Raw genomic sequence first — 137,084 nt, 5'->3', positions numbered from 1 at the left:
GCTCCATCACGAAAGTTGTTGTTTGTTTTATGCGTAATGTGGTATGTTACTTGACCCATCTTTAGTTATAGACGGAGAGTTCCGTCTATAATGAGATTTTGTGCGAAATATAATTACTCGCTCCGTTTGTTTTGGTATCTATGACTTTCACATTTCAGTTCAGTTCAGTTCAGTATCGCTTCAGTTCAGTTCAGTTCAGATCAATTCAGCTCTTCTCTTCACAAATTCACTCTTATTTTAGTTCAGTTAAGTTCAGTTCAGCTCCATTAAGTTTAGTTCAGCTCAGATCAAACAGTTTCAGTTCAAAAGAATAGGGTCTTGTATTTTGAGTATCTTTTAAATATATAAGATCAAATATTATGATATGTATTCTCAAATGAAACAATTTTTTGTAAGAAATTTAAATAGTAGTATTTTTATAATTTTTGTAAATATTAAAGTCAAACACTTACCTCGAAAATGGAAGCGCCATATATAAAAAAACGAAGGGAATATTATTTTTTAAGGTCGTCTTATATAAAACTTGTGTAAATGAATCTGATGGGGCATATTCTGCACCCGTGACCGAGTCAACATATTGAGCAAGGTCAAAGATCAAGAGACAGCAAGTCAACATGTTAGATCCTTAATCGACGCTTGACTGTCGGTCAGGTCACTTTGGGTCTCGGTTGGCAACCGCCAAACCGGGAGACATATCCGCGTACTCATATCCAAGACCCTCGACATGGAGTTAACAAGGCCCGCCGCATGGGTCCCTCGGCCGAGGGTAGAACAGACTTTCCACCTGCTACGCCACTTGGCCACTACGTGACAAAAGGTGAAAGTCTATAAATACTTCTCAACCCTCATTGAGGAAAGGATCCACAATCTAACCTAAAACTCACTATTCATCTGGTATAAACTCCCTTATCTCTCTACAATATACTTTGTCAAGTAACACACAACTTAATCCCTTTAAGTTCACTGACTTGAGCGTCGGAGTGAGTACGCTCGGTGCAAAGCCGAGCCCTCAGTTTATTCATAGTTTCAGGAGAGACCGAGAGGAAGAGTCAAAGTAAGGAAAGACATCCATTCACCAAGCTCGCGTGGTAAACAATACTGCTCTGGAATTACACCCGTAACAGAATCTTTTAAGTAAATTTTGTCATTCATTAAAATAAAATTTGTGTTTTACAAAATTTTAGTGTTAAGATCTTTTACACTGAATGTTAGGATTATTCAAGTTTTATATCACTAGGGTGTTTACTTCAGCCGGTGTAATTCAGCTTTAAGAACTGAATTCAAAGGTCTTCAACTATGTAGTGAATTGAATCAACTTTAAGAACCTTAATTAAAGTTAATCAAACTTAAAGTCATTTAAATTAATGATTTAATTAAAATTAAATGAATGTAACTAAATCAAACTTCAAACAAGTTTTGTTGAAATAAAATAAATTTAATAGACCTACATTGAATGAAATTTAATAAACTAAACTAGTTGTATTAAAATGAACTAAAATTATAAGAAACTATTTTAACCAAAAACTTAAGTCAATGGTTGAGTTCCACATCTATTTTATACTCTAACGCGCTCCTCACACGAATGCGGGTAGGGTTTAAACTGTCGATGCTTTATACAGGGACAACAAAATTTGAACTTATAACCTTTAATCAATGGGTTAAGCCCAAAACATAAGGGCTTTAACCGTTGAGTTCTAATCATCAATATACCTACTATTCCATTAAAGTTTATGCTTTGTATTTGTTTTCTATGTGAAAGGAGTTCTTTGGTCATATTTTGATGGTTGAATTAATGTAAACTTTAGTTTAATTAAAGGTGTTAGTAGGTGGTCGAGTATGAGTATTTTTTTTTTTTATTTAGAAGGATAAGGTATGGCCGTATGGGTAATGCGTTTGATTATTAGAGAATTACTGTTGACTTAAATAAGGTTGCGTGGGTGTCCTTGTTTGTTTGGCAACTATTGTTTTATTTCTTTCACTATTGTTGTCCCAACTCCCACGTACGTGAAACGAAGTATTCTCTCTCTATAACCTCCCCCTTCTCTCTAAAAAAAAAGAAAACCCTAATTTCTCCCTTCTGATCCGCCGCCTCACCCTTACCAATCTCTTCCCCTCCTTCTCCCCCTACCCATCGCCGGAGATGGGGTCACTCCTTGACCCATCTCCGGTGATTAATCACGAATCCTCTTTGTGGCGGCCCTTTATGGTTTGATCTCCCCCCTCGTTCGTCGGTTCGTGGTTTCAGTCCTGCCCGTCCGGTGGGTTTGAACGGTTTTGATGTGGTTGTTGCTGAGGTCGGTCCGTTCGGCGTTCCCCTGTCCTGTCTTTGAAGTATCACGTGCACTCCAGGGGTGTTTCCCCTCTCCCTCGCCCCTTCCCCCACCCCTGGTAAGTCCTGTTGTCGCGCAGTAGTCGCGCAATCGTCGGTCGTCGTCGAGTCTGGTCGTTGAGTATAGCTCATCTGGGTGGTCTCTTCTGTTAAGGGTTTTGTTTTTTGGGTCGATCTGGTGTTTCCCCTTCCCCTCCCCCCCTCCCCCCACCTGATCGGTCCTTGTTCCTGGTGGTTTTCTCGGTCTGTTATGGTTTTAGGTTTGTTGGGCTGCACGTGTGCCATTGGTCCTGGGGGGGTCCGTTTTAGAATTTGGAGTCTCAGTGTCGGGTGGTTGTTGGGTGTCGGTTGGTCCGTGTCTTCGCGGTTGACTGGTCGCGACCGGCTGCTTCTTTGTTGGGGGTTGATAAAGTTTGTTGGGGTTCGGTTTCCTGTTTGAGGCGTGTTGGGTAGGGTGGTCTTGGGTTTCCGGGGATGGAGTTGGTTGGGTCTGAGACGGTGGTCTTCTTGTCTTGGAATGGTGTTAATTTTGCTTTTCTTGTCTTTTCTTTATCATATAATAAACTTTGGTGGTAAGCATTGTCCTCTTAATGGTGTTAGTGTTGCGGTGTTTGTGTCTTTGAGGGTTCGTGTTACTCATTGTTCGTTGGTATTCTCGGACCGTCTGTTTTATGATCAATGGATGCGTTGTCTTAGGTGTAGGAGATTTATCTCCGTCGAGGGCAGACTCCGTCTTGCTTCTCATCTTTTCTTTCTACGTTCTTTTCGCAAGAGCGTAAGTGCACCTCGTCAGTGTCACTCCGTCGGCTGTATGACTAGACTGTTTTTGGAGGCCTTTCGAGTTAATGATGCTGATATCAACGCTCACAACCAAGCTGCCGTCTTCTGCCTTTCTACCATCGTTCTTCCTGCTTACCTTAATGTTGTAGATTTACTTTTGAATAAAGGTTATGTAATTTCTATGGATGGCTTTGTAGTGCTAGATCTACGTATGAAGTGTCTGGTGCTACCTAGTCGAGTAGCTTACTTTGTATTGGGTACAATAATGTAAGTTATTCACCTGTTGTCAAAAAAAAAAAAAAAAAAAAAAAAAAAAAAAACTCCCACGTACGTGTGTGACTATTTTGTTTATTTTTCTTTTTGGTTTTTTTTTTCACCTGTGCTTAGGGATGTCAATTTCACCCGCATCCATCAAAATCCGATCCACCCGATCCAAAAAAATTGATGAAAACCCGACTTAAATGGATGATGGATGGATGACGGATGAAACGATGATGGATGACGGACGGGTTGGATGAAGAAATTCCACCCGCCATCCACCCGACATTCATCCATCACCCGATTTTATTACTTTTTATTTAATTTTTTTTACATATAACACATTATTTAGATATAAATATTTAAATTTTCATATTTGTCTACTCTCAATATAGATATTTTGTGAACCTACCCACTAGAAAGTTAAACTAACTGATTATCTAACACTTTATTTTTGTAGAGAAAAAAAATCATCATTTTTTTTAACTTGAAATATATTAATACACAACACCCGTTTATCACCCGGTCCACCCGTTTCATCCATGGATGATGGATGGATGGATGACGGATGATATGTTTCACGGATGACGGACGGGTTGGATGAGATTTTAAAAGGACGTATGGATGACGGATGAGGCTTCACCCGACCCTAACCCGATCCATTGACATCCCTACCTGTGCTTTTATAGTTTTCAGTTTTTCTAATTGTATCCCTACGTATGACATAATACTAATTATATTCTTAAATTTAATTTAATCACAACGGGGAACAAAAGAGTTAAGGAAAAAGTGATGTTGACAACTCACTCATGTCATGTTGGCACTTAACACCTCTATTTAACGGGCTATGGGTAGTTTAATCACACAGTTGGAAACAACTAAGTAAGTTTAGGGGTGTAATTAGTATTATGTCATACACATGGATACAGCTACGAAAAGTGAAAACTTTAAAGGCACATATGAGAAAAACCCTTTCTTTTTTTGTTAGAGGGAAGTGGGCTGAGTTAGACGCTGGGCTGATATTGGGACGAATGATGTGAAGGATTCCCGAGCTCACACCTCAGGCCAAGTCAAGGCCGGATGGGCCGGGCTGAGGTTGGCACAAATGCACTGCATCTCATCGGAACTCCTTAGTATGTCTAGTGATAGTCCTAGTAAAAGTAAAGTCCTCTCTATATTATGTATTTTTTTTTTTTGAGAGAGAGTGACAATACTTAAGGGTTAGTGTTGTAGTGTTGTGTAAGTGTAGTAGTGTAGCTTCTTACATGTTTCGTACGTTTGTGTCGTTGCACGTGTTATCTCGTATTTCTTTGTTGACTGCCCGCCATTTTCGCCTCTACTGTCCCTCGTCTACGCGCTTAAAATCTCATTTAAATGTAAAATATTCTACTTTTTCCACATTTTTCTAGTTCGTTAAAAAATGCACATCTCTATATAATAACAACAAATCTCATTCTCAAAGCTTGAAAAGGCAAGAATTGTGAGGTCCCGTGTTCGAACTTACGGATGAGCAATGCATGCGGTTATCTCGGCGGCCCCAATTGGGGTGGTTTACATGGTCCAGATGATGACGCTGGAATGCCTGGACCTGGGGGAATAAACCCCTCGTCACCAAAAAAAAAAAAAAAACAACAAATCTCATTGAAGACGGGCGATATTCGTCACAAGCTTGTGACGGATACCGTTTTCTCTCACAAATGACCCATGAGAGATGAGTGGGGAATCACATGGGGGGTGCCTCACCTTATCCCCTCTCTCTTTTTGTGAAAGGTCTTCAGCTTGTGACGGGATTAACCCGTCACAAGCAAGACGCTTTGATATAATATACAAAAAGTTGAAGCTTAATTAATTTTTGATCTGAAAATCTTCAACTATAATTAGTGTTTACGATTTCGGAAAGTGACACTATTTTTCAAATTAATCATCTTTCCGAGTAATACGACTTGAAAGAAAAATTTGTCGAGTTTGAAACTCGTGACCAAGAGATATATGACCACCAAGAGATATACCTCGATTACAAATATTACTCCCTCCGCTTTAGTTTATTTGTCGTTTTAGGAAAGATCAAAATTTTACTTTTAGTCGTTTAACAATTTTCAATTTATTACAAGCTTTGTACATTTCCCAAAATATCAATTATTAGAGGAAAATGACATTTTAAGTTATTTAATTGGTTTCAAAAATTATTTTTACCATTTCCAAAGATTATTTATTTTACTTAATTATTTATGAAACTTTTTTCAATAATTCCTTAATTCTTGTGAAATCTTCTAAAACGACAAATAAAAAAAACGGATGGAGTATTATTCTTTCTATTCAATGGAAATAGGATATCTCCGACTCTCGATGGTTAGATTATGTTCATGGGTATATATCGATGGCGGCGACACAAGGAAGATTTGGAGTTAGTTTTATGACCAACCACAAAAACTTAAATAAAATCGTTGTAAATAATATAATAAACTAATTATTATTATTATATTAAATGATATAAAGGTTTATGCTTTATATGACACATACCATCAAAAAATTAAATATCTAGATGCCACAAAAATTAAATTTCCGCTCTACCAAAAAACCAACAAATTAAATTTTGCTCTCAATAATAAGGACCAATAACTTTCACTTTCTAGTCGTTTTCTAGAAATTAGACTATCAATTTATTGCATCCACAAATAATTTAGAATCAACAATATGGCATCTAAGCCTAGTAATCTACCCTTTTAGTTATAGCATTCTAAATGCATGAAACAACACTTAATGTTATAAAAAATAGAGGAGAGCATAAAAATGCAAGGGACCATCTTCACAAACAACCAACAAGTAACAAACGCCACTCCGATTAAAGAAATTAAATATTTGAGCTATACTTTTTTCATAAATTTATGTCCTCAAGAATCCGGTGTACCCAAATTTGCACGAAATATTATTGCTTTCTAACTAACGACAATTTTGCTAATCACGTATCATTGATTATTCAGTTGGTTTCTAAGGACGGTTTTTGTTATAACAGATACGATAAAGATTAGTAGAACATAAAGAACAAATTAGTAAAACAGATTTAATGGATTTAGTTTACGTGTTTACTATCGATGTAATAGGTATGTTTACCAACATAAGGGAAATATACTTTGTTGAAATTCAAAAGTTAATGGATTTCAAATTCAGATTATAGAAGTTATGTTTTGCACAACTGCTCTACTAAGGAAAAAGGTATACCTAAGAAACTCCGTAAAACCTAATCAGAAACAGAATTTGTTAGAGTGTAAAATCGATCTTAGGACTCCAATCATCAGTTTAAATTTTTGGTTGAGATGGTTTCTTAACATGGTATCAAAGCCATGCATGTGATTAAAAGGTCACGGGTTCAAATCTGACTAAAAGGTCATGGGTTTAAATCTCATCACCCTCCATTTCTAAAAGTGGAATTTATTAAGCATCAGGTATATTGACGTGGAATATATAGTTTAAGCTTTTAATTAGTTAAGATTATTTTCTTGACAAAACTCTAACCAAAACAATGCAAATTATTACGAAAACCCTTATTAGATATCCATTACGTTTCACCCATCAGGGAGTTTCACGCGTGATCGAGCACCGACTCATTGACCAGTTAACGAGACTCTCGGGCTAGTTGTTTGAAGTGGCAACCGAGCAACTAACTTTATTATGAATATATTTCTCATAAAAACATGTATAAATGAAATTTACTGCAAGTTTGTAAGCAACGATCAATAATAAAAAGATAACGAAAAACATATACTCGGTAAGAGTGTGGAACAAGTCTCTATCACTAGTCATTAGATTGATTATTAAGATGCCAAAATCAATTGACAAGATTTTCTAACAACCCAATTTACGGAATCACGGGATAATCCTATGCCTAATTCATTGGTTGATCAAATATTTAAAGCACCTAATTTTAATTATTGATTGATTAATTAAGGTCCTACTAAGTTTAGAGTTATCGATTACGTCCAGCAAAATGATGATTGTGACAAAACGAGGTATTGGGGTTTTCGATCAAGTGACGACTAATCTTGTACGCTTGCTTAATAATACTAATTATATAGCCATTATTGTAGTCTTCTTAGCAAAGATAAGTTGCATTTAAAGAATTTGTATTATGGGGGTTGCATCATTAAGTTTTTCTATAAAAAATACAAATTAGTAATACAACTTTTTATTATTGGGTCAAACATCAATTTTAACTCGACTGATTGTTATGGAAAATCGACGTTTTTCATTGTTAATTTTGTTAGTTATGAAACATTTACGGAGTTATGAGAGTTGGCATTTATGACCTCAGAATATAGAGCAATTTTGGCCACTCGTCTAATATTAACACCACTTGTTTTTAAGGTGATATATAGTATGTAAATCTCAACTAGTTCAATTGGTAGAGCTATGAGAGTTAGCATTTATGACCTATATCGAACCCCGCCAGCATTAAAATCACCTTTTAAACTTACCGACATGCGACATCGGTGAGTCTCTCTCAACATCGATTGATTTTAAGATGATATGTATCCGTTTAAAGATGTATTGGCCCTATTTTTTTCAGTTGAAAAAGTTGAAGTTGAACTGAACTTACTGGAATTGAATTGAATGAAACTGAACTGAACTAAAGTAAGAGTTATGTCATGTTCTTTTGGACTTAATTTCGACTCATTCAGTTCAGTTCAGCTCATGTCTTCACAAATTAACTCTTATTCTAGCTTAGTTTAATTCAGCTTCATTAAGTTCAGTTCAGTTAGTTCAGCTTTTTTCAGCTGAATAGAACGGGGATTTAATTTGTTAAGAAATGAGTTGAAACTAAACTAAACTGGAAAAAGCTGAAGTGCACTGAACTGAATTGAAATGAGCTGAAATTAAATCCAAAACAAGTGGTTTTTGGTATAGTAGTTAAAACGGGAGTATTGTGAACAATAAGTCTCAGGTTCGAATCCTCTTTCCTCTCTATTGTGAACATAGTACTTGTATATAACAAGCCATTTAAGTTTAAAACCGATATCACGTCTTAATCAAGAATTCGTGAAGCGACATTAATTACGATAATATCTATGAAATGATGTGTACGGTGTACCCCATGAAGGTCGTTCATGTAATATTGATGTGAAAGTGGCGTGTTAGCAATCGTGTAAATCGTCGGTGATGGTTTCCGGGGGCCTATCTAAGATCAAGATCTTAGTGGGTCTTACTGAAAACAAGTCTCACAATTAAGAAGCATCAATTCAGTATATTTAGTTATCACTTGATTTGGAACCGACTAATACTGTAATTATCATCACACTAATTTGGCATTTTTGGTGAGTTTTATGCCTAGTTTTATTTAGAAAATATTAAGTATTATCACTAACTTGCACGTTAACATTCGGGCGGTTATTAATTATGGCCTTTACAAAATTGGTTTATTAACATTTTTTTTTGATTAAAAGGCGGGGTAAACCCCGAGACCTACAGCGAGTAGGGTCCCAAACAAGTTTACAAAACGAAAAACAACACAAAAAAACAGATAAAAAAACTTAACATTACGAGGGATATACCAATTAGAGTTTGCTCCAATGATAAAGAGTTTACCTTCTGATTTTAAAGTTAGAGGTTCGATTCCAATTGAGTTAAAATCTAGCCATATTGCCTTTGCCTGTTGTTAGGCGATCTGGAAACGTCACTTTAAGTGCACAAAGAAGTAGCTGGTGGTCTGCCTTCATCGTGGACTAGGTAAGGCCTACCCTTAAACACTTTTAATGTACCAAAAGAAAAAAGGTTACATGGGATATAAACTATCTAGTTTGTTTCGTTTTTTTTTTCTTTCTTTAGATTAATAAGCTAATAGAATGTAGTCCTTGTGTATTTTTTTGCAGCTGCAAAGAAAAAAAGGGCGATCTCTCAAGATCTTAAGGAGTTTATAATAACCTCTGTGTTAAATATTTTGGTAGTATGAAAATTATACTCCTATATATTATCGTGTTATATAAGAACTTGCTATGGCGATTTTGTATTCATTATGTATAATCTTACATCCCATATTGCTTAGATATAGTATTGTCTAATACTCTTCTCAATTAACTAGTAAACGTTTTCATTCATTTATGAGAGCATTTTAATTATATGTAAACAACTAATTGAAAAAGCATGTACTAGACACGTACATCTTTGAGCTTATTTATATTATTGTACACATCTAATAACGTTGAATTGTTTGACTTGTGTTGAAGACTCACCGAATATGTATGAATTATTGAATGACCAACGGTAAGTTCGAGTTGCTTCCAACCATAATTTTATTGTCCTAATAACCTCTTTTACACCAAAATAAAATATCGTGCAAATGTAATTTAAAATTTTAAATAGTCAAGTGATATGAGATTTTACTGATGTTTTTAGAATATATAAAATATATACAACTCAATACAAGTGAAATAATGAAAATAACTACTCCACCTAGTTTGGTTGACTTACACAAAACTTAGAATTCCACAAATTACTTGGATTTGTAAAAGTTAAGAAATTAAGATTGTCATGGTTTGACCAAAAGAAATAAATGGAGGCAACAAATATGGAAGAACAAAGAAAGGTAACATGTGTGTCCTTAGCTTTTGTTGGAGAATCCTCTTCTTTCAAAGTCATGCAAGTGTGCACATTTCCAAAAACCCCTTACCATCTTACATGGTGCCAAATGACAATTAATTAATTGATACTCCGTATTTAGTTAGGTGATAAACGCGATTTTCTTTAGCATGTAAAGAAGGTTATATGGGCGATTTTAATGCTTATGAAGTTTGAACTCACGTATCAGTGGAGTTAGGAAGAGGATAGTAGGACTAGGGGCACTTGCTTTCACTGACATGTGAAAATTTCAAAGTTTTTAGTTAAAATTTTCCAACTTTTTTCGAGTTTTGTTTATTTATTACAGAGTACTACATACTTTGTCGCCGCTGAATTTTCTCCCCCCCACTAAGTTTAGTTCATATATAGCTCCACCACTAAACCCAAGTCACGAGTCTCACCACTTATAACTTTACAATTAAGCTAGTTGATCAGTGCTGATGAACATGACTTAGTTACAACTTACTAAGAGTAGCTAATAATAGCTATAAAGGAAATTGTGTATAGTCCATTTTTTTTTTCAGACAACACACACTTATTAGTCGTATTAAAGGTTTAATAGTCACTTTTTTTTTTTTGTCTAGAATTTAAGATTTAAGAAATAACTTACTAAGTGTATCTTAAAATGTATTACGGAGTATCTGTTTTGTTTTCACACGAGATTGAATTGTTCAGACACAAGACACGAAGGTATGATGTACTCCGTACTTTTTACTACTCGTATGAGGGAGCTATTTTTTCATCTTAATTTTAAAACAGTTATAACTGTCTTAAGAAAAACTACTTATGGAGTACTTAACTAGATATGTAATATGTTGTTTTATTGATTTACATTAACAAGTTACTTGATAATAGTCCTATATATTCGTCCATGGTCAATTAGAGGCCTTGAGATGAACAAAAGCATAAATGAAAAAATAAAAGTTGCAAATTAAACCAGATTTTAACTATTACTTCGAAAAAGCCTATGTTCTCATGTGAGCAAAAACATACGGATTTTCTTTCTGTTTGATTAAAAATTGTAAAACCATTTTAATATTACCTCAAAAGTGTAACTCTTATTTAAATATCATAATACAATATTCTTAATGTTTTCAATACATCTAAAGGAGAAAAAGGAAAAATTTACGAGGAACGAACAAAAGAAGCAAAAACCATAACCCTGTATTCAGTGGACTGATCATGGACCAGATCGGGCCAAATTAGATGGACCAAAGGCCAAATTGTGGAGAAAGAGTGGACCAAACCATAATTACATTTTAGTCCGATCCGGATTAGATCAACATTAACCAAATACATCAGTGGACCGGACCAGACAGGACGAAATGAACCAAATTTAGTTTTCGTATGCAAATGTGTTAAATGAACAAGAACTTACGTGAAATTAATTCCAAATTAATAGTAGTAAAGATAATTCATATAAATTATAAATACAAGCTAATTAACCAAAATTTTGAACTTCCTAAAAAAAAAATATGTAATTCATATTAGATACATTATATATTTTAGAAAGTAGCTATGTCCACGGTTCACTTGTTTTGGTCCAACATCGAATAAATTATCGGAATTACTTTTTCATATATGAAATTTACTTTTTTCATTAATTTTCCATACCATACCCTTCTTACTAAGTCTCCTTAAACCTAATCAAATTAACTCTAAAAGCATCCGCAAAGGTAATTGCTCCAACTTGAGCAATTAATCGTAATTCTCTAATCACTAAAATAATTTAGTTATTTATCAATTATTATAATGTTTATTTATCAATGTTTATTTAATTTATTATTGCTAGAAGTCAAATTAGTTTCCATTGTCCCTGAACCTAGATTTTGTTGTTTTCATTGGTAAGAGAAAACTAATAGGGAGTACTTGTACTGCTTGTCTATCAATGCTAACCAGTATGGCTGTATTGGCATTGCATTTGGGCAACAATTAATATTCAATAAGTATTGCTTTAGACGGTTTGAAATAAAACGAACCAAATGTCATCATTTTTTAATAGAATGTAATCATTTAATAACAAAATATTATAACTAAAGTTGCCAGTTTTTATTCTGAAAATGATGGTAACATTTTATTGTGGTTACATTTGGTCCGTCTTATTTCAGACGGAAAATAGCCCGTCTGAAATAAGAATTTGCGATCAATATTAAATGTTGGAATGGAGTGTGTTACCATTGGGGTATTGAGTTAGAAGTAATACTTATTTATAGTTGTTTGGTTTGATGTGGGAATGGAGAATAATACGGAGTAATAGTGTTGGAAGGAATGAAGTTAGAAACTTGAGAAGACGTGGGTATGGAATTTCACTCCATAGGGGATCTAACTCCATTTCAAAATGTTCCAACTAAACATTGAAATGAATTCATTCCAAAAGCTCCAACCAAACACTCATTCAATGTTTCAAGGGTACTCAATTAAATTTAAGTTTCGCCCCTAGATTTTACAGTGATATTCATATTGATGATCACTAGCACAGGTTCTATAATTGATTGAACCTATAGATGACTAGCACAGGTTCTATAATTGATTCCACTCCATAGGGGACTTCTTCAACTTCAGTCCAAAGTAACGAGTATTATTTCATTTTTAACGATTATCCGAGATTCGACGAATGCTGGTTTATCGCATACTGGTACTCTCAAATGTCCTCCGTTACTCTTCAAATTTTGTGAGGTCACCTTATCTGATCCGAGGAACCTTCTGTGTGATATCCGGAGGAATTTGTTCCGGGACTCTGTAATCCCGAAAACCGTGTATTATACACTTCAATTTGAGCCGTTTGGGAGCTCGTACCGGACCCTGATCTATTTTTCCCGATTTTTCTACCACGTTCCCGAGTTAAATTCAAGAGTTGACCTATTTGATTTCAGTCCAAAATAATGAGTATTAATTCATTTTTAACGATCATCCGAGGTTCTACGAATGCTGGTTTATCGCATACCGGCACCCCCAAATGTCCTTTGTTACTCCTCAAATTTGGTGTGCCCGCTTTATCTGATTTGACGTACCTTCTGTGTAATTTTCGGAGGATTTTGTTCTGTGACACTGTAACCGTGAAAACCGTGTATTTGTACACTTCAATTTGAGAAGATTGAGAGGTCGTGCCAGACCCTGTATTTCTTTCTACCGATTTTTCTACCACGTGTCTAAGTTCATTTCAAGAGTTGACCAATTCGATTTCAGTCCCAAATAACGAGTATTAACCCATTTTTCACGAGGATCCGAGATTCGACGAATGGTGGTTTATCGCATACCGACACCCCCAAATGTCCTCTGTTACTCCTCAAATTTTGTGTGGCCGCTTTATCTGAACCGAGGAACCTTCTGTGTGATTTCCGGAGGATTTTGTTCCGGGACCCTCTAATCCCGAAAACCGTGTATTATACACTTTATTTTGAGCCGTTTCGGAGGTCGTACCGGACGCTGTTTCTCTTTCTCTCGGTTTTTCTACCACGTGTCCAGTTCATTTGAAGAGTTGACCTATTCAACTTCAGTCCAAAATAACGAGTATTAATCTATTTTTAACGATTATTCGAGGTTCAAAGAATGCTGGTTTATCGCATACCGGCACCCCCAAATGTCCTCCGTTGCTGCTCAAATTTTTTTCTGGCCACATTAGCTAACCTGAGGAACCTTATGTGTGATTTCTGGAAAATTATGTTCCGGGACCCTGTAACCCCAAAAACTGTGTATTATACACTTTATTTTGAGCCGTTTGGGAGGTCGTACCAGACCATATTTCTATTTTTCACGATTTTTCTACCACGTGTCCGAGTTCATTTCAAGAGTTGACCTATTCGATTTCAGTCTCAAATAACGAGTATTAATCCATTTTTCACGAGTATTTGAGGTTCGACGAATGCTGGTTTATCGCATATCGGCACCCCCAAATGTCCTCTGTTACTACTCAAATTTGGTGTGGCCGCTTTATCTTATCTGAGAAACCTCCTATGTGATTTTCGGAGGATTTTGTTCCGGGACCTTGTAATCCCGAAAACCATGTATTATACACTTCAATTTGAGCAGTTTGAGAGGTTGTGTCAGACCTTGTATATCTTTCTACCGATTTTTCTACCACGTGTCCGATTTCATTTCAAGAGTTGACCAATTCGATTTCAGTCCCAAATAACAAGTATTAATCCATTTTTAACGATTATTTGAGGTTCGACGAATGTTGGTTTATTGTATACCGGCACCCCCCAAATGTTCTCCGTTGCTCCTCAATTTTTTTCTTGCCGCATTAGCTGATCCGAGGAACCTTCTGTGTGATTTCCGGAGAATTTTGTTCCGGGACCTTGTAATCCCGAAAACCGTGTATTATACACTTTATTTTGAGCCGTTTGGGAGGTCGTACCAGACCCTGTTTCTTTTTTTCAACCTTTTTCTACAACGTGTCCGAGTTCATTTCAAGAGTTGACATATTTGATTTTAGTCCAAAATAACGAGTATTAATCCATTTTTAACGATTATCTGAGGTTCAACGAATGTTGGTTTATCGCATACCGGCACCCCCTAAATATCCTCCGTTGCTCCTCAAATTTTTTCTTGCCGCATTAGCTGATCCGAGGAACCTTCTGTGTGATTTCCGGAGAATTTTGTTTTGGGACCCTGTAATCCCGAAAACCGTGTATTATACACTTTATTTTGAGACGTTTGGGAGGTCGTAACGGACCCTGTTTCTATTTTTCCTGATTTTTCTACCACGTGTCTGAGTTCATTTCAAGAGTTGACCTATTTGATTTCAGTCTCAAATAACGAGTGATAAGGCTAAAGTCGTATTACCTCAATCAAAATAATCTCAAACGAACACTAGGAATGCAGATAGTGAAGTCAGGGGTCGAACCACAAGGAAACGTGACAAATTGCTTATTACCTATGAGTAGATTCTATACTATTGGGTCACAAAGTTGATTTATTTGGTTTTAGTAAATAAACGATTGTAAATTAAGACGATACCAAATATATAAAACAAATCTAGGGATTCCGGTTCATAAGGAATATCAATTAGGGTATTTAGGGTCAATTAACTAACATAGACTGACTATCTAAGGCTATATGTCTTGTCGGTACTATATATCCTCTAAATCTTCACTTAGCACGCGGTCGCTATGACTAAGTCGTTCTTCCTAATTATTATAAGCCTTTCTTAGCATTAATCCGGTCGGCAATAATACTAATTCGCGACACTAACTAATTAACCCCGGTCGGTAATTAATCAATTTGATTGATAAACAAATAAGAGGCGATAGTCGATCTAAGCACCTAATAAATTCATTAACCCCAATTAATATTCATTGATCCCCTTCAACCCTAGATGGAGAATTAGCTACGCATAACAATAGAAAGAACAATAAACATAATTAAAGAAAACATAAGAATAAAGATTAGAAATATCGAACAAAGATTAGTTGGAAGATTAAAAGTATGAACGATCTTCGTAGCCAATAACATAAAGGAGTTTTTGGGAGAAAAATAAACTAAAATAACCTAGGATTTTAGAATAGTGAAAAGCATAACCTAATTATTGTGTAGGAGTTTCCTATTTATACTAGTACATAATAATTAATTAAATTGATTTAAGGAAAGTTTCATAAAAACTGTGTCACTAGGATACTCGATCGAGTATTAACACACTCGATCGAGTGACTTCAACAACTTCAGCTTCTTCTCTTCTTGTTTTCGTCTTGCCGACTCCGCAGTGCTTCATTTTACTTTTTTGCTCAACAAATGTATCCAATCTGCATTAAAACACCAAAAGGCGGAAGTATCGACATTTCTAATATAAACGGCATATAATTAACATATTATAGCATAAAACCGTCTCAAAAGCAACTAAGGAGAGTCATAATGATTATATAATTATGAGTTATGACTCATCAACGAGTATTAATCCATTTTTCACGAGTATTTGAGGTATGACGAATGCTGGTATTTCGCATATCGGCACCTCCAAATGTCCTCCGTTACTCCTCAAATTTGGCGTGACCGCTTTATCTGATCTGAGGAACCTCCTGTGTGATTTCCAGAGGATTCTTTTTCGAGACCCTGTAACCTCAAAAACCGTGTATTATTCACTTCAATTTGAGCAGTTTGGGTGGTCGTGCCGGACCCTGTATCTCTTTCTACCGATTTTTCTACCACGTGTCCGAGTTCATTTCAAGAGTTGACCTATTCGATTTCAGTCCCAAATAACGAGTATTAATCCATTTTTTACGAGTATCCGAGGTTCGGCGAATGCTGGATTATTGCATACCGGCAGCCCCAAATGTCCTTCATTACTCCTAAAATTTAGTGTGCCCGCTTTATCTGATCCGAGAAACCTTCTGTGTGATTTCCGGAGGATTTTGTTTCAGGACCATGTAATCCCAAAACCGTGTATTATATAAACAATTCAATTTGAACCGTTTGAGAAGTCGTACCTGATCCTGTTTTTTATTTTTCCCGATTTTTTTTACCATGTGTCCGAGTTCATTTCAAGAGTTGACCTATTCGATTTTTGTCCCAAATAACGAGTATTAATCCACTTTTCACGAGTATATGAGGTTCGATGAATGCTGGTTTATCGCATACCGGCACCCCCAAATGTCCTCCGTTACTCCTCAAATTGGCTGTGGCCGCTTTATCTGATCCGAGGAACCTTCTGTGTGATTTCCGCAGGAATTTGTTCCGGGACCCTGCAATCCCAAAAACCATGTGTTATACACTAATTTGAACCGTTTGGGAGGTCGTACCGGATCCTGTTTCTATTTTTCCCGATTTTTCTACCACGTGTCCGAGTTCATTTCAAGAGTTGACCTATTTGATTTCAGTCCCAAATAACGAGTATTAATCCATTTTAACGATTATTTGAGGTTTGACGAATGACGGTTTTATCGCATACCGGCACCCCCAAATGTCCTCCGTTAGTCCTAAAATTTGGTGTGGCAGCGTTATCTGATCCGAGAAACCTTATGTGTGATTTCCGGAGGATTTTGTTCCGGGACCATGTAATCCCGAAAATCGTGTTTTATATACACTTCAATTTTAACTGTTTGGGAGGTCGTACCGGACCCTGTTTCTATTTTTCCCGATTTTATACCACGTGTCCGAGTTCATTTCAAAACTTGACCTATTCGATTTCAGTAGCAAATAACGAGTATTAATTCATTTTTCATGATTATCCGAGGTTTGACGAATGCTGGTTTATCGCATACCGGCAACCCCAAATGTCCTCCGTTACTCCTAAAATTTGGTATGGCCGCTTTATATGATCCGAGAAACCTTCTGTGTGATTTCCGGAGGATTTTGTTCCAGGCCCTGTAATCTCAAAAACCGTGTATTATATACACTTCAATTTGAACCGTTTGGGAGGTCGTACCGGACCCTATTTCTATATTTCCCGATTTTTTTTTACCATGGGTCCGAGTTCATTTCAAGGTTTGACCTATTCGATTTCAGTACCACCTTATATGATCCGAGGAACCTTTTGTGTGATTTTCGGAGGATTTTGTTCCGCGACCCTGTAATCCCGAAAACCGTGTATTATACACTTCAATTTGAACCGTTTGGGAGCTCGTACCGGACCATGTTTCTCTTTTTCCCGATTTTTCCACCACGGGTTTGAGTGCACTTCAAGAGTTGAGCTATACGCTTTCAGTCCTAAATAACGAGCATTAATCCAATTTTCACGATTATCCGAGGTTCGACGAATGCTGGTGTATCGCATACCGGCACTCCCCAAATGACCTCCGTTACTCTTCAAATTTTGTGAGGTCACCTTATCCGATCAAGGAACCTTGTGTGTGATTTCTGGAGGATTTTTCCGGAACCCTGTAATCCCGAAAATCGTGTATTATACTTTATACACTTCAATTTGAACCGTTTGGGAGGTTGTACCGGACCTTGTTTGTCTTTCCCCGATTTTTCTACCGTGAGTCTGAGTTCATTTCAAGAGTTGACTTATTCGATTTCAGTCCAAATAACGAGTATTAATCCATTTTTCAGTTTATCCGAGGTTTGATGGATGCTTGTTTATCGCATACCGGCACCCCCAAATGTCTTCCGTTACTCCTCAAATTTGGGGTGGCCGCTTTATCTGATCCGAGGAAACTTATGTGTGATTTCCGGAGGACTTTTCTCCGGGACCCTGTTACTCGAAAACCGTGTATTATACACTTCAATTTGAGCAATATAAGAAGTCGTACCAGACCCTGTATCTCTTTCTACGGATTTTTCTACCTCGTGTCTGAGTTCATTTCAAGAGTTGACCTATTCGATTTGAGTCCCAAATAACGAGTATTAATCCATTTTTCACGATTATATGAGCTTCGACGAATGGTGGTTGATCGCATACTGACACCCCTAAATGTCCTTTACTCCTCAAATTTGGTGAGGCCGCCTTATCTAATACGAGGAAACCTTCTACGTGATTTCTGGAGGATTTTGTTCCGCGACCCTATAATCCCGAAAACCGTGTATTATACACTTCGGCTTGAACCGTTTGGGAACTCGTACCGGAGCATATTTCTCTTTTTTCCCGATTTTTCCACCACGGGTCCGAGTTCATTTCAAGAGTTGACCTATTCGATTCCAGTCCCAAATAACGAGCATTAATACCGGCACCCCCAAATGTCTTCCGTTGGTACTCAAATTTTGCGTGGCCGCTTTATCGGACCCGTGGAACTTTCTATGTGATTTCCAGAGAATTTTGTTCCGGGACCTGGAATCTCGAAAAACAGTATATTATACACCTCAATTTGAGCGTTTCGGGAGGTCGTGTCGGACCCTGTTTCTTTTTATCCATTTTTTTCAATCACGCGTCTGAGCTCATTTCAGGTGTTAAACTATTCGATTTCAGCCTTAAATAACGAACATTAATAGATTTTTCACGATTATCCGAGATTCGACGAATGTTGGTTTATGGCATACCGGCACCCTCAAATGTCTCCCGTTGGTACTCAAATTTTGTGTGACCGCTTTATCTGACCCGAGGAACTTTTTATGTGATTTCCGGAAAATTTTTTTCCGGGATCCTGGAATCCCGAAAAACCGTGTATTATACACTTCAATTTGAGCCGTTCGGGAGGTCGTACCGGACCCTTTTACTTTTTCTCCTTGTTCTTCAATCACGCGTCCGAGCTCATTTCAGGAGTTAACCTATTCGATTTCAGCCTCAAATAACGAGCAATAATAGATTTTTCACGATTATCCGAGGTTCGACGAATGCTGGTTTATGGCATACCGGCCGCCCCAAATGTCTTCCGTTGGTACTCAAATTTTGCGTGGCTGCTTTATCTAACACGAGGAACTTTCAATGTGATTCCGGAGAATTTTGTTCGGACCCTAATCCCGAAAAACAGTATATTATACACCTCAATTTGAGCCGTTCGGGAGGTCTTACCAGACCCTGTTTCTTTTTATCCCTGTTTTTCAATCACGCGTCCGAGCGCATTTCAGGTGTTAACCTATTCGATTTTAGCCTTAAATAACAAGCATTAATAGATTTTTCACGATTATCCGAGGTTCGACGAATGCTGGTTTATGTCATACCGGCACCCCCAAATGTCTTTCGTTGGTACTCAAATTTTGCGTGGCCGCTTTATCTGACCCGAGGAACTTTCTATGTGATTTCCGGAAAATTTTATTCCGGGATCCTGGAATCCCGAAAAACCGTGTATTATACACTTCAATTTGAGCCGTTCGGGAGGTCGTACCAGACCCTTTTACTTTTTCTCCTTGTTCTTCAATCACGTGTCCGAGCTCATTTTAGGAGTTAACCTATTCGATTTCAGCCTCAAATAACGAGCAATAATAGATTTTTCACGATTATCCGAGGTTCGACGAATGATGGTTTATGGCATACCATCCGCCCCAAACGTCTTCCGTTGGTACTCAAATTTTGCGTGGCTGCTTTATCTAACACGAGGAACTTTCAATGTGATTTCCGGAGAATTTTGTTCCGGGACCCCGGAATCCCGAAAAACAGTATATTATACACCTCAATTTGAGCCGTTCGGGAGGTCTTACCGGACCCTGTTTCTTTTTATCCCTGTTTTTCAATCACGCGTCCGAGCGCATTTCAGGTGTTAACCTATTCGATTTTAGCCTTAAATAACAAGCATTAATAGATTTTTCACGATTATCCGAGGTTCGACGAATGCTGGTTTATGGCATACCGGCACCCCCAAATGTCTTCCGTTGGTACTCAAATTTTGCGAGGCCGCTTTATCTCACCCGATGAACTTTATATGTGATTTCCGGAGAATTTTGTTCCGGGACCCTCGAATCCCGAAAAACCGTGTATTATACACTTCAATTTGAGCCGTTCGGGAGGTCGTACAGGTCCCTGTTTCTTTTTCTCCCTGTTTTTCAAACACGCGTCCAAGCTCATTTCAGAAGTTTAGCTATTCAATTTCAGCCTCAAATCACGAGCATTAATGGGTTTTTCACGATTATCCGAGGTTCGACGAATGCTGGTTTATGGCATACCGGCAGCCACAAATGTCTTCCGTTGGTACTCAAATTTTGCGTGGCTTCTTTATCTGACCCGAGGAGCTTTCTATGTGATTTCCGGAGAATTTTGTTCCGGGACCCTGGAATCCCGAAAAACCGTGCATTATACATTTCACTTTGAGGTGTTCGGGAGGTCGTGTCGGACCCTGTTTCTTTTTATCCCTGTTTTTCAATCACGCGTCTGAGCTCATTTCAGGTGTTAAACGACTATTCGATTTCAGCCTGAAATAACGAGCATTAATAGATTTTTCACGATTATCCAAGGTTCGACGAATGCTGGTTTATGGCATACCGGCACCTACAAATATCTTCCGTTAGTACTCAAACTTTGCGTGGCCGCTATATGTGACCTAAGGAACTTTCTATGTGATTTCCGGAGAATTTTATTCCGGGACCTTGGAATCCCGAAAACCCGTGTATTATACACTTCAATTTGAGCCGTTCGGGAGGTCGTACCGGACCCTGTTACTTTTTTCCTTGTTTTTCAATCACGCGTCCGAGCTCATTTCAGGAGTTAACCTGTTTGATTTCAGCCTCAAATAACGAGCAATAAAAGATTTTTCACGATTATCCGAGGTTCGACGAATGTTGGTTTATGGCATACCGGCACCCTCAAATGTCTCCCGTTGGTACTCAAATTTTGCGTGGCCGCTTTATCTGACCCGAGGAACTTTCTATATGATTTCCGGAAAATTTTATTCCGGGATCCTGAAATCCCGAAAAACCGTGTATTATACACTTCAATTTGAGCCGTTCGGGAGGTCGTACCGAACCCTGTTACTTTTTCTCCTTGTTCTTCAATCACGCGTCCGAGCTCATTTCAGGAGTTAACCTATTTGATTTCAGCCTCAAATAACGAGCAATAATAGATTTTTCACGATTATCTGAGGTTCGACGAATGCTGGTTTATGTTATACCGGCACCCCCAAATGTCTTCCGTTGGTACTCAAATTTTGCGTGGCCGCTTTATCTCACCCGATGAACTGTATATGTGATTTCCGGAGAATTTTGTTCCGGGACCCTCGAATATTTGAGCCGTTCGGGAGGTCGTACATGTCCTTGTTTCTTTTTCTCCCTGTTTTTCAATCACGCGTCCGAGCTCATTTCGGGACTTAACCTATTCGATTTCAGCCTCAAATCACGAGCATTAATAGGTTTTTCAAGATTATCCGAGGTTCGACGAATGCTGGTTTATGGCATACCGGCAGCCCCAAATGTCTTCCGTTGGTACTCAAATTTTGCGTGGCTGCTTTATCTGACCCGAGGAGCTTTCTATGTGATTTCCGGAGAATTTTGTTCCGGGACCCTGGAATCCCGAAAAACCGTGCATTATACATTTCACTTTGAGGCGTTCGGGAGGTCGTGTCGGACCCTGTTTCTTTTTATCCCTGTTTTTCAATCACGCGTCTGAGCTCATTTCAGGTGTTAAACGACTATTCGATTTCAGCCTTAAATAATGAGCATTAATAGATTTTTCACGATTATCCAAGGTTCGACGAATGCTGGTTTATGGCGTACCGGCACCTACAAATATCTTCCGTTAGTACTCAAATTTTGCGTGGCCGCTATATCTGACCTAAGGAACTTTCTATGTGATTTCCGGAGAATTTTATTCCGGGACCTTGGAATCCCGAAAACCCGTGTATTATACACTTCAATTTGAGCCGTTCGGGAGGTCGTACCGGACCCTGTTACTTTTTTCCTTGTTTTTCAATCACGCGTCCGAGCTCATTTCAGGAGTTAACCTGTTTGATTTCAGCCTCAAATAACGAGCAATAATAGATTTTTCACGATTATCCGAGGTTCGACGAATGTTGGTTTATGGCATACCGGCACCCTCAAATGTCTCCCGTTGGTACTCAAATTTTGCGTGGCCGCTTTATCTGACCCGATGAACTTTCTATGTGATTTCCGGAAAATTTTATTCCGGGATCCTGGAATCCCGAAAAACCGTGTATTATACACTTCAATTTGAGCCGTTCGGGAGGTCGTACCGGATCCTGTTACTTTTTCTCCTTGTTCTTCAATCACGCGTCCGAGCTCATTTCAGGAGTTAACCTATTCGATTTCAGCCTCAAATAACGAGCAATAATAGATTTTTCACGATTATCCGAGGTTCGAAGAATGCTGGTTTATGGCATACCAGCCGCCCCAAACGTCTTCCGTTGGTACTCAAATTTTGCGTGGCTGCTTTATCTAACACGAGGAACTTTCAATGTGATTTCCGGAGAATTTTGTTCCGGGACCCCGGAATCCCGAAAAACAGTATATTATACACCTCAATTTGAGCCATTCGAGAGGTCTTACCGGACCCTGTTTCTTTTTATCCCTGTTTTTCAATCACGCGTCAGAGCGCATTTCAGGTGTTAACCTATTCGATTTTAGCCTTAAATAACAAGCATTAATAGATTTTTCACGATTATCCGAGGTTCGACGAATGCTGGTTTATGGCATACCGGCACCCCCAAATGTCTTCCGTTGGTACTCAAATTTTGCGTGGCCGCTTTATCTCACCCGATGAACTTTATATGTGATTTCCGGAGAATTTTGTTCCGGGACCCTCGAATCCCGAAAAACCGTGTATTATACACTTCAATTTGAGCCGTTCGGGAGGTCGTACAGGTCCCTGTTTCTTTTTCTCCCTGTTTTTCAATCACGCGTCCGAGCTCATTTCGGGACTTAACCTATTCGATTTCAGCCTCAAATCACGAGCATTAATAGGTTTTTCAAGATTATCCGAGGTTCGACGAATGCTGGCTTATGGCATACCGGCACCCTCAAATGTCTTCCGTTGGTACTCAGATTTTGCGTGGCTGCTTTATCTGACCCGAGGAGCTTTCTATGTGATTTCCGGAGAATTTTGTTCCGGGACCCTGGAATCCCGAAAAACCAAGCATTATACATTTCACTTTGAGGCGTTCGGGAGGTCGTGTCGGACCCTGTTTCTTTTTATCCCTGTTTTTCAATCACGCGTCTGAGCTCATTTCCGGTGTTAAACGACGATTCAATTTCAGCCTTAAATAACGAGCATTAATAGATTTTTCACGATTATCCGAGGTTCGACGAATGCTGGTTTATGGAATACCGGCACCCCCAAATGTCTTCCGTAGGTACTCAAATTTTGCGTGGCCGCTTTATCTGACCCGAGGAACTTTCTATGTGATTTCCGGAGAATTTTGTTCCGGGACCCTGGAATCAAGATAAACCGTGTATTATACACTTCAATTTGATCCGTTCGGGAGGTCGTGTCGGACCCTGTTTCTTTTTATCCCTGTTTTTCAATCACGCGTCCGAGCTAATTTAAGGAGTTAACCTATTCGATTTCAGTCTCAAATAACGAGCATTAATAGGTTTTTCACGATTATCCGAGGTTCGACGAATGCTGGTTTATGGCATACCGGCACCCCCAAATGTCTTCCGTTGGTACTCAAATTTTGCGTGGCCGCTTTATCTGACCCGAGGAACTTTCTATGTGATTTCCAGAGAATTTTGTTCCGGGACCCTGGAATCAAGATAAACCGCGTATTATACACTTCAATTTAATCCGATCAGAAGGTCGTGCCGGACCCTGTTTCTTTTTATCCCTGTTTTTCAATCACGCGTCTGAGCTAATTTCAGGAGTTAACCTATTCGATTTCAGTCTCAAATAACGAGCACTAATATATTTTTCACGATTATCCGAGGTTCGACGAATACTGGTTTATGGCATACCGGCACCCCCAAATGTCTTCCGTTGGTACTCATATTTTGCGTGGCCGCTTTATCTGACCCGAGATACTTTCTATGTGATTTCCAGAGAATTTTTTTCCGGGACCATGGAATCCCGAAAAAACGTGTATTATATATATACACTTCAATTTGAGCCGTTCGGGAGGTCTTACCAGACCCTGTTTCTTTTTCTCCCTGTTTTTCAAACACGCGACCAAGCTCATTTCAGAAGTTTAGCTATTCAATTTCAGCCTCAAATCACGAGCATTAATAGGTTTTTCACGATTATCCGAGGTTCGACGAATGCTGGTTTATGGCATACCGGCACCCCCAAATGTCTTCCGTTGGTACTCAAATTTTGCGTGGCCGCTTTATCTGACCCGATGAACTTTCTATGTGATTTCCGGAGAATTTTGTTCCGGGACCCGAGAATCAAGATAAACCGTGTATTATACACTTCAATTTGATCCGTTCGGGAGGTCGTGCCGGACCCTGCTTCTTTTTATCCCTGTTTTTCAATCACGCGTCGGAGCTAATTTCAGAACTTAACCTATTCGATTTCAGTCTCAAATAACGAGCACTAATAGATTTTTCACGATTATCCGAGGTTCGACGAATGATGGTTTAAGGCATACCGGCACCCCCAAATGTCTTCCATTGCTACTCAAATTTTGCATGGCCGCTTTATCTGATCCAAGGAACTTTCTATGTGATTTCCGGAGAATTTTGTTCCGGGAACCTGGAATCCCGAAAAAACGTGTATTATATATATACACTTCAATTTGAGCCGTTCGGGAGGTCGTATCGGACCCTGTTTCTTTTTCTCCCTGTTTTTCAATCACGCGTCCGAACTCATTTCAGATTAACCTATTCGATTTCAAATTTTAAATAACGAGCATTAGTAGATTTTTCACGATTATCCGAGGTTCGACGAATCTTTGGTTTATGGCATACCGGAACCCCAAATGTCTTCCGTTGGTACTCAAATTTTGCGAGCCGTTTTATCGACCCGATGAACTTTCTATGTGATTTAGGAGAATTTTGTTCCGGACCACGAATCAAGATAAACCGTGTATTATACACTTCAATTTGATCCGTTCGGGAGGTCGTGCCGGACCCTGTTTCTTTTTATCCCTGTTTTTCAATCACGAGTCCGAGCTAATTTCAGGAGTTAACCTATTCGATTTCGGTCTCAAATAACGAGCACTAATAGATTTTTCACGATTATCCGAGGTTCGACGAATTTTGGTTTATGGCATACCGGCACCCCCAAATGTCTTCCGTTGGTAATCAAATTTTGCGTGGCCGCTTTATCGACCAAGGAACTTTCTATGTGATTTCGGAGAATTTTGTTCGGGAACCGGAATCCCGAAAAACGTGTATTATATATATACACTTCAATTTGAGCTTCGGGAGGTAAATTAGGACCCTCGTTTTTTCTCCATGTTTTTCAATCACGCGTCCGAGCTCATTTTAGCAGTTAACCTATTCGATTTCAGCCTTAAATAACGAGCATTAATAGATTTTTCACGATTATCCGAGTTTCGACGAATGCTGGTTTATGGCATACCGGCACCCCCAAATGTCTTCCGTTGGTACTCAAATTTTGCGTGGCCGCTTTATCTGACCCGAGGAACTTTCTATGTGATTTTCGGAGAATTTTTTTACGGGACCCTAGAATCCCGAAAAAACGTGTATTATACACTTCAATTTGAGCCGTTCGGGAGGTCGTACCGGACCCTGTTTGTTTTTCTCCCTGTTTTTTAATCACGCGTCCGAGCTCATTTCAGGAGTTAACCTAATCGATTTCAGCTTCAAATCACGAGCATTAATAGGTTTTTCACGATTATTCGAGGTTCGACGAATGCTGATTTATGGCATACCGGCACCCCCAAATGTCTTCTGTTGGTACTCAAATTTTGCGTAGCCGCTTTATCTGACCCGATGAACATTCTATGTGATTTCCGGAGAATTTTGTTTCGGGACCCTAGAATCAAGATAAACCGTGTATTATACACTTCAATTTAATCCGTTTGGGAGGTCGTGCCGGACCCTGTTTCTTTTTATCCCTGTTTTTCAATCACGCGTCGGAGCTAATTTCAGAAGTTAACCTATTCTATTTCAGTCTCAAATAACGAGCACTAATAGATTTTTCACGATTAACCGAGGATCGACGAATGCTGGTTTATGGCATACCGGCACCCCCAAATGTCTTCCGTTGGTACTCAAATTTTGCGTGGCCGCTTTATCTGACCCGAGATACTTTCTATGTGATTTCCAGAGAATTTTGTTCCGGGACCATGGAATCCCGAAAAAACGTGTATTATATATATACACTTCAATTTGAGCCGTTCGGGAGGTCGTATCAGACCCTGATTCTTTTTCTCCCTGTTTTTCAATCACGCGTCCGAGCTTATTTCAGAAGTTTAGCTATTCAATTTCAGCCTCAAATCACGAGCATTAATAGATTTTTCACGATTATCCGAGGTTCGGCGAATGCTGGTTTATGGCATACCGGCACCCCCAAATGTCTTCCGTTGCTACTCAAATTTTGCATGGCCGCTTTATCTGATCCAAGGAACTTTTTATGTGATTTCCGGAGAATTTTGTTCCGGGACCCTGTAATCCCGAAAAACCGTGTATTATACACTTCAATTTGATCCGTTCGGGAGGTCATGTCGGACCTTGTTTCTTTTTATCCCTGTTTTCAATCACGCGTCCGAGCTATTTTCAGAAGTTAACCTATTCGATTTCAGCCTCAAATAACGAGCACTAAAAGATTTTTCACGATTATCCGAGGTTCGACGAACGCTGGTTTATGGCATTACGGCACCCCCAAATGTCTTCCGTTGGTACTCAAATATTGCGTGGCCGTTTTATCTGACCAGAGGAACTTTCTATGTGATTTCCGGAGAATTTTGTTAGGGACCCGGAATCAAAAACGTGTATTATACACTTCAATTTGAGCCTTTCGAGGTCGTATCGAACAGGACCCTCGTTTATTTTTCTTCCTGTTTTTCAATCACGCGTCCGAGCTCATTTCAGGAGTTAACCTATTCAATTTCAGCCTCAAGTCACGAGCATTAATAGGTTTTTCACGATTATCCGAAGTTCGACGAATTCTGGTTTATGGCATATCAGCACCCCAAATGTCTTCCGTTGGTACTCAAATTTTGCGTAGCCGCTTTATCTGACCCGATGAACTTTCTATGTGATTTCCAGAGAATTTTATTCCGGGAACCTGGAATCCCGAAAAAACGTGTATTATATATACACACTTCAATTTGAGCCGTTCGGGAGGTCGTACCGGACCCTGTTTCTTTTTCTCCCTGTTTTTCAATCACGCGTCCGAGCTCATTTCAGCAGTTAACCTATTCGATTTCAGCCTTAAATAACGAGCATTAATAAATTTTTCATGATTATCCGAGGTTCGACGAATGCTGGTTTATGGCATACCGGAACCCCCAAATGTCTTCCGTTGGTACTCAAATTTTGCGTAGCCGTTTTATCTGACCCGATGAACTTTCTATGTGATTTTCGGAGAATTTTGTTCCGGGACCCTGGAATCAAGATAAACCGTGTATTATACACTTCAATTTGATCCGTTCGGGAGGTCGTGTCGGACCCTGTTTCTTTTTATCTCTGTTTTTCAATCACGCGTCCGAGCTAATTTCAGGAGTTAACCTATTCGATTTCAGTCTCAAATAACGAGCACTAATAGATTTTTCACGATTATCCGAGGTTCGACGAATCTTGGTTTATGGCATACCGGCACCCCAAATGTCTTCCGTTGGTACTCAAATTTTGCGTAGCCGTTTTATCTGACCCGAGGAACTTTCTATGTGATTTCCAGAGAATTTTGTTCCGGACCCGGAATCAAGATAAACCATGTATTATACACTTCAATTTGATCCGTTCGGGAGGTCGTGGACCGGACTGCGTTTTTTTTAGCTCTTTTTCAATCATGCGTCGGAGCTAATTTTAAGTTTACCTATTCGATTTAGGTCTCAAATAACGAGCACTAATAGATTTTTCACGATTATCCGAGGTTCGACGAAGGCTGGTTTATGGCATACCGGCACCCCAAATGTCTTCCGTTGCTACTCAAATTTTGCATGGCGCTTTATCCGATCCAAGGAACTTTCTATGTGATTTCCGGAGAATTTATTTCCGGGAACTCGGAATCCCAAAAACGTGTATTATATATATACACTTCAATTTGAGCGTTGCGGGAGGTCGTAGGACCTGTTTCTTTTTCTCCTGTTTTTCAATCACGCGTCCGAGCTCATTTCAGGAGTTAACCTATTCGATTTCAGCTTTTTAAATAACGAGCATTAGTTGATTTTTCACGATTATCCGAGGTTCGACGAATGTTGGTTTATGGCATACCGGCACCCCCAAATGTTTTCCGTTGGTACTCAAATTTTGCGTGGCCGCTTTATCCGACTGCAGGAACTTTCTATGTGATTTCCGGAGAATTTTGTTCGGACCCTTGAATCAAGATAAACCGTGTATTATACACTTCAATTTGATCCGTTCGGGAGGTCGTGTTTCGGACCTGTTTCTTTTTATCTCTGTTTTTCAATCACGCGTCCGAGCTAATTTCAGAGTTAACCTATTCGATTTCAGTCTCAAATAACGAGCACTAATAGATTTTTCACGATTATCCGAGGTTCGACGAATGCTGGTTTATGGCATACCGGCACCCCCAAATGTCTTCCGTTGGTACTCAAATTTTCGTAGCCGATTTTATCCGACCGAGGAACTTTCTATGTGATTTCCGGAGAATTTTGTTCCGGGACCCCGGAATCAAGATAAACCGTGCATTATACACTTCAATTTGATCCGTTCGGGAGGTCGTCGTGCGGACTGTTTCTTTTTATCCCTGTTTTTCAATCACGAGTCCGAGCTAATTTCAGGAGTTAACCTATTCGATTTCAGTCTCAAATAACGAGCACTAATAGATTTTTCACGATTATCCGAGGTTCGACGAAGGCTGGTTTATGGCATACCGGCACCCCCAAATGTCTTCCATTGCTACTCAAATTTTGCATGGCCGCTTTATCTGATCCAAGGAACTTTCTATGTGATTTCCGGAGAATTTTGTTCCGGGAACCTGGAATCCCGAAAAACGTGTATTATATATATACACTTCAATTTGAGCCGTTCGGGAGGTCGTACCGGACCCTGTTTCTTTTTCTCCCTGTTTTTCAATCACGCGTCCGAACTCATTTCAGCAGTTAACCTATTCGATTTCAGCCTTAAATAACGAGCATTAGTTGTTTTTTCACGATTATCCGAGGTTCGACGAATGCTGGTTTATGGCATACCGGCACCCCCAAATGTTTTCCGTAGGTACTCAAATTTTGCGTGGCCGCTTTATCTGACCAGAGATACTTTCTATGTGATTTCCGGAGAATTTTGTTCCGGGACCCTTGAATCAAGATAAACCGTGTATTATACACTTCAATTTGATCCGTTCGGGAGGTCGTGTCGGACCCTGTTTCTTTTTATCTCTGTTTTTCAATCACGCGTCCGAGCTAATTTCAGGAGTTAACCTATTCGATTTCAGTCTCAAATAACGAGCACTAATAGATTTTTCACGATTATCCGAGGTTCGACGAATGCTGGTTTATGGCATACCGGAACCCCCAAATGTCTTCCGTTGGTACTCAAATTTTGCGTAGCCGTTTTATCTGACCCGAGGAACTTTCTATGTGATTTCCGGAGAATTTTGTTCCGGGACCCTGGAATCAAGATAAACCATGTATTATACACTTCAATTTGATCCGTTCGGGAGGTCGTGCCGGACCCTGTTTCTTTTTATCCCTGTTTTTCAATCACGAGTCCGAGCTAATTTCAGGAGTTAACCTATTCGATTTCAGTCTCAAATAACGAGCACTAATAGATTTTTCACGATTATCCAAGGTTCGGCAAATGCTGGTTTATGGCATACTGGCACCCCCAAATGTCTTCCGTTGGTAATCAAATTTTGCGTGGCCGCTTTATCTGACCCAAGGAACTTTCTATGTGATTTCCGGAGAATTTTGTTCCGGGAACCTGGAATCCCGAAAAAACGTGTATTATATATATACACTTCAATTTGAGCCGTTCGGGAGGTCGTACCGGACCCTGTTTCTTTTTCTCCCAGTTTTTCAATCACGCGTCCGAGCTCATTTCAGCAGTTAACCTATTCGATTTCAGCCTTAAATAACGAGCATTAATAGATTTTTCACGATTATCCGAGATTCGACGAATGCTGGTTTATTGCATACCGGCACCCCCAAATGTCTTCCGTTGGTACTCAAATTTTGCGTGGCCGCTTTATCTGACCCAAGGAACTTTCTATGTGATTTCCGGAGAATTTTGTTCCGGGAACCTGGAATCCCGAAAAAACGTGTATTATATATATACACTTTCAATTTGAGCCGTTCGGGAGGTCGTACCGGACCCTGTTTCTTTTTATCCCTGTTTTTCAATCACGCATCGGAGCTAATTTCAGAAGTTAACCTATTCGATTTCAGTCGCAAATAACGAGCACTAATAGATTTTTCACGATTATCCGAGGTTCGACGAATGCTGGTTTATGGCATACCGGCACCCCCAAATGTCTTCCGTTGCTACTCAAATTTTGCATGGCCGCTTTATCTGATCCAAGGAACTTTCTATGTGATTTCCGGAGAATTTTGTTCCGGGAACCTGGAATCCCGAAAAAACGTGTATAATATATATACACTTTCAATTTGAGCCGTTCGGGAGGTCGTACCAGACCCTGTTTCTTTTTATCCCTGTTTTTCAATCACGCGTCGGAGCTAATTTCAGAAGTTAACCTATTCGATTTCAGTCTCAAATAACGAGCACTAATAGATTTTTCACGATTATCCGAGATTCGACAATGCTGGTTTATGGCATACCGGCACCCCCAAATGTCTTCCGTTGGTACTCAAATTTTGCGTGGACGCTTTATCTGACCCGATATACTTTCTATGTGATTTCCAGAGAATTTTGTTCCGTAACCATGGAATCCCGAAAAAACATGTATTATATATATACACTTCAATTTGAGCCGTTCGGGAGGTCGTACTAGTCCCTGTTTCTTTTTCTCCTTATTTTTCAAACACGCGTCCGAGCTCATTTCAGAAGTTTAACTATTCAATTTCAGCCTCAAATCACGAGCATTAATAGATTTTTCACGATTATCCGAGGTTCGACGAATGCTGGTTTATGGCATACCGGCACCCCAAAATGTCTTCCGTTGCTACTAAAATTTTGCATGGCCGCTTTATCTGATCCAAGGAACTTTCTATGTGATTTCCGGAGAACTTTGTTCCGGGAACCTGGAATCCCGAAAAAACGTGTATTATATATATACACTTCAATTTTAGCCATTCGCGAGGTCGTACCGGACCCTGTTTCTTTTTCTCCCTGTTTTTCAATCACGCGTCCGAGCTCATTTCAGCAGTTAACCTATTCGATTTCAGCCTTAAATAACGAGCATTAATAGATTTTTCACGATTATCCAAAGTTCGACGAATACTGGTTTATGGCATACCGGCACCCCCAAATTTCTTCCGTTGGTACTCAAATTTTGCATGGCCGCTTTATCTGACCCGAGGAACTTTCTATGTGATTTCCGGAGAATTTTTTTCCGGGACTCAAGAATCCCGAAAAAACGTGTATTATATACACTTCAATTTGAGCCGTTCGGGAGGTCGTACCGGACCCTGTTTGTTTTTCTACCTGGTTTTCAATCATGCGTCCGAGCTCATTTCAGGAGTTAACCTAATCGATTTCAGCCTCAAATCACGAGCATTAATAGGTTTTTCACGATTATCCGAGGTTCGACGAATGCTGGTTTATGGCATACCGTCACCCCCAAATGTCTTCCGTTTGTACTCAAATTTTGCGTAGCCGCTTTATTTGACCCGATGAACTTTCTATGTGATTTCCGGAGAATTTTATTCCGGGACCCTGGAATCAAGATAAACCGTGTATTATACACTTAAATTTGATCCGTTCGGGAGGTCGTCTTGGGACCACCGTTTCTTTTATCCCTGTTTTTCAATCATGCATCCGAGCTAATTTCAACAGTTAACCTATTCGATTTCAGTCTCAAATAACGAGCACTAATAGATTTTCACGATTATCCAAGATTCGACGAATGCTGGTTTATGGAATACCGGCACCCCCAAATGTCTTCCGTTGCTACTAAAATTTTGCATGGCCGCTTTATCTGATCCAAGGAACTTTCTATGTGATTTCCGGAGAACTTTGTTCCGGGAACCTGGAATCCCGAAAAAACGTGTATTATATATACACTTCAGCGAGGTCGTACCGGACCCTGTTTCTTTTTCTCCCTGTTTTTCAATCACGCGTCCGAGCTCATTTCAGCAGTTAACCTATTCGATTTCAGCCTTAAATAACGAGCATTAATAGATTTTTCACGATTATCCAAGGTTCGACGAATGCTGGTTTATGGCACACCGGCACCCCCAAATGTCTTCCGTTGGTACTCAAATTTTGCGTGGCCGCTTTATCTGACCCCGAGGAACTTTCTATGTGATTTCCGGAGAATTTTTTTCCGAGACTCAAGAATCCCGAAAAAACGTGTATTATATACACTTCAATTTGAGCCGTTCGGGAGGTCGTACCGGACCCTGTTTGTTTTTCTACCTGTTTTTCAATCATGCGTCCGAGCTCATTTCAGGAGTTAACCTAATCGATTTCAGCCTCAAATCACGAGCATTAATAGGTTTTTCACGATTATCCGAGGTTCGACGAATGCTGGTTTATGGCATACCGTCACCCCCAAATGTCTTCCGTTGGTACTCAAATTTTGCGTAGCCGCTTTATCTGACCCGATGAACTTTCTATGTGATTTCCGGAGAATTTTATTCCGGGACCCTGGAATCAAGATAAACCGTGTATTATACACTTAAATTTGATCCGTTCGGGAGGTCGTGCCGGACCCTGTTTCTTTTTATCCCTGTTTTTCAATCATGCATCCGAGCTAATTTCAACAGTTAACCTATTCGATTTCAGTCTCAAATAACGAGCACTAATAGATTTTCACGATTATCCAAGATTCGACGAATGCTGGTTTATGGAATACCGGCACCCCCAAATGTCTTCCGTTGCTACTAAAATTTTGCATGGCCGCTTTATCTGATCCAAGGAACTTTCTATGTGATTTTCGGAGAACTTTGTTCAAGGAACCTGGAATCCCGAAAAAACGTGTATTATAAATATACACTTCAATTTGAGTCGTTCGGGAGGTCGTACCGGACCCTGTTTCTTTTTCTCCCTGTTTTTCAATCACGCGTCCGAGCTCATTTCAGCAGTTAACCTATTCGATTTCAGCCTTAAATAACGAGCATTAATAGATTTTTCACGATTATCCAAGGTTCGACGAATGCTGGTTTATGGCACACCGGCACCCCCAAATGTCTTCCGTTGGTACTCAAATTTTGCGTGGCCGCTTTATCTGACCCGAGAATCTTTCTATGTGATTTCCGGAGAATTTTTTTCCGGGACTCAAGAATCCCGAAAAACCGTGTATTATACACTTCAATTTGATCCGTTCGGGAGGTCGTGTCGGACCCTGTTTCTTTTTATCCCTGTTTTTCAATCACGCGTCCGAGCTAAATTCAGAAGTTAACCTATTCGATTTCAGCCTCAAATAACGAGCACTAATAGATTTTTCACGATTATCCGAGGTTCGACGAATGCTGGTTTATGGCATACCGGCACCCCCAAATGTCTTCCGTTGGTACTCAAATTTTGCGTGGCCGCTTTATCTAACCCGAGGAACTTTCTATGTGATTTCCGGAGAATTTTGTTCCGGGACCCTGGAATCAAGATAAACCGTGTATTATACACTTCAATTTGAGCCATTTGGGAGGTCGTGTCGGACCCTGTTTCTTTTTCTCACTGTTTTTCAATCACGCGTCCGAGCTCATTTCAGGAGTTAACCTATTCGATTTTAGCCTCAAATCACGAGCATTAATAGGTTTTTCACGATTATCCGAGGTTCGACGAATGCTGGTTTATGGCATACCGGCACTCCAAATGTCTTCCGCTGGTACTCAAATATTGCGTGGCCGATTTATCTGACCGGAGGAACTTTCTATGTGATTTCCGGAGAATTTTGTTCCGGGACCCTAGAATCAAGATAAACCGTGTATTATACACTTCAATTTGATCCGTTCGGAAGGTCGTGTCGGACCCTGTTTCTTTTTATCCTTGTTTTTCAATCACGCGTCGGAGCTAAATTCAGAAGTTAACCTATTCGATTTCAGCCTCAAATAACGAGCACTAATAGATTTTTCACGATTATCCGAGGTTCGACGAATGCTGGTTTATGGCATACCGGCACCTCCAAATGTCTTCCGTTGGTACTCAAATTTTGCGTGGCCGCTTTATCTGACCCGATGAACTTTCGATGTGATTTCCGGAGAATTTTGTTCCAGGACCTTGAATCCCGAAAAAACATGTATTATACACTTCAATTTGATCCGATCAGGAGGTCGTGTCGGACCCTGTTTCTTTTTCTCCCTATTTTTCAATCACGCGTCCGAGCTCATTTCAGGAGTTAACCTATTCGATTTCAGCCTCAAATCACGAGCATTAATAGGTTTTTCACGATTATGCGAGGTTCGACGAATGCTGGTTTATGGCATACCGGCACCCCCAAATGTCTTCCGTAAGAACTCAAATTTTGCGTAGCCGCTTTATCTGACCCGAGGAACTTTCTATGTGATTTCCGGAGAATTTTGTTCCGGGACCCTGGAATCAAGATAAACCGTGTATTATATACACTTCAATTTGACCCGTTCGGGAGGTCGTGCCGGACCCTGTTTCTTTTTCTCCCTATTTTTCAATCACGCGTCCGAGCTCATTTCAGGAGTTAACCTATTCGATTTCAGCCTCAAATCACGAGCATTAATAGGTTTTTCACGATTATCCGAGGTTCGACGAATGCTGGTTTATGGCATACCGGCACCCCCAAATGTCTTCCGTTGCTAATCAAATTTTGCATGGCCGCTTTATCTGATCCGAGGAACCTTCTATGTGATTTCCGGAGAATTTTGTTCCACGACCCTGAAATCCCGAAAAACCGTGTATTATACACTTAAATTTGAGCCGTTCGGGAGGTCGTACCAGACCCTGATTCTTTTTCTCCCTGTTTTTCAATCACGCGTCCGAGCTCATTTCAGGAGTTAACCTATTCAATTTCAGCCTCAAATCACGAGCATTAATAGATTTTTCACGATTATCCGAGGTTCGACGAATGCTGGTTTATGGCATACCGGCACCCCCAAATGTCTTCCGTTGCAACTCAAATTTTGCATGGCCGCTTTATCTGATCCAAGGAATTTTCTATGTGATTTCCGGAGAATTTTGTTCCGTGACCCTGGAATCCTCAAAAACCGTGTATTATACACTTCAATTTGATCCGCTCGGGAGGTCGTGTCGGACCCTGTTTCTTGTTCTCCCTATTTTTCAATCACGCGTCCGAGCTTATTTCAGGAGTTATCCTATTCGATTTCAGCCTCAAATCACGAGCATTAATAGGTTTTTCACGATTATCCGAGGTTCGACGAAAGCTAGTTTATGGCATACCGGCACCCCCAAATGTCTTCCGTTAGTACTCAAATTTTGCGTAGCCGCTTTATCTGACCCGAGGAACTTTCTATGTGATTTCCGGAGAATTTTGTTCCGGGACCCTAGAATCAAGATAAACCGTGTAATATACACTTCAATTTGATCCGTTCGGGAGGTCGTGCCAGACCCTGTTTCTTTTTATCCCTGTTTTTCAATCACGCGTCCGAGCTAAATTCAGACTTTAACCTATTCGATTTCAGCCTCAAATAACGAGCACTGATAGATTTTTCACGATTATCCGAGGTTCGACGAATGCTGGTTTATGGCATACCGACACCTCCAAATGTCTTCCGTTGGTACTCAAATTTTGCGTGGCCGCTTTATCTGACCTGATGAACTTTCGATGTGATTTCCAGAGAATTTTGTTCCGGGACCTTGAATCCCGAAAAAACATGTATTATACACTTCAATTTAAGCCATTTGGGAGGTCGTACCGGACCCTGTTTCTTTTTCTCCCTGTTTTTCAATCATGCGTCCGAGCTCATTTAAGGAGTTAACCTATTCGATTTCAGCCTCAAATCACGAGCATTAATAGGTTTTCCACGATTATCCGAGGTTCGACGAATGCTGGTTTATGGCATACCGGCACCCCCAAATGTCTTCCGTTAGAACTCAAATTTTGCGTAGCCGCTTTATCTGACCCGAGGAACTTTCTATGTGATTTCCGGAGAATTTTGTTCCGGGACCCTGGAATCAAGATAAACCGTGTATTATATACACTTCAATTAGACCCGTTCGGGAGGTCGTGCCGGACCCTGTTTTTTTTCTCCCAGTTTTTTAATCACGCGTCCGAGCTCATTTCAGGAGTTAACCTATTCGATTTCAGCCTCAAATCACGAGCATTAATAGGTTTTTCACGATTATCCGAGGTTCGACGAATGCTGGTTTATGTCATACCGGCACCACCAAATGTCTTCCGTTGGTACTCAAATTTTGCGTAGCCGCTTTATCTGACCCGAGGAACTTTCTATGTGATTTCCGGAGAATTTTTTTCTGGGACCATGGAATCAAGATAAAACCGTGTATTATACACTGCAATTTGTCCGTTCGGGAGGTCGTGCCGGACCCTGTTTCTTTTTATCCCTGTTTTTCAATCACGCGTCCGAGCTAATTTCAGGAGTTAACCTATTCGATTTCAGCCTCAAATAACGAGCAATAAAAGATTTTTCACGATTATCCGAGGTTCAACGAATGATGGTTTATGGCATACCGGCACCCCAAATGTCTTCCGTTGGTACTCAAATTTTGCGTAGCCGCTTTATCTGGCCCGAGGAACATTCTATGTGATTTTCGGAGAATTTTGTTCCGGGACCCTGGAATCCCGAAAAACCGTGTATTATACACTTCAATTTGAGCCGTTCGGGAGGTCGCACTGGACCCTGTTTCATTTTCTCCCTGTTTTTCAATCACGCGTCCGAGCTCATTTCAGGAATTAACCTATTCGATTTCAGCCTCAAATCACGAGCATTAATATATTTTTCACGATTATCCGAGGTTCGACGAATGTTGGTTTATGGCATACCGGCACCCCCAAATGTCTTCCGTTGGTACTCAAATTTTGCGTGACCGCTTTATCTGACCCGAGGAACTTTCTATGTGATTTACGGAGAATTTTGTTCCGGGACCCTGGAATCCCGAAAAACCGTGCATTATACACTTCAATTTGATCCGTTCGGGAGGTCGTGCCGGACCCTGTTTATTTTTATCCCTGTTTTTCAATCACGCGTCCGAGCTCATTTCAGGTGTTAAACTATTCGATTTAATCCTTAAATAACGAGCACTAATAGATTTTTCACGATTATCCGAGGTTCGACGAATGATGGTTTATGGCATACCGGCACCCCCAAATATCTTCCGTTAGTTCTCAAATTTTGCGTGGCCGCTATATCTGACCTGAGGTACTTTCTATGTGATTTACGAAGAATTTTGTTCCGGGACCCTGGAATCCCGAAAAACCGTGTATTATATACTTCAATTTGAGCCGTTCGGGAGGTCGTACCGGACCCTGTTTCTTTTTCTCCCTGTTTTTCAATCACGCATCCGAGCTCTTTTCAGGAGTTAACCTATTCGATTTCAGCCTCAAATACCGAGCATCAATAGATTTTTCACGATTATCCGGGATCGACGAATGTTGGTTTGTGGCATGCCGACACCCCCAAATGTCTTCCGTTGCTACTCAAATTTTGCATGGCCTCTTTATCTGACCCGAGGAATTTTCTATGTGATTTCCGGAGAATTTGTTCCGGGACCCTGGAATCCCGAAAAACAGTGTATTATACACTTCAATTTAAGCCGTTCGGGAGGTCGTACCGGACCCTGTTTCCTTTTCTCCCTGTTTTTCAATCACGCGTCCGGGCTCATTTCAGGAGTTAACCTATTCGATTTCAGCCTCAAATCACGAGCATTAATAGTGATGCGTGCATTTTATATAGGTATTTTGTACTTCATTTGCACGCATTTCTACGCATTTTGTGTAGTGTTTAGCTACAAATGTCCCCCGAATTGTCTACTTTGGTTTCTCTTGTATTATTGACAGATATGAACCGAAAAGGAGCATAATCAAACCTAAAACATGCCCCTATGCATTCATTTAAGAGATGAGTTGAGTCGGAGCTTGGAAACTACTAATTGTGATGCGCAAAGAAGTAAGATAGCTAGGCGAGCGAAGTAAGAACTTCAAATTGCTAGTGCCTAATTTGAAGAGCCATATCTCGAGTTATACAACTGATTTTCAGGTGATTCAAATTGGATATAAAATCTTCTCCTCTTAGCTTTCCAACGCCACCAAAAACACCTTGCTTTCCCAAGTAACGAAGAAATGGCAGCCGTTTAAAGTTCAGTGCGCGAAGCAGGAATTGTGCGCTGGAAAGTACTCGATCGAGTACAATTGTGTTCGATCGACTCCTTCTTCTACTCGATCGAATGGGGCCTTTTTGATAAGTGTTCGATCGAGTACCTAAAGTACTCGATTGAGAGGTTTTAGCTTGGTTTTGCTCGATCGAGTGATATAAAGTTGCTCGATCGAGTATTTAGCTATTATTCTCGGGATTTTTATCCTGTGTTAGGTTTATTTTATGTTAATAATGACTTCCCTATATAAAGGAAGTCGGGATTAGGTCATAATTATCTTGGACACTGTTCCTTGACTCCTCTTTCACCACTTATGATATTTTTCTTTCTCTCCTTTCACTGTTAAACACCTCTTTTCTCTAATGTTGCCGGATCTTAATCTGTAACTCTCTCTCTCTCTCTCTCTCTCTCTCTCTCTCTCTCCCTTTACTCACTTTATATAATTTGCAATGTTTGTTTCTTTCTTATCTTTTGCTCTTTTCTTATTCATGTCTATCTAATTCTCCTTCTAGGATTTAGGGGAGTCAATGGATTGTTATTAATTGCTAATTAGTTTACAGATCTTTCGCTGTCGTTATGTCTATGTTGTTAATCACTTCTCATAATTGTATCTGGCTAATTGAATCGATACACTTAGCCTTTTTAACCTTGGTAAGCCTTGAGCTAGACCGGAAGGTTGGAAGGGGTGAGACCCGCTGTGAACAATAGGATGCTTTAGTGAGGGCGGAAGCTAAGCTAATAGTATTTTAGGGCGAATTGAGATCGGAAGGAGATATTCGTTGCCCCTTAGTCCTACTCATCGACTTATCTGTGACGAGCATCCGCAAAGGTGAGGCTCCTCATATGTTCTCTTTCCTTTTCTTATTCGTCCACCTCATTTTCCACTAACTTTTCCATTTACCTTCCCCATTTCATAACTACATTTATGCAACAATGGGGTTTCCCAACTCACACACAAAATTTTGGGAACCTTCCCAAAAGTAACACAAATTACTTTACTTTTAGTTTTGGGGACCTTCCCTAAAATCAGTGGAGCCCCATTTTAAGGGGAGGTTTGTGCAACAATAGGGTTGCTCATTTGAGGAAAGAGAAGGCAAATGGGGAGGTGATTTCTCTCCTTTGCGGATGCTCTTAGCTGCAATTAACTAAAGTTCGTTTATGAGCCGACAATCCTAGTTTTCTCTCTTTCTTGTTAATTTCTTGTATCTTTAATTCTCTTCCCTTAATCTCATTAATTTAGTTCAAATAATTCAAAACCCCCAATTGTGACCTTAGACAGACCGAGTTGACAAGTAGATAGTGACCGCCTCCCTTTGGAGATCGACCCTACTTACCGCTGACTTCCGTCAGTAGTATCTAGGTATTAATTTTTCTTACGCAAACGACAGTATCAAATAGATTTGTCACGATTATCCGGGGTTCGACGAATGCTAGTTTATGGCATACCGGCACCCCCAAATATCTTCCTTTGCTACTCAAATTTTGCATGGCGGCTTTATCTGACCCGAGGAACTTTCTATATGATTTCCGGAGAATTTTGTTCCGGGACCCTGGAATCCCGAAAAACAGTGCATTATACACTACAATTTGAGCCGTTCGGGAGGTCGTACCGGACCTTGTTTATTTTTCTCCCTGTTTTTCAATCACGCGTCCGAGCTCATTTCAGGAGTTAACCTCTTCGATTTCAGCCTCAAATAACGAGCATTAATAGATTTTTCACGATTATCCGAGGTTCGACGAATGCTTGTTTATGGCATACCGGCACCCTCAAATGTCATCCGTTGGTACTCAAATTTTGCGTGGCCGCTTTATCTGACCCGAGGAACTTTCTATGTGATTTCCGGAGAATTTTGTTCCGGGACCCTCGAATCCCGAAAAACCGTGTATTATACACTTCATTTTGATCCGTTAGGGAGGTCGTACCAGACCCTGTTTCTTTTTCTCCCTATTTTTCAATCACGCGTCCGAGCTATTTTCGGGACTTAACCAATTCGATTTCAGCCTCAAATAAAGAGCATTAATAGATTTTTCAGGATTATCCGAGGTTCGAGGAATGCTCGTTTATGGCATACCGGCACCCCCAAATGTCTTCCGTTGGTACTCAAATTTTGCGTGGCCGCTTTATCTGACCCGAGGAACTTTCTATGTGATTTCCGGAGAATTTTTTTCCGGGACTCAAGAATCCCGAAAAAACGTGTAGTATACACTTCAATTTGAGCCGTTCGGGAGGTCGTACCAGACCCTGTTTGTTTTTCTACCTGTTTTTCAATCACGCGTCCGAGCTCATTTCAGGAGTTAACCTAATCGATTTCAGCCTCAAATCACGAGCATTAATAGGTTTTTCACGATTATCCGAGGTTCGACGAATGCTGGTTTATGGCATACCGGCACCCCCAAATGTCTTCCGTTGGTACTCAAATTTTGCGTAGCCGCTTTATCTGACCCGATGAACTTTCTATGTGATTTCCGGAGAATTTTGTTCCGGGACCCTGGAATCAAGATAAACCGTGTATTATACACTTCAATTTGATCCGTTCGGGAGGTCATGCCGGACCCTATTTCTTTTTATCCCTATTTTTCAATCACGCATCCGAGCTAATTTCAGAAGTTAACCTATTCGATTTCAGTCCCAAATAACGAGCACTAATAGATTTTTCACGATTATTCGAGGTTCGACGAATGCAGGTTTATGGCATACCGGCACCCCCAAATGTCTTTCGTTGGTACTCAAATTTTGCGTGGACGCTTTATCTGACCCGAGGACCTTTCTATGTGATTTCCGGAGAATTTTGTTCCGGGACCCTGGAATCAAGATCAACCGTGTATTATACACTTCAATTTGATCCGTTCGGAAGGTCGTGCCGGACCCTGTTTCTTTTTATCCCTGTTTTTCAATCACGCGTCGAAGCTAATTTCAGAAGTAAACCTATTCGATTTCAGTCTCAAATAACGAGCACTAATAGATTTTTCACGATTATCCGAGGTTCGACGAATGCTGGTTTATGGCATACCGGCACCCCCAAATGTCTTCCGTTGGTACTCAAATTTTGCGTGACCGCTTTATCTGACCCGAGATACTTTTTATGTGATTTCCAGAGAATTTTGTTCCGGGACCCTGGAATCCCGAGAAAACGTGTATTATATATATACACTTCAATTTGAGCCGTTCGGGAGGTCGTACTGCACTCGTTTCTTTTTCTCCCCGTTTTTCAATCACGCGTCCGAGCTCATTTCAGAAGTTAACCTATTCAATTTCAGCCTCAAATCACGAGCATTAATAGATTTTTCACGATTATCCGAGGTTCGTCGAATGCTGGTTTATGGCATACCGCCACCCCCAAATGTCTTCCGTTGCTACTCAAATTTTGCATGGCCACTTTATCTAATCCAAGGAACTTTCTATGTGATTTCCGGAGAATTTTGTTCCGGGACCTGGAATACCGAAAAAACGTGTATTTATATATATACACTTCAATTTGAGCCGTTCGGGAGGTTGTACCGGACCCCGTTTCTTTTTCTCCCTGTTTTTCAATCACGCGTCCGAGCTTATTTCAGCAGTTAACCTATTCGATTTCAGCCTCAAATAACGAGCATTAATAGATTTTTCACGATTATCCAAGGTTCGACGAATGATGGTTTATGGCATACCGGCACCCCCAAATGTCTTCCTTTGCTACTCAAATTTTGCGTAGCCGCTTTATCTGACCCGATGAATTTTCTATGTGATTTCCGGAGAATTTTGTTCCAGGACCCTGGAATCAAGATAAACCGTGTATTATACACTTCAATTTGATCCGTTCTGGAGGTCATGCCGGACCCTGTTTCTTTTTATCCCTGATTTTCAATCACGCATCCGAGCTAATTTCAGGAGTTAACCTATTCGATTTCAGTCTCAAATAACGAGCACTAATAGATTTTTCACGATTATCCAGGTTCGACGAATGCTGGTTTATGGCATACCGGCACCCCCAAATGTCTTCTGTTGGTACTCAAATTTTGCGTGGGCGCTTTATCTGACCCGAGGAACTTTCTACGTGATTTCCGGAGAATTTTGTTCCGGGACCCTGGAATCAAGATAAACCGTGTATTATACACTTCAATTTGATCCGTTCGGGAGGTCGTGCCGGACCCTGTTTCTTTTTATCCCTGTTTTTCAATCACGCGTCGAAGCTAATTTTGAAGTAAACCTATTCGATTTCAGGTCTCAAATAACGAGCACTAATAGATTTTTCACGATTATCCGAGGTTCGACGAATCTTGGTTTATGGCATACCGCCACCCCAAATGTCTTCCGTTGGTACTCAAATTTTGCGTGGCCGCTTTATCGTACCCGAGATACTTTTTATGTGATTTCCAGAGAATTTTGTTCCGGGACCCTGGAATCCTGAGAAAACGTGTATTATATATATACACTTCAATTTGAGCCGTTCGGGAGGTCGTACCAGACCCTGTTTCTTTTTCTCCCTCTTTTTCAATCACCCGTCCGAGCTCATTTCAGAAGTTAACCTATTCAATTTCAGCCTCAAATCACGAGCATTAATAGATTTTTCACGATTATCCGAGGTTCGTCGAATGCTGGTTTATGGCATACCGCCACCCCCAAATGTCTTCCGTTGCTACTCAAATTTTGCATGGCCGCTTTATCTAATCCAAGGAACTTTCTATGTGATTTCCGGAGAATTTTGTTCCGGGAACCTGGAATACCGAAAAAACGTGTATTTATATATATACACTTCAATTTGAGCCGTTCGGGAGGTTGTACCGGACCCCGTTTCTTTTTCTCCCTGTTTTTCAATCACGCGTCCGAGCTTATTTCAGCAGTTAACCTATTCGATTTCAGCCTCAAATAACGAGCATTAATAGATTTTTCACGATTATCCAAGGTTCGACGAATGCTGGTTTATGGCATACCGGCACCCCCAAATGTCTTCCTTTGCTACTCAAATTTTGTTTAGCCGCTTTATCTGACCCGATGAATTTTCTATGTGATTTCCGGAGAATTTTGTTCCAGGACCCTGGAATCAAGATAAACCGTGTATTATACACTTCAATTTGATCCGTTCTGGAGGTCATGCCGGACCCTGTTTCTTTTTATCCCTGTTTTTCAATCACGCATCCGAGCTAATTTCAGGAGTTAACCTATTCGATTTCAGTCTCAAATAACGAGCACTAATAGATTTTTCACGATTATCCAGGTTCGACGAATGCTGGTTTATGGCATACCGGCACCCCCAAATGTCTTCTGTTGGTACTCAAATTTTGCGTGGGCGCTTTATCTGACCCGAGGAACTTTCTACGTGATTTCCGGAGAATTTTGTTCCGGGACCCTGGAATCAAGATAAACCGTGTATTATACACTTCAATTTGATCCGTTCGGTAGGTCGTGTCGGACCCTGTTTCTTTTTATCCCTTTTTTCAATCACGCGTCGGGGCTAATTTCAGAAGTTAACCTATTCGATTTCAGTCTCAAATAACGAGCACTAATAGATTTTTCACGATTATCCAGGTTCGACGAATGCTGGTTTATGGCATACCGGCACCCCCAAATGTCTTCCGTTGGTACTCAAATTTTGCGTGGCCGCTTTATCTGACCCGAGATACTTTTTATGTGATTTCCAAAGAATTTTGTTCCGGGACCCTGGAATCCCGAAAAAACGTGTATTATATATATACACTTCAATTTGAGCCGTTCGGGAGGTCGTACCAGATCCTGTTTCTTTTTCTCCCTGTTTTTCAATCACGCGTCCGAGCTCATTTCAAAAGTTAACCTATTCAATTTCAGCCTCAAATCACGAGCATTAATAGATTTTTCACGATTATCCAAGGTTCGTCGAATGCTGGTTTATGGCATACCGCCACCCCCAAATGTCTTCCGTTGCTACTCAAATTTTGCATGGCCGCTTTATCTGATCCAAGGAACTTTCTATGTGATTTCCGGAGAATTTTGTTCCGGGAACCTAGAATACCGAAAAAACGTGTATTTATATATATACACTTCAATTTGAGCCGTTCGGGAGGTTGTACCGGACCCTGTTTCTTTTTCTCCCTGTTTTTCAATCACGCGTCCGAGCTCATTTCAGCAGTTAACCTATTCGATTTCAGCCTTAAATAACGAGCATTAATAGATTTTTCACGATTATCCGAGGTTCGACGAATGCAGGTTTATGGCATACCGGCACCTCCAAATGTCTTCCGTTGGTACTCAAATTTTGCGTGGCCGCTATATCTGACCCGAGGAACTTTCTATGTGATTTTCGGAGAATTTTTTTCCGGGACCCTAGAATCCCGAAAAAACGTGTATTATACACTTCAATTTGAGCCGTTCGGGAGGTCGTACCGGACCCAGTTTGTTTTTCTCCCTGTTTTTCAATCATGCGTCCGACCTCATTTCATGATTAACCTAATCGATTTCAGCCTCAAATCACGAGCATTAATAGGTTTTTCACGATTATCCGAGGTTCGACGAATGCTGGTTTATGGCATAACGGAACCCCCAAATGTCTTCCGTTGGTACTCAAATTTTGCGTAGCCGCTTTATCTGACTCGATGAACTTTCTATGTGATTTCCGGAGAATTTTGTTCCAGGACCCTGGAATCAAGATAAACCATGTATTATACACTTCAATTTGATCCGTTCGGTAGGTCGTGCCGGACCCTGTTTCTTTTTATCCCTGTTTTTCAATCACGCGTCCGAGCTAATTTCAGGAGTTAACCTATTCGATTTTAGTCTCAAATAACGAGAACTATTAGATTTTTCACGATTATCAGAGGTTCGACGAATGCTGGTTTATGGCATACCGGCAACCCAAATGTCTTCCGTTGGTACTCAAATTTTGCGTGGCCGCTTTATCTGACCCGAGGAACTTTCTATGTGATTTCCGGAGAATTTTGTTCCGGGACCCTGGAATCAAGATAAACCGTGTATTATACACTTCAATTTGATCTGTTCGGGAGGTCGTGCCGGACCCTGTTTCTTTTTATCCCTGTTTTTCAATCACGCGTCGGAGCTAATTTCAGAAGTTAACCTATTCGATTTCTGTTTTAAATAACGAGCACTAATAGATTTTTCACGATTATCCGAGGTTCGACGAATGCTGGTTTAGGGCATATCGGCACCCCCAAATGTCTTCCGTTGGTACTCAAATTATGCGTGGACGCTTTATCTGACCCGAGGAACTTTCTATGTGATTTCCGGAGAATTTTGTTCCGGGACCCTGGAATCAAGATAAACCGTGTATTATACACTTCAATTTGAACCGTTCGGGAGGTCGTGCCGGACCCTGTTTCTTTTTATCCCTGTTTTTCAATCACGCGTCGGAGCTAATTTCAGAAGTTAACCTATTCGATTTCAGTCTCAAATAACGAGCACTAATAGATTTTTCACGATTATCCGAGGTTCGACGAATGCTGGTTTATGGCATACCGGCACCCTCAAATGTCTTTCGTTGGTACTCAAATTTTGCGAGGCCGCTTTATCTGACCCGAGATACTTTTTATGTGATTTCCAGAGAATTTTGTTCCGGGACCCTGGAATCCCGAAAAAACGTGTATTATATATATACACTTCAATTTGAGCCGTTCGGGAGGTCGTACCAGATCCTGTTTCTTTTTCTCCCTGTTTTTCAATCACGCGTCCGAGCTCATTTCAGAAGTTAACCTATTCAATTTCAGCCTCAAATCACGAGCATTAATAGATTTTTCACGATTATCCAAGGTTCGTCGAATGCTGGTTTATGGCATACCGCCACCCCCAAATGTCTTCCGTTGCTGATCAAATTTTGCATGGCCGCTTTATCTGATCCAAGGAACTTTCTATGTGATTTCCGGAGAATTTTGTTCCGGAAAACCTAGAATACCGAAAAAACGTGTATTTATATATATACACTTCAATTTGAGCCGTTCGGGAGGTTATACTGGACCCTGTTTCTTTTTCTCCCTGTTTTTCAATCACGCGTCCGAGCTCATTTCAGCAGTTAACCTATTCGATTTCAGCCTTAAATAACGAGCATTAATAGATTTTTCACGATTATCCGAGGTTCGACGAATGCAGGTTTATGGCATACCGGCACCTCCAAATGTCTTCCGTTGGTACTCAAATTTTGCGTGGCCGCTTTATCTGACCCGAGGAACTTTCTATGTGATTTTCGGAGAATTTTTTTCCGGGACCCTAGAATCCCGAAAAAACGTGTATTATACACTTCAATTTGAGCCGTTCGGGAGGTCGTACCGGACCCAGTTTGTTTTTCTCCCTGTTTTTCAATCATGCGTCCGACCTCATTTCAGGATTAACCTAATCGATTTCAGCCTCAAATCACGAGCATTAATAGGTTTTTCACGATTATCCGAGGTTCGACGAATGCTGGTTTATGGCATACCGGAACCCCCAAATGTCTTCCGTTGGTACTCAAATTTTGCGTAGCCGCTTTATCTGACTCGATGAACTTTCTATGTGATTTCCGGAGAATTTTGTTCCAGGACCCTGGAATCAAGATAAACCGTGTATTATACACTTCAATTTGATCCGTTCGGTAGGTCGTGTCGGACCCTGTTTCTTTTTATCCCTGTTTTTCAATCACGCGTCCGAGCTAATTTCAGAAGTTAACCTATTCGATTTCAGTTTTAAATAACGAGCACTAATAGATTTTTCACGATTATCCGAGGTTCGACGAATGCTGGTTTATGGCATATCGGCACCTCCAAATGTCTACCGTTGGTACTCAAATTTTGCGTCGCCGCTTTATCTGACCCGAGATACTTTCTATGTGATTTCCAGAGAATTTTGTTCCGGGACCATGGAATCCCGAAAAAACGTGTATTATATATATACACTTCAATTTGAGCCGTTCGGGAGGTCATACCAGACCCTGTTTCTTTTTCTCCCTGTTTTTCAATCACGCGTCCGAGCTCATTTCAGAAGTTTAGCTATTCAATTTCAGCCTCAAATCACGAGCATTAATAGATTTTTCACGATTATCCGAGGTTCGGCGAATGCTGGTTTATGGCATACCGGCACCCCCAAATGTCTTCCGTTGCTACTCAAATTTTGCATGACCGCTTTATCTGAACCATGGAACTTTCTATGTGATTTCCGGAGAATTTTGTTCCGGGACTCTGTAATCCCGAAAAACCGTGTATTATACACTTCAATTTGATCCGTTCGGGAGGTCGTGTCGGACCCTGTTTCTTTTTATCCCTGTTTTCAATCACGCGTCCGAGCTATTTTCAGAAGTTAACCTATTCGATTTCAGCCTCAAATAACGAGCACTAATAGATTTTTCACGATTATCCGAGGTTCGACGAATGTTGGTTTATGGCATACCGGCACCCCCAAATGTCTTCCGTTGGTACTCAAATTTTGCGTGGCCGCTTTATCTGACCCGAGGAACTTTCTATGTGATTTCCGGAGAATTTTGTTCCGGGACCCTAGAATCAAGATAAACCGTGTATTATACACTTCAATTTGATCCGTTCAGGAGGTCGTGCCGGACCCTGTTTCTTTTTATCCCTGTTTTTCAATCACGCGTCGGAGCTAATTTCCGAAGTTAACCTATTCGATTTCAGTCTCAAATAACGAGCACTAATAGATTTTTCACGATTATCCGAGGTTCGACGAATGCTGGTTTATGGCATACCGGCACCCCCAAATGTTTTCCGTTGGTACTCAAATTTTGCGTGGCCGCTTTATCCGACCCGAGATACTTTTTATGTGATTTCCAAAGAATTTTGTTCCGGGACCCTGGAATCCCGAAAAAACGTGTATTATATATATACACTTCAATTTGAGCCATTCGGGAGGTCGTACCAGACCCTGTTTCTTTTTCTCCCTGTTTTTCAATCACGCGTCCGAGCTCATTTCAGAAGTTAACCTATTCAATTTCAGCCTCAAATCACGAGCATTAATAGATTTTTCACGATTATCCGAGGTTCGTCGAATGCTGGTTTATGGCATACCGCCACCCCCAAATGTCTTCCGTTGCTACTCAAATTTTGCATGGCCGCTTTATCTGATCCAAGGAACTTTCTATGTGATTTCTGGAGAATTTTGTTCCGGGAACCTCGAATACCGAAAAAACGTGTATTTATATATATACGCTTCAATTTGAGCCGTTCGGGAGGTTGTACCGGACCCTGTTTCTTTTTCTCCCTGTTTTTCAATCACGCGTCCGAGCTGATTTCAGCAGTTAGCCTATTCGATTTTAGCCTTAAATAACGAGCATTAATAGATATTTCACGATTATCCGAGGTTCGACGAATGCTGGTTTATGGCATACTGGCACCCCCAAATGTCTTCCGTTGGTACTCAAATTTTGCGTAGCCGCTTTATCTGACCCTATGAACTTTCTATGTGATTTCCGGAGAATTTTGTTCCGGGACCCTGGAATCAAGATAAACCGTGTATTATACACTTCAATTTGATCCGTTCGGGAGGTCATGCCGGACCCTGTTTCATTTTATCCCTGTTTTTCAATCACGCATCCGAGCTAATTTCATGAGTTAACCTATTCGATTTCAGTCTCAAATAACGAGCACTAATAGATTTTTCACGATTATCCGAGGTTCGACGAATGCTGGTTTATGGCATACCGGCACCCCCAAATGTCTTCCGTTGGTACTCAAATTTTGCGTGGACGCTTTATCTGACCCGAGGAACTTTCCATGTGATTTCCGGAGAATTTTGTTCCGGGACCCTGGAATCAAGATAAACCGTGTATTATACACTTCAATTTGATCCGTTCGGGAGGTCGTGCCGGACCCTGTTTCTTTTTATCCTTGTTTTTCAATCACGCGTCGGAGCTAATTTCAGAAGTTAACCTATTCGATTTCAGTCTCAAATAACGAGCACTAATAGATTTTTCACGATTATCCGAGGTTCGACGAATGCTGGTTTATGGCATACCGGCACCCCCAAATGTCTTCCGTTGGTACTCAAATTTTGCGTGGCCGCTTTATCGTACCCGAGATACTTTTTATGTGATTTCCAGAGAATTTTGTTCCGGGACCCTGGAATCCCGAAAAAACGTGTATTATATATATACACTTCAATTTGAGCCGTTCGGGAGGTCGTACCAGATCCTGTTTCTTTTTCTCCCTGTTTTTTAATCACGCGTCCGAGCTCATTTCAGAAGTTAACCTATTCAATTTCAGCCTCAATTCACGAGCATTAATAGATTTTTCACGATTATCCGACGTTCGTCGAATGCTGGTTTATGGCATACCGGAACCCCCAAATGTCTTCCGTTGGTACTCAAATTTTGCGTGGCCGCTATATCTGACCCGAGGAACTTTCTATGTGAGTTCCGGAGAATTTTGTTCCGGGACCTTCGAATCCCGAAAAACCGTGTATTATACACTTCACTTTGATCCGTTAGGGAGGTCGTACCAGACCCTGTTTCTTTTTCTCCCTATTTTTCAATCACGCGTCCGAGCTATTTTCGGGACTTAACCAATTCGATTTCAGCCTCAAATAAAGAGCATTAATAGATTTTTCAGGACTATCCGAGGTTCGAGGAATGCTCGTTTATGGCATACCGGCACCCCCAAATGTCTTCCGTTGGTACTCAAATTTTGCGTGGCCGCTTTATCTGGCCCAAGGAACTTTCTATGTGATTTCCGGAGAATTTATTTCTGGGACTCAAGAATCCCGAAAAAACGTGTATTATACACTTCAATTTGAGCCGTTCGGGAGGTCGTACCAGACCCTGTTTGTTTTTCTACCTGTTTTTCAATCACGCGTCCGAGCTCATTTCAGGAGTTAACCTAATCGATTTCAGCCTCAAATCACGAGCATTAATAGGTTTTTCACGATTATCCGAGGTTCGACGAATGCTGGTTTATGGCATACCGGCACCCCCAAATGTCTTCCGTTGCTACCCAAATTTTGCATGACCGCTTTATCTGATCCATGGAACTTTCTATGTGATTTCCGGAGAATTTTGTTCCGCGACTCTGTAATCCCGAAAAACCGTGTATTATACACTTCAATTTGATCCGTTCGGGAGGTCGTGTCGGACCCTGTTTCTTTTTATCCCTGTTTTCAATCACGCGTCCGAGCTATTTTCAGAAGTTAACCTATTCGATTTCAGCCTCAAATAACGAGCACTAATAGATTTTTCACGATTATCCGAGGTTCGACGAATGTTGGTTTATGGCATACCGGCACCCCCAAATGTCTTCCGTTGGTACTCAAATTTTGCGTGGCCGCTTTATCTGACCCGAGGAACTTTCTATGTGATTTCCGGAGAATTTTGTTCCGGGACCCTAGAATCAAGATAAACCGTGTATTATACACTTCAATTTGATCCGTTCGGGAGGTCGTGCCAGACCCTGTTTCTTTTTATCCCTGTTTTTCAATCACGCGTCGGAGCTAATTTCAGAAGTTAACCTATTCGATTTCAGTCTGAAATAACGAGCACTAATAGATTTTTCACGATTATCCGAGGTTCGACGAATGCTGGTTTATGGCATACCGGCACCCCCAAATGTTTTCCGTTGGTACTCAAATTTTGCGTGGCCGCTTTATCCGACCCGAGATACTTTTTATGTGATTTCCAAAGAATTTTGTTCCGGGACCCTGGAATCCCGAAAAAACGTGTATTATATATATACACTTCAATTTGAGCCATTCGGGAGGTCGTACCAGACTCTGTTTCTTTTCTCCCTGTTTTTCAATCACGCGTCCGAGCTCATTTCAGAAGTTAACCTATTCAATTTCAGCCTCAAATCACGAGCATTAATAGATTTTTCACGATTATCCGAGGTTCGTCGAATGCTGGTTTATGGCATACCGCCACCCCCAAATGTCTTCCGTTGCTACTCAAATTTTGCATGGCCGCTTTATCTGATCCAAGGAACTTTCTATGTGATTTCTGGAGAATTTTGTTCCGGGAACCTGGAATACCGAAAAAACGTGTATTTATATATATACGCTTCAATTTGAGCCGTTCGGGAGATTGTACCGGACCCTGTTTCTTTTTCTCCCTGTTTTTCAATCACGCGTCCGAGCTGATTTCAGCAGTTAGCCTATTCGATTTTAGCCTTAAATAACGAGCATTAATAGATTTTTCACGATTATCCGAGGTTCGACGAATGCTGGTTTATGGCATACCGGCACCCCCAAATGTCTTCCGTTGGTACTCAAATTTTGCGTAGCCGCTTTATCTGACCATATGAACTTTCTATGTGATTTCCGGAGAATTTTGTTCCGGGACCCTGGAATCAAGATAAACCGTGTATTATACACTTCAATTTGATCCGTTCGGGAGGTCATGCCGTACCCTGTTTCTTTTTATCCCTATTTTTCAATCACGCATCCGAGCTAATTTCATGAGTTAACCTATTCGATTTCAGTCTCAAATAACGAGCACTAATAGATTTTTCACGATTATCCGAGGTTCGACGAATGCTGGTTTATGGCATACCGGCACCCCCAAATGTCTTCCGTTGGTACTCAAATTTTGCGTGGACGCTTTATCCGACTCGAGGAACTTTCTATGTGATTTCCGGAAAATTTTGTTCCGGGACCCTGGAATCAAGATAAACCGTGTATTATACACTTCAAATTGATCCGTTCGGGAGGTCGTGCCGGACCCTGTTTCTTTTTATCCCTGTTTTTCAATCACGCGTCGGAGCTAATTTCAGAAGTTAACCTATTCGATTTCAGTCTCAAATAACGAGCACTAATAGATTTTTCACGATTATCCGAGGTTCGACTAATGCTGGTTTATGGCATACCGGCACCCCCAAATGTCTTCCGTTGGTACTTAAATTTTGCGTGGCCGCTTTATCTGACCCGAGATACTTTTTATGTGATTTCCAGAGAATTTTGTTCCGGGACCTTGGAATCCCGAAAAAACGTGTATTATATATATACACTTCAATTTGAGCCGTTCGGGAGGTCGTACCAGATCCTGTTTCTTTTTCTCCCTGTTTTTCAATCACGCGTCCGAGCTCATTTCAGAAGTTAACCTATTCAATTTCAGCCTCAAATCACGAGCATTAATAGATTTTTCACGATTATCCGACGTTCGTCGAATGCTGGTTTATGGCATACCGCCACCCCCAAATGTCTTCCGTTGCTACTCAAATTTTGTATGGCCGCTTTATCTCATCCAAGGAACTTTCTATGTGATTTCCGGAGAATTTTGTTCCGGGACCCTGTAATCCCGAAAAAACGTGTATTATACACTTCAATTTGATCTGTTCGGGAGGTCGTGTCGGACCCTGTTTCTTTTTATCCCTGTTTTCAATCTCGCGTCCGAGCTATTTTCAGAAGTTAACCTATTCGATTTCAGCCTCAAATAACGAGCACTAATAGATTTTTCACGATTATCCGAGGTTCGACGAATGTTGGTTTATGGCATGCCGGCACCCCCAAATGTCTTCCGTTGGTACTCAAATTTTGCGTGGCCGCTTTATCTGACCCGAGGAACTTTCTATGTGACTTCCGGAGAATTTTGTTCTGGGACCCTGGAATCCCGAAAAAACGTGTATTATACACTTCAATTTGAGCCTTTCGGGAGGTCGTACCGGACCCTGTTTATTTTTCTCCCTGTTTTTCAATCACGCGTCCGAGCTCATTTCAGGAGTTAACCTATTCGATTTCAGCCTCAAGTCACGAGCATTAATAGGTTTTTCACGATTATCCGAGGTTCGACGAATGCTGGTTTATGGCATATCGGCACCCCAAATGTCTTCCGTTGGTACTCAAATTTTGCGTAGCCACTTTATCTGACCCGATGAACTTTCTATGTGATTTCCGGAGAATTTTGTTCTGGGAACCTGGAATCCCGAAAAAACGTGTATTATATATATACACTTCAATTTGAGCCGTTCGGGAGGTAAATCGGGACCTCGTTTCTTTTTCTCCCTGTTTTTCAATCACGCGTCCGAGCTCATTTCAGCAGTTAACCTATTCGATTTCAGCCTTAAATAACGAGCATTAATAGATTTTTCACGATTATCCGAGGTTCGACGAATGCTGGTTTATGGCATACCGGAACCCCCAAATGTCTTCTGTTGGTACTCAAATTTTGCGTAGCCGTTTTATCTGACCCGATGAACTTTCTATGTGATTTCCGGAGAATTTTGTTCCGGGACCCTGGAATCAAGGTAAACCGTGTATTATACACTTCAATTTGATCCGTTCGAGAGGTCGTGCCGGACCCTGTTTCTTTTTATTCCTGTTTTTCAATCACGAGTCCGAGCTAATTTCAGGAGTTAATCTATTCGATTTCAGTCTCAAATAACGAGCACTAATAGATTTTTCACGATTATCCGAGGTTCGACGAATGCTGGTTTATGGCATACCGGCACCCCCAAATGTCTTCTGTTGGTAATCAAATTTTGCGTGGCCGCTTTATCTGACCCGAGGATCTTTCTATGTGATTTCCGGAGAATTTTGTTCCGGGACCCTAGAATCAAGATAAACCGTGTATTATACACTTCAATTTGATTCGTTCGGGAAGTCGTGCCGGACCCTGTTTCTTTTTATCCCTGTTTTTCAATCACGCGTCGGAGCTAATTTCAGAAGTTAACCTATTCGATTTCAGTCTCAAATAACGAGCACTAATAGATTTTTCACGATTATCCGAGGTTCGACGAATGCTGGTTTATGACATACCGGCACCCCCAAATGTCTTCCGTTGGTAATCAAATTTTGCGTGGACGCTTTATCTGACCCGAGATACTTTCTATGTGATTTCCGGAGAATTTTGTTCCGGGACCCTAGAATCAAGATAAACCGTGTATTATATATATACACTTCAATTTGAGCCGTTCGGGAGGTCGTACTAGACCCTGTTTCTTTTTCTCCCTATTTTTCAAACATGCGTCCGAGCTTATTTGAGAAATTTAGCTATTCAATTTCAGCCTCAAATCACGAGCATTAATAGATTTTTCACGATTATCCGAGGTTCGACGAATGCTGGTTTATGGCATACCGGCACCCACAAATGTCTTCCGTTGCTACTAAAATTTTGCATGGCCGCTTTATCTGATCCAAGGAACTTTCTATGTGATTTCCGGAGAATTTTGTTCCGGGACCCTGTAATCCCGAAAAACCGTGTATTATACACTTCAATTTGATCCGTTCGGGAGGTCGTGTCGGACCCTGTTTCTTTTTATCCCTGTTTTCAATCACGCGTCCGAGCTATTTTCAGAAGTTAACCTATTCGATTTCAGCCTCAAATAACGAGCACTAATAGATTTTTCACGATTATCCGAGGTTCGACGAATGCTGGTTTATGGCATACCGGCACCCCCAAATGTCTTCCGTTGGTACTCAAATTTTGCGTGGCCGCTTTATCTGACCCGAGGAACTTTCTATGTGATATCCGGGGAATTTTGTTCCGGGACCCTGGAATCCCGAAAAATTGTGTATTATACACTTCAATTTGAGCCTTTCGGGAGGTCGTACCGGACCCTGTTTATTTTTCTCTCTGTTTTTCAATCACGCGTCCGAGCTCATTTCAGGAGTTAACCTATTCGATTTCAGCCTCAAGTCACGAGCATTAATAGGTTTTTCACGATTATCCGAGTTCGACGAATGCTGGTTTATGGCATATCGGCACCCCAAATGTCTTCCGTTCGTACTCAAATTTTGCGTAGCCACTTTATCTGACCCGATGAACTTTCTATGTGATTTCCGGAGAATTTTGTTCCGGGACCCTGGAATCAAGATAAACCGTTTATTATACACTTCAATTTGATCCGTTCGGGAGGTCATGCCGGACCCTATTTCTTTTTATCCCTATTTTTCAATCACGCATCCGAGCTAATTTCAGAAGTTAACCTATTCGATTTCAGTCCCAAATAACGAGCACTAATAGATTTTTCACGATTATCCGAGGTTCGACGAATGCTGGTTTATGGCATACCGGAACCCCCAAATGTCTTCCGTTGGTACTCAAATTTTGCGTAGCCGTTTTATCTGACCCGATGAACTTTCTATGTGATTTCCGGAGAATTTTGTTCCGGGACCCTGGAATCAAGATAAACCGTGTATTATACACTTCAATTTGATCCGTTCGGGAGGTCGTGCCGGACCCTGTTTCTTTTTATCCCTGTTTTTCAATCACGAGTCCGAGCTAATTTCAGGAGTTAATCTATTCGATTTCAGTCTCAAATAACGAGCACTAATAGATTTTTCACGATTATCCGAGGTTCGACGAATGCTGGTTTATGGCATACCGGCACCCCCAAATGTCTTCTGTTGGTAATCAAATTTTGCGTGGCCGCTTTATCTGACCCGAGGAACTTTCTATGTGATTTCCGGAGAATTTTGTTCCGGGACCCTAGAATCAAGATAAACCGTGTATTATACACTTCAATTTGATCCGTTCGGGAGGTCGTGCCGGACCCTGTTTCTTTTTATCCCTGTTTTTCAATCACGCGTCGGAGCTAATTTCAGAAGTTAACCTATTCGACTTCAGTCTCAAATAACGAGCACTAATATATTTTTCACGATTATCCGAGGTTCGACGAATGCTGGTTTATGGCATACCGGCACCCCCAAATGTCTTCCGTTGGTAATCAAATTTTGCGTGGACGCTTTATCTGACCCGAGATACTTTCTATGTGATTTCCAGAGAATTTTGTTCCGGTACCATGGAATCCCGAAAAAACGTGTATTATATATATACACTTCAATTTGAGCCGTTCGGGAGGTCGTACTAGACCCTGTTTCTTTTTCTCCCTATTTTTCAAACACGCGTCCGAGCTCATTTCAGAAGTTTAGCTATTCAATTTCAGCCTCAAATCACGAGCATTAATAGATTTTTCACGATTATCCGAGGTTCGACGAATGCTGGTTTATGGCATACCGGCACCCACAAATGTCTTCCGTTGCTACTAAAATTTTGCATGACCGCTTTATCTGATCCAAGGAACTTTCTTTGTGATTTCCGGAGAATTTTGTTCCGGGAACCTGGAATCCCGAAAAAACGTGTATTATATATATACACTTCAATTTGAGCCGTTCGGGAGGTCGTACCAGACCCTGTTTCTTTTTCTACCTGTTTTTCAATCACGCGTCCAAGCTCATTTCAGCAGTTAACCTATTCGATTTCAGCCTTAAATAACGAGCATTAATAGATTTTTCACGATTATCCGAGGTTCGACGAATGCTGGTTTATGGCATACCGGCACCCCCAAATGTCTTCCGTTGGTACTCAAATTTTGCGTGGCCGCTTTATCTGACCCGAGGAACTTTCTATGTGAGTTCCGGAGAATTTATTTCTGGGACTCAAGAATCCCGAGAAAACGTGTATTATACACTTCAATTTGAGCCGTTCGGGAGGTCGTACCGGACCCTGTTTGTTTTTCTACCTGTTTTTCAATCACGCGTCCGAGCTCATTTCAGGAGTCAACCCAATCGATTTCAGCCTCAAATCACGAGCATTAATAGGTTTTTCACGATTATCCGAGGTTCGACGAATGCTGGTTTATGGCATACCGGCACCCCAAATGTCTTCCGTTGTTACTCAAATTTTGCGTAGCCGCTTTATCTGACCCGATGAACTTTCTATGTGATTTCCGGAGAATTTTATTCCGGGACCCTGGAATCAAGATAAACCGTGTATTATACAATTCAATTTGAGCCGTTCGGGAGGTCGTGCCGGACCCTGTTTCTTTTTCTCCCTGTTTTTCAATCACGCATCCGAGCTCATTTCAGGAGTTAACCAATTCGATTTAAGCCTCAATTAACGAGCATTAATAGATTTGTCACGATTATCCGAGGTTCGACGAATGCTGATTTAAGGCATACCGGCACCCCCAAATGTCATCCGTTGGTATTCAAATTTTGCGTAGCCACTTTAACTGACCCGAGAACTTTCTATGTGATTTCCGGAGAATTTTGTTCCGGGACCCTGGAATCCCGAAAAACAGTGTATTATACACTTCAATTTGAGCCGTTCGGGAGGTCGTACCGGACCCTGTTTCTTTTTCTCCCTGTTTTTCAATTACGCGTCCGAGCTCATTTCAGGAGTTAACCTAATCGATTTCAGGCTCAAATAACGAGCATTAATAGATTTTTCACGATTATCCGAGTTTCGACGAATGCTGGTTTATGGCATACCGGCACCCCCAAATCTCTTCCATTTGTACTCATATTTTACGTGGCCGTTTTATCTGACGTGATGAACTTTCTATGTTATTTCCGGAGAATTTTGTTCCGGGACCCTGGAATCCCGAAAAAACGTGTATACACTTCAATTTGAGCCGTTCGGGAGGTCGTGCGGGACCCTATTTCTTTTTCTCCCTATTTTTCAATCACGCGTCCGAGCTCATTTCAGGAGTTAACCTCTTCGATTTCAGCCTCAAATAACGAGCATTAATAGATTTTTTACGATTATCCGAGGTTCGACGAATGCTTGTTTATGGCGTTACGGCACCCCCAAATGTCTTATGTTGTTACTCAAATTTTGCGTGGCCACTTTATCTAACCCGAGGAACTTTCTATGTGATTTCCGGAGAATTTTGTTCCGGGACCCTGGAATCCCAAAAATCGTGTATTATACACTTCAAGTTGATCCGTTCGGGAGGTCGTACCGGACCCTGTTTCTTTTTCTCCCATTTTTTCAATCACCCATCCGAGCTCATTTCAGGAGTTAACCTATTCGATTTCAGCCTCAAATAATGAGCATTAATAGAATTTTCACGATTATCCGAGGTTCGACGAATGCTGGTTTATGGCATACCGGCAGCCCCAAATGTCTTCCGTTCGAGTTCATTTCAAGAGTTGTCGATTCGATTACACTCCGAAATAACGAGTATTTATCCATTTTTCACGAGTATCCGAGACTCGACGAATGCTTGTTTATCGCATACCGACACCTCCCAAATGTCCTATGTTGCTCCTCAAATTTTTTTGTGGCCGCATTACTTGATTTGAGGAACTTTTTGTGTGATTTCCCTAGAATTTTGTTCCGGGACTCTGTAATCCCGAAAACCGTGTATTATATACACTTAAATTTGAGTCGTCATGGAGGTCATACCAGACCCCGTTTCTATTTTTCCCGATTTTACAACCACGTGTCCGAGTTCATTTTAAGAGTTGACCTATTCGATTTTAGTCCCAAATAACGAGTATTAATCCATTTTTCACGAGTATTAGTTTATCGCATACCGGCACCCCCCAAATGTCCTTCGTTGCTCCTCAAATTTTTTCTGGCCGCATTACGTGATCTGAGGAACCTTCTGTGTGATTTCCGGTGAATTTCGTTCCGGGACCCTGTAATCCTGAAAACCGTGTATTATACACTTTAATTTGAGACGTTTGGGAGGTCGTACTGGACCCTGTTTCTCTTTCTCCCGATCCTTCTACCACGTGTCAGAGGTCATTTCAAAAGTTAACCTATTTGATTTGAGTCCCAAATAACGAGAATTAATCCATTTTTCACGATTATCCGAGGTTCGACGAATGATGGTCTATCGCGTACCGGCACCCCAAAATGTCCTCCATTTCCTCAAATTTTGTGTTGCTGCTTTACCTGATCCCAGGAACCTTGTTTGTGATTTCCGGAGGATTCGTTTCCGGGACTCTGTAATTTCGAAAACCATGTTATGCACTTCAATTTGAGCCGGTCTGGAGGTCATAGTGGAGCACGTTTCTTTTTCTCCTGATTTTACAACCGAGTATACAAGGTAAATTCAGGAGTTAATTAATTCGATTTTTGGCCCAAATAACTAATACTAATCCAGTTTTCTTGATTATCCGAGGTTCGACGAATGCCGGTTTATCGCATACCGGCATCTCCAAACGTTCTTTTTTGCTCCGCAAATTTTGTGTAGCCGTTTACCTGACCCGATGAACCTTTTGTGTAATTCCAAATCCATGTATTATAAACTTCAATTTGAGCCGTTCAGAAAGTTGTACCAGAGCACATTTCTTTTTCTCCCGATTTTCCAACCACATGTCTCAGGTCATTTCAGGAGTTAAACCGATTCGATTTAAGGCTCAAATAACGAGTATTAATTCATTTTTCTTAATTATCCGAGGTTAAACGAATGCTGATTTATTGCATACCAGCAACCACAAATGTCCTCCGTTGCTCCTCAAATTTTATGTGGCCGTTTTACCTGATCCGAGGAAACTTCTTTTTTATTTACGGAGGATTTAGTTCCGAGACTCTGTAATCCCGAAAACCGTGTATTATACTTCAATTCCAGTCGTTTGGGAGGTCGTACCTGATTATGTTTCTCTTTCTCCCAATTTTTTTTCCATGTGTCCGAGGTCATTTCAAGAGTTAACCTATTCGATTACAATCACATTAACATATTAATGCATTTTTTACGATTATCCGAGGTTCGACGAATGCTGGTTTATCGCATATCCGCACCCCAAATGTTTTCTGTTGCTCCTCAAATTTTGTGTGTTCGTTGTACCTAATCTGAGGAAACTTATGTGTGATTTCCGCAGGATTTTGTTCGGGGACCCTGTAATTCCGATAAACCCGCATTCACCGAACCTTTAATCTTTTTCTGTGGATTTTTCAACCACATGTCTGAGGTCATTTCAGGGGTTAACTTATTTGGTATCAGCCTCAAATTACGAGTATTAATGCAGTTTTCACGATTATCAAAGGTTCGGTGAATGCGGATTATCGTAGACCGGTACCTTTCCAAATGTCTTCCGTTGCTACTCAAATTTTGTGTATCTATTTTTTTGTAAAATAACTCAAAAGATTTATGTAACTATTTTACAAAACATCATTTCTCAATATTTGTTAAAAATTTGTGTGGGTGAGATTTTGGGCTATTTGTACGAGAAAAAGCAAAGGTTGAATTATTACTATTTTAAGTTAACGCAAATTCTCCATTTTATGAGAAAATGTGACAATTTCTAACGCAAACACTGTTCACATTTGCGACGGGCCAAATGTCACCATTTTATGAGAAAATGTGACCATTTTTTTATAGGTGACATTTTATGAACAATACTTGAGTGGTTACATTTTATCAAAAAGTGGTCACATTTGTCCGTCGTAAATTGTGACCGTCACAGGGGAGAATTGCTGTTATATTAAAAGGTTGGGTTAGTTTTGAAAGACCTAAATTCACATAATTATAAAAGTTACTCCCTACTTTTTACATCGAGCATGTCTACGCTCAATTCTTTCAGCCATATCACAAAATCTGAGCACATAATATTCACTCTTTTGAAAACAAATTTCACAAAATTTAATAATCTTGTAAAACATTCATATATGGACTAACTAATTTGTTGTGGTATCTTCAAAAATAATTGTTTGCCCAGTTAATGATATGTAAATAAAGATAAACCAGTCTTATTCTCTAATGTGTTTTATAAATGAAGCAGTGACAATGTACAACGCTAAATAAGAAAATGCATCTAATCTAGAGATTCAAAATTTCAAGTCAACAAAAAATCGAAAACGCACAGTTGGTTCAACCAAAAGACGTTAAGACAATGTACTTGGTGAACAATCATTCGTTTCAAATACGTTACATCTCCAGAAGATGCACAACTATTACTACATTCAACACAAGCCAACATTAGAACTACTATTTGTCTGCAAAAAAACACAAGCACAAAGCCAAAAGAAACTGCGCGATCCAAAAAACCGACATTATCAGGAGAAAAGACGATATCCGTGATCAAGCAGTAAATTATCACGAGGTCTTGGATACCAAAACCAAAATATTCTCATATTGCTACTGAGTCTCAAACATTTAAAACAATCCGACAATAGAACTAGTATTTGTCTGCAAATATCCGCAATCACGAAACTAAAAGAAAATGAAACAACATTGTCAAGTAGACGAACAAATCTAGCTTTGTCTCAGACAATTACAAAACATAAGCTACGATAAAAAGGTTTAACTTCCTTTAGAAAGCACCGTACTTCTACCAGCTTAATCATCGAAGAGGCTGAAACCCATCTCCTGAAAAAACATTTACAGGTATGTGAGATTACCAGTCATATCACCAGAATTTTAGAAAAGCTGAAAAACTTTTATGAACCTGTTTTCAGACGTTAGGCCTAATCATCATTTATAAACAACAATATGAACAGAAAACTTACTTCGTCAGACTCTTCCTTCTCTTCTACTTTCTTCTCCTCCTTGGCAGGCTCAGCAGCGGCAGCACCACCAGCAGACGGGGCAGCGGATACAGCAGCGCCACCACCAGATGGGACTGAGGCCAGCTTTTGTCTTCCTGAAGCAATGACCTCTTCGATCGACTTTCCAGCAACTTGGCTCATGAAGAGCTCCAATCTGTCCTCATCGGGCTCAATACCCACTGCATGACAGCATATGTAAACAACATCAGTATACAGATCAGCTGAGTACTCATAGGCAAGGCAACAATTGAAGGTTAAAAGGGTTTTTAGGCTCTGCACAACAACTCACGAAACACTTGCCTAGTACTGTTAACAACTGATCGAAACAGCTGGATTCTAAACTAAACTGTACTTTTTTGTGTAAACGGTAAATAATTACAAAATAGGTTCCAGCACATATCACAAACTGCTAGTAACATAGCATAGGAAAATGAACCAGTCAGCTGAAATACCATTTACATACTCAAGGTAATCAAAATGAATCAACTAGCACGACAGTTAATTGAAGAAATAAGAAGCAAAAAGAGTAGAAGAGTTGGCATACACCTCGCAATACAATGTACTCTTAATCCAATTTTTATTGTCCCCATGTAATTAGGTAATCCTTAAGATCTAATAATGAAGTGTCATATCACCCCTTCCCGTCAAAATATACATGTAGAGATAACCCATTCAAAAAATAAGCTGACCGCTAGAGAGTCAGTTTAAGATGTAAACCAATCTACCAAACACCAAGACTGAACGAAATGGATTTATAACTACAGGTCAATTATAATACTTCCAAGCATGTCTTAAACAAAATTGTTTATCAATGAAAAGGTAAAAAAGACCAGTCATCCAAAGACAGAATAAATTTGATGTACCTAAAAATGGAAGTATGTCGAGTAAAAACTCAAACCCAAGAAAAGCAAGACACTGAGTTTCAAAAACACATAAAGCAACAGTTCACAAAGACGGAATTTTAGCACATCCACAAAAAATAAGTATATTTTCAAAAAAAAATAAAACAAGATGAGCTACACGAAATAGCTAGACACCATGTTCAAACTGAATAGCTGGACACCATGTTCAATTCATCTTACATTGACGAATAATAAAATTTTCTGTTTAAATGCTCATTAACTTAAAAATATCTTGAACTACATAAGCACTCTAACAAATTGAAATCAAATTATGAATCAACCAAATTTGTTTATCTTAACATAAGATTGTACCATATCAAAACTCAATCACAAGAGTTAAATATTAAATTCTAATCGCTTAGACTGACAAGGAATCAAATTGTTGATTAGCTACACCTATGTGCTTAGATGATTTATCACAAAATTTAATGACTTGTCTCGACATTGAACAAGCTACATGTGTGCTAATCATCAACTTCTTCAAAGCTTAACCCATATTCTAATTCCAAATAATAGCTTATAATTAGCTTACAATCTACAACACACAAACCCTAAATCCAATCAAATCACTAATCAACAAAATTAAACAATTTATCTTTCTAATCACCATATACTATCACAAACCATAGCAAATCCAATTAAATCAAAAATCCACCAAATCAAGAATAACTGCGTTTTAATTATGTACATCAGCCATTAATCAAAATTCCATTTAATTGCAAACACTAACTTATAACTAATTTGCACTAGTACAACAAATAAACCCTAACAAATTGAATTAAATCATTAATCATCCAAATTAGTTGACTTTTCTCTCAAGATTTAATGTGTGTAACCAAATCAACCATTACGTTATACAACACAATAAACCCTAAGAAATCAAATCAAATCAAACAAATAATCAACAAAATATAACGATTAACAAAAACAAAATCAACATAAAACGTCAAAAAAAAATGGCAAAAAATTAGAAGAATCGATCAAAAATCAACCTGAAGAAAGGATCTTCTTCAAATCAGCAGCAGAAGGGGATGAGTTTCCTCCCAAAGAAGCCAACAAGTATGCGCAAACAACCTTCATCTTTACTGTAATCAATAAATTCAAATCAATGTTAGAACAAAGCACAAAGAATGCGTAGAAAAATGCAATTAAGATTTGAATAATGAAGTTTGAAAGATGAAGAAATTGAGAAATTGGGGGAAAACCTGTTGTTGATTGAGAGTGGAAGAAAATCGGCGACTGCGCAAAGGGTTTAGGGTTTGTGAGAGAAAAATAGTGGGAATGAGTGAATTTATAATGGGATTTTAGGTTTTCATGGGTTTCTGCTTTGCGTCTACTATGGCCTTATGGGTTTTTAATATGATTCGGTCCAACATGTCAAGTATAAGCCCGGATCAATTTAGGGTTGGCGAATAATGATACGTCCTGAAAGAAAGTCCCGAACTTGATGCGAAATTAACGGACTTGGGTTGAGATAAAATGATGCACTTATATAATTGGCTCGATATGAACATGAGTACATGACACGAGATATAATTGGGTCGAGTTTAGGTTGAGTCATCTAAATAAAAACTCGATACGAATAACTTAATTACTGAATTGACCCTAAATTATTTTGATCTTCCATCTTGTAAATGTATTTACACTTTTCAAATATAGACAAGATATGAAAACACTACATAAACTTGACAGAAAATTATCATGTTTGAATTGAGGTTTTATGATCCATTTATGTAATTCGATCAACACGAGCACGACATTTATTCGGGTGATTTGGATTAAAGGTTCATGACCTGTTTACAAGTGACACGAACACGAGTCTAACACGATCAAATCTGTTTGACAGGTCTATGGATCATTTGTCTCATTCACTAAGGAAAGTAATCAATTTTTTTTTTTTTACTAAATTCAAAATTTTGCATCTAAATTTTATTTTCATTAATCATATATATTTTAATCGTATGTCATTTTTATGCAATTAGGTATAATTATGTTAATAACTAAAACTACCTAAATTGATGGAGGGGGTTAGTGGGGAGGAGAAGAGGGCAATGGCCGCAAAAGGGGGATGAAGCTGTAAGCGGTGAAAGTGGGGGTCGTAGAGGTGTAGGTTGTAGGTGAGGACTGAGGAAGGGGTCGTGGAGGCATGTAGGGGCAAGGGTAGGTTGTAGGGCTCGCGGAGCCCATGAAGGGGAAAGGGCATGTTTTTGTTGGCGAGGGAGATGGAAGGCGCCAGGGGGAGGGAAGGAGGTAAGTGGTCGTCTGATGGAGAATTGTGGGCAAAGGGTGGTAGAAGGGAGGTGGCATTCGGTGGGGGGGAGGGGGGGGGGGGGGGAGGCAGGTGGTGGGGTACTTTATATTGACTAAAATGGAAGGTAAAATGGGTAATGTACATGACCGAGACACCGAGTACATGAAAAAGCAATGACCTAAATTATACACGACGGTTAAGAAGATGTTATGCACCTTTAGGGAATTTATGCTCCGCCATCATATTTGTGACATTAGCGATACCAATTTTATGAAACAAAAAAAGTGAGTTTTAACTTATATTTCCCTTCTTGAAAAAAAAAAAAAAAAGGTGAATATTTGCCATATCAATTCCTAAATGACTATTACATGGGTCTTAATTGTAAGAGAGAACCCTAATAATCCCAATTTTCAAAATAATCATCATTCAAATACTCTAAAAAATGCATTCATTTTACAATAATGACTTCCATGGTTTTACATCAACCATGAAGGACTGTTAGCCTATGTAGGCACTCAAAACACATAAACTCCGAAGTTGACTGTGGGTGATTTTGTAACAGAACAGAACTCGGTGAGTCCTCAGCTGCTTAATATGACGAGGAATAATGACGGTAAACGGACATGCTATGTCTACAACTGAAAAAATCCCAATTAATGGATGTTCAAATCACCAGAAAAACCAACGTCGAGTTGTTGGAGGCTGAGCTGGCACAGGTTCATCTCTCTGTCGATTCTCCATTCCCTGCTTCAAGGACTCCAACCTTTTCCTGCATCATTCTCATATTGTTTATATTCGAACAACTAATGGAGGAAGCAGAAGTTGAAGGTCAAACGGCAAAATTGTAAACTACGGAGTTGGAGGAGCGAAATTCTACAAAGAACTGCTTAACTGTTTAGAATGCCAAAAAAATCCTTTAGAATGGGACGAGGGAAACGAACGCACATCTCAAGCAATTGAACTCAACCAACCAACAAACCAGTATTCCAAAATCCAAAGACACCGGGAAGATTATAGACGCCAGAATATATTTAAACGTTGGTCTCGTTACTAGCCACCCAGTCGATTAACCGTAGCCAACAATATGATTACCGCAGGGATATTATATGACTACATTAGAAGCGTCAAGAAGCTAACTCCCATCTGCTCAGCTCTTCTGTATGGGCTAGCAAAGCCTAATTTAAAACTTTTACAGGTTATGTTCAAATAAAAGAGACATAACCTAGTATCATACTTTAATCCTGACAAAAAAATCATGGCTTGAAAAGCAAATGACTTTTTATTATTCAATAATCTGAAATAGAAGCAAATAAAGAAAACCGGATGGGAATATCCGCATGAAGGAAGCGTTTTGCAAAATCAATTCTTAGGCATACGGGCAATCACATCAAGAGATCAAGCAAAATATGGCTGTATTTGTGAGAAATGATGGTCATTACATACATATTATAGTTTTAATATCGGTTGCGAGGCCGATACGTGGCCGTGATACAAAGGTTTTGGGGCTTACACAACCACATTTTAGCGTTTTACCGCGTTTTGAGGCGATGTTAACTACATTTAGCTAGATTACGCCACGATACTCATACCTTGAACGGGACCGAGATTTAATACTAAGATACATATAGGTAATCCAACAAAAAGGACAAACAAAACAAACATGGGAGTATAAAAGGTATGCTCCTCACTCGTGAATGTCGTGATAGCTGGAAAAACCAACAAATCATACATTTAAAAGTCTACCTTGTGTCAGTGAGACACCCATGTAAACTCCATCTTTGGCGAAATCCATCGACTCCTTCCATTCCACTAGCAAGAATCAAGCGCCTGGGCAAAATTAAAAAATTTCGTAGATCAGATAGATGAGGCAGATGCAGACTATGTTTGGACTTGGAACCACTTCAGTCACCAGAACCTCTCACACATAACAGCTCATTAAAATGGTCTTGATACAATTCCTTAAAACAGACACAAATTGACGCACGGATAAAAGATAGACTACAAATGAGGAGAACAAGAGACACAACAGAACAGTGTAACCATTCAAGCAATTCATACCTTTCTAGTTTTGTGACTTCTGATTCCAGTTGAGCAGCTCTTTCATTGGCTTGATCAAGTGGCATTGATAAACCTAATTTACGTTCACTATCTTGAAGCCTTTGCCTGATTTCCTTGTCCTACAAATGCGCACGTTGGTTGCATAAAAAAATTTAGAACCAGACTAGCTATACTAGTGCTTAATAATCAAGCAATTGGACATCCAAAAAAGGAAAAAGTAGTGCCACAAATATCATGTCTATCTTACTCTTCTTTCAGCACATTGTCGATACATAGCAATCTCATCTTGACAAAATGGTTCAATATCATGGATCTGCAAACCTAAAGCACAAGCAAGTTCAAGGGCTTGAATATGAATAATACATAAACACAACCTAAAAAATTAGAGCTTGAATAAATATAGGCACAGTATCAAAAATTTAATCAGAAATTCATTACATGTGATCATGACGTAATGAATATGCCAGTCATTTCACTCGTTAGATTAACTAAACAGGTACTACCTACAAAAGAATCTTACATAAAAATAGATTCCTCAGCAACCCATCACAAAGCTCAACACCTTCAAGCACGTGTGAAGAAATATCTTGAGGAACAACAGGTGATGGAGGCCCCGTCATTAAATCATCACCAACCAAAATAGTTTCCTCCATAGTTGGCTGTGAATCGACTGAAAAGTCACAAAAGAATGTGACGATAGTCAGCAAAGAAACAGCTTCTTATTCTTATGCGCATTACTAGTAGCTTTTCATCTGCTAACATTAGGGTGTTCTAACAAATAAGACATGTTTATGATGTGCCCCCAGTTATTCAAAGTGCATAGCTTTTATAACTACAAAGCCAGTAATGAAATTTACCCTCATTTCCAAATAAACCAAATATATAATTAAGTACTCCCTCCATCCAGGTCAATTGTTGTCCTTTGGTTTTGGCACAAAGACCAAGGAAAGAGGAGGCGGTCAATTACTAAATGACAAGTGGAATAAATTGAGTATGAATGATCAAATTGCTCATCAAGTTCATTCTTAAAATAGAAAGGACAACAATTGACTGAGACACCCAAAAATGGAAAAGGACAACAAATGACTGGGATAGAGGGAGTATATTATAATGTGCTTCCAATCATTTCGAGTGCATAGTTTCCCTATTTATCCCTCTTTTTCCACAGTAGACCCTTCGACAGCAGAGACAAAAACTTAAAACCTCTAATCAGTCCCCCACAACCTGGTCATTCCAGCAGGTTTCTTCATAGAGGTGGAACTCAGAACACATTATTGTTTCGGAACTTCACCAAATGTGTGTTTCAATGTCATTACTCATTTCCATTAATCCTCCCTTGAATATTGTCATGCCCGAGATCAACAGAATGAATATAAACTACACTGTGCTTGCAATTCGCAAAGTCTCCCTTAACAAATACTCCGTATTTCATAAATATTATTGTCTTAAGGTTCACTATTAGTTTGGTTGGGTTTCAGGATAATAGTATTACTCAGATATGTTCGACGTATAACCCAAGTCATGTTGCATCCGAAAGCAAATAAAATCGTCAAACAAATTCATTAGCATTTTACAAAGACAAAAAACATTTAGAAGCATAGCCAGATAGAAATTGTCATGTACCATCCATTGCTGCTGTCTGCTCTTCTGATCAACCACTGAAGTTTGAATATTAAACCCGAAACAACGAAGAGAGAATCAAAACCTGAAACCCATCAACTTCATTAGAACAAATAGGAATCAAAATGTCAAACTGTAACATTCAAAAACGTCTTATAAGATTTGATTATAAAAATGATGAACTTATATACTGTACTCCGTATGATGTATGAATGTCTGTTGAATGAAGCAATCACAACAAATTCCAAAAACATAAAAACGAAAAAGAAAAAGCTCTTTAATAACTCATTGTGGCATTTCATCAAACAGTTAATATGCATTACAATTAAGAAGCAATTACGGCCAAAATTAATTTACCCAGCAATAGAGGAACAATGGAAATTGCAGAATTATGTGATTGCGTGAGGGAAAACACAGAACTAGAGAAAGGGTTGCAGTCTTGCAGAAGAATCTAGGGGTAGAAGACAAGAAACATACCTGAGGAAAACAAAAAAATGGTTGTCTTCTCTAAACTTTCTTCGAGTTTGTACTAGACTAGACAAGTTTTAGTCAACAAAGACGGTCTTACATGAGAATAACTACGAGTATTTTACTTAGGTACTCTGAATTAAGCGGGTCGAGTGCTCAATTAATCTAATTTCTTTTACCTTATAAAAAAAAAAGCCAAGAAATCGAAAAGTTTAGAAAGGCATGGGTGACTAGTTTAGTTTGGTTTGGATAATTGAGTCAATCGGTTTGGGTTTGGGTTCGGGTTAGATCATCTTTACTACATAAATTCAGCCTCGTATTATAGGAAGGCGTGTGTAATTAGTACAATTGAGTTTGGATAATCGAGTCAACTAGTTCGGATTTGGGTTAGATAATCTTGGATACATAATTACGTCCTCGGATTATAGAAAGAAGTGGGTGATTGGTTATATTGGGTTTGGATAATCAAGTCAATTGGTTTAGTCTGGGTTCGAGTTCAGTTCGGGTTCATGTTAGATCATCTTGGGTACATAAAATTGGCCTCGGGATCTTTGGGGATCGCTTACTGACTAGGTGGAGAGAATCGAGGTCATTATTATTAAAATCTATTTTAAATTACTAATTTTTGGTGCTTTTAGGTCATTTCATTCAATCAATTTTCGATTGTGATTTTTTTTTGGTCTCGGTTAAGTTTGAGTAGGATTAGTTTTTATCGAGTCCATATACGTAAGACCAATTTAAATATAGAGAAAACGTTTGTGTATAAGATTGAGAACTCAATCAAATAACAAAAATGTTTTGTACACAAATGTACATGTATATTGTAAAGAACAGCTCCGGCCTCCAAGATGGCAAGACGGACAACCATGGATCCTATACCCAAGTGATTAAGCGCGTCTATACTCATCTCCACAATCCCCGATCACTTTCATAAGATCCTTGCCTCGGCTTGATATCTCGCGGATGCTCTCAACATCCTCCTCATCGAGATCAAGTGAGAATATAGCATTAGCATCTCGGATATGATCTGACAGCCCAAGTCTCACACCTATCATGGACCCAGCTACGGCTGGCTGTATTCCAAAACAGACAGGTTTGAATAAGGTGGAATCACGCAACAATACAGAAGGAAGTTCACAGGAAAAGGCTTTACCTGATCTAGTATGTACTTAACAGCCACAGTTGCAATCGACACGCCATGCTTCCTTCCGATTTTGCTTAGTTGTTGGAGTAAAACTTGGAATTGACTCCATCCACCCCATGCATCCACCATCTGCAAAAAATTTACTCGAGTACTAATATAACTGTACTGTGGCATTTCTGCAACCAGCTAACTCATAATTACGGAGTAATTCTCTAAGCTCTTTGTCTTCTTATAATGTGAGTTAGTATCGCCTATCGGCCATGGAATTAAATCCCAGTTTGAGGCTTGATCTCAAAATCGGCCGTCACGGCCTGATCCCGGCCTCTGGCCGGGTTAACCTTCAGGGCCTTCATAACTCAGCTCGTGATTTGATACTTAACAAAATATTACTCCATACTAGACTACCGAACACAGTTTGTGGTGGAAACATATGGATATTGCATAATCTATCTAGATGCATACTGAAATCGGTTCTAGCATTATCTATCTAAATGCTTACTGAAATCTATATTTCAACACCACTAGAAGTGTTGTGCATATCAAGCGCGATGCATTCATAGTGAATCAGGCAACCTTGGTTTTTGAAGCAAGCGAGAAATGTTTTCGACTCAAACAATTTAACAATTATTCAATTGAACTTTTCAGGAACACATTCACAAGTTGTGTGAACAAAGTTTAAAGAAGGCTGATCATGAGTTCATGACTATTATTTGCTTACTGTCAAAAAAAAAAAAAAGTTTGAAGGCAGCTTTACCCTTTTGTACTTCTGCAGGGACGGAGTATTCAATTTAGGTCCAGCAAAGGGAATGGACAAGTTTGTATCAAGAAACTTCTCAGATAAAAGCCCACCCATCACGGTTCCATAACTGTACAGACATAATTATGTTAGAGCTTAGAACCATATTTCTAGAGAAGAAACACAATGGAGATAAGTCACAAAGACAATTTGGTTTCGAGGAAGCGATGATACATACGTTATAAGTTTAACTCCTTTCTCCTGACAAAGCTCAGCCATTTTCTGTTGAGGACGCATGTCTACTATTGAATGTTGCACCTACAAGAGTTCAGCCATTTATCTACAAAGGTTAACCATCGAGTCCTGGAAATGCTTGTGTATTCCTCGTTTAAATTAATGGTTAATTGATTTGTCTCACTTGTAAGAACGTCTCACATAAGTTTTTGTAGAATACACACGACAATACCTAGACACAGTAGTGCATCCAGATTACCTGGTTGCTAACAACAGGAATCTCATTTTCAAGAATTATTCGCAACCTTTCAGTATCAAAGTTTGTAAGAGCCACTGTCTTAATTTTACCTGAAATGACACGTTCAAGGATTCATTTGTAGCACGCTATTATTGTGGCAAACAATGTACACAACATGCAGTTGGAAGCAGTCTAACCTTCATCTTTAAGATCAGTAAGATGTTTCAGTGCATCCAGATACCCAGAATTTGCATAGTCCCACCTAAATCAAGTTAAAGCAAATGTGATCAAAAGGCAATGCTGTCAATTAGCTCGGAGTTGACTAAACTTTTATACACTAACTTCATTCAAATGTTAATACCAAAACAAGAAAACTCCCTTAAAACATTAAAGGAGAAGAGCCCGCTGTCCAAATTCAGCTAGATTAGCTGATAGTCATTGAGGGGAAGTGCAATGACGTGACTCGTGAGTATGAAAGACGTCAACCGCAAATTTGCCTTTGTGATTCTCTTTATAGCAAAAATTATGAAAAAAGTATAGTTATAAACTGGATGAAAACATGTTCTGGAGCCTATAGATTGTTCAACTTCACTACAGAAGTATAGACGGGGAATGTTGGCAGGACACGGACTTTAAGTGTGCACACGGGGAAAAAAGTAGGAACGTTGTTATTCACACAAGTCAAAATATAAAGCACTAAACAACTTATGAGGAGCGCCTTACCAATGAAACTGAAGCATGTCCAAGGAAGCAACATCCATTCTTTTCCTTGACACATCAATGCTCTTCTCAACAAAACTTCTTGACATCTTAACTGGTGGCGGAACCCATTTTGTGAGACTATACCAAGAAAGAAATATAAAAGCAGAATTAGAATCGAAACAAACAAATTCACTGGCAGATTTACAACTCCAGACAACAAAAAAAAAGATTCAACAAACCAACGTGATTGGGGGTCGGTGACATGAATTGGTTTTTAAACTTTCATCGTGAAGTGAGAGCACAAATGAAATAGTGGATCAAATGAAAAACACAATAATAAAACAAATCGAGATGGCTGAATGAAAAATGTGGAAGTATGAGATGAAAAGGTAAAAAATGAGGAAAACCTTTGGAATTAGAGGTAAACACGTATCGAAAGGGACAAATATGTTCAAAGAAACATCAAGCTGAAAAGGCTAAACAAAAACATTGCGAAAAATAAGGGAAAAGTCAAATTAAAAGAAAGGGGTTCGAGAAATGAACAAAAGGAAGATAGGGGGAATCAAAGACTGCGTACTAATTTCAGTCCATCCCTGACATCCTCATGAATTCTTTCCCTCCAGCCCCCCTCTTTCCAATGCTAAACTTTCCTCAATACAAAAACGATATACATAACAACAGATAGTGTTCTTCTCTCGGCCTCTTAACTTACCCTCTGACCGTTTCTAGAAGTTGTGGCGGCCTTTCACGTCGAACTCGGTTTATAAAGAGTCCATAAAGATCTTCAGCAGGTCCATCTAAAACAAGATGTGGAACAAGCAAATGTCATCTTCAAGATTTTAAATTCTTATCAGCAGAAAACGAAGAAATACACTGTACTTTCTTAGTTACCAGTATATGGGAATATAGCAATGTACGGAATTTGGAAACAGAAGGAAATAAAGAGAAAAAAGAAACAGAAAATAAGTTTTCAATTCTTATTGCTTCAGCTGATTAGATGCAAAGGGAACATAGAGCCATAGACTATAGGAGATGCAGAATGTACATTCATAGGCCAAAACACACAAATTCCTAAACCAAAATTCAAACGTCCATGTAAAACATCATACGATAAACCAAGTCATAAGTTCCTCTTGATTATCAACAACCTTACCATGTTACTCTGACTCCTCAAATGTTTGTGAATCGTATCCAAAAACACAGAACTTGTCAAAAAATAGTCGAGTTCGACACTTCAACACACAACATGCCAACATATATACTTCTAACCAAGTTTGAGACTATCTTACATATGTCAGCCATATCAAAAGTGGCTAACCCAGCATCTGCATATTTCATCATTGCATCAACTGCATTATCGCTATCAATTGTCCCCCACCCACCACTTGTCTGCCACATGCCATTAACCACACGACACATTTCCAAGGAATCCTTTCCATTCTTAACAACAATCATCTTTTCACCTCCAGTAGCCACGCATGAAACCGGACGCAATGTAGCTGATCTAATCCCATTTCCTCTCCTAGTTTTATCTTTAGTAGATAAGAGACCTAGCTTACAGCGAGAATAGGGTAAAATTTCAGCCATTTTTCCGAGACTAGAAGAAGAGAAACAAGGGCATCTAGTTTACAAAATTTGGCATATGTGCCTCATCCTATCTTACTTCAGCTGAACAGCAGCCAACCGAACATTTGTACTTGCTCTTTGTCTTAGACTTTGGACTTTAGTCCTTCCAATTGTCATTGAATAATTACAAACTAGTCATGGTCACTGACTTTTTCCTTTAACTCTATTCTTACACCCTTTTTCTCGAAACTTCGACCTATTCAAAATCTTACTCATAATTTTTAACCCCTCAAATGGAAATATCGATTTCTTCTGTTGTAAATTTAGTGAAATTCTACTAAGCTAGGCATCAAGTTACATAATCACGTTCTATGATTAACCTTCAAAATCTCAATTAACAGTCAACATACACCAGAAAGTAGTAACGTACCATATAAAATAAACATAACAATCCTACTCAAAAAAAAATAATTCATTCATTCTTAGAGGAATAATGTCAATACTTTTACAGTTAAAACTTATAACCCACAACAAAATCAACCCGAAAACAATATAAACCCATAAATAGAATCCCCTCAATTTCTTCTAGTCAAATTAGCCACCTGGACAAGATAATCCACGGTTCATCCGTCTTAACTCTTAACCGCTAGATCAAGGCTCGGATTGGTAAAACTAGCTAAAAAGGTAGAAATTCTGTAATTCAGCCGCTAAGCATTTACCAAACACTTACGAAGAAACAACTAGCCGAAATTTTGGTCAAATAAGCTAATTTGTCCTAACAATTAGCTGAAATGCGCTATCAAACCGAGCCCAAAACCTCTTCTGTAAAATCCATTCAAAAATGATAAGTGGAAAAACTCCAATCACCCAACTTCCAGCCGTTAGTCTAGACGGACATATTCGTCTTAAGCTTAAAACGGGTCACAGTTTAACCCATTTAGGTTCGGAGTATATAGGATAAGCCTTGTGTTAGTCCCTAGACATTCCGCTTTGTCTTAATAATCTATTTGTCCGGTTTTAAGCTTTAACACGGATATAATATAACAGCGGCCACATTTTTGACAAGTAGTTCCAACTATGACCAGACAAAATCACAGGGGCAAAGCAGAAAATAAACCGAAAATAGAAGGGCAAAACAGTAAAATGACAGCAGTAGCATTACAGTGGTCGGCCATGTCAAATGTGGAAAGTCCAGCATCAGCGTAACGAAGCATGGCCTCAACGGCGTCGTTTCGATCAATTCTACCCCACCCGCCACTCGTTTGCCACATTCCGTTCAAAACTCGGCATATTTCCAACGAATCGTTCTTCTGACTCACTTTGACTCGGCTGTTTTCCGCTGCCACGGCGGTTTCTGACTCGCACCGGACCGAGTTACGGCGAGTTGGGGTTTTGGGTTTTATGGGGTTTATTAATGGGTTGAGGGTAGATACGGTATTTCGGCACAGAAACGATGACATTTTATTCGTTTTGCGTGAGTGTGGAGGGAAATGAGTTATTAAGTAAGAAATGACTCGATGGTTCGAATGGTGGGTGACTTGGTGAGAACTGTTTAGGTAAGTAGGATAAGGAGTGTTTCGAGAAAAATCGAAGAGGTGTTAATCGAGTGGTTAAAACGGAGGAATAGTTGGTAATAGTCTAACAGAGTTGGTCATAGGTCGGGTTAGGGCAAAATCGTGCTAAGAAATGCAGGCTTTAAACCGACTTGTGATAAGGTAGGGTTGGACGGGATATGCTTATCTTGACCTTAATCGCACGTTATGCATAACTGATTTGGGCAGGGCGAACCCAATTTTTAGGGCCTAGATGGACCCAGAGGTCTTATGGTTGAGGCGGTCTGGGAAAATATGAACTAAGGACTCGTAAGATCAAGCGAGGGAGTGGGTCACCTGAGCCATGTTATTGGCTTATTGTCGATCAAACTTGTTTTACCTTTCTTTTACTATATTTGTTTTAGTTTTATATTCCGAGGTTCTGAACTCCCGCACTTATTGATTAGCGGTTAGGTCATTAGTATGTGCCCATCGATTAACTTTACGGTTGCCGAAAAAAAAAATATCTACGATTAGCATTTGGACGTTCATTTGAACGGGAGTACTCTGGTGCAGTTGTGAATCTTTCAGTTATTAGTACATTTTTTTTTAGTTTACTTTGATTTTATACGGAATGAAAAAATCCTTAAATGAAAATGAGATAATGTCATCTAACGACATTGAATTTCAGTATCACCCTCTCACATAGTCCATATGTAAAATGTGACCTTACACATTCCTCTTTCTATATTATAGGGTCCTTATTATGCTTGTGAGAAGGTGATAATGAAATTCAATACCATTCAGTAACACTTTATTATCGTCATTGTTGATATGTTGAGAATTAGCTAAAAATACAGAGTCGATTTATAATACATTATTAAAATGTTACACTTCAAATACGAGGATATAGAGATTGTTTCTTTTATTTTTGTAAAAGTCCATTAGCAATTGAGTTGTACTTCCTAGGGAATATTTGGCAACAAGCCATTGTTGCTAGATTCGCCATTGCTCCAAACACAACTATATACAAATTGGTGCTTCTCCTTTCTTTGCATATTTTTAGTTTTTAATCTCATGATTTTCTGCTCCATCTGCAAAAAAAAACTTTGATGACTTAGATACAAATTACAATCAAGGTACGTAGATACTCCCTCCACTTTTTTATATATGACGTTTTGCATTTACGAGGTAAGCCTTTGACTTTAATATTTATAAAAATATATTTGTTCAAAAAATATAAAAATGGTACCATTAAATTCCTTACGAAAAACTCTTTCATATGAGTATACATATCATAATATTTAGTTTTATATTTTAAGAGATATTGAAGAGAGAAATGAGTGTCTCGAAATGTGAGAAAGTCATATATAAAAAAATAGAGGGAGTACTAGATACTCGTCCAACTCTATTTCAATTTTAAACGGTTTTGCACAAAAAAACAAGAGCATACACTAAACAAATACGGAGTTAAATCAATTTACGAAGACAAGTCATTGGTCATTTTGCATGCAATGTGGAATGTCCAAAATTAAAATGAAATTTAATTTTATCAAATTACGTTCATAGTATGCTACATGTAAACTCGACGGAAATTTATCATTTTAGAAATAGTCAAATGAGCATAAATTGCTAAATTGAGCTATTTTAAACAGTCGTCGGTGTCAAACTTTGATAAATTTATTTGTAAATATTGAAAATAAAAAGAATTGTGATATGATGCAAAAACTATGGTTGTATGTTGAGTCAAAATTCTCTCCATTTTCTTTGAAATGGAGAGGCTATTAACTATCAACGGTCCAGATTGTATTTGGTCAACATCGAACGGTTTACGATTTATGCATAAAAATAAAGGGTTAATAGAATATAGAAGAGATAATATTATTAAATGAATTTGTGAGAGGAAATGGTGATGATCCTTGTTTGTGTTGTATCAGGGTGGGTAGAAACATTTATTTGGAATAACGTTTTTTTCTTTGGTGAAATTATATTCTGTGACAATTTATTTGAAATAACGTTTTTTTCGCAAATGTATTTCACATTTATTTGGAATAACGTTTTTTTTCTGTGACAATTTATTTGAAATAATGTAATGGAGAATAAAATAATACTCGAAATAAGTACTCGAATTATATATATTACCTGGGCAAATGCATCCAATTTTTCTTTGGTGAAATTATATTCCTTCTTCACCCAAGCCAAATTCCGGAAGAATCTTATAATATGCAACAAGATGTAAATCCAATAGATTATAAATCAGGACAATTTATGTAATAAACTTAGAAATAAGATGATGGAATTATAGCTCTACTAGTTGAAAATGTAACTGAAAACATAAAAAAAAATGTGAAATTGAAATTTAGAATCTGATAAGGTTTATTAAAATGTTCGGCAAAAATGGCTGATATATTAGAGGTGAGCATATACGGACTTGAGTATAACGCCAGGTCTCTATAATTTAAAAATACATTGTCTTAGCATGCATTTGTTCTGGGCCGAACACGATTGCTCAAATGGCCAATCTCGTCTATGGACATCTTTATTGATGTTTTTGACTTTTGATGATATAGTTAACATTTGGTAAATTGAAACAAAATTAAACTAGCTCAAAATGTAACATTTTTTTGTCACAAGCTATTAGGTTTTTATTCAGGCAGTTGAAAATGTAGCTTTTTTATATATATAATTCAAAAACTATTACAAATACTTGCCCAAAAAAATTGATTAAATTTTTATTAAATAAGTTACTTTAATCAAATAAAATATTATTTGTCTTAACAAACAGGGACTATAACTATTAAGAAGTCAAAGCAATGCATAATCTTTTTCCTCAAAAAAAAAAAGGCTATGCATAGACTCTCGGTTAACAACTTATATTGTCTCACTTAAAAGAAAGCACAAAAATATGACTATGCATGATTCATACTCCATATTTGTATTTTGGAATAGTTTTTCTCCTGTATCTGGAATCTAGATAGAGTTAATTAAGCATAATTATCACGGTGTATTTTCAGATCAGGTTAATCTTATCTAAAAAGGACTTTAGGAAAACTAGTTGGTATTTCGAAACTCAAATAACAATGGATTTGAGGTACATATATATTTGTGATTATGTTAATCCTTGTTAGCCAGTTTAATACTTCCTCCATTCCAATGAATACTATACATTTACTTTTTGGGCACTATTCACCTGTGAGGAGAATTTTCGATATAACTTCTAATATATAACATAAAAGATAGTCATGTGAGATCTTGTTTGAATTGTCTTACCGAGTATATTATAAATATCAAATTTCTATAATTTTTTAGTAATATGTAGCTAAAGATATGAACAAAAGAAAATGAGCATTGATATGCGTGTATAAAGCAAATGTATAGAATTGATTGGAATGGAGGAAGTAGTATACTCACATTTCCCTGTTTTTCTTTTGACAAACTTGAACAAGTTCAGCACATGCAACTCTCATATATTCTGCTCCCATCCTGAGATAACAAACAATATCATGTCAAATATTTATTTTTGTACAAGTTTTAAATACAAATAGGATTATACATCCAGTTGTACTATAAGTATTGTATAACTAAAGTATAAGAATCTGAGCTTATATGTATTTTTTTTTGCGCTAATTCAAAGTTCATGTTTTTAATGTATACTAGTTGTCTCTCCGCGCGCGGTGCGCGCGGAGATCCAAGACGCGTTTCCATTTGTGTTGCAGCGAATCTGTTTATGGCGTAGACTTTGCGAGAATTACTGAATGTATGTTGCTGTAGTTGCGTTTTGTTCTAGTGTAGAAGCTTTCTTTTTTACGTGTAATGTTCAATGTAGTTGTCCTAATTTGACGTTTTATTTTCTTATTCTATTGAACCGTCATCAAATATTTAGTGATACAATTGTCATTTGTGCCCCTTATTAAATCATTCGGTGCACGAAGAAACAATAGAACTAAGTATTCTTTTTACATTTAATGTTCTTTGAACTGATAATTGTGATTAAAACAATTGAACAATTAGTCTATGTTAAATTTGGTGCTTTTACCATAGGATGTTACAATTTGACTATTTCTGTCAAAAGTCTTAAATGTCAGAGGATGTTTCACATTGATACTTGCCTTTCAAATTCTGGAGTTGAAGGTTATAAATTGGCAATTGATAAATCAATATTCTTGTATAGCTCCTTCGCATCAATCATAAGATATTAGTTTTAATTTGTAAAATTAAAAAATCCTTGCAAATTGAAAGATATGGATAGATTTGGATGTTGGCATCAATTAAAACACTGCAAATTGTTTTGCTTTTCTTTTGAAACTATCTAATATAATTTCATCTTATGTTTTCTAGATGAAAACAAAATATACAAATTCACTGTAAAACATCATCCGATTTAGGTATTTGTCCATAGCATTTATTCTTTTTATATGCACAAATCGTTATTAAAAGTAAAGATTACTTTATTAGTATATACTCATATACTTTAATAATAATTTTTAAAATGTATTGGTATACACTCACAGTGTACGAGAAAACCAATGTTGAGAAAACTAACATGACGCCTCAATTGTTAAAATTTAATCAGATCAAATCAATACTATAACACGTAAATCAGACAGGCACAATTCCCAGAAATTAATGGATATCTTATAAGCGCGAGTATTACTTCGGAAACACAACTAAAGTTAGTCATCGACTCATCGTAAACAGCATCAGCGTAGTTAGATCAGCGACAGCACGATACCAGTACTCTTAGAACCTGCGAATCTCTTCCTCCCAATGAGTCCAGATACTGAAATTTCTTGTCCTTCTTATTAAAAACTGCCAAGCACCAATGTACCTCTTTATGTATAGGTATAAATATCTGGCATCGTCCAAATTAGTGGTCAGTAAACATAATAAAAATGCAGAACAGTCAAATTTTTAAGCTAAAAAGCCCAACTTACTTTGTCACACTCACTGAGCTTATACCCAATCTTTCTGAGAGAGGTCCATCTTTTCACAGCTTTATAATCATACCCATTCCTCCCACCTGCCAGCTGCATTCATAAGCCAGGAAGCATTGAATACTACAATCAACTGACAATAAACAGCAAAGCACAACTTATTGCAGCCATATACTCTGTATGAATATCAGTAGGAAATACAACGATTGCTCTCCTGCGTGCCCGTTTAGCAGCAGGGAGAGAGTCGAGGTTATTAAGCCCCCTTAAGAACCACAAATTGTTTCGTGCATATTTTTTTACCATTCAATTGTGTATCTATTTGACTGAGCTTGCAAAATACTCCTAAATTATCGAATAACTAAGTGATGCAGATAGGAAAAAAAAAGCATAAAAATAGTAAGCAAAAAATGTGGTGACAAATTAGATAAGAATGGTACAAGAAACAACAAAAGCATACGGGGAAAAAAAAATTGATTAGTAAATGGAGACCTGTAACTCCGAAATTGAAATCAAAAGACATGATATGCCTAATCCTTCCCTTATCAAAAGATTCTACAAGAGGCCATTGAGTAATGCTAATGCTAAAACATCATATGACATATATTTCCCTTACCCTATTTATTTAGTAAATGTAACCAGTTAAAAGGCTAAAAACTCAACCAAGAATAAGTTTACGTCACAGTTTCGTAAACAATAAGATATATTAGTTTCATATTGACTTATGGTCAAAGTATTCCATGTTGGCTGGCTGGCCGTTTAATTGGGTGCTCCAAACAGGAGTAGAGATGTTTCATAGATAATGCATGGCGAATTAATCCAATGTAACTTATATATAGATGTAGACATAAGCAGATCAACACAAACAAATGACCAAAACCCTACCAATACTCCACATGTGGTGTACACCAATTTGAGTACAAACAAAGTACACTTTAACTGAAAGCAAACAAAAAACAGCATAAATTGAACAGCATAAAACTACCACTAACCTTCTTATAAAAGAATGTGTTAAAGAAATGACAATTCAAATATTTCTTCGGCTCTCGTCTTTCCCTTTCTTTCAGCAATTCCAGATACACATTGATGACCTGATATGGAACAAAAAGGCCAAATTTACAGAGATTAAGAAACAGTCGTCCATAACTACTGGAAGTCATATGGAAATGACTGAAGTTCACCAAGCAAATCACCTCATCGTTCAGCCATGCACAGTCGCAGACAATCGTAATACTTCACCGATAATTTGGATATTGGAGTTTTCATGAGTGACCAAAATCTTTCTCCTGTATATGAAGCAAAAGAGAAGTGGTTATACAAGAAAAGCCCAAACCCAACTACTATATACGGAGTACAATTCAGGTTTGAGCCAATACCTGTTAGAATTTGCCATTTCCGGATTAATTTCACTCTCCTCATCCTCAGTAAGGGGCACAAACGGCTCACGCAACAAATCCTACAGTTCAACTACACATTCAGTAATCCAAATATACCCAAATCATGCATTATTATTAACAACGAGGCTCATGTAATGGCACAAGAGAAGAAACAAAAAGATAAGAAAAACAACCTCCTGAGGTTTCTTAAGCTCCTCTTGCTTCTTCTCCTCCCGTTGCTTTCTCCACGACCTCAACAAATGCCACTTGGCCTCATTTGACTTAATTTCAGAACTCAAATATTCCAACTTAGAAGAGTACTTCTTCTCCACGCTCCTGATCAAGTCCTTATACGCCTCACGATCAAGCGACGTCGAATGCAACACATTCCCATCACTCACCACAGCACTCTCCAACCCATTCCTATCCAAATCACGCTCCTCTATCAATAACCCTAACCCTTTCCGTTCATCCAACTTCACTTCATTCCCATCCTCAATAATCACCACCTCACTCGAATCCTCCGATACCACCTCCTCCTTCTCCACCACCTCCTTCCCCACCTGCAAATGCCGCAATGCACCAAATGCGCACGGGGAGACCCCAAAATCGGAAGCGGGGAGACCAGTTCCGAAATCAAATATCACTAAATGGGCAAGTTTGCACAATCCCAATATATAATGAAAGCTGCCCACAAATCTAATTTTGTTAATGAAGTGGCTAACCATAATGTATGGTTAACTGACGCTACTGACCCAATTAAGTAATTTATCCATCCGGTGTTTTGTAAATTAAAAATCATGCAGTAGTAAAACTAACCTTTCCAAGCCCTAGTGATGACCCTCCATCTACCTCCAGACGTGGGATCACAACATTTACCAAAGCTCGTACAATAAACAAGTATAACAGTAAACCGTCTTGTCAAACAAAATACAATTCATGATCAAGAATGTTACCAGTAATAATCCATAGAAAATTAATTATATAAGAACATCTTTGAGCTCATCGGGATTCACATAGTTAGTTAAACAAATAACCTTTGTGGCGAGACCACTTGGTTTGAGCATCATTTCCTGCAAGGTAAAAGGCATACGGTTAAACGACTTCTCATACAATATTCTGAAAGGAAAGTAGATACTATATACTATGGACTTGCTTAGGTAGCTATAAGGCTATAACCAAATAGAAGAATGCCCTAACACGATCTCTTCCACTATGCCAACTAATCCAATAACCAGGGCAAAATGGTAAAATCTATGGACCGAACTAAAAGGCTAAAAATACAATATAGAAATGCCCGAGGTGAACTTAGAGGGTCAGCCAGAAATCTCCAAGTTCAAAGGGCTATTATCATCACCATCGTCAAAATCATCATTATCAGAATCCGTCACTGGAGGCATTATTGTCACTTTCTATGTCCCTATGGAACAAGGTGGAGTTCATAGAAGGTGGATTTCTGGCATGGAAAGAGGGTGGGGATGTGGAGTTAACCTTCTGCATTCCGTAGCCTCCTCCCAGACTGGGGTTAACTACACTTTGGTATGACATTGGGGGTCTGAGAATCGATTCTCGGCTTTTTGGGTTTGTTGTCTTGATTATGACCAGGCAAGAAACTCCCTAGCACCACCTGATCACTCAACCCAGACAGACATCAACATTAAAACATTGGAGTTGCGCACCAAAAATTACGTAAACTATTTCCCTCGAATCAATTTTATCGAATGAAAATGCTTCAAAAGAACAGATAACAAGCAATAAGATTACTCCAGTTGCCCCAAAGGCGGAGCTTAAGGGAGGCTTAATGTGTGCAAAACGAGAGGTTGTTCCTTAACAAGCCATAACAAAAATAGTGACTGTTACTTTAGAATAACCCATAAGCATTTGGCTTCATAGGGAACAAAAAATTTCTTCAACTCCTATAACATATATTCAATGGGAAGGCTAAGGCAAAATAAAGATTTGATTATAAGTTATAACCATACCTGAATAAGGGTAGCGGCAACAAGTAGGCCAGCTAGTCCTCCACCAAAGACACGCCCATCAGGTCCATCAAGTGCATCCACAGTGCTCCCGACCAAGCCTGCTTCTTTCATCTTCTTTTTCTCCTCGACACTTCTCTTCTCTGCTTCCAAGGCAGCATTTTGCTCTTCTTTGTTGAATGGATGATAAACCACCTATAGAGGATTAATCCAAGATAGCCTCGTCAGTACTTCAACAAGATTGACTCTACTGAATTATTTGATACAGAGAATTAACATTATGACACGGTTTCTGTAGTTATTTGATACAGAGAATTGTTCGCTTCAAAAACCATACAAATTCATGAAACTTCATAAAGACAGCAGTAGTTGGAGAAACTTGTGGTACCTTGAGTGTAATAGTTCCTCTATCCTTCTTGTCCTTGGTCTTAGACATATCGAGTAGTGAGGTCAATCTCAGTTCGATTTCTGTTGGAGTATCGGGAACCAAATCTATTAAAGGTAATTTTGCGAATCCTAGGTCCTTGTCCTGCCCAATATCCTTGTCACAGACCTGCAACAAGCAAGCAATTAACAAAACATTTTTTTTAATCAAATTATGACACGCCTCGTGTCTGCAGTTGTGAACTCAGACTCACACTCGGACGAAAGTCTTTTGTGGGCTTTTTTTAATGGCTCGAAAAGGAAAATGTAGAAGACGGAATATCTGACTGTTACCATGCTTATGTTAAAACCATCATTTGTTTCCGCTATTACTGTTTCAAGCAATTGGGATCTTCGATTGTCTATGTTTTAAGAGATAAGTGAACTGCTACACTATGTATTATGTAAGAAACAAAAGGAGAAGATAAAATAAATCCAAACCTCAATGATGAGTGACTGTGTCTCCTTATCCTCTGCGATCACATGAAACGTTTCATTCCAAATTGGGTTCAGATTGTCCTCGACGACTTTTGTTTTTACCTTGAAAAGTGGTCTGATATATATGACAGTATAAGGATCTGACTTTCCAAATATCTCCTTGTTCTTTAAATCATTGGCTTTCACAACTGTGACGGTCAATTTGCCTTGGGGTTTAAGCTCCAAGTCACTGCACAATAAAAAGATAAATTAGCAATCGTGACCTAAATAGAGTGAAACATTTGAAAATCGTGCATAGATGCTAAGGCAAACGAATTAGAGATACCTAGTATCAACTGAGGTACTAATAGGTACAACAATCCTGTGAGGCCATTTAAGAGTGTCATTCACAATTGTATCAACCGTGTCCTGCAAAATGGCAAAAAAAAAAAAAAAAAAAAAAAAAACTACATAAAGCTCAGGAACATAATCAGTGGTTTGCACGACAACGTCTAGACTCTATACTCCACCTCAAACATTTGTGTTGGTATTCTACACCCCAAAGGAATATGCATTCTTAGACTAAACTATGGATCCGTAACTGAGTCTAAAACTTGTTTCCGAGTCAGAGAATCATAAACAAATATCCAAATGTCACAAAAGGATCAAACTATAGAAATTGCTTACGTCAATCATGTCAGAGATGCCAGGAAGAGCTGTCAAGCTTCCAGCAACTGCTTTTAGAGTATAATCAATCCGAGGGCTTGGCTGGTCATAGAAAAAACACTGTTATAGTCACACATTCAAAAAAGAGATAGCTGCGACAAAATAAAGGAAAAAAGAATAGAAAGGTAGATGTACATCAGCAAGTAGAGCGACCACGACAGCAGAGATGCAAGGAATTTCTTCAGAAAGTTGGAATATAACACGGACGATAGTGAAAACTTGAAGATCTTTTAACTGCAGCCACCAGCCAAGTCTCAACAAAATTACACATACATCAAAGTTCAGGTGTGTGAACAAACACTAAAAAGATATTTAACAAAAACAAAGAGACAAATCAATATGCCAACCTGAATGGGTATTGAAGCAAAACCTGCAGCTTGAACACCCAAAATGATATTGGGGTCACCACCCCATCGAAGATCCATATCCATTATTATTTGACTTTTTCGGAGGCTCGGACACGGATTTCTGCGGTGGTTATGTTAATGCAAACGTAAAAATAACAAAACATAAATGATAAAAGAAGTACTAATCTTTGTGCAAGTAGATGAGCTTAAACAAACACGGGGCCTTTGAGTGGCTCGAGGCCTCGACGAGGGTAATCCACACACAAGAATTATTTCTTCAGCGGAAATAACTGATTTACAAAATTCCAGACATCATACAGTAGCAATCATGCATACCTCTGAACAATTAAATTAAGGTGGTAAATTAGTCGATGCGTACCCTCAATCTTAGGGGGAACAGTGCCAAGAGTCAGTTTGTTGAATTTCAGTGATGTGATTCCAGGAGGCCGATAGTCCTCCAGAAGAGGCTCAACAGATTCTCGAATTACCAATTCTGCAGCCTAAAAATTTTGATCCAAATGCAACAGAGAACAAGTGGTGTTAAGCACTATGCCTCTAACAAAAGGTGAGATTGAAGATGCTGAACAAAAACTGGCAAATAACATGCAAGTCTCGAGTATTCATACACAAACAGTTTTTGATGGCAAATTGCTAAGTTCAAGACTCAGGAGTGAAAGGAATAATGAGTGTTAACTCATGAAAGGTCATGCACTCATACTGTAAAAGCCTGTGCTGAGAGTAGATTGATAATCATCCGGGCTAAGATGTAAGACCATACTCATTATGTAAAACCATAGAGTTGACATCGTCATTTATAGGTTTTTAAGATTGACATGTTCGGCGCTTGTGGCCAAGTTAATATACACACTTATGGGTCTGAGACTCAAGTATATCAAAGTTCCCTCTGGTTTGCAATGACATTCGTTAATAGTAAATATACTCTACTCATTACATTAGTAGAGTCAATTTATTAAGGTATTTGGTCAAGTCCACACCATTAAATTTTATCTACTTTATAAATGGTGGAACACGTGTCCAGTACATTAACGAAGAACTTCATTTCACAGATGCAAGGATTTTTCTCTGAATCTCCACAGTACGCTTCAAAACATCATTGTCAAACCAATTCGGAACATGTAAGCACACAACCAGAAATCATAGACAACCAAACATCCTCCCATTTGCTTCCCTGAATGAAAATACAATAAGTAACACTACAAGTACTACACCCATGACTTCCAAGCTCCGTGTGCTATCGGTTCAATGACACTCAGCGGAATTGCTACTTTAAGAGGCTAAAGAAGCCGATACTACTAACTTTGGTTAAAATGGTGTCATAACTCATAAATAGAGACTGCATACTAATCGAGCGAGAAAGATTATCAGGTTGTTCCTTGTTCAGGCTTTACACAGATTAAACATCTTAATTCACATTTGATATCTAAATTTCAATTCTCAAACGACACAGCCACATTTTTTTCACCATCCACCATCATTTACACCGTTTCAATTACTACTCTAAATGAATCCAAAGGAATGCAACAATTTCAATTTTGCATTTGCCAATTACCATTCACTACTTCCAACATAAGGTCAGAGCTATTTCAAATCATTCAACATCAATACAAATACAATGAGCACAAGAACCGCCAAAAACAAAAAAGCAATCACAGATCAAAGCTCTCTACCAAAGCAGTAGCAAATATATCTTCAGACTAATACCCAAGAATATTATCATCGATTTAAATAACTAATGACTGACCACGAACCCAGAAAAGAAAGATCAAAATAATAAACAACAAGAAGAAGGAAAAACGATAACTGAAATACGTAAATAAATCAAGGTAAAAGAAAAAAAAACCAGGAAACAAAGCTGAAAATAATTAAGAACGAAAAGAAAGCAAGACGGTAATGGAAATTGACAAACCCACAAAACCAGCCAATCAAATCAGTAGTATAAAAGCACAATAGTGATAATCAAGGTAAAGCAAAACCCTAATTCCACCCAAAGTAGCACAATAGAGAAGAATAGAATACTAAAATACCTAGTTGTTTCCGCCGCCATCATCAGAATCAGCAGCAACGTCGCACATGAACTCCTTACCGTCATCACCAGAGAATGAGTTTGAGATGAGAATATGACTATCTTCGTCACCCAACAATAGGACCACCTCTTTGTCGTTTGAAGGATATGGTTATTGGAGTTGGTAAATAGAGTTTTGTTGTTTGATGAATAAAAAGGGTTACAATAATTGATGATCCAGATTGAATAACTAATCAATATCAATCTGATGAAGAAAAAGGGAAACAATAATTGATGAATCAGATTGAATAATTAATTAAGATCTTAAACAATTTAAAGAATGAGGATGAGATAGGGGTAAGAGGGCGATACTGAGGAATGAGAGGAGGATGAAGGAGTGATGAAGAAGAGCTCTAAATAACCAGGTGAAGAAGAATGAGACGAAGAATAAATAGAGAGAGACAATAGAGAGGGAACAATCAGAAAGAAGGGCAAAGAGCAAGAACAGTAGAAAGGCTGTTCATCACGTGAGACGCACGAATAGCACTGCTCTACTGTTCATAAGCAACTTTTTTGGAGAACTTTGGACATTTATAAGGGCTTTAGAAATGGATGAGCTCAATACTTTATAATAAAGCTCATATTCTTTAACATAAAACTCAGATACTTTATCACAAATCTCGGATTCAATACTGTACAACGTATACAACTGGTTGTATAGTCCATGGATTGAGTTTTAGAGCTTTCCGTACTGGCTCTTAGTTGGTCTTGCTTTAGATGGTTTTATTTTCAAACCAAAAAATGTCAACATTTTTTTAATATAATGTAATCATTTAATGACAAAATATTATAACTAAAGTTGTCATTTTTTATCCTGAAAATGACAGAAAATAGCTACATTTTATCGTAAAATAACTATATTTAATCCGTCTTATTTCAGATAAAAAATAGCCCGTCTAAAATAAGAATTTGCGATACTTCAATATTTCGCCATAATTAGTGATAAGCTAGGTAGGAGTTGGTCTTCCTTAAAGACAAGCTATTTTTTCCTAAAAACATTGCAATTTTTTTTTCCCCAAGGATACACTTTTACCGTTAATTGGTGACAAACGTGCTAAAGCGTCAACCACATAGAATAGTATACCTTGTACTTTTCTCCTCCATAGCTCGGACATGAGTGGCCAAGATACTAAAATCAACATCACAAAGTTCACTGCAAAATGATCCAATATATGTGCACATAAATGGTATGAGTGTATGACCAATAAAAGTGGACCAGAAAAAAAAAATATTACCTTCGTTTCAGTCAATAGTTTAAACTTGCTTTATTTTCTCCTTACAAAATAAAGCAAATATAAACTATTCACCAGGACAAAGAGAGTATATATGAATGAAGTAAAAAAAAAAGAAAAAAAAAAAAAAAGATTGGGTACTTACATAAAATGGTGCAAATCACAAAGGATGGTTTCTACATCATCAAAATATTTGTGGATTTGCTCTACAACAACATTCGGTTCTTTTAATCGACCTTCAGAAATGACTTGACGAAATGTGTCATTTAAGATTCCCTGAAAAAAGTTAAAATTGATATGATATTAAATACTGAAAAAAGTTAAAATTGTATTGATATGATAGTAAATATATGTTTTGTAATCATTATAACGAATATCCCGATGAACAAAACAGACTTTTTAATCGTATCCGAAAAATCAGGTCGTTCAGGTTTTCAGTTAGAGTTAAATCATGAGATTCGCAACCATATTATAACGGTCATGTACAAATACGTACAAAAAGTATTAACGAATTAGAAGTTATTAAATTTACATTCAAACTATCTAATCGTAATACCGATTCTACTTTTAATTAGAAAACAATTTTTTTTTTAAACTTTAACTCAAACACAATTGAATGAAAGCTCGATATAATGAAACGTGACTACCTCTTTCAACAATGACTCAAGATAATCTTGGAGTAGTGCTTGAAGGATGGACAATGCCATATCTAGGATTAAATTTCGATAACTAAATAAGGTGACTTGGTGAGAAACATTTATATAGCGAAAGAAATAACCCATTATATGAGTGATATAGTATTTTTAAGTGTGTAAAGCGAGTCACATAATCAATAAAAGTTCATATTAGAGAAACAAATCAAATTAAGGATTCCAAATATTAAATGCATAGCTCAAGTAAGATAAAATAGAATCGGAAAATAATAAATGCACATTTTTTCTTATCTAATTGCAAGAGAAAAAGGTGTTTAGATAAGGAATATGGATTGATGAGTGAGTAGGCTATAAAACAATAGACTGACTCAAAACATAAGCATAATTTATCAACTTAGGGTAATAATTTTGCATCTCTCTTGTGACGGACATATCCGTCATAAGCATAATTTACCCCTATGAGAATTTGTGATAATTTTGTTCATCGAATAAAATTGAACCACCAAAGTTTGATGTATAGGTCTTTAACTTTCTATTATTATGTATATTTTTTTTTTTCGAGCATCTCCTACGTACTTTTATGTTAATGATTAAACAATATAAAAATACGCGTGAAAAGAAGTAAATTTCAAAAAGAGACGGAAATGAAAATTAGTCGATAAATTTTCGATTTGTGTCGAAACTATGATCTAATCGGATTTAGTAGTCATTTTCTCATTTAAATCGTTATTAGGTTGGTTTATGCAATTATGCATGCACTTTTGCTTTCCCATATCCAACAAGGTAACAAATATTGATTCAATTTTAAACGTATACAAAAATACAATCCAAACGGATGCTACGCTCATTAATAGATGAACCATAATTCTACGTTATCAAGTCTGGCAAATGCCGACCAAACCCGTTTATGTTTGCTCACAAAGCTTTGTCATTATATAAATCTTAATTGATTAACACAAAAACTTTAGTATGACGGTCTAAAATTATTGAGAGATCATTTTATCCTAAGTCCCACCCGTTTATTAGTAAATAATTAGTTTTGTGACCCGTGAAATTCACGGGTTGTTCTGTTTCTAGTGTAATACTTTAGTGATTTAATACAATAACATACTACGATCAATTAAATTTACGGTTTTCATGTTTTAAGGGTTGTATAAATTCAATTAGTTTTTTATACAAAAGTTTATCAGAAATTAAAATTTCATACATTAGATATACTAAGATACCCCTATCAAAACTAAAGTAACTCAATGCAAGCTAAAATGAATTAATAATATAAGTATTCATATAATCAAATCAAACAAAACTATATTATCAAACAAAGATCCCCAAAGATAGAGCACCCTCACAAATTAGATATCAAAATTTCATCAATAATTCTGAAAATAACATAAAACACACAATTAGAAATGTTATGACAAAACTAACATCTCATCAATACTATATATTAATTCAAGAAACCAAGGGACTTCAATGTAATTAAAGAAATTTATACAAATTAATTATACTATATAGTTTTAAATCACTAGCACCGTGTGATGGACCCGATTGAGGGATCTCAATGCAAATATTACATAGTTTGGGTTAAAATTAAATTATATAAAAGCTTGATAATTTTCCTAAACATGGTTAATTTCCATAAAATAAAATAATTAATTAAGATGGTCAATTTCCTTAAAATAAAATAATTAATTAAGATGGTCAATTTCAAGGAGACTAAAGGAAAGAAGATGTTTAGTAATTTTCCTAAATATTTATAGAAGACTAAAAGATGGCCAATTTCCTTAAAATAAAATAATTAAGTAGCATAAACATGCACATTTATGGTATTAATTATTATCATCATAAAATTATATATTAAATTTAAAATCTATGAAATTTTATTAAACTTTATAGTTTATTAGATTTATATATATATTTAAATTATTTAACATACAAAAATATAATAAGTAGGTTATAAATAATTCAAGTTAGATTCCATAATATATAAATTGCATAATTTTTTCAATTTGATTTAATGCATATATGCAATATATTTATATAAATATATAACCCTCTTAAAATTGCATGCCTAAGTAATAAAAGTAATTTCGTCAGTAAACAAAAGAATTGTAGTAACATTATTGGATATAGTTATATGATAGTAATTTACTCATTTGAATAGTAAAATTAACAATATTATCAAGGAGATTAGTGAGAGGGGTAGAAACAACAACAGGAGTAGTGAAATAATCAATATTAATGCGGCAATAGTGAAAGTAACAATAATTACGGCAGGAGTAGTGAAATTATCAATGTTAATGCAACAGTAGTGACAGTAACAATAATTACGGCGGGAATAGTGAAAGTAACCAATGATAATGGCCAAGTAGTAAAATGTTATTATTATGTGTCATTAGTAAGAGTGAAATATTAATAGCGGAAGTAGTGAATTTGTCTCAAAATTTATTTCATTGTAATTTTAGGATATGTTATAGAAAAATATATTAATGATAAATTTATGAGTTATGCAACTTTAAACACTTTAATTTAATGAAAAAAAAATTTAATGGTAGGTAGAGGTAGCCCGGGCGAAGCCGGGCACCAATACTAGTACCCCCATAAAATTGAAGCTAATACAATAATAAATTGCGGAACTAAAAATTTTAAAGCAGCAACAACTTGAACAACAATTGAATCATTATTGCCGAATACTTCACCTATTAAACAATATTATACAAAAAAATGTTATGGCATCCCTCAATTTTCCACCTTTTAGCCATATATTAAAAAAATATTAAAAAATTATTAATCATCCACTATTCCACGTTGATGTCACCAATATTTAGTTAGTATGTAAAATATAGTTGTTTAAGCAATCTTAGTATTTCACCTCTCCTTATAATCTTCTTTCTTCAATAAATCATACATATTAAAAAAAGTAACACAATAATAGTGGAATTTGTTTTATGCAATATTATCGTTATTAACTTAGTTTCACCTTAAGTAATGAAAAAAAGAGGAAATGATAATCAAATCGTAGAGATGTAAGTATATTTACTTTGGAAGAGTTTAACACAATAAATAATCTTGATAGCACCTAAACGAGAACAAAACAAACACATACGCGAAATTGAAAATGTGATGAAGACTTCATAACCCAATGAAACTTCCAATAAAAAAATAAAAAAAATTAGTTAATAATATCGGTGACACATACTCCGTATCATTCTACTAACGATAGAGATAAGAAATTTTTTGCTTACAAATTTTGCCTTCCATAAAAAATATATTAACAATTAAGGATGCGTTTTATGGCTATTAAATATTATTTTTTCATTATTATCAAATTTAATATAGGTATAAATAAAGATCAAGTTCATGACTTTTGAGCATCCACTTTTCATTATTATGAAGTTTAATATAGACATAAATATGGGAATATGAGAAATGGTATGTAAAAGGTTTGCATTATTATTATTATTATTTTTATTATTATTATTATTATTTTTTTTCCTTACAAACTCCACTTTGCATGAAAGTCGTTTAAAAAGTTATCTTGTATATGTAATTAAAATATGACATATTGATGACGATAGATATTTTGGTTTTCCTTTTAATTATATTTATAAATTTGTAGATATTAGTAGCTTTATAATCCAAATTATTAGATTTTTTATTTACTACATATCAGACCTAGCTACTATCTTTATGGTTAAGGAGGAGTTAGATGAACAAATTGAATGATTTAAATGATGAGACTAAATTCTTAATTTATTTTTATAATTTAAATCATGATCTTATGGTTTCCACACAAAAATAAATATTACTAAACCCTATAATGAGTTTTAATAAATTTATTAAAGTAGCTTTAATATTAACAATATAATTTAATAGAATTTAATTATGATAATCCTACATGGAAAAAATTAAATGTATTAAGTTGCCTTTTAACTATATAGTTAAAATATGACATATTGATGATGATAGATATTTTGGTTTTTCTTTTAGTTATATTTATAAATTTGTAGATATTAGTAGCTTTATAATCCAAATTATTAGATTTTTTATTTACTATATAAGACCTTTTAGTACTATATTTATGGTTAAGGAGGAGTTAGATGAACAAATTGAATGATTTAAATGATGAGACTAAATTCTCAATTTATTTTTATAATTTAAATCATGATCTTATGGTTTCCACACAAAAAAAAATATTACTAAACCTTATAATGAATTTTAATAAATTTATTAAAGTAGCCTTAATATTAACAATATAAATTAATATAATTTAATTATGATAATCCTACATGGCAAAAAATTAAATGTATTAAGTTGCATTTTAACTATATAGTATAGATTATATAGATTTATAGATGTGGCATACGTAATGCACGCGTGGCTTTTTCTTTGCCTATGTGGCTTTGTCTACGTGGCCTTTTAAGGTTACCCTTTTAATATAGTTTTATAGAAGCAGATGAATTGGGTTTAACTTGTCTGTAAATGAACATATTTGTTTGCAAATATATTTATTTCATCAAATATCATTATATAGAAAGAGGAGATTTAAGTTGGATTTTTTTTTTATTGAATTTGGACTCTCACATAAAGTAACAAATTAGTGAGATTATTACTCTTTCTGTTCTAATTATTTATTTAGCTTCGATTAAAATAACTCTCACAAAGAATACAAAAAATAAACAAAATTAAGACGGAGGAATTTCTGAAAATTTTATTTATTTCTTAAGTTATTTTTTTTCTACCGTTAATTTTAAAATTAGGAATTTATGAGAATTTTCACAAGCAATATAACTCTTATAGAATTAGATACCCCCTCTTATTCATTAAGTTTTTCCACATTTGTTTTGGTAGAATTTAGTGGTCTGGTGATGTGTAGATGTAAATGAAAGTAAGTGAGAAAATGTGGGGTTATAAGTTATTATAATCGCAAATATTAAACAAATAAGGAAAGTGGAAGATCTTTGTGAATTTACCTTTTTAGAAAATGTGGAAAATCTGAAAGAAAAGAATTTTTGAAGGCTTGTTCCAAATCCAAACTCCACAATGTATTGGGCTGTTAAAATTAAGACTTGAGCTGGATTCAAATTGAGACCCAAATGATGTTTCCTAAATGGGTCACTAGGCAATTTTATCAATAAAATGAAAAATGTAAGCGGCCGACAACCTTCTCTGCTAGCCCTCCTTAGTCTTTATTTTGCCCCTATAAGGCTCCTTTCCACCATTAAAATGTTGAGCAACAATGGTAGAAATAACTGACTTGGTAGCTAGGATGTGAAACTAAACCTTCATGTATTTGAGCAAGTAATGGTTAAACATTGCTTTCGTAGGTTAACAAAGTCGCTGACTTTATGACGGTTGTTGTACATTCATGTTCAACTTTTTCGAGACGGTTTAAAAATCGACAACTAACTTACCTCCATCATCCGAAAAATAAGATAGGTTGATCCTACTAATCAATCTCATTTTCTTTATCTTATAACAAAAAAAAATCACACATATTAAAGCTTCATCATGTCTAGGGATGGCAGTGGGTCGGGGACCCGACCCAGACCCTGAGGGCGGACCCTAACGGGTCGGGTAAGGGTCTCATTTTTTCAGACCCAATGGGTATGGGTCGGGTATGGGTCTTAAGAAAATATTTCGGGTTCGGGTCCGGGTCTAAGTTCTGAGACCCATACCCGACCCTTAGACCCTTTATTAAAGAAAAAAAATCAAAATTACAACTTTTCTGAATTCATCGCAGATCGTAGAAACCCAACTAAAGTCTCTTTCTCTTCCTCATCCCATAAAGTGATAAAACCCAACCAAACTCTTCTGACAATACCACCACTTCACCACTGACCCAAGAAAACCACCACCACAGCACTGATACGCGACTGACAACCACCTCTCTAATAGCCGGCGACCGACAACCACCATTAACGGCAGATTAATAAACTCATAATGTTATAGTAGTATTATTTTTTTTTTTAATATTATAGACCCCATACCGTTAATCTTGTTATTAAAGTTTTGAAACTCGGACCCGGGTAGACCCAAACCCTACCCTTACCCATAGGGTCCGGGTATGGGTCCTCAAATTTTAGACCCTTGCGGGTCTGGATCGGATACGGGTCCAAAGGAAAAATCTCGGATCGGGTCCGGGTCTAGGCGGACCCTACCCAGACCCTACCCATTGCCATCCCTAATCATGTCCCTTTGGACACACTGAATGAAAATCCTAAGAAATACTAACTTGATTTGTCCCTCATTTGAGTTAAAACAAAAATGGCACAATTCCCATAAGTCAACCCTACAACTTCACATACAATTAAAACAACTTCAATATCATGGCTCAATGCCCTTCATATACATTTACTTAGAGAAAGCAAATCTAGCAACTACTATAATAATATAACCCAATTAGTCTCTCTTAAGATAGATATATCCGTTTTATGATTAAAACACAGCCAAATAGCATCTAACTTGTATAGGTATAACAAGTTTTTTTTGCTAATATCTAGACATTTTACTTTCGTGTTTCGTCTTATCTATGATAGCTGCCCTGTTTTATGTTTAAGGTTGAGAATCCTGAAGCTCGTCTTAAATAGAATTTGTGATAATAGATAATCACCATTTTTCATATACCAATCTAAAATATTATCAAGTCAAACTAATGTGGAGTATAAGTGGAGATATAGTACCAAAATCAACGAGTAGAGTATAGATCAAATAAAAACTTAAATTGACTTTGATTTATAACAAAATTGGCCTGAAAGTAAGGTCTACTACACACCCATAGCATAACATGCATAAACGTATAATTAAAGTTGTTCCTTAGATATCAAATAAACCATGCTTATAAAAAGGATGTAAATATGACAATCATTTTCATCCTCAAATAACTTCTCATACAATCATTAATCTCTATATTCCAATAATCAACAAAAAAATGAAACGATTCGCGGTATTAGTGGCCGTCCTCTTAATTGCCTTAGCGGTAGCTGAAGCGGCCCCTAAGGAGCCTAAGCCACCAAAGGTGCCTCCACCTAAGAAAGCGAGGTGTACCGACCATCATTACCCTTCGTGTTTTCACAAGGAGTTTACTTGTCCCGATACATGTTCTCGTAATTGTTCCGTTAATTGTATTACTTGTCAGCCTACGTGCGGTCCTAAGATACCGAAACAGAAGGAGGTTAGGTGTAAGGACAATAAATTGTATAAAGCTTGTAGTAAGATCAAACAATTGTGTCCTATTTCCTGTCCCAAGACATGTACAGTCGATTGTGCATCGTGTCAGCCGGTTTGTAGCCCTATTTCCCCTGTTTATAGCCCACCCCCACCACCATACACACCACCCACACCTACCCAGAGTCCACCACCCACCCCGTACACACCCCCACCAACTGTCACTCCGAGCACACCACCCTCATCGCCTCCACCTTCACCTCCACCTACCCCGTACACACCCCCACCAACCGTCACTCCGAGCCCACCACCATCATCAGGAGTTAGTCCTAAGCACTTTGCACGGTGCATGAACAGGAACTACACTCAATGTTACCAAAGAAAGCTTACTTGCCCACCTACATGTTCCGAGAGTTGTCACGTTGATTGTGTCACTTGCAGTCCAATTTGCAGTAAGTTTATTATCTTTCGTCTTAATAATCATTCAATTTCCTTTTTTAGTTAGCTGCAATTCTCCTATAAGACCGTCCAATTTGCAGAAAGTTTATTATATATCTATTGTCTTAGTCATTCAATTTCCTTTTTTAGTTATTTGCAACTCTCATATATATAAGAACGTACAATTTGTAGTAAGTTTATTATCTAACAAAAGATTAAATATCTAATTAGTCGACTTTTATTATAATGTTTCCATTTTTGTAGGTTGTGATCAGCCCGGAACAGTGTGCCAAGATCCGAAATTCATAGGAGCTGACGGACTTACATTTTACTTCCACGGTAAAAAAGAACAAGACTTTTGCCTACTTACCGACTCTAATCTCCACATCAACGCTCACTTCATAGGCAAGCGTAACACTAACATGGGTAGGGACTTCACTTGGGTCCAATCCCTTGGTATCCTCTTCGACAACCACCAACTCTACCTCGGTGCTAAGAAAACCGCCACTTGGAATGACGCTCTTGACCACCTCTCCCTCTCCTTCGATGGCCAACCTATCAACCTCAACGAGGCTGATGGCGCCACATGGCACTTATCTAATGGTAATTTTGTTAAATTCACATCTAATTTATTTTTTTAAAGCTGGTAAGTGATTAATACTACGCGTAATATGAAATCAGACAATTTAATAAAAGGGAAATGATAAATACAATAAAAGAGATCCAATTACATGTGTCTAATAAAGCTAACTTTGCTCATCCTCTATTTACTAAAAGAATAGGAAAAACTTCAAGTTTTTCCGCCTAAACTACATTTCCTATTTTGATAAAATCTCTTATTTACTTTCCTATTTTGATATAATCCTTTATTTAAAATTTGTCTCTAAGATTTTTGTGATAAAAAAATTCGTTCTTTGTATGCTAAATCGTACCTAAATGATATGCTAATAAAAAAATTTATACAATTTCATTAAATTTTGTTTATAAATATATACATTTCATAATATTACTCGTTTTTTTATTAGTTTTATACTATTTTTTTTCTAAAAATAAAAACTCTAGAAATACCGCGCATTTATTGCGCGGGCTTTAAACTAGATATCTAACAAATTAAATTATGAGCTGGCTCACATTAAATTTGTTTCACGCTTACAATTATCTTGAATAAAAAACATATTTTTAAGTACTCTTATTAACTACTCTTAGGGGTCGTTTGGTTGCCACTTAGAAAACATAGGCATTGGAAAATCCCATGATTTTGAAAAACATGGGTTGTTTGGTTGCCAAATTTTTTGGAAAATGTAGGAATTATAACTTCCCAGGAACTTCCAATGCCTACATGAGGTAGGAAGTTGCTTACCTACTCCCCCCTTGGTCATTGGAAGTTCCAGTGGAATTTAATTCCTACATGAGCAACCAAACACGTTTCCGAAATTCACCCGAATTGGATGAGGGAACTTAATTCCCATGAATTGTATTTTCCTAGGAAAATTAAGTTCCTTGATCAACCAAACAACCCCTTATAGTGAAGTCTTCTCATATAGAAATTGTATATTTGTATAGGCTTAACCATCACAAGATCGAAGGCGACCAACGCAGTCGAGATAGAAGCAGAGAACAAATTCAAGATCAAGGCAGTCGTAGTCCCAATCACCGCGAAAGAATCAATGATCCACAATTATGGAATCACTCAAGAAGATTGTTTTGCGCATCTTGACTTAAGCTTCAAGTTTTACTCATTAAGTGGAAATGTTAATGGTGTATTAGGGCAAACCTATGCAAGTAACTACGTAAGTCGAGTTAAAATGGGAATTGAAATGCCGGTTCTTGGAGGCGAAAGGGAATTCCATTCTTCAGGATTGTTTACTACAGATTGTGCTGTGAATAAATTTGTTGGGAAAGGAATTGATGAAGAGTTTTCTCAAGGAATGGAATTTGCTGATCTTAATTGTGCTTCTGGGATTAATGGCCGTGGAGTTGTTTGCAAGAAGCGTTAATTAATTGATTAATTATATTAATTAATTGATGGATTAAGTATTTATTAATTATATATAATGTTTTGATTAAATTGTTTTTGTGATCGTAATGGATTGTAATTTTAACAAGATTGAATTTTGTAATCCTTGTTTATGACTATATGTTTATACAATAAAAAAGTAATTGTGATTGAATTGTATTATTTGTCTCATAATATTTGTCTCATAATAATGTTCGCACTTTTCTTTTCAAATCCGTCTCACAATAAGCCATGTATGACTTGAAATAGCAATTCTGTTATCGCTCACAAATTAACGATGAAAAAGTTACTGAATATGTCTTAGTTGAGTTGTTAAGAAGGAGGAATTGTTGATAATAGGTTCAAAATTTGAATTTTCTCCATCCTTGATATTGTACTGCCGTTGTAGGCTTGTAGCTCATTTGACACACAAAAACTGTTACTAAAGTAAAAAATGAGAAACACAGGGTTATCATGTAAAATAACCCAAAAAAAGAATGCAGCTTATTCGTGTTATATACATAGCCTCAAAGATGACAACAAAACTCTCAATCCCGAGTTGAACATTGTTGCATTTACTGAATGGAAACTCAAGACCTCAAGTTTAGTTAAGTCAACTCCTTACGAGTTCTCATTGTTTATACGAGTTAGGTATATCGAAATTTGATGATGTCAATATATATACCCGCTGGCCGCGGGCTCATTGAAAGAGAGATGTCCTATAACCTAGGTTGGGACGTGGGAGTTCCATATCCTAACATAGGTTTGGACTTGGGAACTTCACATCCGAGTTTATTTTGTAATCAAAATTAATTCATCTTACAACGATCAGTTACACTGTCAGGATTGGTAATTTGTCGTTTTGATTTTCTAAAAATCGATTCGTTTTACATTGTCGATTAGTTTAACTTTATTTCCCTTAGTTAATTTGTTGTTTTGATTTTAGAATAATCTATTCATTCTACATGGTTTAGTTTAACATTTTTTTTGACTCGTGGATCAAATCAAACGATTAGTGATAAGTTATTCGATATTAGTTGCTAGTTTTAATTTGTGATTATAGTGTTTGAAGATAGTTGAATTGAAATGTTTGGGGTGGGCTGGGAAGTTCGTTAAACACTTAAACATCGTCGACGATTCAAAGTAATAATACGTCGACTGGGATAATTTAAGCCATAACTATTTCACTGGACTATACATGTCTACATTGCAGTAAGAGACTTATGTAGGCTTTGATCCAATTAGGCCCATAAGCAGAATATGGGTCACTGGGTCAGCCCACTACATGAAACACAAACAAAAGCACCTGGAGAACATATTCATAACACGAAAAGCAAGGTTTAGTAATGTTAACGGAAAGTACTATTTTTTTTTTTGCAGCTTCCTAACTCAAACAAACCTTTGAGTCTTTGACTAATTGATGTCTTGATGATGAGGAGTGTGTTAGCCGCTATATTTATGCAATTTTTTATTTTTAGTCAACTCAAAATATTTTGATGAATATCTATTACTCACGTCTCGATCATTTGTTTATTTTTAGTTTTGGTACAAACCAAGAAAATAGGAGAGAGTTAATTATTGGATGACAAATAGACCAAATTATGGATAGATGATCAAATTGTGACATTTCCAAAATAGAAAGATAAACAATTAAACGAGACATCCCAAAATAAAAAAGGTAAGCAAATAACTGAAACGGAAAGAGATTTCTCATATGTTAGCAAAACACATTATTTTACTTTGTGATATACCTAATTACCTTCTTGAAGAACATACGTTCACGTTGATAAGAAAAATATTTCCAAATACTTCCGTATTATTGGTGAGACTTGGTACGACATTAATCCTTGTTCAAAAGGTAAATAAAGCATTTCCATATAATCTGAGGTAGTTCTGATCTTCTCGAGTCTAGACTAGACGTGTATTTTGTCGTGTTTGTAAAATTCGATGATAAAGCAATTTTATGCTCTTTTGTAGGTTATAATTTACGTACAATTTATCAAAGAGGTCGTAGACTGATAGTTAAGCAGGAGGAATTGTGACAAAAGGTTACGAATTTAAATCCCTTTCTTCCATATATTATACTGGTTTTGCACCCATTTGATAAAAAAGGGAATTTTTTTCAAGTTTTTAACTCCCTCTGTGGCTCCATGTCGGTCAATAGTTTTCACTTTCCTTTTTGGAGTGTTTCAGTCATTAGTTTACATTTATGTTTTAATAAGAATAATTATAATAGTTGGATCTCAACCATCGCCTTAAGGTTTTGGTTGAGATGATTTATCTATGACGGTATCAGAGCCAACGTGATCAAAGGTCACGGGTTCGAAGCCTGACAACCTCAATAACCCCTCAATAACTCAAGAAGTGGAATCTCAGCACACGTACGGGGAAGCATGTGCACTAACCACTCTTCAAGCCTAATGAACATAATTATAATAGTTGGGTCTCAACCATCACCTTAAGGTTTTGGTTGAGATGGTTCATCCATCATGTTTTGGGTATGTTTTACTCTCAACTGTACTTTTAATAATATTAAAAGCAATTCCCCGTTTTTTGTATCTTGGTATTGTGTATAAAGTATATGTAAACATTTCATTGAGCCGGAGGAATATAATACAGACTACAGAGTCATAACTATGTAAAGAGTTAGTCTTTGTTTAATACGATTTTACATTAATATTATTGTAAAAGGGATTCAAATGCAACCCTATTAGTGGGTAAATATAGTTACTAAAATATTCCGTTTTACGATAAATTTATATAAAACGGTCTTACATAAGTATTTGTGCTATGTAAATGAGTGAATAATAATATTGAAACTCAATAAAACCCAATTATTCACTCTCATAATTTCTTTTTGGGTAACTTATTCTACTATTATACGTGCATTTGAAGAAGTCGGAATAAGGTTGACTAATTAAGTATGATGGTTAATGAACCACCGAAAAAAGCCACACTCCACGTAATAATGAAGTTGTGTACACAAACCTATTCATTATAAATGGTATACTTCAACTTGAATCAGCATAAAAGTGCAACTTTAACCCATTATAAAAAGGAAGCATCTAGGCATAACATTCTCATCCCAAAACATATTAATAATCTCATCCCTACACACTTTATAAAACTCAAATAATCAATTAACTCTCAAAACGACTCAAAATGAAGGGAGGCGTTGTGGTTGCAATCCTCTTTATTGCGGCGTTTGTGTTGGCTGAGGCGGACCCTGGTTACCCGCAAGGGCCCAAGGACAAGCCTTCACCTAAGACTAAAAAAGTCAAGTGTAAGGACAAGTATTCCCCTTGTTATAAGGAGGACCTATATTGTCCTGAGTCATGTCCTAAGTCATGCTCTGTGGATTGTGATATGTGTCAACCCATTTGTGATGCGGTGTACACACCACCTCCACCATACGTACACCCATCACCACCCACAGTCACCCCAACCACACCACCTCCGTACGTACACCCAACACCGCCTACAGTCACCCCAACCGCATCACCTCCATACATACACCCATCACCACCCACAGTCACCCCAACTGCATCACCTCCATACGTACACCCATCACCACCCACAGTCACCCCAACCGCACCACCTCCATACGTACACCCATCACCACCTGCTTCGGCTGTTAATCCAAAGCACGCTAAGTGCAAGAATAAAAACTACCCAACTTGTTATCAAAGGCAGTTTTCTTGCCCTGAATCTTGCCCCGATTATTGTGAAGTTGATTGTGTCACTTGTAAGCCTGTGTGTGGTAAGTTAATCTTCATTTCATTGCCTTTTTCATTTACATATTCCATATTTAGCTAGCCATGCATACCGCTTTCCTTTAACAAATACCTCAATAAATAGTTTATATTTGCTTTATTTTGTGAGGGGAAGTAAAACAAGTGTAAACTATTGAGTAAGTAATTTCTAATATATCCTTTACAGTAATAATTAGTGTTGTACTCCCTCTGTTCCTGTCATTTGTTGTCCTTTTCCATTTTGGGTTGTCTCAGTCATTTATTGTCCTTTCTATTTTAAGAATGAATTTGATGAGTAATTTGGTCATTCACATTCAATTTATTCCACATGTCATTTAGTAATTGGCCCTTCTCCCTTTCTTTGGTCTTTGTGCCAAAATCAAAGGACAACAAATGACGGAGGGAGTATAAGTATAACGTTTTATTAATACAACCGTTACAAAATTAAATAAATTAACCTACCTACCGAAATTCATGCAGATTGTAACAAGCCCGGAGCTGTATGCCAAGACCCAAGGTTCGTGGGAGCAGATGGTCTCACATTTTACTTCCACGGCAAGAAAGACCAAGACTTCTGCCTTATCGCCGACTCCAACCTCCACATCAACGCTCACTTCATCGGTAGACGCAATGCCAACATGGGCCGTGACTTCACATGGGTCCAATCGCTTGGCATCTTATTCAACAACCATAAGCTCTACATTGGCGCACGCAAAACCGCCACCTGGAACGACGCCTCTGACCGCCTTTCCCTCTCTTTCGACGGCCAACCCATCGATCTGAACGAGGCCGAAGGTGCCTCATGGGAGTCATCCTCCAACGGTAATTAATTTAGTTATTGCCATATAATGTATAAAATTATATATTATAATATAAACGGTTTAACTAACATGTGCCCTAATTAAATAACATATTTACAGGTGTAACCATCACAAGATCAAAGGCAACCAACGCAGTCGAGATCGAAGCAGAGAACAAATTCAAAATCAAGGCAGTCGTAGTCCCGATAACCGAGAAGGAATCAATGATCCACAAGTACGGAATCACCCAAGAGGATTGCTTCGCTCACCTTGACTTGAGCTTCAAGTTTTACTCATTAAGCGAAGACGTTAATGGTGTATTAGGGCAAACCTATGCAAGCAACTACGTGAGTCGAGTTAATATCGGGGCACGAATGTCCGTACTTGGAGGGGAAAGGGAATTCCATTCGTCAAGTCTCTTTGCTACTGATTGCGCCGTCGCCAAATTCAATGGAAATGGAAATGGAGATGGAATTGAGAATCAAGGAATGGATTTCGCTGATCTTAACTGTGCTTCTGGTATTAATGGCCGCGGTGTCGTTTGCAAGCGTTGATTTACATGGAATTCAATTTCTACGTCCAGTTACTATCTACTATATATGTTCTATTTTAATTATGTGATTTCTTTTTCATGTTATATGGAGTATATAGTTATACAATAAGCAGATAATGAGGGAGTCTCATTCTTGCATTTTCATTTTTCAATTTTCTTTTTTGTTGCACAATGCGATGCACTACTTGAAATGTAATTTCCCTTTGAAGAGAATAATTTATTCTGTGTTTGTAATATCTTATCACATTAATTTTGAGTGATTAAATTATTTAAATATTCTGTTTAATAGTAGTGATGTTTGAATGCAATGGTGGAGAAAGGATTTCTCATTAGCGTGGCAGAAATTTTAACTTCAAGTTGGCAAACTACTAATATGGAATTAGAAAAAATTGAAAATTTGGCCATTTGGATCAGTGGCGGAGCCAGGAATGTAAGTCATCGGGGCAAAAATTTTCAGCGGGGACGAAACGGTAATATTATAAGGGGGCCTCAAAAAAATTCAAAAATTTTAGCTAAAAATTTCGAAATTTTCAAACGCCAGCGGGGGCGACCGCCCCTGCTGGCCTGCTAGCTCCTCCCTGACTCCACCACAGATTTCGATGAAGATCGTCCAAGAGAGATTCATTACTCATAAAGTCATAAGCCCCTATAAAGAGGATATACAATTCACTTCAAGCACATTCATAAAACAAATTTATAAAAGTTCACTTCATAAGTTTAAAAGAGAGATATAATCCCAAAGCCAATATATATGATTTTTTTTGTACCGTTGTTGTAAAGAAATCCACAAAGGTGATTGATTCTAATGCGGATGGAATTCGAAATCATCAAGTCATAAATACCATATTTTATGACTTTACCCTAGTTGACATTGTAAAGTCATTGTATATAAGTACGGTGAAACCTTCTTTGAGTTTATCATATTTACATGGGGCATGTGACCAGTTAATAGATTATACAACTAATTGTAGTACAAATGATAGTATAAAAACTGAGCTTCATATTAAAGTTTTCGAGTTTTATTATAAAGAATTCGAGCTATATCATACAGTTTCTGAACTCATCAACGACTTACGTATAAAAAATTAAAATTTAAAAAAGCTCAAAAAATTCACATAAGCCCAGTTATATATATATATATATATATATATATATATATATATATATGTTGGTTGTACGATACTAATATACATTACAAATCTTAGGTATAACCAATAATTTAATTCTATTCGTTTCATTCATTTATATATATTTGATTAAAATTTTTTTAAGAAAAAAATACAAAAATTAAAAAATAATATTAAGGAAGATGAGTTGGCGTCACCGGGTGACACCCAATCTCGGCGCCACCCTCTCACATGCAATAAGTGAGGACTCCTTCAATAATGGATGCATGTGAGAGGGTGACACCTATCATTAATTTTAAATGGAGAGTATGTTAGTTAATACCCAATCAAACAATATATAAAAAACAGATCTTACTTGGCTTGTGACAGCCATAATTGATACAGTTAGTCTTGCTGAAGACGGGTCGGAGTAAGTCACGGGTAATGTCACTCACAAAACGGATAGAGGGGACAAGGTGGGGGCACCCCCATGTGCTTCCCTCTCTCCTCTATTTGGGTCATTTGTGAGAGGAAATGGTATCCGTCACTTTGAAGTAACGGATACGTGCCGTCTTCAATGAGATTTTGTATAACCGATACGCTTGTAATATTTTACAATCCTCTTTTTTTTTTTCTAACATTATTTAAATTGGTTGTGAGTCATAGGTGGCTTAAACTTGCCAAATACAAACATTTTTTCTTAAGAAAAGTGTAGGACCTTTATGTCAACTTAAGTTTGACAATGCTGCTACTGTTGTAAAGCGCCAAAGAGTTGACCTGCTTCAAGGCAAAAGAAAGACTTTTAGCTAACCAACTTTGCGTGCCATCTTCATCCTCGGTTAGTTGATTTATGGAAAATTTAATTTCAAGATTTGTTTAAACATTATCGCCTTTAGGTTGCTTACATAAAACTAGTTGGTTTTCTTTAATATTACCATATTCGTTTAAATAACAAAGTTGGCTGGTCTAAGTGATAAGGCTTCTCATCTCTTATACAAGTGGTTTGAGTTCGATTACTAACTCTTGCGAATGAAAAAGTCAAACTTAAATAGATTAACTCATTAAATTATCTTCAGTACCCTGAAAGAGATTGCCCCTGCTGTCGGTTATGGGTTCGATTTCTAACTCTTGCAATTGAATCAATCTATTTAACATTCATCTCAAACAAGTATTTGCGACATACTACTAGCTTTGAGATTTGTTGTAAAAGAAATTTCAAGGTGCTACTTCAATCTATTTGAGCTTATACACAGCTCAATTGACTCAATTCATTTGTATTCATCTCAAATTGTTTGGCAAAACCTAACATGAATCATCAATATACTCTCACAAATTTCCTCATTTGTAATTGTATTACTATGCTTAGCTACTTTCACATACAAATAAGTTAAAAAAATTGAACTAATTTAGAGCATTTAAACTTAATATATATCCTCATTCTTTTATCTTAGACATTCAAGTATGTTATTAGTGTCCAGCCCAATCATTGGTCTTGTACCTTAACAATTTCAACCTTATTCCGACCTAGTTAGTTTTTCTATAATCCAATCAGACTTGTTTAATCCATTTATTTGTAACCAAATAATTCTCAATACGCTTAACACATATAATCAATTAAACCCATTTTATGTTAACTTGTATAACCCATCACCCCAAGCCAAATGATGATTTACATGTTTCATTTTTAAACAGCTTAGATAAGTTATCGACTCAATTCACCCATTTATTATATAACACATTTATATTATATTTACTTACTATTATTTATGTCGAGCTTGTGTCGCAAGTCCTAACTCGACCCGATTAAATTTCATCTCTTCCCATCTCAAGCCCACTACTTGAACTTGCTTTGCTCTCACTTTGCTCATTCGTAACTTAAATGATCTTTACTTGAATCAAGCAAAGTATACACTTGTTGCTAACATTCTTAACAAAAGTTGGTGTATAAATTCTTGCATATTATTGTATTATTTCATCACATTTTAATTCAAACACATACTTAAAAAACTTAATTAACCCCTAATAATAATTTTAATAGTAATAATGGGTCGCCTAGCTTTGTGCATGGCTGGCCTTTTATTGGCTTGGGTTGTAGCTGAGGCCCAAACTTATTCACCACCACCACCTTCTCCTACTTATTCCACACCACCGCCATCGTCGACATTGCCTAAGAAGCAACCACCTTCTCCGCTTCCTAAGAAGAAGCAATCTCCTCCCCCACCGCCACCAAAGAAACACAGACCCCCTTCATCACAACCAAAGAAGCGCACACCTCCACCGCCTCCTAAGAAGAAACAATCTCCTCCCCAACTGCCTTCTAAGAAACACACGCCCCCTCCCCCACCACCAAAGAAGCGCACACCTCCACCGCCACCCACATACTATACTCCGCATGTGGTTGCTTCTCCTCCTCCTCCTACACCAACATGACCATCACCACCACCACCACCAACTGTAGTTCCTAATCCTACTACACCAGCATGGCCATCACCACCACCTACAGTTCCTTCCCCAGCTACACCAGCATGGCCATCACCACCACCTATAGTTCCTTCCCCAGCTACACCATGGCCGTCACCACCACCTGCAACAACACCAACATGGCCGTCACCACCACCACCAGCGTCTGCTGTCGCGGCCAAGAAAGTAAGGTGTAAAAACAAGGCCTACTCTACATGTTACTTCAGGGAGTTTACATGCCCTGCTGATTGTCCCAACACTTGTGAAGTTGATTGTCATACTTGTAGCCCTGTTTGCAGTAAGCTTTCCTTCTTTAATTTACTCCTCGTCAAATAATTCCTATACACATCAATTGAATTTCCACAATACGATTACAATTACATTATCCAAGTGCCTCAAATACTCTGCTGCCAACTTATTCAGTAGCAGATTCACTTACACATATTAACACTACAACAAATCATCACTTGCGCCACAAATTATGCCACGGGAACTCATAATTCGTGGCTAAATTTCGCTTAGCCACGGGAAAAACTTATTCATTATTTTGGAAAAAAATTTATGCCACGGGATAACTTTTCCCGTGGCAAAAAGTCACTTCCGCCACGAATTAGGCTACACCAGTGGCAAATAACCATTTTAGCCACGGCCTATGTCACACCCGTGGCGAAAATTTATTTAGTCACGAATTGTTCCGTGGCAAATATTTTTTTAGCCACGAACAAACAAACACCGTAAAAGAGTATCTTTTCGACTTAAATCGAATGAAATTTAATCAAATATAATAATATGAAAATACATTTGAATATAAAAATTTAGAAACACTTTGATTAATTTAATTAATATTTTTTATTATTTTATTTACTTTAATAAGAAATTTTTAAATTTTATAAACTTATATGCAAGGAAAGAAAAGTTTATCGTCTAATTTTTTGATTTTTTACAGATCACATTTATGTTTTGTAGGTTTTTCAAAATATTGATAATTTAAAAAAATTGTTTTAATATGTTTATTAAAGTCGTGAATTTCTTTTACTTTTTTAAATTAAACTTTATAATCTTGAATAACAATCTTAAATGATCGTATCACATTTCAAGATATAGCATATCAAATTGAATAAAAAAGTTATTTACCATCTATCTTTGAAAATCCAAAATTAATATATTGTTAAACTATTTCATTCAAAATTTTTATTTCCAACTTTATTTGTAGGATATTTATAGAAAAATTTGAATTTGATATAAAATTTACGGAAATTTTCCATGGTACCCTCGAACTTTGCCAGATTACGCATGGTACCCCTTATTTTAAGTTTCTACATATGTTGCCCTTGTGTTTCGTCATAACGTCGTTACTTCTATAAGTAATTTGATGAGTAATTGTGTATGTTATGTTGTTATTGTAATTATATTATTTAGGTACTAAATGTTAGTTTATTAGACAAAATAAGGATTTAGGTATAATTAGATGATGAATTGATAGTGTATTAGATAACAAAAAAAGGCGTCACAAGGCATATTTGTAGCGGCGTTATGACGGAAGTTTGTCAAAGGGTATTCTGAGACTGAAAAATGTAAATACAGAGGTACCATATGTAAAAACTTTAAAAAAAGGGTACCATATGTAATCTGTCAAAATTCGAGGGTACCGTGAAAAATTTACATAAAATTTAACTTGCTGAGAAAAAAAATTGGGAAATTTTTTTCATTGAAAATGAGCGCATCACACGGAAAAACATATAAATTATAATAATTTAAAGTCACATGTGCAAATAATGTGAAAATTTTAAGAAAAGAAACGATAAATCATAACAAAGAGAAATCAGTTTAGGAAAATAAGCGATTCTTTTGTACAATAATCTTTTTCGTGGTTTTTGGGTAAAAAATGACTATTTTTTGGTTAATAGTGATCACTTTGGGAAAAAAATACCTTTAAATATAAAAAGCCGTCATTATTTTACCAAAAAATGGTCTCATTTTTCATATCGCAGGTACAACGGTTATACAATAAAATTTGCGAAGAAAAATATACGAAAAAATGAGTACATGAGAAATGAAAATAAGTATGTCGATAAACAAAAGAAATAAAAAAATGTTAGGAAAAAACAATTAATTTTAATTTTTAGAGAAAATGGTTTACTGACTTGGGCAAACAAAATGATGTCAAAATCATTAATCAAGTGGTTAATGTCGAAAATTTAATTGTTTCGGCCAAAATAATGTTTTTCCCGCAAAAATCGTAAAACATGTAACATTTATGTAATTAAATAGTACTAAAGATAAGATTTGAAAGAAAAAAAATAAACTTAAAAGGATTCAAAGTGCTAATTATATCAACAAAGGTAACATTCAATTTCGGTGGCACATCAAAATAACTCTACGGTTAAGCGTGCTCAGGTGAGAGAATGAATCAAGTTAACTAGCGAAACAATTACCTAGATTGTCACGGTTTCGTATATGATAAAATACCCATTGTGAAAAATAAATAAATTATTTTACGTTTTATTAATTTAATTTTCATATATATTATTTGCCACGGGAATTATTTTTTCGCCACGGGAAATTTCTTTGGCCACGGGAGTTATTAGCCACGAGAGAATCCGTGGCCAAAAATTCAATAATAGCCACGTTCTTGTTTTTCCCGTGGCTATCCCTTTGCCACGGCCACTTGCGCCACGGAAGGTATTCCCGTGGCAAAATGATTTAGCCACGGAAATTTAGTACTTGCGCCACGAATTTAGCCGTGGCCCAAATGCTCATTTGTAGTAGTGTAACAATATAAATCGAGATAATTTAAACTAGTGTTGATCCCGCGCGAATGCGCGGTTTTTTAGATAAGAATATTAAAGAAAACAACGATTATACAACTGTTATTTAACTTAATTTTAAATTTTAATTGTAAAATTTATTATTATTATTAATGTTTTGTATTAATCGTTGAAAAAAGAAAAGTTTAGTATATTCAAGTTGTAAAAATAGTATAATGAAAGCTCAATTACAGATATGATATAATAAAAACACAATTACAGATATGATATAATGAAAGCCCAATTATAGTCAAATTCATTTAGGCGGGAAAATTTTAGAGATGTCCTATTCTTTTAGTATAATGGGAATTTTAACGGTTCTTTTTCCGATACACTAAATTAAACTTTTCTTATCTAATTAATCTTACATATATTGTGTACGTATACATACAAATTATATGTTCATTGCTAATGGTTTTGAACTTGTAATCCGCAGACTGCAATAAACCAGGAGCAATATGCCAAGATCCAAGGTTTATAGGAGCAGATGGCTTGACATTTTACTTCCACGGCAAGAAAGACCGAGACTTCTGCCTCGTGACCGACCCAAACCTCCACATCAACGGCCACTTTATCGGTAAACGCAACGCCAACATGGGACGTGACTTCACCTGGGTCCAATCCCTTGGCATCCTTTTTGACAACCACCATATCTACATTGGTGCTCGCAAAACCGCCACCTGGAATGACGCTTCTGACCGCCTCTCCCTCTCGTTTGATGGCCTGCCTATTGACCTCATTGAGTCTGAGGGCTCCGCTTGGGAGTCCTCCTCCAATGGTAATGTGGGCGGAACTTTTACTCATTTCTATAAGTTTAAATTAGATTTTACTCCCTTTTAAAACCAACTTTTTTAAAAATTACTCCCTTTTGAAATATTTTTTTTAAAATACTCCATCAAGTTGTATTTTTTGCTAAAATTACTCCCTTAAATTGTATTTTTTTAGCTAAATTACTCTTTTAAATTGCATTTTTTTTTCTAAAATTGATTCAAAACTCCAATTTAAATTGACTTAATTCATCTGTTTTTGAACTCCCCCAATATTTGTCTACACAGTCATGCCTTTCAAAGTATATATATTGACTAAGCCACAAACGGAATAAGTTCAAAAACAGACGAAATAAGTCACTTAAAATAGAGTTTGGAGCAATTTTAGAAAAAAAAAATGCAACTTAAGGGAGTAATTTTAGTAAAAAAATTCAAAAGGAAGTAATTTAAAAAATTTTGATTTTTAAAGGGAGTAAAATTTAATTTTACTCATTTCTAAAATGCGCGTCCACATTGTTATTTGTTTATATTTGATTAAAATACTCTCTACCATATAATGAGTAAAAAGGTATAATGAGTAAAAAGGTAAACATAAATGATTTGAGTAGAAAGTAGGAACGAACTATTTATTTATTAAAATTTTATTGTAAGATTGTCTTATATATATTTACGAAAATGTGTTTTCTCACAGGTGTCACCATCAGAAGATCGAAGGCCACCAACGCAGTCGAGTCGAAATTGAGGTGGAGAACAAATTCAAGATCAAGGCCGCGGTGGTCCCCATTACCGAGAAGGAGTCGTTAGTACATAATTACGGAATTACCCCTGAAGATTGTTTTGCTCACCTTGACTTGAGTTTCAAGTTTTACTCATTGAGTGGAGAAGTGAATGGTGTATTAGGGCAAACTTATGGAAGAAATTACGTGAGCAAGGTTAAAATGAGAATTTCGATGCCGGTCGTAGGTGGTGAGAGGAAGTTTTCTACGTCGAACCTCTTTGCTACTGATTGCTCTGTTTCAAGGTTTATAGGAGAAAATGTGATTAATGATGAAGATGATGATAATGAAGATGCTAATAGCTTTGGTGACCTTAATTGTGGTACCGGGATTAATGGTCGAGGCGTTGTCTGCAAGAGATAATTCGTTAAGGAAAACAAGATAACACCACTCGATGATACTGAAATTCTGTGTTAATCATACTACCTCATATATTATTATTAAGAAGTTATGATTATTCATGTACGTATAAGAATATGGGTTAATTTATTAAAAAACCATGTTCAATTTTAACCTCTATACTACTTTTATTTTGTTTAGTGTTATTTTAATAAAGTTTGGTGATCTCGTGTTTAAATTTGCAATCCATATCTTCTCCATTCTAATGTTTTTATGTTTTGTGTTTCATGTGATAGTTCACTTGTTTGTTTATGTTTTACTTATTATCTGTCTTAATTTCAGATGAATTTAGCTGTCTAAAATGATGAAAACTTAAATTGCTCTATAAAAAAGCCTGTTATTTAAAGAATTACAGCACAAGAAAGTGTCATGCTTATGCATACACTTTGCCACAACTCAACAAGTAAAATTACTTATGAGTAAAAAATTCATTAAATCCGGTTGGAATTTAATTTCGAGTTATTCTTTAGCATCAGACTAATTGTATAGTATAAAAGCGGTAAGTTTTGATTAGGATCTTCTTAATTTAAGGTCTCTCACAATCTTTTTTATAGTCACGTCTATTTGAATTGGTTGGGTAAGCTGTCATAAGTTATAAGACCGCTTTAAGAAAAGAGAAAGGTATAATAAACGAGGTTTGAACTCAATACTAAAACTCGTTATTAGGGATGTCATTGGGGCGGGGCGGTGGTGGATATAGGCTCCTCCGTACCCACCAAGAAAAACTTGTACCGATCCCCGCCCCACCACCCATGGCGGGTACAAGTTTCCAAAACCATCCCCGCCCCAACGGGCGGAAATATAAAACGTACCCGCCCCGCTTACCCATTAACCCGCTACACCATAATTTTATTCGATAAATTTTTTCATAAAAATTGATTTACTCACTATTAATTTCCAATTTTTTTGAATTTATCTTTATAATTTTAGTTTTTCACCAAAGAAGTTAGTAAAAAACTTTACAAAATAGCTATTATTAACATTATATCTTAATTATAACTAAATAAGATTTAAAAAAATTGTCATAATCATATTAATTTTTTTAACGATTGGCGGGTAGGCGGGTATGAGGCGGGTAAGATGCAAAATCCGTCCCCGCCCCATTACCCATGGCGGGTACAGTTTTCATACCCGCACCCGCCCCATCACCCGCCAAAGCTCTAACCATCCCTGCCCCAATTAGGGCGGGGGCGGGGCGGTACCCACTTGTACCCGCCCCGATGACATCCCTACTCGTTATTATCCTAGGCAACCGTAAATTTTCCGTTTATAAAAAACCCAATCATCGTCCAATTTATAAGAAACCCGTTTCCGATTTTGGGCAGCATACCCGGATGACCGGATGGCAGGATCCACAATATATAAATTTCCCCTTTTAAACAAATCAATTGAATTTAACAAAACCTAATTTCACCAAATCAAACCCAGAAAACATGACAAAGAAGAAAAATTCTCAAGAATCCCAACTTAGCTATGAACTAGGAACATGCACAAAGCAAAATAATCTCAAAAAAGCAATATCTTTATACGAATCAGCACTTACTCAAAACCTAAAACTATCTCCACAACACTTCAATTCAATTCTTCATCTTTGTTCAATCCCAGAAACCCTAAATTCTGAAATCAACAAATCATTAGCAATTGAATATGGGTTTAGGGTTTATAATGACATGTTAAGTAAAAAAATCCCATTAACTGAAGCAACAATTACCCAAATCACCCGTCTTTGTGCAGCAAAGAATGATCCTGGTTTCGGGTTCGGGTTAATTAAGGGTATGGCTGGGTTAGGGTTAGTTCCTAGGTTAAGAACATATGGACCCACATTGTGTTGTTTTTGTGATAATTTGAGTGTTAATGAAGCTTATGAGGTTGAGAATCATATGATTAGTAATGGGGTTAGATTAGAAGAAGGTGAAGTTTGTGATTTGTTGAGGGTTAGTTGTGAGGTAGGGAAAGGGGAGAAGGTGTATGAGTATTTGCATAAGTTGAGAGGTGTGGTTAGAGGGGTGAGTGAGGAGAGTGTTAAGGTTGTTGAGAAGTGGTTTCGTGGCGAAAAGGCGGCGGAATTTGGGGTTGAGGAATGGGATGTTGGGAAGGTTAGGGAGGAGAAGGTGAGGAATGGTGGTGGGTGGCATGGGGTTGGATGGTTAGGGACAGGTAGTTGGGTTGTTAAGAGGGTTGAGGTTGGAGGTGATGGTGTGTGTTGTGGGTGTGGGGAGAAGTTGGCTTGTGTTGATATTGATTGTGGTGAGACGGAACGATTTGCGCAGTCGGTTGCTGGGTTGGCTTTGGAGAGGGAATCCAAGTCCAATTTCAAGAGTTTTATGGTGAGGGTTTTTTTGGGTTTGTGTTGATCGATTTGATTGTTGGTTCTATGTTATCTGCTGAATTTGATCCCTGCTTGTCTTTTCGTATGTTTAATGTGTTTGTTTGATGTTTATTGTTTACTACTAGATAAAAAAAATGACATCTTTCTGTGATTGTTTTTTTTTTTTTTTTTTGACTGATGTATGCTTTCTGTGACGGCTTTTGTGTTTGTATTGCTGTTGATGCTCGAAAATATGGCTTGTAGGATGATGTATTAGTGTTGTATTTGTAGCTGAAAGGAGAGTATTATCATATGTAAATGTGCCTGGAGTAGCAGCTTACTCTGAGAAACACGAAGAGTAGGAAAAAGATTGTCTTGTGGTGATATTGATTGTGGTGAGACCGAGAGGTTTGGAATATTTGATTAGAAGACCTCCATTTAATGTAGGTACCTAGGCATAAAACCGAGTTATCTAGGTAACGAATTAGTACATACCAATTCACTTTCCTTCATCACCCACCCCCTTTCTCCAATGTTTGATTTTTTTTTTTTTTTTTCAAAAGAAGACAGTATTTTTCTGTCATCAAACTTACTTTCCAGCATCTATAAGAATGTTGAGCATCCCAGACGATCCAGGGAAGCGTACTAAGAGGCTTGTGTTGAGTCTCTTGTTCTTGCTACCTGGCTGAGTGGCCTTCTCGCACACCTAGAAGAATATTACACCTCATCGTTATTATTTGAAGAGTAATGAAATTGATTTAAAAAAATGTCATCACAGTATTCTAAAAAACACACAGTTAATACTGGACAAGTCTTGGCAGGATTAGTCAGGCAGCTCACACGCGGAACGCCCTCACTTGTTCCGGTTCCTACAAATATTATTTCTGTCTTTTCTACAGTGGGTGTCACATATCTGTTGGCAGTAGGTTCTGCAGTTTAATGAAAATTTTACTTTTGTGAGATCTTCCGCACGTCACATATGCCATTCAGTAACTAATACGGAGTAGCTAAAAGTGATGGGACCATTCCACAGTAGAAAGACTCACTACAAGTTGTCATACGATTACTTACTAAATGAAAAGGATTGCTGCCACCAGTAAAATAGTCACTAACATTATGAAAACCCCTTGATACCGGTTCCACTTCACTAACTAATATGGGAGTAGCTTAAATTTTTTTTTTCTTTGAATAATTGTTCGTTAAGGTTACTTGTTATGCAAAGAATAGGTATATAAATGTACTTTAATCTGTGAGTGAAGGGGATTTTAGCATTTTCTAATATCACACATATTCTATAATTTCTGTATATCCTTTGGTCATTATGGCTGAAGTTGTGTGTATATTGCTGGTGAACATCATGATGTTTGTAAGTTATAACGCCAACTGTAGAGTTCTTCTGCTCAGGCTGGTTTCTTTCTTATGTAGGACTGGCTTGAAGAGCATTCTGATTATGAAGCTGTAGTAGATGCAGCAAATATTGGACTTTACCAGCAAAATTTTGCTGAAGGTGGATTTAGTATTGCTCAGGTTGTTTACTTGTCCCTTGTCCCTTGCTATTATACTCTATTTATTCCTTTCTCATACTCATTTCAATTGTTCAGAACAATAATCCAACTAATTTTTTATTTTTATGCAATATGGTGGTCGAAATTGCAATAGAGCAGCTTGATGCTATTGTGAAAGAACTGTATGATCGAAACAAAAAGTGGCCTTTGGTGGTTCTTCATAATAAACGTCTTCGGGCACTCCAAGGGAACCCTTCCTGTCGGAAGTTGTTTGACGAATGGTTAGCTCAAGGCAATTTGTATGCAACGCCTAGCGGGTCAAATGATGACTGGTGAGAACTAAGAACTTTCAAGCCTATCCTATTTTTTTTTTTTCTTATTGAGCATTAGTTATCCCATTGTAGTTTTAAGACCTCTGTATTAGTTTATCATTTGAAAAGTTGATGAGAAAAGGCCAAATTTTGTAGCTATTCTGTCTGTAGTTTTATACATTGAATATCAGGGAAGTGTGGCCTTTGTTGTCCAAAACTCAATACGATTTTTATCATAGTCACTCGGAACAATTTTTTTGTGTTATTAACATATGGAATGCTGCGTGCATCCGAATCTCCTCCCGCTCTTTTGTAGAGTCCTAGAGGCACTGGGGTGATTATATTATTATTGGTGTAAGTTTGTGTTTTATGCCACAATCTAACTATCGGACCTTTCTTCCTTTGTCTATACATTTAGGTATTGGCTCTATGCAGCAGTAAAGCTAAAGTGTTTGCTTGTCACAAATGATGAGATGCGTGATCACATATTCGAACTGCTTGGAAGCAGTTTCTTCCTTCAGTGGAAGGAAAGGCATCAGGTATGTAACATCTCAATCCAATTTTAGTGCTTCGCTCCCACATTCTTGCAATGTAACTTTTTTGGTAATTGGGAAGATAAATTAGTATGTAGGCTTTGTCTTTGTCATAAATTGGCGGCTTATGAGTATATCCCCCTGCATTGACTTACCTGCTATGCTAATTGAAATTTGCAAAAAGCAGTGTCTTTGTGGAACAAGCTTTGACGGCATCTTGTGTTCTTTTGAGGCATTGGTGATAAATTATATGTTCTGTAACATAGCTTTGTGTCGGTGGTTTGACTATGCCTTTACCAGTTGCATTCTTTATGAAGTTGTGGTTATGTAAGCGTGATACTAGATCCCCGAATCAGCCATTGCAACTTTTGTTTCTTTATTATGTTACTTCGTACTATTTTGGATTTTTAGGCGAGTACTAGATGCAATTTCTTTGTAAGCAAAATCCACATAGTTGACTTCATCCCTTTTTTAGCCTTAAAGAAACACTCATCTTTTTGGTGCACTTTGTGAGCAAAGTTTATACTGGAATTCTATTCTGGCAGTGGTTGCAGTAAGTTTATTTTATACTCTCTATTTACTTGTATTCACTACATTGGATTTAGACCAACATTTTAGAGATTAATGTACATGGGACTAGATAAACCAAATCGGCTAAAATGGACTACAATTTCATTTTGTAGGTGCACTATACATTTTCGAAAGGTGCTCCTCAGCTCAAAATGCCTCCAACGTACTCCGTTCTTATCCAGGTATTAAGCCTATTCAACATTTCAACTTATGTGGTTTTCCTTCTCTTTTGATTTCTTGGTGCTTTAAGTTGCTTTATGACTGATTTTTGGTGGGAACGTTTCATAAATTGGTGTTCTTTAGGAGGGAGAGTGTAAATTCTGCTTGACATGATTAGTGTATGTGAATTTGAACAAATATCTGGTTCAAAGTACTATCTGCCAATGTGGTAGTGTTTTTTTAAGATTTTTTTAGTACACTAGGAAAATATCCTACCGCAACTAGGTTGGACTCCTTTGGGTACGTAAGGCAAATCAATTCGTAGAGTGTATTGCTCTCCCAACATTGGTTTATTTTTCTCGCAAGATGACAAGAGTCAGAAATCGACGGATGATTAATTATTTAAGAGATAAGGACACTTGCCACTCACAGTAACCAACTTTGAAAGTCACTCAAATTCTTTGGAGCCTTAAAAATGTTGGATGTGGAACCTCATTCGGTGTCCAATGCCCATACAAAAGATGCTTGAAATAGGAAGTAGAACTTCTGTTTCTGAATCTGACATCAGTCTCCATGTAAACAATAGATGCTAGACCAGCATAAGAAATAATGTTCCACTTAAGTGTAAATCAAGCTCTTTTTGGGTGTGTTTATCAGTGTAATATATAGTCGAATATGGTGTTGATAGGTGTATTTGTGCGTGGGTGATGAAGGTAAATTAATTTAATAGTATCATCTGAACTTAAACTATGTTACTGAAATTGTCTTCCGGTTGGTTGTTCCGACTTCTTGCTTAGGTGTAATGATTAATGTCTCAGGAAGTATTAAATGAATACTCAAGACGATGCAATTTTAATTATAGCATTTCATAGTAATAGCACGGGAAATCTATAGCAATATCTAAACTCTAAATCCTAAATCCATGTTATTTTGGTCATACGATAATACCGTAATGGAAAGTGACAAATTTTTAGAATAGAGCATCTATATTCAATGTTTATGGTTACGCTACGCTAAGGCTCTAGTCCTGAGTTTGAGAGTTGGAAGGATTTAAGGACAATGCCTATATTGTTCCTCAATTTCCGAATAAACTTTTGCTTCCTTGAGTTCGTCTCTCTTGTTGTATTGGTGCCTTTTGCCTCAAAAGCTCTAGCTTTCGGCAGGGTAAGTGTTTTGAAGTTTGCTGATAGTTTAGTGATCAATTTCCTTTTATCATATCAGAATAGTTTGAGCATTTGGCCCAATTGGATTACTATAATTGCAAAAATCCCTGTGATAATGATTTTTGTCTTCTGTAACAGGAATCGGAGAAAGGGCCTTGGCATGTCCCAACAGCCAGTGAAAGTAGCGACGAGCCCTCAAGAAGCTGGCTCTGCATCACGAGACCAAGTTCTTGCCACTCGGTTCCGTCCAATTTTAGCAACTCCAACAATATTCTGGTGAGCTGCAAAAATACAGGACAAGATTCTCATCGACATTCCGTTGATAAAATCACATCGGTGACGGGTAAACGGAAAGAGAGAGAACCATCTCCTTCTAGGCCGCAGTAACTGCCAGCGGTCACCCAAGTGAGTAGTGGAAACCATGTTTTTCTGTCCATTGCATGGTTTCGTGTGCTTCTCCGCTTGGTAAGGCCCAACACCCGCTATACAACCACAGGATCGAGAACTAGAATGTCTCGAGTGAAATTGTTCTCAGTATTCTGTGTTGAATAATTATTTCATAGGAGTAATTCCTTTTGCTCAATAAGATTATTGTACTCTATTTGTATTGATTTATGATGATGATTTTAGGCTTTTAGCAAGGGCTTATAAATTTATGATTGGTTCAGCTTTTGAATCTTATAATAATTTTGTACATTTTCTGTCATTCCTGCCTGAGTTACAAAGAGTCACTTTAAATTGGGTCATGGTTGGGTTGGATCAATTCGTTCTTTTTGGGGCTTGGGTGGATTTGGGTTGGACAGTTTTGATTGAGTTTTAAATGGCTGAACATCGATTCTTTTTTAAGACGGAGGCGGTCGCCCCTCCTGACGGTGAAATTTTCAAAGTTTTTAGTTAATTTTTTCGAAATTTTTTGAGGGTTCCTTATGAAATTAGTCGTTCGCCCCCTTGAAATTTTTCGCCCCCCTAAGTTTAAATCCTGGCTCCGCCACTGATTGTAGAACTTAATCAAATACAATTGCCTTCTGGCTAGGGGTGTTAATGAGTTGAGACAGCCCGCGACTCCGTGAGCAACTTGAGATTGGTTCGGTCAAAGCTTGGCTTGTGCGAGCCTGACTCGGGCTCAGCTCGAGAGCTTAACGAGTCAAGTCGAGCAAACGCTTGGCTTGTGCGAGCTTTTATCTTGTATCTCTTTCGTGATTCTAATTATTTATCCTTATTCAAATCAAACGCACCCTGGCCTTAAACGGTTAAAACTCTATCCTGAAAACCCCCGATGTATATAACTACATTAATATATGGGTTTTCTAAAATGTGCCCAATAGGCACATGTTAATAAATGTTTTAGGCATAGGTTAAGCTTTATTCCATCTTTAATTTATCCAATTTTCCTAAATTTTCTTACAATCATCATTTCCTTATTTTTCTCCACTCACAATTGGGTACAGAAATATTCTACTAGTGAAAATAAATTAATAATTAGCTGTCTTGATCCGATTGTGATCACGTTGCAAGAAAGATACAATTACAAACTTGATTATAAATTTATATCAAAATAAAAAGAATACACACTTGCAAATACATATGCAAATTAATAATGGATAATGATATATCACTAAAACTTGGGAGAGAGCACTTATTGCATGTGAGATTGGGTGCCACCAGTAACGCCAACTCATTTTCCATTAATAATAATCTTTATTAACTTATTTGAGATAAGAGTTAAAATTTGTTTCCTCTTGGTGTTATAGCCAATAGTATGATTATCGCTTCAAAACGTATTTAACAACTCCTGGAAGATGAATGTTCATGAAGTAATCATTCCAGTCAAAGTCCTTGGGGTCAAAGTGAAACGAATCTGTTTCTGCGCCTCTTTCTCTTGATGCAATCCTTAACTTCTCAGTGTTTATGTCATCATATCTACAATAATAATATAACTATAAGTATATTATAAATATGAGATAATGAGATATTATAATAATCAAAGAATTAGATGTGTTCCCCCCTAATTATAATATTTGTATGTGTTATAACAATAGGAGAAAGATAAATAAAACATAAAGAACAAACAGAAAAGTAGACCCGCTAATTTACGTGGTTTACTATTAATGGACTAAATACTCCTCTCTCCCGGTCTTGGTTATTTGTTCATCTATTTCATTTATGTGGTACTTATTCATTTATCTAATAAAGTTACAAAATAATTAATAATATTTGCTCAACGAAATGCTGAGCAACTATTTAATCAGTAGAGAAATTAAATTAACCAAAATGAATAAATAACAAATAACTAAAACGGAGTGAGTAATACTGGGTAGTAGAAAGAATTAAGAAGAGTTAAAAGTGAAACTTACATGCCCATGTAAAACAGATATGGTTTGTAAATGTTGATCAACCGCTTCATATAGTATATATTCCTTCTCATGTACATGCACGTCCCTTTGAAGTACTGACATAACGCCATATTCACAATCTCTACTACCTTTAATGAACATAAATTTAATAAACCAACATAAAGTCAAATTGTTAGTGCTGATAGAGCAAACAATCTCAAGATTTATTAGCAGTCTTAAATTTGAGACTATTAGAGACTATTAGGAATATTATCATTAGAGAATATATTATCGGTAGATATAATATACTATAGTTAGGTAGTATTATTATATCTACCGATAATATATTCTCCTATTATTCTCTAATGATAATATTCCTAATAATCTAATATTATTATCTAATAGAGACTGCTAACGTGGTGCCGTAGTGGTGAGACCATCATCGTATTTTTGGACTGTAGGAGGCCACAAAATTGTTTTCGCGGCCCTTTTAGGCGGTAGTGTTAAATTCGTGTGTTTTTTTTATAGTGAAAATAATCCTTAATACTCCGTGAACACCAGTATTATCATCCCCTTTTAACTAAAAGAATAAAAACTCTTTATTTTTTCCCACCTGAATAAAATTTGTCTATAATTGGGGCTTTATCCTCCTAAGTCTAGCTATAGGGTGCCATTATGACAAAGCAAAATAACAAAGATTTACCTTCAAGGGCAGTAAATAATGAAGAAAAAAGTAAGCATTGTAGCTAGACATGGTGGTTAAGATCTTGACATGACCAAGAATGACAGGAGTTCCATCGTTTTTGATCCATGGATGATGCTTGAAGTACTGGTACGCAACGTCAAACAGTGTTTTGAAGCTCACCGGATTTTTTACCGAGGATCCAACATGGTAAATCGCCAAGTTCCCTTTGTCATTTGCATGAGCCATTGCTGCTACTAGAATTGCATTCACTACCATATCAGCTGGAATCTGTGATCAATACATACATTTTCCAAATGTCAATGCTTTGAGCCTTTAATTATTAGAAAAATATTTTTTCTAGTTTTAGGTTTCAATTTACGGAGAGCGGAATTCTCTGTTTCATTTGTGTATCACATCTTAGCTTGGGTCTCATTCTCTTTATCTTGTCACTAAACATCCTTAAAATGAGATTTGCACAATTCTTTCTAATGATTTAAGTGTGAATATATATGCGTGTCAAACGAAGAGATAGTCGAACGTAAGAAGAAATACAAAAATGGAGCAGAGGATCTGGTCTTATATTACGTTACATGACCATGGTATTGAACATAAGTCTATATATGTGGATATTTTCCAAAACGTACCAACAATCTTATTATAGATACCAGATGGTGATGAGTTGTCACAATCAGTAGCGGAGCAGAGAAATGATTTATAAAAGTTGGACTTATCTCTAAAATAGTACTCTCTCCATTTTAGTGATATGTTTACACTTTCTTTATTTCCCCCTCACAAAATAAAAGAAGTGTAAACATATCACTGGAACAGAGGTTCATGTACAAGAAATGAGGAATATGAAATTACCGCATCAACAACACAGTTAGGGTCACCAGGGATGCATGGCAATCTTCCTTTGCCATAAGCAATGGCTAAACTGTCAATTGTTCTGCAAATGGTACAATCATATTATATAAGACGGTTTTACAGGTGAGATTAATAAATAACCATTCAAATTTGCGAGTAATATATTGAGAGAAAATGTAAAAAAACTAGAAAAAGTACGTACCTTATGCCTTCAACCCAACCAGGAAAGGGTTCTTTGAAAGTGCTAGTGACAATGGTAGGACGAATAAATACAAGAGGGATGTCTTCTTTTTCTTGCTTTAGCAACATTTCTCCTAATGCCTTTGTGAATACATATACATTTGGCCATCCCCAATGATTTGACCTACATTTTATCATATTTAATCACTCCATTCTTAGTATAGATCTCGCACAATAAATGCGCGGTATTTATAGAGTTTTTTACTTTTTACTTCCTCCATTCAACTCCATTCTACCAATATCATTTTTGTACACTATTCACAAGAGTGTATTCAATTTCAATTTTCTCTCGATACGTAAGTTAAAATATATTCATGTGGGATCTTGTTTGGTTCGTTTTTACGAGTACATTAAAAATATTTAACTTTTATAATTTTTGCAAATATGTAGCTAACGATATTTAGCGCTTAAAACATGCGTTGGCAAACGTGAAAAAGGAAAGTGGTAGAGTGGAGTTGAATGGAGGAAGTAGTTTATTACTTATGGAAAATGAAATTTTTTATACCTTAATATTTTCATATTTCACCTTATTATATTTTGGTATAAGAAAACAATTAAACTGCAGAACTAATAAAAATATTGAGTATGTCATGAATTTTTTTTAATCACAAAGTAAATGATTTCATTTTATAACTTTTCTTAAATTATCTTAATGAGTTTTTTCACGAAGGTAATAATATTTGTTTATTTTATTGTTTTATTACCGTGTAAGTATGCATGCATCAAGTCATTTTCTAGGAAAAATTAGCAATTTTGTATTTTATAATTTTATACCTCTTTTATTTTATTTTGATTAAAATTATAATTATAATTTAGAATTTAATGAAAAAAATCGTGTTTTAAAAGAAAAATAATAATTTAATGGGAAAATCTCATTTCTTTCTTTATACTATAAGTATGTGGAATTTGGAGGAAAAACTTGAGAATTTTTAATCTCTTAGTAGAAATAATAAAGGGGATGACTTGCCATAAATGCAAATATAATGTTAGATGACTTCGTAACCAGATCACGAATATCATCAAGACAATGAATCGAATCAGACAATGTTTGACCTAATTTTTTAAAGTTTTTCTTTTTCTTTTTGCCAAAAAAATACAATTGGCAAAAACACACAATTATTCAATAATTATAAATAATTTTGTAAAAGCTCAATCAATACATATATATAAAGCAGAAACTTTTTGAGCGATTTTAGAGAGTCCAATTTTTTTAGAAATCCTATAATTTAAAGAAAAATTTAATAAATTATTCTAATAAGAGTAGATTTCTAAAAATAATATTAAATTTATAAAATTATCCTAATAAGACTAAATTTCTTAAAAAAAACAAATTTTATTTAATTTTATATCCTAATATAAGTAGATTGAATTTATTAAATCACACACATATATGTAGATTTTAGTGATTATAAATTTATATGTAATTGTGAGTAACAACTTATCATTTTATCTTAAGTTGAAAATGAACTAAAATGTCATTTAATGTATCCTAATAAAAGTAGATTTACAAAAAAAAAAAAAAAAAAAAAAAAATTATCCTTATAAAAGTAAATTTCTTAAGAACAAAGCAAATTTTATTTAATTTTATCCTAATATAAGTAGAAAACAAATTTCATTTAATTTTATCCTTATATAGATTAAATTTATTAAATCGCACGCATATATATAGAGTTTAGTGAGTATAAAGTTATAAGTAATGGTAACTTTAACTTCTTTTTTCTATCTTAAGTTGAAAATGAACTAAAGTGTTATAGGAGGCAGTTTAGTACTTTTTTTTTTTTTTTTTTGGTAACGAGGAAACCCGCAGCCGCTTCTTTCGGTGCGCACTGGGTAAACCCGCGGGTGTACGTGATAGCCTGCAAACCACGTATACCAGGTAAACCACCCGACGGTGACAGGCTCGAAGTCTATTAGGCATGGACTCAGGCTAAGAATGCTCCACAAGATTTTGCTCTTGAGGAGGCTTGAACCTGGGTCTCCTGGAAATTTCACCCAAGTTTTAACCACTAGACTCCACCCTTGCGGGCCAGTTTAGTATTTTATATTCCACGAGTATTTGTGATATTGGCATAGTGTTTTTCCAGTGGATTTCTTTTGTAGGAGAAAATAATAAATGGAGATGATTTGTATGATTAACAATATTGAAAACACCTTTAAATTTTGAGTTTCTAAAACGTTTATTTGACTACTCTACGTTGTTTTATGTTAAGACTGGTTCATAATAAATGTTAAAACATTTATCGTAAATATAAGAATAGTTAGCCCTACAATAAGAAAATCACTTTTATTAGAAAGCAAACTCTATTAAAAGTGTTCAATTATATCAGTGCATTTGTTTTGGTTGGAGTGAATGTAAATGACGATTTATTAGGCCGGTATTAAATTATACATCGTGTCAACTATGGGCGTTAAGACATACATAAAGCTAATATTTACATCTTCATAACTCTTGAGGCAGTTATGGTTTCCACCATCGTTCATGCCCCTTCTTCATATCACATCCTTGCTTTTAAATGAGTCATTTTTTACTTTCATTATGCGCGACTTTGACTAGGTATTTGAGTTGGACTCAGCAAGACGAAATTTGCTCGTGAAAATTTCACAATAAAGTGCATACACAATGAAGTTAATATAAATCATATTGTCAGTTAACTAATCCTATAATCAAAACTTTTAATAAAACTAATATAGATCTAATCAGATTTACAAGTAATACCTACTATCTATCCTAAACTCTAAAAAATTAAATATTTACTCCCTCCCTGGTCAATAGTTTACACTATCCCTTTTTGAGTGTTTCAGTCATTAGTTTACGTTTTTGTTTTGGGTATGTTTTATACTCTCTACTTTATCTTTTAAAAATATAAAATAAATTCCCCTCTCTTTGTATCTTGGTCTTTATGTATATATTTCTTCCGTCCCGATCAATAGTTATCTATTACTTTTGGCACAAAGATTAAGGAAATAAATATGTGTGAATTTAGACCACATGCACATGAGCCACAAAAGGTTGCCAAAAATGGAAATACGTAACTATTCAATGATACACCCAAAAATGGAAATAGATAACTATTGACCGGGACGGAGAGAGTATATAGAGCATATGTAAATATTTTATTGAGACAGATGGAGTATTTAGTTATTGGAGTAGTTAGTTATTCTCTAAGATATAAAGATACATCTATATAATAGACATGCAACTTTAATGACTCATATCTTCATAGATGTACACGGGGATAATGATGGGTTCCCAGATACAAAAATATATTTCGTGTTTAACCAGAGACAATAACCATTGAGGTCATGCTACGCCATGACGATAAATAGAGGCAAGGGGCAGTTACTTAATCATGTTAATCATGTTGAAATTTATATGAACTCAGATTGTAGTCATGGTTAGTTTTAAGTAACAACATAAAAAAACATCACCACCAAGGGATGAATGCTCTACATTGATGATAGGAAACAAGTATACCAATGCCACACGAAAGATATTGTTTACATGAAGTTCATAGGAAATAATCAGTCTTAATTGTAAATTAAGAAAACAAATTCTATTAGTTAAAGATATAACAAATTCTCCAAACATGCTACATATATGATCGAGATACCTGTTGTTTTGCGTACCCTCATTTAGCTTTTACACCATCTTATGCTTACATAGTCGAATATATGGGTAGATATTGTAGGTTAATCTAATTTGCGAAGCACATAAAGGTTAGCTTCAATTATCACATGTTTATTTTGGTAGAATTAAACCACATTTGGCAATACCGTTTTATGTTAACTAAAAACTAATGGTGCCTAGAACAATAAATATAGGTAACTACATAATTGAATAATACAATTGTCTCTTTGGATGTTATACAACTGATATAATTAATACCAAAGAGTAACTTTTACATTACAGGGATTGAAAATCCAGCAGATCCAGCAGTAATCAACTAAATCAACCAGAAGTTTTGTGCGTTCCAATTTTTAACATATTTGGACTTTTTTTTTTATATTTAGTTTAGTTGACTTCTGCTACCAAACATGACAATGTAAACCAACGTTTACAATATGTTGTTCAACAAATTCTTGGAACATTCAACGTGCACATTGTTAAAGATAATTCTAATTGGAGCCCCGTGCATCGCACGGGCTTTCCAACTAGTAACTATAATTTTGCCCTTAAAAATAAAAGCAGCAAATTTGTGCTTCAAACTTTTAAAAACACTTTTATAAAATTAAACTTGAGAAACAAAAATTCTTTTTAATAAATTATGTCAAACACGGTCTAAGTAACTTGTAGTTAAACCCAACTATGATGAACCAAACGAGGCCTTAGTTTTGATATAATTTATTTCACAAATTCTCATTGAAGACATGACATATCCGTCACAAGCTGAAGACGGATACCATTTTACCTCACAATGTACCCACTTTTTCTCTCTCTGCAACACTATTCATGTGGTCCCCTTTCTCCACTAACCCATTTTGTTACCATTTTATCTCACAAAATATCCGTCACAAATGGTAACCCGTCACAAGGGAGACCAATTGAATTTATTTAAGCAATGCATTTTTTTTTTCTAAACTTGGTACTTTTTTTTATAGCTACCTTAACTTAAAAATAAATTTGATTTTTCAAATCCTTACAATACAACATCTCAAATTTATCAAATAACTCCAACTATGATCCTAATTTTATTATTAAACTATTATTTTATATTATTCATTATTTAGAAATTATTGATCAAATTAATATTCTTTCCTTTTTTAGTACTTTTTAATATTATGGTGATAGAAAAAAGGGTGGCATAGACTTAGAGAGAAGGAGGTGGTGGTCTAGTGGCCTAGGCTTGCGGTTTGTGAGGGCACACGGGTGGTGGTGTGCTGCCAGACAGAGGATGGGTAGACATTAAAAAATATATAGTTAATTTAAATATTAAATTTAAATGGTGTGAATTCAAAGAACATTAAAAAAACTTTCATCTTAAATAAGTTGGCAAAACATAATAAAGGTTAGGATTAAGGACTCACCAGTTGATACTTGGATGAGCACCTTTAACTTGGTACATTTCTTGGCAAAGTCTAGTACATTTTTAGCTCCAAAAGTGTTGAGGGATAATGAGACATCATACATTCATACCTGTGATAAAAAAATAATAGGACAACATCGGATTAAGTTGCCTATTTTAGTGAAGAATATTTTATAACAATTAATCAGAATAATTTTACGCTGTAAAGAATAATACATACTCGGTAACAAATGTAATAGTTTGTACAAATAAAATTGGATGGTAAACACCATGATAACATGTAAATTTTTATCACAAACTCTTATTTAAGAATTGCGTCACAATTTTTTATTAAATATAAACCAAATTACATGGAAAGTTGTTTAGGAAAGCCAAAACTTTTGTCTCTATCGGACCATGTGATAGTATTTGACCTTTTTTAGATTGTAATTGCTCTTTTATGGACACATTTTACTTTTTTACGAACTCTTTAGCATAACTTTTCCATACATTGCCCTCAGTGTAAAAACAAACCAACGAACCAAATCGCCTATTCTCCTCTTCCTTCAAAATTAATTAATCAGATTTCATTAAATTATTCAATCATGATCCTAAATTTTCATATGAGGCCCATATTACGAGAAAATAAAATTGTTATCACACGATAACGATCTACCATTCTTGTTAAATTATCGATAGAACAAGTACCTCTCGTCAAAATTGGTGGTTGCAGCCAAATTAATAATGACATCAATGTCACTCCATAGTTCTTCCTTCAATTTGAGGTCTTTAATTGCCAAGCCTTCCAAAGTAATATCACCAGGTACAACAGTTACCTTTTCTGATATGAAGGACTTGAAGTTTGCTCCCATCTTTTGCTTCAATACTTTGAACAAATCCTTCCCTAATATCTATTAACATACCAATATACCATAACATGTTATTGAGATGGTCTTAAATAGAGGCCGCAATCATTGACACGACCCGTAAACACGATACGAACCCGACACGAAGTTAGCGGGTTAGGGTCAAGACGTTGTGACTCATTTAAGTAATTGGGCCGACACGACACGACACGAAACTTAAATGGGTCGGGTTAGGGTTAATGTATTTTGACACGAATTTGACACGAATCAGTGGGTCTCATGAGAGATCGTCTCCCATACACTAATTTAGTGAGAGACATAATAAGGAAAAAAGAAACTCAGTGGGTCCCTCACCCTCATCATATGAGATGTCGTCTATCTAAAGTTTTTGTGTATTTAAAATTGTCATAATGGAGTATATTACAGAAAGTGATTAGCGCCCTTAGTTGCGAGATTAAGGATTCGAATATATGACAAATATCCACAATATTGAGCCGCCTATCTTTTCTGAAAAATACTCACTTTTTTTCTATTTTTTAAAAGAAAAACACAAACAATATTGGTGGGAGGATTTCTAATCATCCGGGCCCATGCACTCCGTTGCAGGCGGAAGACACCTAACTAGTAGTAAGTGGTAGTATTTGCTACCTAAACTTCCGAAAAAATGGTTAAAGTTTACCCATTTTTGCTATTAAAAAATTCTTAAATATGAGATCTTAACGGGCTTAACATAAGTATAAAATAAATATGAGGAAAATTCGCTATCTCAAAATTCTATTTCTATAGGTCTGCTCCCGTCTCTAGGAGTACGCGTATGTAGCCCGGATGGCTAGCAGTCCCGGCTGAATTTTAATTAAAAATTTTAATTAAACTAATTGGATACTCAGACCTCACTTTAAACCCTGTCAACATCACTTTAAAAATACAAGGAAATAAGCAAATTCTAAATTCAAGTCTTAAAGGATAAAACTCGAAAAGGCACGAAGTACTATGAAGGAACACAAATTCCCATTATAGATGGGGGATATTCGTCTATAATTATAGATGGGTCAAATATCTACTCACTTTAAGTATAAGACAAGCAACAAGTTGTTGGAAGTGATGCATTGAAAAGCAACAATAGTTGTGAGAGTTTGTCCCACATCGGTGGGAAACTCCTCCTTTTTGTTGTTTATATTGCTACCTTCTACTGATGGGCTAAGAGATTGGTCCAAGGAGGCTTTTGTGGTGAGTGTTGGGCCTGTGGGTATGGGCCCAAACACACACGCGCGCCGGCCCGGCCCGGCCCGGGCTCGGGTTTGGGTTTGGGTAGAGCACCTGCGGTTTGGCCCCCTTTTACCTTTTTGGGCTTTTGAGTGTGAAGTGGGCTGTGTATCTAACTGCTTTGAGAATCAGTCAAATAAGACTGTTAGTGGGCGATTAAGGAGCTGTTTAATCTCCACTAATCACGTCTTTGACCTCTGATTATGGGGAACCGTTTTTGCTCCTCTGTTGCTCTATGTTTGCTATAAATAGAGCATCCCCTCTCAGTTTATACACATCAATTATCACACTTATCTTCTCTCTTTCTCTTTTGCTCAATTCTATTAAATTTCTGGGTAAAGTTCTACTATTATTTCGTTCCAAGTCTCTCAGTTCCGAGTGGGCGGAACTGCGTGGAGGCTGTAGTGTTAACCTTGGGGAACTACCGGCACTAGCCGATCGCCACCACGGTCGTCAGGAGAAATAGTTTTCAAGGCGAGTGGTTTATACCACGACCGCATTCGGGTTTATTTCTCCTCGCTTATATTTTTCGTCTGCATTTGGTATTTCTATTCTCCTTCGTTTTTGCATCTTTCGAATAACAATTTGAAAACTATTTAGTTGTTTGTAACTATGTACATTATGTCGAAAATTGCTCTGAATTGGCGAAATTGGAGTCGTTAGACGGTCACAATTATAAGCGTTGGTCCCAGAAACTTTTGATGTATTTTGAGCAGTTAGAAATTGATTATGTTTTATTTAATGACCCGCCTAAAGCCCTAAACCTATCACCCCTACTGATGTTGAGACGACCCCTCCTGCTGCAAAAGATGTTAAGTCTAATGAAGAGGACATTGCGAAATTTGTAAAGGATAACAAAACTGCTAGGTGGCATATTCTGAATAATATGACAAACACCCTTTTCGACTTATTTGTTGTGAATAAGTCTGCTAAGTTTATTTGGGAGTCTTTAGAAACTAAGTATGGGGTGATGATCTTTGGGAAAAAGAAGTATGTTGTGGGAAAATGGTTGGGATTTCGGATGGTGACGGAAACCTATCATGGATCAAGTCCATGTCTATGAAAACTTATGTGCTGATGTTGTGAATGAGGGCATGAAACTTGATGATATTTTCGTAGCTAATGTTCTGCTAGAGAAATTCCCTCCCTCCGGTCGATTACCGAAACCAACTTAAGCATAAAAGAAAGAGACTGTCCCTTAAAGGACTTATAGGACATATGAGGACCGAGGAGGCTAATCGCCTTAAAGACCTTCCTGAGTCTGGTGGTCCGTCTAATGCTGAGAATTATAAGGGTAAGGGTAAGGCCAATGTTGGTCAGGGTAAGAACCAGGGTCCTGCTAAGATGAATGGTCCAGGAAGCATACCAAACCGGTTCCTAAGATTAGAGAAAAGCTGCTAAGGGTCCTATTATGCTATGTGTGCGGAAAAGTGGTCACAAAGCCTACCAATGTTACGAGAAGAAATCTTTGAGGCCAATGTTCTTGTGATGATGATGTTATTGCAAATTTGTGGTTGTGGAAGCTAATCGGTGGGTAATGTTCTTTGAATGGGTCTTGAATCTGGAGCTTCGAGACACCTATGTCTTGATAGGGGTTTATTTTTGAGTTCGAGGAAGTTCTTTGATGGGAAATGCGTCTACATGGGTAATTCTTCATCTGCAAAGATTACAGGCAAAGGCAAGATCTTTCTCAAACTCACCTCGGGGAAAACACTTGCTCTCAGTAATGTTTTATTTGTACCCTCATTGCGTCGAAACCTTGTGTCTGGTGCCTTGCTAAACAAATTTGGTTTGAAACTTGTTTTGAGGGTGACAAGGTGGTAATGTCGCGTAATGGGGAATTTGTGGGCAAGGGTTATCTTTCTGGGGGTCTTTTTGTATTGAACACTGAATCTGCTATTAATAATATTGCATCTTCTTCTGCTTATATCGCTGAGTCTATTGATGTTTGGCATGGTAGGTTAGGTCATGTGAATGTGGATTATATTAAAAAACTTAGAACTATGAGTTTAATTCCGAGTTTGACGAGTCAAGAATTCTCTAAATGTGCTAGCTGTGTTGAGGCTAAGTTTACAAAGAAACCTAGTAAACCTGTGACTACTAGGAACACGAGTCTTCTTGAATTAATTCACACCGACCTAGCTGACTTCAAAAATGTTGCAAGTAGAGGTGGCAAGAATTATTATGTTACGTTTATAGATGACTGTTCTAGATACACCCGTGTCTATTTGCTTAAGACTAAAGATGAAGCTGAACACTCTTTTATAAACTTTAAGAATGAAGTTGAGAACCAACTTGATAGAAAAATTAAAAGGGTAAGATCTGATAGAGGTGGTGAGTATAAATCCAGTTATCTAGTGACTTTTGTCTTTAAACGGTTTAATACATGAGACTAGTCCACCTTATTTACCCCAATCCATTGGTGTATTTGAGAACGTAAAAATAGAACCTTAAAAGAAATGATGAATGCTATGCTTTTAAGTTCTGGCCTATCTGACGATATGTGGGGGGAAGCAATACTTTCTGCTTGTTACATTCTTAACCGTGTACCTCATAGGAAAATTGACAAGACCCCCTATGAGATTTGGAAGGGCTATCCTCCTAACCTAAGTTACCTTAGAGTGTGGGGGTGTTTGGCTAAAGTGGGCTTACCTGATTTTAGGAGACCTACCGTTGGACCTAAGACCTATGATTGTGTGTTTATAGGTTATCTTTGAAAATAGCTCGCTTATAGATTTTGTCTTTGAGTGACCGTTCTATATCCGAGGCTAGAGATGCCGAATTTTTTGAGCATGTTTTTCCTTTTCATAAAACTGTTGTACCATCTCCTAGTTTACTGTTGCATCTTCGATATGTCTTCACATGCTAGTGCTAGCACTTCTAGTGATGTTTCTGTTGAACCTAGAAGAAGTAAAAGACCTAGATGCCCAAAGAACTTTGGTGATGATTATGATACAACTATGTTGTCTGAACTAGGATACACTATGCTGTGCTAGTGATGAGTTTGTTTGACCTTTTTAATAGAAGATGACCCAAAAACCTATAGTGAGGCAATGAAATCCATTGATGCTAATTTTTGGAAAGATGCTATTAAAAGTGAACTTGACTCTATTGTGTCAAATCAGACTTGGGAGTTGACTGATTTACCTAAAGGTAGTAAACCCATTACAAGTAAATGGATCTTTAAAAAGAAAATGAGACCTGACGGTACAATAGAGAGGTTCAAAGCTAGACTTGTAGTTAGAGGCTTTACACAAAAGAAGGGTATTGATTACTTTGATACTTACTCTCCTGTGACCAAAATTTCGACTATTAAGACTCTTGTCGCCTTAGCTGCTATTCATAACCTTGTTATACATCAGATGGATGTTAAAACTGCGTTTTTGAATGGTGAACTAAGGGAAGAGATCTATATGTCTCAACCTGAAGGTTTTGTGATTGAGGGTCAAGAGAGTAAAGTGTGTAAACTAAACAAGTCACTCTATGGTCTGAAACAAGCACCTAAACAGTGGTATGAGAAATTTAACAACACTTTGATAAGTAATGGCTATGTGGTTAACAATTCTGATTCATGTATTTATTCAAAAGTAATAGAATCTGATTGTGTGCTTATATGCCTTTATGTTGATGACATGTTAATACTTGGTAATAATTTAGAGGTGATAATTAGAACCAAAGAATTTTTGTCATCACATTTTGAGATGAAGGACTTAGGAGAAGCTGATGTTATCCTAGGAGTTAAGGTCATCCGAAACCCCAATGGAATCTGTCTAAGTCAATCTCATTATGTTGAAAAAGTGTTGAAAAAGTTTAACTGCTTTGATGATGTGCCTGCTAGAACACCCTATGATCCTAGTGTACACTTGTGTAAAAACTTGGGCAAGAGTGTTTCCCAAGAAGAGTATGCTAAAATCCTAGGTAGTGTGATATTTTTAATGAACGTACTCGACCGAGATATTGCTTATGCGAGTTAGTAGATCGAGTCGTTATACACATAACCCTAGTAATGAACACTGGAATGCTCTTCGTCGTTTACTAAAATACCTAAAAGGAACAGTTGACTTATGTTTGCATTATAGTAAATTTTCTTTGTGTTAGAGGGATATTGTGATGCGGTGGGTTGCGGAAGTAACGATGAGATCTGTTTTACTAGTGGTTATGTCTTTACCATGGGTGGAGGTGCTATATCGTGGAAGTCCTCTAAACAGACTTGTATCGCACGCTCTACCATGGAATCTGAGTTCATAGCTCTTGAGTTGGCAGGACAAGAGGCTGAATGGTTGAGAAACCTTTTAGCTGATATACTAGTGTGGGGCGGACGGCTAACACCGGTCTCCCTACACTGTGACTCGCAGGCTGCTATTGGTGTTGCAAAGAATAGTGTCTACAATTCAAAGAAGAGACACATTCGAATAAGGCACGCTGCAGTTAGACAACTCCAAGACAACGGAGTGATTGCTTTGGACTATGTGAAGTCCGAAAACAATCTTGCTGATCCCTTTACTAAAGGGCTGGCTAGGAGACTAGTCGTTGATACGTCAAGGGGAATGGGGCTTAAGTCCTTAGGTCAAGAGTGAGACTTGACTAGGTCTAAAGCTTCTATTTCTATGGCGTTGTATGATTCATAGCCTCTATGGTGGTGCTTTTGAGACGCACTTGATGAATCATACACCAGGTTGGACTTAGGTCCTTAATGACTCATGTGAGAAGTGCTATTGAGAAGCACTTGAGTCACCTACGTAGGTGTAACGATCATTAGACTATGAGAAGTCTTCTGAACACATCTATTAGTACCGAGGTAAACGCATAACTCTAAAAGAGCGCGTTGCACTTTCGCGGAACGATCCTAATATGAAGGTATGATATGTGTTGTGGGGGGTATCGACCGAAGCTCAGCTAGGAATTCAAATCGCAAGATATTCTCTCGCTGTAAGTAAGTTGTTTCCTCATTGCACTAAAGTGTCAATTCAAATCGAAAGATATTGATACCTAAGTATCCAATCCTTCCTTTACCCAGTTTTTTCTTAGTTCTTTTCTTCTCCATCAGTGGGGGATTGTTGGAAGTGATGCATTGAAAAGCAACAATAGTTGTGAGAGTTTGTCCCACATCGGTGGGAAACTCCTCTTTTTTGTTGTTTATATTGCTAGCTTCTACTGATGATCTAAGAGATTGGTCCAAGGAGGCTTTTGTGGTGAGTGTTGGGCCTGTGGGTATGGGCCCAAACACACACGCGCGCGCGCGCCGGCCTGGCCCGGCTCGAGCTCGGGCTCGGGTTTGGGTTTGGGTAGAGCACCTGCGGTGCGGGCCAAAGGCCCCTTTTTACCTTTTGGGGCTTTTGAGTGTGAAGTGGGCTGTGTATCTAACTGCTTTGAGAATCAGTCAAATAAGACTGTTAGTGGGCGATTAAGGAGCTGTTTAATCTCCACTAATCACATCTTTAACCTCTGATTATGGGGAACCGTTTTTGCTCCTCTGTTGCTCTATGTTTGCTATAAATAGAGCATCCCCTCTCAGTTTATACACATCAATTATCACACTTATCTTCTCTCTTTCTCTTTTGCTCAATTCTATTAAATTTCTGGGTAAAGTTCTACTATTATTTCGTTCCAAGTCTCTCAGTTCCGAGTGGGCGGAACTGCATGGAGGCTGTAGTGTTAACCTTGGGGAACTACCGGCACTAGCTGATCGCCACCACGGTCGTACCGGAGAAATAGTTTTCAAGGCAGTGGTTTATACCACGACACTGCATTCGGGTTTATTCCTCCTCGCTTATATTTTTCGTCTGCGACTGGTATTTCTATTCTCCTTCTGTTTCTGCATCTTTCGAATAACACAAGTTGCATGGTAGGACCCAAAAATATCACCACTTAAGCATATTTGACCTGTATTTCACTATAGACGGATATATCCGTCTATAGTGAGACTAATTGAGGAAAGAAATATGACATCAATTGGCCAATGCTTTTATGGGTAAATTATACCAATTAACATTCTCTCCATTTTCTCTCACAAACTCATTTAATAAAATTTTCCTCTTTAAACAGTACTATTATTCATTTATTTCTATGCATAAATGTACACCGTTCTATGTTGTCCAGATACAATCTGGACCGTTCAAAGGAAATGGTCTCTCCATTTCTTTTGAAGAAATGGAGAGGATCTTGACTCAAATTATACCATGCATTCAGTAGTATGGTGCATGGTACACTTTCCCTTAAATTTTTCTTATAATAAAAAAATCTTAAATTTAATAAAATAGAAAATAATTATCCATGATTATTGGTGAGACTAGCCAAAGTCTTAAGATTCTTTCACATCAACTTTCCACTAACTTTTATTATTATTTTATTATCAGACCCACCTCAAACTTTACTATAATTGCGAAAATGCTTGTCATAATGATTTTTGTCTTCTCTAACAGGAATCGGAGAAAGGGTCTTGGCATGTTCTGATCGCAAGTGAAAGTAGCGACGAGCCCTCAAGAAGCCGACTTTGTGTAAGGAGCCGCACTTTTAGTCGCATAATCCCTGAAAATTGTGCGCGCATGATCCTTTCACTTCAATCCCTTAGATTTTCAGACTGAATAATTCAATAACATGTTGGAAGAGTACTTGAGACACTTTGTGGGGAAGACTCTAATAGAGTAGATGAGACTCCTTGATGTTGCTCAGTTCTGTTTTAATGTTCAAATGAGCTCCTCGTCCAATAAGAGCCCGTTTGGGCTTGTTATAGGTTAACAATCTTTATTGCCTCCCACAGTTACAGATACCTATGGAGGCTGGACAAAGAAAGCTCAAGAGTTTGCCAAAGAGTGTAACGCGAAAGTCGAGATTGCTCGAGCCTACTTGGAGAAAGCGTCTCGCAG

The 137,084-nt window shown here is 37.4% G+C and overlaps 7 protein-coding genes and 2 pseudogenes across 8 annotated transcripts; 3 read left to right on the top strand and 6 right to left on the bottom strand.

Moving 5' to 3' along the window:
- Positions 1-61,321: 61,321 nt before the first annotated feature.
- On the bottom strand, positions 61,322-64,016 carry LOC141591658 (large ribosomal subunit protein P2-like). The gene is made up of 4 exons (XM_074412062.1): positions 63,884-64,016; positions 63,671-63,763; positions 61,738-61,955; positions 61,322-61,597 (listed from the first exon to the last, which is right to left on the bottom strand). The coding sequence occupies exons 2-4, from the start codon at positions 63,756-63,758 to the stop codon at positions 61,568-61,570; spliced, it is 336 nt and encodes a 111-aa protein (XP_074268163.1). The 5' UTR covers positions 63,759-63,763; positions 63,884-64,016; the 3' UTR covers positions 61,322-61,567.
- Positions 64,017-65,217: 1,201 nt separating this feature from the next.
- On the bottom strand, positions 65,218-69,350 carry LOC141591656 (uncharacterized). The gene is made up of 7 exons (XM_074412061.1): positions 69,085-69,350; positions 68,611-68,692; positions 67,508-67,657; positions 67,235-67,308; positions 66,988-67,106; positions 66,673-66,756; positions 65,218-65,698 (listed from the first exon to the last, which is right to left on the bottom strand). The coding sequence occupies exons 2-7, from the start codon at positions 68,615-68,617 to the stop codon at positions 65,599-65,601; spliced, it is 534 nt and encodes a 177-aa protein (XP_074268162.1). The 5' UTR covers positions 68,618-68,692; positions 69,085-69,350; the 3' UTR covers positions 65,218-65,598.
- Positions 69,351-69,819: 469 nt separating this feature from the next.
- Positions 69,820-75,343, bottom strand: LOC141591670 (putative oxidoreductase At1g06690, chloroplastic). Of its 2 annotated transcripts, none has more exons than XM_074412074.1 (9): positions 74,858-75,343; positions 72,842-72,926; positions 72,151-72,267; positions 71,625-71,689; positions 71,449-71,537; positions 71,194-71,273; positions 70,974-71,085; positions 70,229-70,348; positions 69,820-70,148 (listed from the first exon to the last, which is right to left on the bottom strand). In XM_074412074.1, exons 1-9 carry the CDS (start codon positions 75,153-75,155, stop codon positions 69,963-69,965), a joined length of 1,152 nt encoding a protein of 383 aa, XP_074268175.1. In that variant the 5' UTR covers positions 75,156-75,343; the 3' UTR covers positions 69,820-69,962. The 2 variants fall into 2 exon arrangements, with proteins under 2 accessions (XP_074268175.1, XP_074268174.1); XM_074412073.1 differs by lacking the exon at positions 74,858-75,343 and adding an exon at positions 73,419-73,823.
- Positions 75,344-79,809: 4,466 nt separating this feature from the next.
- LOC141589698 (ubiquitin-like-specific protease ESD4) lies at positions 79,810-82,262 on the bottom strand (annotated as a pseudogene).
- Positions 82,263-82,514: 252 nt separating this feature from the next.
- LOC141589697 (calcium-dependent lipid-binding protein-like) lies at positions 82,515-89,448 on the bottom strand. Its single transcript, XM_074410326.1, has 15 exons — positions 89,389-89,448; positions 88,887-89,017; positions 88,594-88,662; positions 86,997-87,025; positions 86,469-86,527; positions 85,763-85,926; positions 85,427-85,547; positions 85,215-85,313; positions 85,041-85,121; positions 84,700-84,782; positions 84,378-84,603; positions 83,902-84,066; positions 83,517-83,708; positions 83,081-83,161; positions 82,515-82,607 (listed from the first exon to the last, which is right to left on the bottom strand). The coding sequence occupies exons 1-15, from the start codon at positions 89,446-89,448 to the stop codon at positions 82,515-82,517; spliced, it is 1,653 nt and encodes a 550-aa protein (XP_074266427.1).
- A 12,797-nt stretch (positions 89,449-102,245) lies between these two features.
- On the top strand, positions 102,246-104,101 carry LOC141590876 (uncharacterized). The gene is made up of 3 exons (XM_074411399.1): positions 102,246-102,755; positions 103,228-103,569; positions 103,668-104,101. The coding sequence occupies exons 1-3, from the start codon at positions 102,362-102,364 to the stop codon at positions 104,099-104,101; spliced, it is 1,170 nt and encodes a 389-aa protein (XP_074267500.1). The 5' UTR covers positions 102,246-102,361.
- A 3,148-nt stretch (positions 104,102-107,249) lies between these two features.
- On the top strand, positions 107,250-112,379 carry LOC141589696 (uncharacterized; annotated as a pseudogene).
- Positions 112,380-113,709: 1,330 nt separating this feature from the next.
- LOC141591655 (proteinaceous RNase P 2) lies at positions 113,710-119,631 on the top strand. The gene is made up of 6 exons (XM_074412060.1): positions 113,710-114,742; positions 116,149-116,250; positions 116,388-116,560; positions 116,958-117,078; positions 117,756-117,824; positions 119,103-119,631. The coding sequence occupies exons 1-6, from the start codon at positions 113,849-113,851 to the stop codon at positions 119,349-119,351; spliced, it is 1,608 nt and encodes a 535-aa protein (XP_074268161.1). The 5' UTR covers positions 113,710-113,848; the 3' UTR covers positions 119,352-119,631.
- Positions 119,632-120,440: 809 nt separating this feature from the next.
- On the bottom strand, positions 120,441-128,993 carry LOC141589695 (alcohol-forming fatty acyl-CoA reductase-like). The gene is made up of 7 exons (XM_074410325.1): positions 128,798-128,993; positions 128,112-128,212; positions 123,049-123,232; positions 122,847-122,928; positions 122,001-122,270; positions 121,319-121,446; positions 120,441-120,884 (listed from the first exon to the last, which is right to left on the bottom strand). Exons 1-7 carry the CDS (start codon positions 128,959-128,961, stop codon positions 120,728-120,730), a joined length of 1,086 nt encoding a protein of 361 aa, XP_074266426.1. The 5' UTR covers positions 128,962-128,993; the 3' UTR covers positions 120,441-120,727.
- Positions 128,994-137,084: the final 8,091 nt, after the last annotated feature.

Source organism: Silene latifolia, chromosome 7, assembly GCF_048544455.1.
Source record: "Silene latifolia isolate original U9 population chromosome 7, ASM4854445v1, whole genome shotgun sequence".
Lineage (NCBI taxonomy): Eukaryota > Viridiplantae > Streptophyta > Magnoliopsida > Caryophyllales > Caryophyllaceae > Silene > Silene latifolia.
This window is presented reverse-complemented; position numbering and strand designations above follow the sequence as displayed.

Coding starts and splice junctions, on each gene's coding strand:
- LOC141590876 (XM_074411399.1), top strand. CDS start 102,362: ATGTGTCAACCCATTTGTGATGCGGTGTACACACCACCTCCACCATAC. Junction 102,756..103,227: donor CACTTGTAAGCCTGTGTGTG/GTAAGTTAATCT, acceptor AAATTCATGCAG/ATTGTAACAAGCCCGGAGCT. Junction 103,570..103,667: donor ATGGGAGTCATCCTCCAACG/GTAATTAATTTA, acceptor ACATATTTACAG/GTGTAACCATCACAAGATCA.
- LOC141591656 (XM_074412061.1), bottom strand. Junction 67,309..67,507: donor GCTGAGGAATCTATTTTTAT/GTAAGATTCTTT, acceptor CTTGTGCTTTAG/GTTTGCAGATCCATGATATT. Junction 65,699..66,672: donor GGGTGTCTCACTGACACAAG/GTAGACTTTTAA, acceptor AGAATGATGCAG/GAAAAGGTTGGAGTCCTTGA.
- LOC141591670 (XM_074412074.1), bottom strand. CDS start 75,155: ATGTCATCGTTTCTGTGCCGAAATACCGTATCTACCCTCAACCCATTA. Junction 71,538..71,624: donor TACTGATCTTAAAGATGAAG/GTTAGACTGCTT, acceptor GTGTCATTTCAG/GTAAAATTAAGACAGTGGCT. Junction 70,349..70,973: donor CCCTGCAGAAGTACAAAAGG/GTAAAGCTGCCT, acceptor AATTTTTTGCAG/ATGGTGGATGCATGGGGTGG.
- LOC141589695 (XM_074410325.1), bottom strand. CDS start 128,961: ATGGGAGCAAACTTCAAGTCCTTCATATCAGAAAAGGTAACTGTTGTA. Junction 122,271..122,846: donor CTAACTGTGTTGTTGATGCG/GTAATTTCATAT, acceptor TATTGATCACAG/ATTCCAGCTGATATGGTAGT. Junction 121,447..122,000: donor ATTATTTACTGCCCTTGAAG/GTAAATCTTTGT, acceptor TGTTCATTAAAG/GTAGTAGAGATTGTGAATAT.
- LOC141591655 (XM_074412060.1), top strand. CDS start 113,849: ATGACAAAGAAGAAAAATTCTCAAGAATCCCAACTTAGCTATGAACTA. Junction 117,079..117,755: donor AGTGGAAGGAAAGGCATCAG/GTATGTAACATC, acceptor TTCATTTTGTAG/GTGCACTATACATTTTCGAA. Junction 117,825..119,102: donor CGTACTCCGTTCTTATCCAG/GTATTAAGCCTA, acceptor CTTCTGTAACAG/GAATCGGAGAAAGGGCCTTG.
- LOC141589697 (XM_074410326.1), bottom strand. CDS start 89,448: ATGGCATTGTCCATCCTTCAAGCACTACTCCAAGATTATCTTGAGTCA. Junction 88,663..88,886: donor TGTGATTTGCACCATTTTAT/GTAAGTACCCAA, acceptor ATCATTTTGCAG/TGAACTTTGTGATGTTGATT. Junction 83,709..83,901: donor GAGGAACTATTACACTCAAG/GTACCACAAGTT, acceptor AATCCTCTATAG/GTGGTTTATCATCCATTCAA.
- LOC141591658 (XM_074412062.1), bottom strand. CDS start 63,758: ATGAAGGTTGTTTGCGCATACTTGTTGGCTTCTTTGGGAGGAAACTCA. Junction 61,956..63,670: donor GAAGAAGATCCTTTCTTCAG/GTTGATTTTTGA, acceptor GCTGTCATGCAG/TGGGTATTGAGCCCGATGAG. Junction 61,598..61,737: donor AGAAGGAAGAGTCTGACGAA/GTAAGTTTTCTG, acceptor ATGTTTTTTCAG/GAGATGGGTTTCAGCCTCTT.